The 144,179-nt window shown below is 37.5% G+C and overlaps 6 protein-coding genes, 3 long non-coding RNA genes and 1 pseudogene across 13 annotated transcripts; 9 read left to right on the top strand and 1 right to left on the bottom strand.

Moving 5' to 3' along the window:
* Positions 1-31,075: 31,075 nt before the first annotated feature.
* Positions 31,076-81,341, top strand: LOC311289127 (scavenger receptor cysteine-rich type 1 protein M130-like; the record flags this gene model as incomplete). The annotated part of the gene is made up of 16 exons (XM_084406883.1): positions 31,076-31,193; positions 31,315-31,629; positions 31,857-32,180; positions 32,257-32,574; positions 77,746-78,042; positions 78,209-78,286; positions 78,514-78,828; positions 78,928-79,137; positions 79,236-79,319; positions 79,820-79,879; positions 80,017-80,073; positions 80,442-80,519; positions 80,634-80,693; positions 80,824-80,886; positions 81,091-81,153; positions 81,274-81,341. 16 exons carry the CDS (start codon positions 31,076-31,078, stop codon positions 81,321-81,323), a joined length of 2,490 nt encoding a protein of 829 aa, XP_084263009.1. The 3' UTR covers positions 81,324-81,341.
* On the top strand, positions 35,665-36,431 carry LOC311288806. The gene is made up of 3 exons (XR_014627005.1): positions 35,665-35,726; positions 35,899-35,955; positions 36,373-36,431. It is a non-coding gene; the product is annotated as an uncharacterized lncRNA (long non-coding RNA).
* Positions 36,522-37,296, top strand: LOC311288804. The gene is made up of 3 exons (XR_014627003.1): positions 36,522-36,577; positions 36,926-36,983; positions 37,119-37,296. It is a non-coding gene; the product is annotated as an uncharacterized lncRNA (long non-coding RNA).
* On the top strand, positions 46,027-50,990 carry LOC311289041 (scavenger receptor cysteine-rich type 1 protein M130-like; the record flags this gene model as incomplete). The annotated part of the gene is made up of 13 exons (XM_084406793.1): positions 46,027-46,162; positions 46,389-46,703; positions 46,875-47,198; positions 47,275-47,592; positions 47,970-48,272; positions 48,500-48,577; positions 48,774-49,088; positions 49,184-49,360; positions 49,459-49,542; positions 50,010-50,069; positions 50,241-50,297; positions 50,422-50,487; positions 50,926-50,990. 13 exons carry the CDS (start codon positions 46,027-46,029, stop codon positions 50,988-50,990), a joined length of 2,298 nt encoding a protein of 765 aa, XP_084262919.1.
* Positions 51,053-51,886, top strand: LOC311288813. Its single transcript, XR_014627011.1, has 4 exons — positions 51,053-51,088; positions 51,449-51,526; positions 51,633-51,692; positions 51,823-51,886. It is a non-coding gene; the product is annotated as an uncharacterized lncRNA (long non-coding RNA).
* Positions 53,027-69,840, top strand: LOC311289040 (scavenger receptor cysteine-rich type 1 protein M130-like; annotated as a pseudogene). Its single transcript has 22 exons — positions 53,027-53,058; positions 54,942-55,183; positions 55,349-55,486; positions 55,634-55,750; positions 59,077-59,191; positions 59,578-59,895; positions 60,254-60,580; positions 60,707-61,021; positions 61,619-61,942; positions 62,019-62,336; positions 62,726-63,028; positions 63,256-63,333; positions 63,526-63,840; positions 63,948-64,148; positions 64,247-64,330; positions 64,878-64,937; positions 65,480-65,548; positions 65,862-65,924; positions 66,128-66,190; positions 69,010-69,155; positions 69,424-69,497; positions 69,741-69,840. The product of its transcript is annotated as a scavenger receptor cysteine-rich type 1 protein M130-like (transcript).
* On the top strand, positions 68,006-77,504 carry LOC311289039 (scavenger receptor cysteine-rich type 1 protein M130-like; the record flags this gene model as incomplete). Its single annotated transcript, XM_084406792.1, has 9 exons — positions 68,006-68,057; positions 69,010-69,155; positions 69,424-69,471; positions 73,472-73,586; positions 73,970-74,287; positions 76,194-76,505; positions 76,588-76,902; positions 77,001-77,084; positions 77,176-77,504. 9 exons carry the CDS (start codon positions 68,006-68,008, stop codon positions 77,502-77,504), a joined length of 1,719 nt encoding a protein of 572 aa, XP_084262918.1.
* Positions 81,342-81,594: 253 nt separating the features above from the next.
* On the bottom strand, positions 81,595-84,516 carry ccdc59 (coiled-coil domain containing 59). Of its 3 annotated transcripts, none has more exons than XM_084406400.1 (4): positions 84,302-84,516; positions 83,600-83,951; positions 83,367-83,502; positions 81,595-82,142 (listed from the first exon to the last, which is right to left on the bottom strand). In XM_084406400.1, exons 1-4 carry the CDS (start codon positions 84,453-84,455, stop codon positions 81,978-81,980), a joined length of 807 nt encoding a protein of 268 aa, XP_084262526.1. In that variant the 5' UTR covers positions 84,456-84,516; the 3' UTR covers positions 81,595-81,977. The 3 variants fall into 3 exon arrangements, with proteins under 3 accessions (XP_084262526.1, XP_084262527.1, XP_084262528.1); XM_084406401.1 differs by having other exon boundaries at positions 83,367-83,472; XM_084406402.1 differs by having other exon boundaries at positions 83,367-83,445.
* A 91-nt stretch (positions 84,517-84,607) lies between these two features.
* On the top strand, positions 84,608-99,904 carry mettl25 (methyltransferase like 25). 2 transcript variants are annotated; one of them, XM_084406389.1, is made up of 13 exons: positions 84,608-84,947; positions 85,342-85,509; positions 85,643-85,761; positions 85,842-86,441; positions 87,542-87,689; positions 90,923-91,017; positions 91,282-91,311; positions 91,836-91,909; positions 93,332-93,425; positions 94,390-94,464; positions 94,553-94,624; positions 96,052-96,159; positions 98,029-99,904. In XM_084406389.1, the coding sequence occupies exons 1-12, from the start codon at positions 84,743-84,745 to the stop codon at positions 96,145-96,147; spliced, it is 1,776 nt and encodes a 591-aa protein (XP_084262515.1). In that variant the 5' UTR covers positions 84,608-84,742; the 3' UTR covers positions 96,148-96,159; positions 98,029-99,904. The 2 variants fall into 2 exon arrangements, with proteins under 2 accessions (XP_084262515.1, XP_084262514.1); XM_084406388.1 differs by lacking the exon at positions 98,029-99,904 and having other exon boundaries at positions 96,052-96,311.
* A 1,648-nt stretch (positions 99,905-101,552) lies between these two features.
* Positions 101,553-132,919, top strand: tmtc2a (transmembrane O-mannosyltransferase targeting cadherins 2a). Its single transcript, XM_084406387.1, has 12 exons — positions 101,553-101,972; positions 118,713-119,304; positions 123,357-124,188; positions 124,274-124,388; positions 125,574-125,659; positions 125,736-125,920; positions 126,076-126,154; positions 128,430-128,551; positions 130,508-130,589; positions 131,327-131,441; positions 131,849-131,912; positions 132,150-132,919. Exons 1-12 carry the CDS (start codon positions 101,890-101,892, stop codon positions 132,327-132,329), a joined length of 2,535 nt encoding a protein of 844 aa, XP_084262513.1. The 5' UTR covers positions 101,553-101,889; the 3' UTR covers positions 132,330-132,919.
* Positions 132,920-144,179: the final 11,260 nt, after the last annotated feature.

The raw sequence follows: 144,179 nt of genomic DNA, 5'->3' as shown, positions 1-144,179 counted from the left end.
AAGCTCTATGTTAAATAATAAAAAGATTAGTAGCTGTAAAAACAGTACTGATCAATTTCTGTCCAAATGTCTGTCGATTTGTCCACCAGGTCAAGACTCCTGTCTGCTCCTCTTCACAATAACTAGTTCTGTGTCTCCATCTGGTGGATGAATCAAGCATTGCAGTATCAAACACACTAAACACACATTACAGCTACAAATGCATAATATGATGCCAAATGAATAACTTTGGCACAGAAACCAATGTTTATTTACAAATATTATCTGAATAGCCTCTGTTTGTTGTACACAAACCAGTCCAGTTCATGTTATATATTATTAACACAGTTTATTGTGCTCTTGGTTAGAACATAGTAAACTACACTTAATATAATGCACAAAAATAAACTTATTAAAAAATGTATTATATAGCAAAACTATTTCTGTGTGTGAAATGAAGCTTCAGTAAGTGAGTAGTCAGTCATCAGTCTTGTATGTTGTGTGTGCAGATACAGGCTTTGATGCTGAATATAACCTGCAGTGTTTCTCTATCAATCTCCTGTAAGTTTAGTGTGACTTTCTCTCCACGCTGACATATGACTGACACGAGTCTGTCCTCAGTGAAGTGTCTCTTCACACTGGAGGAGGAGTCCCGCTCATCAGCGCTCACACTTTATTGATATATATGGAGAAAATAAAAATGCTGCTGTGTGATTTGTCAGTGATTGTGTTTGATGATTTCCTCTGTTGTGTCTAATAAGGTAACAGTGAGTGTCATTGGCAGCTGTGAGAGTCTCTCTCTCTTTAGGGGACTGACAGGAGCCAGTTTCTTCAGTGTGTGTGAGGGAGCAGAGGAGAAACAGAGTCAAACAAACAGTGTGACGAGCAGAAGAAGATGGAGGGATTTCTGACACTCGTTTTACTCTCCTCTATAGTCACTATAACCACATCTGGTAAGTAAAAAAGACTGTAAATATGTGAAATTCTACATGTTTAAATAAGCAGTTTATCTATGATGGCATTAGACCATTAGAAACAAAATAGAGGCTAGAGGTAATATCTAGAAACTAAGATCACGAAGACACTAGATTATTAATTATAAAAATACTTTTTTTAAATGATTTGAGCTTTTACAAGCAACCAATTTAATGATGACAAGATTATTTGTAATATACTGTTGTCCAGTTCAAAATATTCATAAATATTTGTATTTACAACTTCTTTACATCTTATGTTTCTCAACTTTGCATGATTATACAGATGATTGTATGTACTACTGTGGTTAAATCTTTTTCTCTCTCTTTCATGTACAGATTTTGAGACTGTGAGGTTAGTTGGTGGTACCAGTCCCTGTGCTGGTAGAGTGGAGGTTCATATGATGGTCAGTGGGGAATAGTGTGTTATGGGAACTGGGATATGACTGATGCTGCAGTGGTGTGTAGAGAGATAGGATGTGGAGAGGCTCTAGAGGCTGTGCGTGATACTCGCTTTGGACAAGGATCAGGACCAATTTGGATGGGTGGTGTGAACTGTAGTGGATCAGAGTCAACACTGAAGAACTGTAGCTCATTAGGATGGGGTGTTCATCGTGGCTGTGGTCATCAACATAATGCTGGAGTCAGATGCTCAGGTGAGCGGCTCCATACATCACTCTGTTAATGCATCACTGATCATGGTTCAACATGCACCAATACTCAACTTATACCCTAATTATTTGTTAACAACATGTATTCATTACTTCAATGAGCTCACTGTTTCTGCCTTAAATTAATATATTGTTTAAATGAATACATTATTAGCTAACTCTGTGATTTGTATTTCTGAAACACATAACTTGGACACAGTCACTCATCTCTGATAACAGATCACTCTAAATTGTAATGTGGACTCATGCATTTTCTGTAAAGCTGCTCTGAAACGAAATGTTGTGAAAAGCGTTATACAAATTTTTTTTTGAATGTTCATCCACAAATATTAAAACCACTTGGTGTAATTTGTTTTCAGAGCTTTTCATAAGCAATTTGTTGAATAATTAACATGTGTTATTGTCTAAACAATTGAATAATTTTTTTTTCCATTCTAAAAATAATTAATTAAAGGACAGTGACTTGCTGTTGTTTTATGTCTGTATAAAAATGACAGTGCCAGATGTCTCTTCAGGACATAACACATCCAATTAAAGTGTTCTTCTGTGCTGTGCACTCTCTCAATATAATCAGAAACCACAAGACTTGATGATGGACCTCACCTGTGCTCTGGGAGACTAGAGGTCCTTCGTGGGAACACCTGGCACACAGTGTGTGACGCTGCCTTTGACCAGCAGGACGCAGAGGTTGTGTGTAGAGAGCTGGACTGTGGGGCTCCTGTACAGGTGCTGGGAGAAGATGCTTTTGGCAAAGGAGACGCTCAGATGTGGACACAAGAGATTCAGTGCAGAGGAGATGAGTCTCACATATATTTCTGTCCAACATCATCTTCTCTCGAATACAACTGTACCCATGAGAATGATATTGGACTATTATGTTCTGGTAATGAAGCAGAAAGATTTCAACTTATTGAGATAATCACAAAAAAGCTTTTTTAAACATTTATTTGAATATACTGTTTAAGTAAACTCTCTATTCTTTCCACAGGTTACTCTGACCTCAGACTGGTCAACGGTCCTGACGTCTGTTCTGGTCGAGTTGAACGTCAGTACTTCAGTAAATGGGGCACAGTGTGTGATGCATGCTGGGATATGAGAGCTGCCAGTGTCCTCTGTAGACAGCTGAATTGTGGGATTGCTGTGTCTGTTGTGGGATCAGACTGGTTTGGAGAGGGAAGTGGTGAAATCTGGGCTGATGTGTTTGATTGTGACGGGAATGAAACAAAACTCTCAGAATGTTCCGTCTCTTCATGGAGTCGAGCTGAATGTTCTCATGGACGAGATGTTGGAGTCGTCTGCGCTGGTGAGCAAATTCACACCGTGATAAAGTCATTGGTTTCAGATTAAAATGTAGTATACATTTTAGATAAATACTGAATGACTAATAAATACTCTCTCCAGAGAGTGAAGCTCATCTGAGGAACTGCAGCTCTCCACAAACTCTCAACTGCAGCTCCACACAACAGCTGTCAATCAAACACTTTGGTGAGAAAATCCTCATCTGGGCAGATTCTTCAGTTGTTAATGATGAATAATGTTCATGTACAAGCACTGTTTTTCTCTCTCTGAATATCAGGTCGCGGGTCCATCAGGCTGGTGGGTTCTGGGGGAGACTGTGCAGGGAGGCTGGAGGTTTTTCACAGCGGCTCATGGGGGACAGTGTGTGATGACTCCTGGGATATTAAAGATGCCCATGTGGTGTGCAGACAGCTGCAGTGTGGAGTGGCCCTCAGTAACCAGCAGGTACCAGCCTGGTTTGGTCCTGGTTCTGGACCCATATGGCTGGATGAGGTGGAGTGTGAGGGGAATGAGACGTCCCTGTGGAACTGCTCTTCTCCAGGCTGGGGGAAACATGACTGTCAACACAAGGAGGATGTAGGAGTCGTGTGCTCAGGTAAACAGCAAAGTAATATGATTGATTTTGGATGCCGCTACTTTTTAAATATTGTTTTATTGACCAAGCAGAATCAAGTAGTACATAAGTTTCATAATATATTATAAAAATATATATTTAAGTATATTTTTCAGATGCTATAGTGCTAGCAGCATGCATTATCCTTGTATTAACCAGTTATTTTGGTGATATTTTAGGTTTAGCACAACCTAAACTCCTATATTTTTAATGCACATCCTTTTCCATCTAGAGTTTAAAGAGATCAGGTTAACTGAGGGCTGTGAAGGGAATGTGGAGGTTTTCTACAATGGATCCTGGGGTAATGTGTGCTGGAACCAGATGGACAGAGAGACAGCGAGTCTGATCTGTCAAGAGCTGAACTGTGGAAAATCTGGTGTTTTGTCTGATTCTACATCAAGACTGGAATCAGCTCGTAACTGGCTGGATGAAGTGAAATGTCGACCACATGATTCAAATCTGTGGCAGTGTCCATCTTCACCCTGGGGACAGAACAACTGTAATAGAGATGAAGTGGCCAAAATCACCTGCTCAGGTGAGATTATGTTTAAATAATGTAAGATGGTCTCAATAGTTATGTTTCTTTAAACACAATGTTTGTATATAATGTGGTGAATAATCTGTTTCTGAAACACTAAACTAATTTGATGGACAGAGCCTAAAATTATTTATGAGGCTTAAATTATGTTTTCACATTGACATGTTTCACTGAGAGAAGTTATGAGTTTTGTGTCCTAATGTTCAGTTCTCTTAATATTTAATCTTAGAGGAGGAGAATCATGAGTCTCCTCGGAGTCGTCTGACATGTTCTACCTCTCCATCTCCTCACCAGAGACAGTGTTCAAGTAAGATTTTTAATTTAAGACTGTTTTCCATTAAAATGTGCATTTAAACAAGAATTTATTTGCATTTAAAAACCATAATCAAATTCATAAATGTAATCCACTAATCATACATTTAAAGCCGTCTTAGTTAAGTTTCTGTGTTTTGTTGTGAATGTTGTCCTGAAGCTGGTCAGTGATGTTGCTGTGTGTGATTTAGATCATGTTCCTCTCAGACTGAGTGGAGGTTTGGGCCGGTGCTCTGGGAGGCTGGAGGTGTATCATAACGCTGTGTGGGGTTCAGTCTGTGCTGATCTGTGGGACATCAGCGATGCTCAGGTGGTCTGCAGGCAGCTGGGTTGTGGAGCAGCACTGAGGGCTGATGGGAATTCAGTCTTTGGTGCTGGTGAAGGTGTTGTGTGGCTGAACAGAGTCGAGTGCAGAGGGAATGAGATTCACCTGTGGGACTGTCCTCTCTCCCTGAAGAACCACACTGACTGCTCCCACAAAGAGCACGCTGGACTCACCTGTGCAGGTCAGAGCAAAACACTGATCGATAATAGTGATTTTCACATCATTTTAGTGCTAATAACTGTGTATTTGCATGATTTTTAATCTGTCTGTGTCTGTTTTGACAGATTTGTCAGTGTCCACTATTCCTGCCACAACAACATCAGCTTCTCCTCCAGTTTCTCAGACAGTGCGCTCAACATCAGTCACTCCTCCACAAACTCCTCCAGTGTCTCTCTCTGTGCTTGTGGTTGTACTGGGAGTTTTGCTCTTACTGCTCTTAGTGCCATTGCTTATACTGATTCAGCAGAACAGAGTGATGAGGAGAGGTAGGAGAGATCCAGAGACTGTCATATTGTGTGTTATTCAGTGTGTGATCAGTCATGTGTTGTGAACTGACAGCAGGTTTGTCTGTCTACACTCACAGCTCTCTCTAAGAGGAGACACAGGACGACGACTGAGGCCGTTTATGAGGAGATTCATCACAGACACAATCACTTCACTCAGAGAGGTGAGACATGAGCCGTGAATCTTATTTAATATGATTAATAAGTGAGTCTGTCAGACACTTGATGTTCATCTATTATTAGTCCTGTTAAACCTCCGGCTCCTGTTAAACCTCCTCACAGAAAACCACAGAGCTGCAGGTGCATTTGTGTGTGTGTGTGTGTGTGTGTGTGTGTATTTGTCTCTTCCTGTGTGTATTTCTGCAAGGCAGTGAGGAATGGGTTCATGTGAGGATACATGTGTGTTTGCTAATAGGCCTAACAAAAAACAAACAGAAAAAAACATGGGATTTCTGCCTCTAATGTTTTTTGATCCAATGGAAATGAGGATTCAGTCTGTTTGTGATGATGAACATGTTCCTGACTGTTTTTCTCTCCTTTAACAGGAAGTCTCATCTCTGAAGAACTGCATTCTGGGTATGAAGATGCTGATGAGCTTCTCTCAGGTTAGACAGCAGAAGCGCATATTCATTCCACTCAAAATACTTTTTCATTGAATTCAACCTAAATAAATAAACGTAATTAACAAATTCTATTAAATATTTGACTAATGACACAATACATTTTAAACACTGCTGTTTATTAATATATAAAAATTCTGTTCTCCATTTTAGCAAAAGATTTCAAGACAGTATATTATGATGATGTCACCAACAACAGTGGCCTGAAAGGTCAGTGACCTTTTTAATTGATCACATGATTTATTACCAGATGATTAATAACTTAATAGTCTCATGACCTGCAAAAAGGACATATTTTGGCTTTTGTATCCAAACATATTCTGTGTTGATGCAGAAGAGATGAAGGAAATCACACCGGGATACTATGATGATGTCATCACTGATGGACTGAAACCAGATCGTGAGACAGGTGTCGTTCTGTTATTCTATAATAGAACATTGAAATACTTCAGTATATTAAAGTTATTTCTGTATATTAACGGATAAAAAAATAAAAATGAATGTCATTAATGTTTGTGATGAATGTGTGATTTTGTAGAAGACACTCCTGAGAGCAATGATGATGTCATCACCAGTGGACAGAACTCTTATATAAAAAAAGGTGTTTTTTAATTGATTTTTTTTTAAATATATTCCTTTAAAATAAACCTCATAACTGATAATATTTTTAAATGACTGTCTTAATGTTTTTTGGCTTCTATTTAACTTTTTGGGCTTATATTTGCACGTGTAGTAAACATGCTAGAGAATTATGATGATGTCATCATTAATGGACAGAGCTCGCAAATAGATGGGTTGAACAGAACTACATTTTATTATCACCCTTACATGTTTACATGAGTATTAGACATAAGTTTTGTGTAATCAATACACTTAAAGGGAAAAGTCCCAATTCAGAGGCTGCATCCTTTGAAGGCCCGAAGGTCAAAACGAGTGTTGTTAAATGGGACGGTCTACGGGGGATTGTTCTTGTCGCCTAGCAACTGTGACAGCGATGATGAGCGGCACGTTTGTACTGGACTTAGTTTTATTAAGTTATATTAAACTGTCCGAAACCAAAACAGGGTTCACAAACTGTCTAAATATGTTCACCAATCACCATGGTCCATTTCTATATATAATAAAGAGTATAAACTATATACACTGCTCAAAAAAATAAAGGGAACACTTTTTAATCAGAGAATAGCATCAAGTCAGTTAAACTCCTGGGATATTGATCTGGTCAGTTAAGTAACAGAGGGGGTTGGTAATCAGTTTCAGCTGCTTTAGTGTTAATGAAATTAACAGCAGGTGCACTAGATGGGCAACAGTGAGACAACCCCCAAAACAGGAATGGTTTTACAGGTGGAGGCCACTGACATTTTTTTCCCTACTCATCTTTTCGGACTGTTTTTCACCAGTTTTGCATTTGGCTAGGGTCAGTGTCACTACTGGTAGCATGAGGCGATACCTGGACCCTACAGAGGTTGCGCAGGCAGTCCAGCTCCTTCAGGATGGCTCATCAATACGTGCCATTGCCAGAAGGTTTGCTGTGTCTCCCAGCACAGTCTCAAGATCATGGAGGAGATTCCAGGATGACAGACAGCTACTCTAGGAGAACTGGAAAGGGCCGTAGAAGGTCCTTAACCCATCAGCAGGACCGGTATCTGCTCCTTTGTGCGAGGAGGAACATGATGAGCACTGCCAGAGCCCTACAAAATGACCTCCAGCAGGCCACTGGTGTGAATGTCTCTGACCAAACAATCAGAAACAGACTTCATGAGGGTGGTCTGAGGGCCCGACGTCCTCGAGTGGGCCCCGTGCTCACTGCCCAGCACCAGGGAGCTCGATTGGCATTTCCCATTGAACACCAGAATTGGCAGGTCCGCCACTGGTGCCCTGTGGTTTTCACAAATGAGAGCAGGTTCACCCTGAGCACGTGACAGACAGGAAAGGGTCTGGAGAAGCCGTGGAGAATGTTATGCTGCCTGTAACATCGTTCAGCATGACCGGTTTGGTGGTGGGTCAGTGATGGTCTGGGGAGGCATATCCATGGAGGGACGCACAGACCTCTGCAGGCTAGACAATGGCACCCTGACTGCCATTAGGTATCGGGATGAAATCCTTGGATCCATTGTCAGACCCTATGCTGGTGCAGTGGGTCCTGGGTTCCTCCTGGTGCACAACAATGCCCGGCCTCATGTGGCGAGAGCATGCAGGCAGTTCCTGGAGGATGAAGGAATGATACCATTGAAGGGCCACCACGCTCACCTGACCTACATCCAATAGAACACCTCTGGGACATTGTGTTTCGGTCCATCTGACATCACCTGGTTGCACCTCAGACTGTCCAGGAGCTCAGTGATGCGCTGGTCCAGATCTGGGAGGAAATACCCCAGGACACCATCCGTCGTCTCATTAGGAGCATGCCCCGACGTTGTCAGGCATACATACAAGCATGTGGGGGCCATACAAACTACTGAGAACCATTTTGAGTTGCTGCAATGAAATTTCAGCAAAATTGACAAGCCTGCTGCATCATTTTTTCACTTAGATTTCCGGGGTGTCTTTGAATTCAATCCTCTGTAGGTTGATCATTTTCATTTCCATCAAACGATGTGGCATCCTTTCGTTCATAACACATTACCCAGTCCATATTAGTATAGATATCCAGCATGATATTTTTCCCCATTGAGATCTGATGTGTTTTCAAAGTGTTCCTTTAATTTTTTTGAGCAGTGTATAATCACATCTTAGTAAGATATGTCAACATCTGAACCGCTTTAAAGTTTTTTATTTTTACATTTGTGTCATATGTTTGAGTAAGCTGAAACCCAATACTTGCATTTTTAAAGTGTAATTCGGCAAATTTCTAAAAAAAATCCTGTCGTCACCGGAGCACAATGAATTCTGGGTAGGCAAGGCCGCGGAGGATCCGTCTGTTGTATCCTTCATTTCACGGGAAACAAAGGCACATCTGGAGGCCACATTTGAAGGAGGCTTTGAATTGGGACAGTCTTCATCGCGCTACGGTGACGCAGTCGGCCTTCATATGATGCAGCCTCTGAATCGGGACGCAGTTTAAGTGTTTTATATTCTGATGTTTTTTATGTCATTCTTGATCAGAGGGAGTTCAGGAGGACTATGATGATGTGATGAGTGTGAGTGAAGATGTGAGAAACCTGTTAGGTAAGTTATTAAGTTATTGTTAGAATGTTTTCCAGATTCATAGACTCAATTTATCTGATTACAACATAAATTAAGGTTTTGTTTTAATAACAGATTATGATGATGTGGAGGAGGAGTCAAAAAAAGAAGGAGGGCCATTCGACTCAATGACCGTGCCGGTTCAAGAAATTTGAAAACGTAAAAGTTTGAGTGAAAATTGCTATTGATATATCAAATCTCAGGTTTTATGTTTTTTTTTTTTTTTTTTTTGCATTTAAATGTATATGCCTCTGTGAGATTTTGTATTGTTTATTATGGCCTTTTAATAGCAGTAAAACAAACAACAGTGCCTTTTCTGCTAAATTACCAAATAAACAAAAATGTGATGTAACAGCCTCACCATGGTGGCAGCATGTACTTACATTTTTATGAGTGGATAATGCTGACATTTTTACATTTATTTAGGATTAAGTAACTTTTACAATAACCCTGTTAAATAATTGATCTGTATCAAATATTATTCTTTTATGTGGTCAGTTGTGTTTTAACCAATAAATAAATATGTATATCGCTTGTCTGCTTGACATTTTACTTTTAAATCCATTCTCAGGCTGTAGATGAATGTGAAATGTGAAGGCCAAGTATGGTAACCCATATTCGGAAATTTCCCTCTCCAATTTAGTCCACACACATTAGCAGTAATGAACACACACACTGTAAACTGTGGACACACACACTCGGAGCGGTGGGCAGCCATTTTTCTGTTGGCCTGGGGAGTGATTGGTGTTTAGGTGTTTTGCTCAAGGGCACATCACTCGTCAAATCTCGGTATTGAGAATGAAACCCGCAACCTTTGGGTAACCAGTCTGACTCTCTAACCATTAGGCAACGACTGCCAAACAAAGTGAAAGTGACATGTGAAGGCAAAGTATGGGAACCCATATATTTGGAGTCGGAATTTGTCCATCTGCATTTAACCCATCCAAGTTAGTGCAAACAATCTGTAACACGTGAATAAACCATATGAATCACTTTGTAATAATTGTAACACTATATTAGGCTATGAGTTATTAATGCTCAACAACAGAACAGAACCCCATCAGCTCATATCCATCGTTAAAAACTACAGACCGGAAAAAGCCCAGTAACTTTTTCCAATTTCATCTAAAGTATACACAAGTGTTGCAGCCATAAATGAAACCATATGGTAATGTCATTCTACTTTTTGGTACTTTTAGTTTTCTTTTGGTTGCTGCTTAGTAAATGTTTATAATGTGTTAATCAAAACATAACGCATTAAACATACTGGAGACATGCATCGACTTTTTAGTTTTGTCGACTGTATAGCAAGGTTTCAGAAGTCTAAGCTCAGCACATACAGGCCTGCTACTGCAACAGTTTCTGGATTCAAGACAAGATTGACAGATGTCTCTTCCAATCAGCGGTCAGTATTCCATTCACCACATATACCTACCTTTTCCGTTTTGCCTGAATTGTCGTTGTGTTTTCTAATTTGTTATTTTGTTTTCGGAATTGTTATTGTGTTTTCTAACTTGTTAATTTGTTTTAGTCTTTCCATTGCGTTAATAATTTTGTTGTTTTCTTTTCAGAATTGTGGTCTGTTTTGCACTTCTTGGCCACCGTACTAATGCATTTGCTATTTAAACAATGTGGCGCAGGACGTGAAAATGATAACTGCGTTGGGCTGAAACTAGCAAAAAACATTTGCGTCGCGCTTGGCGCTGCATTGCGCCGGGTGTATGATAGGGCCCAAGGCCTTTTAAATCAAATTTTGAAGGTGGATTAGTTGAGAGAAAAATAAAATAGAACATGTAATTTCATGGTGTTACCACTAGATGTCTGTATTATAGCTCTCTAAGGAGAGGCTTGTGAATTCTCTACTTACTTTTAAAGCTATAGTAGGTAATCCTGTTCAGAAACACTTTTTTTTATACTGGGTGAAATGGTCCTTCCATCCTGAGAGTAGTCAATACATTATGTGTTCAGAAAAAGGAATGAAAACAATCAGACCTCTGTAGCAGCTGCAGGACAGTAAAAACTCTGACCAATCACTGCCATTCGGTGCGAATGTAAAGAACCATGCCTTCAGAGCCAGGAGGAGTGTCTTAGCAGTGTCAATCAAGTTCGCGTACGCGCTGATCGCCCCTCTCTTGCACAGCGCGTACCATCATTCAAAATCAAGATTGCCGGTGTGCCGAGCAGCTGTGCTAATGGCGGACAAACAACCAAAACTGCCAATTTCTCGAGTGGAACCTGCTCATACAACAAAGACAGGTAAACGGAAAAAGACCGATGACGATAAACAAGCCCGTCGGAGACCATTGACTCAGTGTTAAAACTCTAGCCGCATAACATAGATAAAATGTCACGCACTGTGCAAAGCAACAATTGAAACCTGCTAACCTTATATCTAGCGACCTTATCCGTCGTCATCGGTGACCCTGCATGTTTACTAGCCTGCGCGTTCACGGCAGGCTCCGCTGTGGGGGGAACTTTACATAACAAAATACATGTTTAACAGCTAGTAGGCCTAACGTTATATGTTATGAATCTTACACGAAATTCATCTTCATCACAGTGCAACTAATGAAAATGGAAAAACGTTTATCAATGCAACCTGTTTTTAGCTTTGCCTTATAGTTATAACTAGCTCGTTAGCGAATCAAAAATATATATATTTTAAACTTTACCAATATCGATATGATCGCTTGATAGTGAGTAGGCTACTAAAATACATCTTATTTGTTTATATTCATAATGATAAAGTTAGATTTTTTTATTACATGTGATTCTGACATGATGCTACATGCACTGCGCTCCTTCCTCTCCGCTCGTCTCAGGTAAATAATGCGTCTTCTAGCTCAGCTGTCGGAGTCGCGCGTTAATGTGTTTTGGGGGCGTGGCTTTGGAAGGACCCCAGAAGGGAGAGGGTGGACTGAATGGAAATAATGAGCTGTCTTTAAAACAGTCGTTAGAGGTCTACATACACTCGATTTTTATACTTTCTTTTTCAGAATACTTACATTTTAATTATGTATTGACATAAAGTTTAAACAAATTAGAAAAATTAGTTTTTTAGACCATTCTTACCTACCCCAGCTTTAAGATGTGGATTTGAATGTATTTTTTTGAATTTCTCAAATACTACTTTTTGTCAAGGTTTTATAAAAAAAAATTATTTTTGATTTGAAGTGTACACATTTTTGCATTATTATTATTACAGTCAAACATGAATACAGAGAAAGCATTTCGTTACAAATAACTTTAAAATTCAATAAAAATTTAACAAAAATAAACAGGAATGCTTCATCACTCATTTCAACCTCTTATTTCAGTCTTCGGACTCATTTTTGCTGTATGGTAATAGCCCTACGAGTTCATTTGTGTGCATAACTGTGTGTGTGTGTGTGGGTCTGTTTTGCACTATTGATGTTTGAGGGCGCTTTCACACTAGCACTTTTGGTGCGCACCCGGGTTCGAATGACGTCAGAGTTCGGTTCGTTTGGATGATGTGAACGCTGTCTTCCGAACTCGGCGCCTTTTCATTCGCGGTTACCTAGCAACACCATTACGCCAGCTGTAGCCTGATGACGCAAGTGTACCGCGGTTCGGATAGAAATAATATAATGTGAACACAGTCCATCGGGGGCAGGGGGAGGGGGGAGCAATCGAACTCGGGTTCGGAACAGGCAATCGAACCAAGTGTGAAAGCGCCCTTAGAGAGTAACCCCTTCCTTGCTGTCCACTTTTGTACTGCATTGTGGTTGAATTATTTATTTTATTTTACATATTTTTTTCTATTACAGTCACACCAATTCATTGGTGTGTGTGTGTATATAAGTGTGTCTGTGTGTGTGTGAGTGGGTGTGTCTGTTTTGCACTCTTGATGTTTTAGAGTTTCACATCTTCATTGCTGTGCACTATTTTCAACATTGTGGCTGATTTGTAGATTTTTCTATTTCTAATTTCCTATGGTCGGTCATTTTTGACCGAAGACCACAAGTGTTGTTGTTATTACGACCACTTAGCCAGCCCGAATCATGCCCTCAGTTTTTTTGTGTGTTCACATTCCAACTGCCATAAAAGTCACAAAGTTTCATACCATTCAGATGAAGCTGTGATTTTTAAACTTTAAAACAAAAGTGACCAAAGATCACCAGAGGGTTAAATGCTCAGATCAGAGCGTGCGAGAAGAGCTCACAGAGGAGGAATGAACGTTCAGTTTTGAAACAGTTGTCTGTTCACCGGTGAAACCTTTTTATGCAGAACATAGCCTACATGTTACTATTACGTGGAACAACATTATTGTTTCAAGGAACAGCTGGTAGTGTTGGTCATAAATCAATGGCACCAGAATGTGTTGTTTATCCCACATCTTGGTTCACACAAAACGTTCTCTGCCCTGCTTTCTTTATTGTTGCATGCTAGGCGATTACTACAGCAGATAAAGTGCACAGTCAAAAACATCAGCACAGGAATATTACAGAAAATGAAATGATTAATTAACGACAAAAAAGAAAGGGAGATAGAGAAAAAAGGTCAAAAAACTGTGAGGCTCCACTTGAAGTTCTGGTTGATCGCTCTTCGGCTGGATATCAACACACCCATAAACGTACTAAAGTTGAGGAGGGTCTGCAGCGATAATTTTTCCCCTGATGATTTTATAAACCAAGGAGAGGATCGCATAGTACTGACATCATCAGCTGTACCTATGGTGTTTTCTCATCCAACGGAGGTATGTGAACAACGTCTTTGTATTTGTAAAGCTGGCATTACATGAAATGAGCAATACAATGTATTTCTGCACCATATATTTGGTAAGAATGGTTTTACATGAGAGAGTTATACGATATGTTATAAGAAGAGAAGATATGTGTAGCCTATACTAAGCAGCTGCTAGTCAAACCAATGTGAAACTATGTGTACTACTCATAAGGGTGCAGTCAATGATACTACTACTACTACTAGCCTAATAATAATAATAATAGTAATAGACAGTGTGGATTCATGTTCGTGTAGCTCTACTTAGTGTTGACTTTGTAATGACAAGCAATATTTTTTTAGGAAAGCGTACAGGAACCATACCAGCCAACAGAACATGAGTCAGATGAAGAGCAAACAACAGAGTGCCTTGGTGCATACATCGGACTAAAAGATGTTTAAATCTCTGTGTAAACAATGAGTGACGTACACGCGCGAGAGATAATTTCCGGCGCTTGCGCAGATCGAAGCGCCCGCGCCCTCTGACCTTTTCCGTCGCTTTCCGGCGCTTGCGCAGACCGAAGCACCCGCGTCCTCTGATCATTTGGGTGTGTGTGTTTACAAGAGGACAAAAACTATATAAATACTGTTCGTTTTCTCACACAAACCGCTCGTTTCGTGTCTTAAGCCATCAATGTGTACTTACGATGGGGAATTGTTTAATTTGGACGATGGGGAATTGTTTAATTTGGACTTTGTGCATGCTGTTTTGAGACAGTGACCATAGACCTGCATTATATGACTGACAGACAAGAACGGTTTGACCTAAAAATATCAAAATTGAAACTACTCCGGAAAAAAAGACACCTACATCTTGGATGCCTTTGAGGTAAGCAAAAACATACCAAAAATTAATTTCAAAGTGAACTATCCCTTTAACAGTCAGGCAAGCAGAGAGTGGAGCCTCACAGTTTTTTGACCTTTTTTCTCTATCTCCCTTTCTTTTTTGTCGTTAATTAATCATTTCATTTTCTGTAATATTCCTGTGCTGATGTTTTTGTTGCTAACTGAGTAAACGGATACATTTTTTCACGAGTGGTTCTGTGGATTTATTGATGTGGATTCTGACGAAGGGAGTGGACAAAGTGTCAATCTAGGGCTTCATTAAGTGGAAACCTACATTTTAGTCAAAAAACTGGCTCTGCATGGATTATTGGACTATGGAACGGCCTGACTCGAGACAAAGGACGGAAGGAGGAAACTTTCACGGTGAATCCGTAAGTCGTAGCTTTCCTTGCTCTGCTGTGGATCGTTCATGAGGAGCGCGGTTGGTGTGCGCACCGCCGTAAGAGAGAAATAAATAAATAAAAGGACGCCGTTCGGCTGAACGACGAAGTGGAACGCATTGTGTGTGTGTTAAGTTTACCTACGGTTTTGACATTTGCATTAATTAAGTGTGGAAACGTTCGTTTGTTATGGATGAACAAGACAGTGAAAAGCGGACAGTAAAAATGACTGAGAAGGCTGTGGAAGAACACAAGTCTAGACAACTCCATGCACGCAGGTATAAGTTATCCCAGCTAACGAGCATGATAAAGCATATTGAACAATTAATGGAAGATGATGCAAACACCGACATTGTTAAAAATAAATTGCGTGTGGATTTCAGTGGTTTGCAGCAAGAATTTTCCGACTTAAATTCTGGTTTGAGAAGATTTATGTCTGAAGAAGAATTCCTGGATAATCAAAAGAATTGGTTTGATCTTAAAAATAAGTCAATAAATGATTTCTTCTGGAAATGTGAGGAATGGATGAAAGATGTCATGAAACGCTCTGAGCAGGCTGAAGAGTGTGATAAACATGTAATGCCCACAGATAGTAGGTCTACATCATCAAAAACCACAACGAAACGCTCAAGCAGACCTGGATCACGATGTGGAAGTGTTTCATCATCATCTTCAGTCAGAATAAAGGCAGAAATGGAGCGTGCTTCATTAAAGGCAAAGGCTGCAGCTTTAAGAGAGAAGCTAGCCATAGAAAAAGAAGAAGCAGATTGGCATGCAGAAAAAAGATGCAGGGAAGCTCAGCTGCAAGCAGAAGAAAAGCGGCGAGAGGCGGAGTTTGAGGCTGAGCAAAAAAGAATAGAGGCTGCGATAAAGGCTAGAAAGGAGATGCATGCGATGCAGACTGCTCTTGCAGAGTCAGATGCAAAAATGGAAGTTTTGCAAAAATATGAGTGCACACAAGCAGCCGAGAGCAGTATTGAAGCTAATGAACAGATCGCTGAAACAAAGGTGAACACCACCTACCAACCACCAACACAGCACACCCCGCCTACGTCCAATCTTGAAAACAAGGCTCAGCTAGCAAGGCCACAAAGAGCCCTGCCTGCATCGAACATGGACCTCAATGATGGACCAGTGCTTGATAGTTTATGCAAGGCTATCTCTCAGCAAGTTGACGTCACTGAGTACCTTGTGAAGAATCACAAAGCCACATTACTCCCTGAGCTCACCATTCCAACATTCAAGGGTGATCCGCTTGAGTATAAATCCTTTATCAGATCTATTGAACACGGAGTTGAAGATCGCACTGGTGACAGTCGTGATCGCTTACAGTTTTTGTTGCAGTACACAAGTGAACAACCACATGAGTTGGTAAAAAGCTGCATTCATATGGAACCCTCAGCAGGTTATGCTAAAGCGAAAGAAATGCTGAAGGAGTTTTACGGTGATGACTACAAGATTGCAGAAGCCTACATAAAGGAGGCTTTGGATTGGCAGACAATCAAATCAGAAGATGGCGCTGCACTGCAGTCTTTCGCATTGTTCCTCACAGGCTGCTACAACACAATGACTGATATAAGCTACATGGAAGACTTGGACAACACAGCTAACATAAAGGCACTAGCTAACAAGCTGCCGTACAAGCTCAAAGAAGCTTGGAGAAAGTCTGCGTGCGACCTACAAGAAAAAACAAAAAAAAGGGTGAAGTTCAAGGATTTTGTCGAATTTGTCAACAAGCAAGTTAGATATTTACTACACCCACTCTATGGGAACATACAAGAAACCACCACCAGACCAAAACAACCAGTACAACAGAAAACACACCTAAAATACGCAGAGACACTCAAACCAAAGAAAGTATTCACAGCAGCCATTGTCTCCTCCCAAACTGAAAATGACAAACAACCAACGCCAAAAACACAAAATGTCTTAGTGGATGCAAACAGCAAGCCTTGTGTTTATTGCAAGGGAGAGCAACACAGTCTCACAGTCTGCAGAAAACTCAAGAGCAAGCCGCACAAAGAAAAGATTGACTTCCTGCGAAGCAAGGGTCTGTGTTTTGCATGTTTGAAACATGGTCATATGAGTAGCAGCTGTAAAGAGAAAGCTCAATGTCAAGAATGTTCTCGACTGCATCCCACACTGCTGCACATGAACACTAAAGGCTTGCGAGAAGAAGCCACAAGCGAGCGTTGTGAGCAGCAATCTGTTTCAAGTGCCCTTGTACACATGAAAGAAACTTTTGCTGTCACCGGGGCCGGTAAGGAAAACTGTGCTCTTTCGATCATTCCAGTGTGTGTCAAAGCACAAAAGGGAACCAAGGCAGTGACAACATACGCATTTTTGGATCCAGGTAGCTCAGCTACTTTCGCTACGGAGTCTTTAATAAACCAGCTGAATATGAACGGACGCAATACAAGCATCTTGTTGCAAACAATGGGGAATGAATCTATTGTTAACACTTGCATTGTGAAAGGAATGGAAATCAGTAGCTTGGACGGCAATCACTTTATTGAACTTTCAGAGGTGTTTTCACAGAAAAACATCCCTGTAACCAAAGACAATATTCCCCGCCAAGAGGATGTTGACAGCTGGCCTCATCTAAAGGAGGTGAAACTCCCCACTATCCAAGCAGAGGTTGGATTACTCATAGGAGCAAATGTTCCCAAGGCATTGGAGCCACTGCAGGTGGTTAGCAGCATGGATGACGGCCCATACGCTGTAAGAACAATATTAGGCTGGACAGTAAATGGGCCACTCAGAGGTGGAAGTGGTATGAGGGAGACAAACACATTGACAGGAGTCACCACCAATCGTATCTCTGTAGCCAAGCTTGAAGAGCTCTGGCAACTGCAGTTCAAGCAGGACTTTCCTGATGCTGGACAAAACGAAGACATTGAAATGTCCAAAGATGATCACCAGTTTCTTGACATGGTGTCTCAGTCCTCAAAACTTGTGGATGGTCATTACAGTGTTTGCCTGCCGGTGAAGAACAAGTCATTAAGCATGCCAAACAACAGATCAGTCGCAGAGCAACGTGCTTTGAACCTACGGAAAAGATTCTCCAGAGATGTCAAGTTTCATGCAGAATATGTTGCATTTATGGATGACCTCCTCAAGAAAGGCTACGCAGTGAAGCTGGAAAGCGTTGAATGTCAGCCAACTGAGGGACGAACATGGTATCTGCCTCATCACGGAGTTAGACATCCAGTTAAGCAAAAACTGCGTGTTGTTTTTGATTGTGGAGCGAGCTTTCAAGGAACATCGCTGAACCAACAGCTCCTGCAGGGACTGGACCTAACAAGCTCGCTGGTGGGGGTCCTCTTAAGGTTCCGACAAGAGACCGTGGCGGTCATGGCTGACGTGGAGGCTATGTTCCACCAGGTCAGAGTCAGTGATGAAGACACGGATTTCTTCAGGTTTCTTTGGTGGCCTGAGGGGAACTGTGAGCAGGCACTTGTTGAACACAAGATGTTGGCCCACATCTTTGGTGCGACGTCTTCACCAAGTGTTGCAACTTTTGCACTTCAGAAATGTGCTACAGATTTTGAGGATGAATTTGGTCAAGAAGCTGCCAAAACAGTGAAGAAGAATTTTTATGTAGACGATTGTCTTAAGTCAGTTACAGATGAAGACACCGCAATTACCCTTTGCGCTGACTTGAGGAGCATGTTGGCAAAAGGTGGATTTCGACTAACGAAATGGTCGAGTAACAGTCGAAGGTTGCTCAACTCCATTCCTGAAGAGGAAAGGGCCAAGGGTTTTCAGGATTTGGACTTGGATGAAGATAACTTGCCAATGGAGAGAGCATTGGGAATCCAGTGGTGTGCCGAAACGGATCAGTTCAAGTTCAAAATCAACCTCAAGGTTCGACCACACACTAGGAGAGGTCTGCTTTCCCTCGTCTGTTCCATTTTTGATCCGATGGGTTTTCTTGCTCCAGTAGTACTGCCTGCCAAAAGAATCTTGCAAGACTTATGCCGGCAGAAGTATAGCTGGGATGAAGACCTGCCTGATAACGTCATTAAGAGTTGGAAAAGGTGGATGTCTGGATTGCAACAGCTTGAGACCTTTGGAGTTGACAGATGTGTTAAGTCAAAGCAGTTTGGTGCGCCAGTCTTTGCACAGTTACATCATTTTGCTGATGCTAGTCAAGACGCATACGGAACAACAAGTTACCTACTGCTACGCACTGCAAGCGGTGAAGCTCAATCCACCCTGATTATGGCAAAGGCAAGGGTTGCGCCCTTAAAGTCTCCAACCATACCAAGAATGGAATTGACTGCAGCCACAGTTGCCGTCAAGATGGACAAGCTTCTGAAGAAAGAGCTTGAACTGGAACTTAACGAATCAATATTTTGGACAGATAGCACGGCTGTGCTGAAGTATTTGAACAGTGAAGGCACAAGATTCAAGACTTTCGTTGCCAATAGGATCACAACAATCCTGGAGCACTCTCAGACTTCACAGTGGAGATACGTTAATACCAATCTGAATCCTGCTGATCATGTCTCGAGAGGACAGACTGTTGAAGCGTTCTTGAATAGCGAAAGCTGGCTTTCAGGACCAAGTTTCCTGCTCTGTGCACAAGACCAGTGGCCCAAAAATCCAGATCCTGGAATGCTGGACATTGACGACTCAGAGGTTAAAAAGGTAGTTCAAGCGCATGTTATTCAGACGCAAGAGCCCAAAGATGCTATGGAACAGTTGATGACCTATTACTCATCTTGGACAAAACTAAAACGCGCTGTGGCCTGGTTTCTGAAATTTAAAGATTTGCTTAAGGAACTGAAAGCAAAGAGAAAGGAACCAAATTCACACGGAGAAAACAGAATTAATCAGTTCAAGAAAACTTTCAAAGGAACACACCTAACCTGTGAAGGTTTGACTGAAGCAGAAAGAGAAATCGTGAAATACTTTCAAAAACAAAGCTTCAAAGAAGACTTGACTATGCTAAAGGAACATCAAAGGGTAAAGAAGAGTAGTTCACTCTACAAGCTGAACCCTGTACTTCAAAACGGAGTCATTAGAGTTGGTGGAAGGATGAGCCGCGCAGCAATGCCAGAGGATTCCAAGCAGCAAGCCATCTTGTCAAAAGATTTACACATCACGATGCTTGTGCTGAAGCACATTCACGATGCTACAGCTCATGCTGGGAGAAATCATATGTTGGCACAACTGCGTCAAAGATTCTGGGTTCCCGGCGCTAACGGCGCTATTAGAAAGTTCCTGTCCAGGTGCATCAGCTGTAAGAAACTACACGGAACTGCCGGTAAGCAACTCATGGCTGATCTACCAAGATGCAGGGTCCTGCCTGACAGTCCTCCATTCACAAGAGTCGGTGTTGACTACTTTGGTCCATTTCTGGTGAAAAGAGGAAGAGGGCAAATAAAGAGATACGGTGTCATCTTTACATGTCTTGCCATACGAGCCGTACATCTAGAAGTACTGTAGCATCTTCGCTTGACACTGATGCATGCCTCAATGCAATTAGAAGATTTATTGCAAGAAGAGGACAAGTCAAAGAGATGTACTCTGATAATGGAACCAACTTCAGGTCGGCTGACAGTGAGTTAAAAAAATCAATAAAAGAATGGAACACCAGCAAGATAGCAAAGAACTTGCAAGAGAAGGGAGTTCAGTGGCACTTTAATCCGCCAGCAGGTTCTCACCACGGAGGAAGCTGGGAGCGGCTGATCCGCTCGGTAAGAAAAATTCTGAACATCTCAGTGAAGGAACAACTTTTGGATGAAGAAGGTCTCCATACCTTACTGTGTGAAGCTGAGGCCATCATAAACAGCAGGCCAATCACCCAGGCATCTTCAGATCTCAACGATTTAGAGGCCTTAACGCCCAATCACCTTTTGTTACTCAAGGTCAAGCCTGAGTTACCCCCAGGAGTGTTCAGCAAGGATGACCAGTACTCTAACCGCAGATGGAGGCAAGTCCAGTACCTCGCGGATGTCTTCTGGAAACGCTGGTGTAAAGAATATCTTATGCAGCTCCAGGAACGTCAACGATGGTCCACTCCTGGAAGAAACTTCAGTGTTGGTGATGTAGTGCTGATTGTAGATGATACATCGCCCAGAAATTCATGGCCACTTGGAAAAATTGTGGAGATTTTTCCTGACAAGAAAGGCTTCGTTCGTCAAGTGAAAGTCAAGACTAAGAGCAGCGAGCTTTGTCGTCCGATAACAAAGCTATGTCTTCTTCAAGGATCTGAGGACAATTTATAGCCTAAACTGTTCCAAAGGAAAGACCCTATTTCGGACAGGGCGAAGACCAAGAATATTTCTTTAGAGAGTTTGTTAGTTAGCATGTAGGCTCCTTTAATTTATGTTTTGAGTAATTGTTTCAAGGACATTGATAACAATTAGGGGCCGGTAATGTAGGAGCCTAAATGCAGTTAACTGATAAATAATTTCATTTATGCGTTAAATAGTAATTTACATGATTCATTTATGTGGAGGAAATTGAAGGGAATATTTACAGTATTTACAGGTTGATGCAGTTAATATTTACGGTAATGCAATGAGTTAATTTTGTAATTATCTAAAACGTGTGTGGATAATTTAAAGTGCATTTATATTACATTAGTGATATTTTGGGAATAGAGGACTGTTATCGCATTTTTACCTTTAACTGCATGTACCTTTAATTGTTTGGAATACTCTCGCGAGAATTGAAAAGTTTGCTGAGTTAACAGTCAGGCAAGCAGAGAGTGGAGCCTCACAGTTTTTTGACCTTTTTTCTCTATCTCCCTTTCTTTTTTGTCGTTAATTAATCATTTCATTTTCTGTAATATTCCTGTGCTGATGTTTTTGTTGCTAACTGAGTAAACGGATACATTTTTTCACGAGTGGTTCTGTGGATTTATTGATGTGGATTCTGACGAAGGGAGTGGACAAAGTGTCAATCTAGGGCTTCATTAAGTGGAAACCTACAGTTAGATTATGATGACAGAATTTTCTGTGAAATGTTTTAGGTCTTTTTGTTGTGAATGGTGTCCTGAAGCTGGTCAGTGATGTTGCTGTGTGTGATTTACAGACTTGATACATTTTGTCTGTTTTGTGAACATGTTTCTGGTTCTGCCGTCCCTCCACAACAGGAAGTGTCCTTTCTGAAGAACAGCATTCTGGGTATGAAGATGCTGATAGGTTTCTGTCAGGTTAGAGGACTGAAATATAATGTATGTATCTGCATTTTATTTTTGCATACATGATTTTGCATATATTATTTATTAATTTAATGATCAGAATCTGCGGTAGGAATCACGCCTGATTATTATAATGACGCCACCACCATTAAAAAACTTTGTGCTATAGTTTTATTTCTGTAATTATTAATATTATTTGAAAATGCATGTGTATTTGATGTGATTTCATTAAATATGTTTAATTTTCAAAATCCAACATTTACATAAATAGATGCATTTTATTTTGTAATATTTTGTTGCAAATGACATATCAGAAACCTATGATGATGTCGTCATCATACGAATGTTATCCAATAATAAAGCAGGTGAGTGTTTAAATTTATTTTATTTTTTCGGATGTAGCCTGATAAAGTATTTTTCTTTCCAAATTAGTGTTATATAAAATAACTTAACAATTAATCATTATTACTAGCCTGGGTGCCAGCCCGAACCCCGCCCACAATATTTTTTGGTCGGGAAGTTCGGTCTGGACTCGCTCCGTTGAGGAGCTATTATGCCCGAACAAAAATTGTTCGGACCAATCAAATTGTCAGGGCGGGCTTTATACGATGATGGACAGATAAGCACCGGTAACGTCATCATCCACGTCATCAACGAGCGCTTTAGTCCATGGGCCCAGGCCACAATTTTCACTAATTGGTACCACCCAAGGTGGCAAATTCTAGTTTGATTTTTTTTTTTAGTCCATATCTCTAGATGATATTTCAACATGATAACCTTTTGTAAGTGGTAGCTTTGTCACAGAAATGAACCTTCAATGACACTCACCGTTGAGCCAAAGAATGAAAAAATCTTGTAACTTTATTTGAACAGAACATGTCATACAAAGAAAAACAAAATAATTATACCTATAATTATTCATGAACTTAATTGGTCATTGCAAAATGTTTCTGTTTATTCATCATCATCATCATCATCATCATATTCAACCAGTTTCATGACATCGGTATTCTCCTCCTCCTCCTCCCTCTGATTGCTGCAGGTCTGTAGCTTGCACATTTCTGTGCACTTTTAATTTATTGGCAAGACAGGAACAGTCGGGAAGCTTGCAGGTCTGTGAACACTTGCAGGCCATAAGCTCCAGAACAGCCATTGGTGCTGGGGGTCCCCGCATCCAGTCTAACATCAGCATACCTGTACAAATAAGTGGGAGATATTTCTCATCCATTTCGGTGAGGTGTCAAGTTTGAGAGCGGTAAGTTTTCCTCGTCCTGCAAAAGCACTTACGCTATCACAACCCGTAAAGGCATGTACCCCTATAAGAGCATCACACCCATAGGTCATCTCCAAGGAGCTGAGCAAGGTTGCTGATGTTGATGTACCTTGTTTGATTCTGAGTGCCAGATTTCTGATAAAGGGGGCAGTTTATCTTCTTACAGCATCCAAGACAAAGGATCATGACATCCGTATCCTCACTCACAATAACTGGTTTGATACCCATTCTGGCTAGCATGATTTGCATGTAGGAGCATACGGGTATCGGCCTCCTCATGGGAAGATTTCAGCTCTTCAACAACATTCCAGTCTTTTTTGGTCAGACAATAGCATCTCTCTCCACAGGTTGCAAATAGCTGCTTGTCCTGAAGCTTTACCCGGTTCTCTGCTAGCTTCCACTGGTCCACGATGAATGTTATCAAGGCTGTTTTACTGTCTGTATTACTTAACAGCTTTCTCCACTGCACTACATTGTGTCCCGGGGCAATGTTCTTCCATTTAGTGCTACTTGCTGAACCACGATTGTATCTTTCAGCATTCTTGATTGATGTTTTCCAGTACACATCAAACACCACATCTATGCGCTTACTGTTTCTTCCTTCTTGCAACATTAGGTTCAATACAGAACCAGCAATCTCTCCAAAAGTCTTGCCATCACCTTTTAGTTTCTGAACAAGGCTCATTCCATCAATGATGCATGCAGATTGTTCTCCAATATCTTCAACTGTCTCAATCAATCTCAAATGATGCTGATTTCTCTTACTCTCTTGCAAGAGCAGCCTTATTAGTGTTCGCAATGAGCCATCTGGATTTGAAAGTTGATTTAACGGGAGATTGACAGACGGATCGGTGCAGCTTCTGCAGTAATGCGGTCGATGTACCGGTCTGTCGTGGTGAAGAAAGAGCTGAGCCGTAAGGCGAAGCTCTCGATTTACCGGTCAATCTACGTTTCTACTCTCACCTATGGTCATGAGCTTTGGGTCATGACCGAAAGGACAAGATCCCGGATACAGGCGGCCGAAATGAGCTTTCTCCGCAGGGTGGCTGGGCGATCCCTTAGAGATAGGGTGAGAAGCTCGGTCGCTCGTGAGGAGCTCAGAGTAGAGCCGCTGCTCCTCCACATCGAGAGGGGTCAGCTGAGGTGGCTCGGGCATCTGTTTCGGATGCCTCCTGGACGCCTTCCCGGGAAGGTGTTCCGGGCGCGTCCCACTGGGAGGAGACCCCGGGGAAGACCTAGGACACGCTGGAGAGACTATGTCTCCTGGCTGGCCTGGGAACGCCTCGGTGTCTCCCCGGAAGAGCTGGAGGAAGTGTCTAGGGAGAGGGAAGTCTGGGGATCTCTGCTTAGACTGCTGCCCCCGCGACCTGGCCCCGGATGAGCGGAGGAAGATGGATGGATGGATGGATAGATTTGAAAGTGCCCAAGGCAATGGACCAAGTCAGTGATCTCAAACTCAATTCCTGGAGGGCTACAGCTCTGCACATTTTTGCTCCAACCCTAATCAAACACACCTGATCCAGCTAATCAAGGTATTCAGGATTACTAGAAACTTCCTTGCAGGTGTGAGTTGGAGCTGGTTGGAGCTAAACTGTGCAGAGCTGTGGCCCTCCAGGAATTGAGTTTGAGATCACTGGACCAAGTGGATGAGCCAGGACATCTTTTATGTGAAGTTCTCTACTTTGCGAAGCAATGATCATATGCCCAAAGAGATTTCTGTCAGCTTTCAAGACCACCTCTTTCTTCTGTGCTTGTTTTACTCTAGCACTTGTCTTGATGCTTGAGAATGTCTTTAGATTCTGTTTTCTCATTTTGTCATGGAACCTGGTTGCAGGTGACTCTTTCTCTAAACGTTCTCTTCTGAACGTCTGATATGCCTGCTCTCCAGTCTGGTGAGCTTGCAGCAGATCACTGGCTATGTCTGGTGACACAGCCATTTCTGTGGATAGACTAATGATATCAGACTGATCTGGACCTAGAGGGTTTACCCAGCTTCTCTCCATAAGTTCTACAAAGGCATTTACATCTGCCATATCCTTTCTCTATCCTGGGCTTCTGTAAATCTAGATGACTGAAACATTCTGTAGACTCATTCCCTGTCATGTTCCTGAGTTGCGTCAGATACTGACTTCTGTTTTCTGAAGTGAGATAGTATCTGGTGACTGCTCCAGTTTTTAGGATAAAACCCTTGGTTCCACCGGCAGTCTGGGTGTCCTTGTTTACAGTCTCCTCAATTGTCTGGTCTACCGGAATCTTTCCAAAGCGACTGTTCCTGCCCAGCTGGACAGAAAAACCACCCTCTATAAAGTGCGCATGAACACCAGGATGATCCCCCTCCAGGCGAGACATTTGAGCATAGTAGTATGTCAGATATCTGGCATAGTTTAGCTTATCATAAGCAAAACACCATGGAATGGTTTCTCTAATTGCTGCAAGATGCATCATCCACTTTCCCTCTCTTATTGCTCGAATAAGACTAAGCAAAATCTCAACCATGTCCACATAAGACATCCAGAAGGCAGACAGGGGACCATTGTTATCCCTAAGGTAGGCTGAGGAACTTATTGAATCGTGTCAGAATGCGTTGACATGAATCCTGCTCGAGGGTTCCCTCAAATCTTATCTGAGATATTTCTTGACACAGGTTATTGACTGCTTGCAGAGTTGCTTCCAAATGAATAAGATCTGCCTGATGATTCTGTTCTAACCATGGATGAAAACCTTTCCATGCATCTCAGGAAAGCCTCATAGAGCAGCTTGTGGAGCCTTACTCCTCGATTATACCTGTGACCATCAATAACCCCTGAGATTGAGCCATCAGCTATCACTACTGCCTCTACACAAAGGTCTCTTAGACTAGCATCTGCCAACCATTTTCCAATTGTTGCCATGAACGTACAGGTGGTTTGGAAGACCCCCATTCTAAGGATGATGTTCTTGAATACCTCCTGGTGTTTCCAGGTAATTTCTGCAGCTTTGGCATATAATGCCTGGTCAAAAACAACAACAATGTTGTTGAGCTGCAGAGACTTCATGATGCTTATCGACTGGTTAAGTACCTTTTCAGATGAACATAGTGGCTTATCTGTACAACGAGGTATTGAGGAGTAATCTGAAACTTTTGAAACTAGCACCAGTCGTTGTTGTTGCATAATATTATTTCATATACAGTACATACATATTTTTTTCAAATTGCTAGGTCATGGATTGTCCCACCAACATGATTCTGATATCACCAGATTACAGACAGTCTTGTCTATCCATATCTGAAAAGATCCCCCCTTAACATCAATATCTTTTGAGATAGATTTACAAATATAACAATTTAGTAGATGCAAAAAATTGTTTTCTTTAATATGAAGGCTAATATAAAACGTATACCACATATATTATGTCAAATTATGGTAGATCTGGATAGCCCTGACTGTCCTGAAAAAATAAACATATACCATGTATGGCTACCTCTTATAATAGACTTTATACAAACCTGCGGGGCAGATACTGTAGGACGATAATGGCAATAATAATGATTGTCCCAAAATATTAGTAAAGCTACTCATTTGAAAAGGTTATCATGTTTCAAAGTACTTATATGGACTCTACAAACAAACTGGTACCAAAGAGATTTTGCCACCTTAGGTGGTACCAAATTCTGGCTTGGCCCATGGACTACTTGGGTTGAATTCAAATGACTGCCGCTGAAGAATTGAGATTTCACGAGTTCACGCTTACAAATAAGTCAGATAGAATAAATGCATATTTGGCGTGCTGTCTGAGGAGAAGCTTCGGGCTCGGTATTCGGCCCGAACCCAAAGTACTCCCCCCGTATTCCTGGCTGTGGAAGAACAAGCCAAGAGTGAGTGCAGGGATGCTGAAAACTGTCATGTTAGGTGAGTTGACCGAGTGAATAAATATATGCTTTCCTCTCATGCTGATAGACGGTTGATTGGATTGATTATTTGAATGTGCTCCTCCTGAAATTTGTTTATAAAACATCATGTGTAGATTCCGCCATCGCGTCTGTTATAGAAGATATCGACAGCGCATTAATTTTAAAAGAGGAACAGAGAACCGCGATCGGAAACATGAATGAAAAACATACGTCACTTACTCCGTTGCTCTGATTGGTTGTAGGTCTATCCAATTGAGTGCAGAGGAATTTTTTTTCCTGGTTCGGTTGAAACACGCCCCATAATCAAAGCTCAATGGAGAAGTATCAGACTCACATTCTGACTAGAATTGAGTATGACGACGTCAGGCTACATTATTACATTATAATTGATATATATAATAGTGTACTTCAAAGCGCAGTGTGAGTTTTTGTTTTTGAAAATAATGATTGACACATTTGTATCAAAGGGAGTATAATAATGTGAGTGAAGATGTGACAGACCTGTTTGGTAAGTTATTGTGTCCTGCTTTATCTCTCACTGAATAGGTCCTGTTTAATCATCATAACTAAATATTCTAATACATTTAAAACATTATTGAGCTCAGTGTGTTATGTCAATGTGTTATAAACATAAATTGATTAATAAATTCATATTTATTATTATTATTTTTTTTAACAACAGAATATGATTATTTGGGTATATGTATATACATGATCATATATGAATATGATTTTAATTGCTGCATATTATTAAGTTTTAGTTGCAATACATCAATATTTTATGTTACACTTAGTTTTGAAATGTACCAGATCAGTTACATTTAGCAAATTTTCTACATTTAAACTGAAAGAGAATATGCTTTGCTTTCATGTTGTTTCTTATTAACTTCATCTGTGTGCTTTTTCTTTCCATTTGCCAAATTCATTTGCTATTTAATTTGTAATTCAAAGTGATATTATTGGACAATCTTTCAGAGGCTTGTGAGAAATGATGTACTTTGCTCAATTGGCAAAAAATTATGATTCAACAGGACTGTGACTGAACCTCTTACCAGTTCAGAACATCACTATTAAACAGAACAACCCAGTATTTAACAATTCACTGCAGCTTCAACTTATTTAAGATCATATATAGATGATCATGTGGAAAATGGATTATGATTCAGGCATGTGATCAGCTAAGGAAAAAAGGGACACCTCCCATTTTCTCCCTCATTCAATATGACTGCAATAACAACTACAACAAGAATAATAATGATTATTATTCACAATTTATTTTATTATTGTTTGAAAAAAATCAATAAATATATTACTATTGCAATAATAGCCTACTTATCTAATGTAAAATAAAAACAAGCATTTAATAAAAAATAATTCATGTTAATAATATTATTAATATCAAATATATTGTAAATAATAATAAAATGTCAATTGTAATATTGTAAGTCATCTTGCGGACCCACGGAATTATAATTATATATAGGGGGCTTCCTTAGAAGCTCCCTTCCTACCCCCTATAGTGGGCCCTGACCCCCTGGTTAAGAACCACTGATCTTGGGGAAAGTAAAACACTTCAAAAGGAAGTCCAATAAGGTTTATATATATATATATATATATATATATATATATATATATATATATATATATATATATATATATATAATTAGCTTTATAATGATTATTATATGTTAGCCTATATGTTAATGATTATTATAATAGTATAAAGAAAATACAAATATCACTCAAATACATGTGCACTAAAATAAGCTCTATGATTAATAATAAAAAGATTAGTAGCTGTAGAAAGAGTAATGATCAATTTCTGTCCAAATGTCTGTTGATTTGTCCACAAGATCAAGACTCCTGTCTGCTCCTCTTCACAATAACTAGTTCTGTGTCTCCATCTGGTGGACGAATCAAACATTACAGTATCAAACACACTAAACACACATAACAGCTACAAATGCATAATATGATGCCAAATGTATAACTTTGGAACAGAAACCAATGTTTATTTACAAATATTATTTGAATAGCCTCTGTTTGTTGTACACAAACCAGTCCAGTTCATTTGATATATTATTAACACACTGTTTATTGTGCTCTTGGTTAGAACATAGTAAACTACACTTAATATTATGCACAAAAATAAACTTAATAAAACATATATTTACAGCAAAACAATTTTTGTGTGTGAAATGAAGCTTCAGTAAGTGAGCAGTCAGTCATCAGTCAGTCTTGTATGTTGTGTGTGCAGAGACAGGCTTTGATGCTGAATATAACCTGCAGTGTTTCTCTATCAATCTCCTGTAAGTTTAGTGTGACTTTCTCTCCACGCTGACATATGACTGACACGAGTCTGTCCTCAGTGAAGTGTCTCTTCACACTGGAGGAGGAGTCCCGCTCATCAGCGCTCACACTTTATTGATATATATGGAGAAAATAAAAATGCTGCTGTGTGATTTGTCAGTGATTGTGTTTGATGATTTCCTCTGTTGTGTCTAATAAGGTAACAGTGAGTGTCATTGGCAGCTGTGAGAGTCTCTCTCTCTTTAGGGGACTGACAGGAGCCAGTTTCTTCAGTGTGTGTGAGGGAGCAGAGGAGAAACAGAGTCAAACAAACAGTGTGACGAGCAGAAGAAGATGGAGGGATTTCTGACACTCGTTTTACTCTCCTCTGTAGTCACTATAACAACATCTGGTAAGTGCAAAATAGATTTTAAAAATGTAAAATTTTACCTTTTTAAATAAGCGTTTTGTTTATGATGACAATAGAAAACTACAAACTGAATAGAAACCTTTGTAATATCTATAAACTAAGATCTTGACACTAGATCATTCATTATCAATTACATTTTAGAAATTATTTGAGCTTTTACAGGAATCCAATTTGTTATACACTCATGCCCAGCTTTAGTTGTCCAGTTCAAAATATTTATATATATTTCTATTTACCAACTATGTACATCTTATGTTTCTTGACTTTGCATGATTCGATCCCTTTCTCTCTTCCATGTACAGATTTTGAGACTGTGAGGTTAGTTGGTGGTAACAGTCCCTGTGCTGGTAGAGTGGAGGTTCATCATGATGGTCAGTGGGGAACAGTGTGTCATAGGTTCTGGGATATGACTGATGCTGCAGTGGTGTGTAGAGAGATAGGATGTGGAAAGGCTCTAGAGGCTGTGTATAATGCTCGCTTTGGACAAGGATCAGGTCAAATCTGGATGGATGCTGTGGACTGTAGTGGATCAGAGTCAACACTGAAGAACTGTAGATCATTAGGATGGGGTGTTGATTACTGTAGTCATAGTCATCAATATGATGCTGGAGTCAGATGCTCAGGTGAGCGGCTCCACATCACTCTGTTAATACATCACTGATCAGACTTTCATTGATATGTATTGATAAATCTTATTTGCAATTTAAAATAATTGTGTGTAATTTATTTTCAAAGCAAATCACTTATTATTAAGCATTTCATGGTCTGAACTTCTCATTGGTTTTAATCCATTACAAAAATCTGGTGTTGTCATAATCTCTGTTGTGTAAATGTAATCAGAAACCAAAAACTACGGAAGGCCTGGTCTTGTTGCTGGTTCTCACCTGTGTTCTGGAAGAGTGGAGATGTATATTGGAGGACGATGGAGCACAGTGTGTGACGCTGCCTTTGACCAGCAGGATGCAGAGGTTGTGTGTAGAGAGCTGGACTGTGGGGCTCCTGTACAGGTGCTGGGAGAAGATGCTTTTGGCAAAGGAGACGCTCAGATGTGGACACAAGAGATTCAGTGCAGAGGAGATGAAACACACATTCGACGCTGTCAATCATTAACCTCACATAATATAAACTGCACCCATGAACACAACGTGGGACTGATATGTTCTGGTAAAATATCAATGTTCAGCCTCTCTACTGTATAGAGGAATCTAATTATTAAATACTAAATCTAATTACTTGATTATTCTTGGTTTGATCAATTTCAGTAAAATCTCTGTTCTTTGTTCAGGTTACACTGACCTCAGACTGGTCAACGGTCCTGACGTCTGTTCTGGTCGAGTTGAGCGTCAGTACTTCAGTAAATGGGGCTCAGTGTGTGATGCATGCTGGGATATGAGAGCTGCCACTGTCCTCTGTAGACAGCTGAATTGTGGGATTGCTGTGTCTGTTGTGGGATCAGACTGGTTTGGAGAGGGAAGTGGTAAAATCTGGGCTGATGTGTTTGATTGTGACGGGAATGAAACAAAACTCTCAGAATGTTCCGTCTCTTCATGGAGTCGAGCTGAATGTTCTCATAGACGAGATGTTGGAGTCGTCTGCTCTAGTGAGTCCATATTACTGGAGGATTCACTGATAGTGTGCTATTTATAGTGATAGTGAAGTATTTCATCTCACCATTATGTGTAATTTCACAACATGTGTAGTGTCATTTCAAAATGAAAGAAACTATACTTGTCATTTATTTCAGATTTTTTTTATATATGTATTATTGATGTAAAGTATATTCACAAACTTGCACTATTTTAGTAAAACATGAGCTCTCCTCTCTAGATTCCTCTCTGGCTGTTCATGATGGTCTGGTGCGGTTGTCTGGAGAGAGACAGTGTGAGGGGGAGCTGGAAGTTTCCATCCATCAGGTCTGGAGGAGAGTTCTGCTGGACTCCTGGAGTCTCACTGAATCCTCTGTGGTCTGCAGACAGCTGGGCTGTGGCTCTGTGCTGAACTTCTCCGGCTCCTCTTCATCCAGTCCTGAACACAGTCATGAGTGTGTGACGGGCTTCCAGTGCTCTGGGAGTGAAGCTCATCTGGGGAACTGCAGCTCTCCACAAACTCTCAACTGCAGCTCCACACAACAGCTGTCAATCACCTGCCTTGGTGAGAACAACAACATCTGGGCAGATTCTTCAGTTGTTAGTGATCAATAATGTGTTTTTCTCTCTCTGAATATCAGGTCGCGGGTCCATCAGGCTGGTGGGTTCTGGGGGAGACTGTGCAGGGAGGCTGGAGGTTTTTCACAGCGGCTCATGGGGGACAGTGTGTGATGACTCCTGGGATATTAAAGATGCCCATGTGGTGTGCAGACAGCTGCAGTGTGGAGTGGCCCTCAGTAACCAGCAGGTACCAGCCTGGTTTGGTCCTGGTTCTGGACCCATATGGCTGGATGAGGTGGAGTGTGAGGGGAATGAGACGTCCCTGTGGAACTGCTCTTCTGCAGGCTGGGGGAAACATGACTGTCAACACAAGGAGGATGTAGGAGTTGTGTGCTCAGGTAAACAGTAAACAATAATTTATATTTCACTAGTTCACACTTACAAATAAGTCAGATAGAATAAATGCGTATTTGGCGTGCTGTCCGAGGAGAGGGCTCCGGGCTCGGTATTCGGCCCGAACCCAGAGTACTCCCCCCGTATTCCTGGCTGTAAAGATTGAGCCAAGAGTGAGGAGTCGGGGTGGTGGAGGGATGCTGGAAAACTGTCAAGGAATATTAGGTGAGTTGACAGAGTGGATATATATATACTTCTTGTCATGCTGATTAGGGTAGACATAATTGTTTGATGACGAGTAGATTGGATTGATTATTTGAACGTGCTCCTCCCGAACTTTGTTTATAAAACATCATAAAATTTCAATAACTATGTGACTGATAATATCCAGTCTTCTTGCATTATGCACATTAACAGCAGTGTTGGGAACTGAGAATAGTCTCTTATCAGATAATATTTAAAAAATATTAGAACCAATTCCATTAACAGTTCTTTCACTTTTGATGTGGATGGAAAACTGTTCTAAAATACTCAGACAGCGTTTTCTGAAGTTCTTAAACTTATCGGTAAACACAACACAGCATTACTGAATCTACAGCACAAAATGCATAGGGCGACTAGTCCAGTTGCTGAATGAATGACCTTAATGAATCGGTTCTGTTAGTGAATCAAAAGCACACAGCATAACTAGTAAGTGATTCCTGAACAAATTGGTCAGTTTTGTTCAGTGAATAAAAAACATAAAGTTTAGAGCAAACTTTGAGACTGAAATATAGTTACTGACTGGATGCTCTTACAACAAAATGTAGCTAAATTGTGCATTAGATCAGTATCATTTTATATTTTAATACTTTTTTTCACATTTTTGATTGTTTAAAATGGTTGAGTATTACATTTTATCGTCCCAAAAAGACTGAAAAGTTACTACAAAGTCTGTGTGAACACCGTTGCATGAATTGTTTTAAATGTTTTATATATATTTATTATTAAAATGATTTTTTCCTTTGTAAATGGATTTGCATTTCATTTTTCCAAATATTTATACCTTAAAACCACTAAAAGAACCGTCAATTGACTTCTTTGTCAAATTCTTTAATGGTTTGCATCCCAAATGAACAGACTCACATGAAAGTTGACATTGATTCTCTTCCTTGCCTTTCTAGAGTTTAAAGAGATCAGGTTAACTGAGGGCTGTGAAGGGAATGTGGAGGTTTTCTACAATGGATCCTGGGGTAATGTGTGTGTAAACCAGATGAACAGAGACACAGCAAGTCTGATCTGTCAAGAGCTGAACTGTGGAAGATCTGGCAGTGAACCCAGTTATTCAGAGGGACTGAAGTCTCATAATTGGCTTGATTATTTTAAATGTCGACGTCATGATTCCACTCTATGGCAGTGTCCATCTTCACCCTGGGGACAGAATGACTGTGATAATGAAGTGGCCAAGATCACCTGCTCAGGTAAGATGATAATGAACTGATTTAAGATAGTTTGACATGATCATATATGGTTAAATATTATTTATGATGTCTAATATTCTGTTCAGTGATGTTTTGAAACATTAAAATTTCAGTGGAGGAAAATCGTGAGTCTCCTCATAGTAGTCTGACATGTTCAAACTCTTCATCTCCTCACCAGAGACGGTGTTCAAGTAAGTTTATCATAAGCTTATATTTCTTTTTTTTCTTATGTATTTTTTTGTACAGTAAATTATTTTTTATTCCACATGCAAAATTAATAACAGTTTTAAAGTCCTCAAATTTCAGTGTGTGTTTGTTGTAAATGGCGTCCTGAAGCTGGTCAGTGATGTTGCTGTGTGTGATTTAGATCATGTTCCTCTCAGACTGAGGGGAGGTTTGGGCCGGTGCTCTGGGAGGCTGGAGGTGTATCATAACGCTGTGTGGGGTTCAGTCTGTGCTGATCTGTGGGACATCAGCGATGCTCAGGTGGTCTGCAGGCAGCTGGGTTGTGGATCAGCACTGAGGGCTGATGGGAATTCAGTCTTTGGTGCTGGTGAAGGTGTTGTGTGGCTGAACAGAGTCGAGTGCAGAGGGAATGAGATTCACCTGTGGGACTGTCCTCTCTCCCTGAAGAACCACACTGACTGCTCCCACAAAGAGCACGCTGGACTCACCTGTGCAAGTCAGAGAAAAACACTGACCGATAATAGTGATTTTCACATCATTTTAGTGCTAATAACTGTGTATTTGCATGAATTTTAATCTGTCTCTGTCTGTTTTGACAGATTTGCCAGATTTGTCAGTGTCCACTATTCCTGCCACAACAACATCAGCTTCTCCTCCAGTTTCTCAGACAGTGCGCTCAATATCAGTCACTCCTCCACAAACTCCTCCAGTGTCTCTCTCTGTGCTTGTGGTTGTACTGGGAGTTTTGCTCTTACTGCTCTTAGTGCCACTGCTTATACTGATTCAGCAGAACAGAGTGATGAGGAGAGGTAGGAGAGATCCAGAGACTGTCATATTGTGTGTTATTCATGTGTGTGATCAGTCATGTGTTGTGAACTGACAGCAGGTTTGTCTGTCTACACTCACAGCTCTCTCTAAGAGGAGACACAGGACGAAGACTGAGGCCGTTTATGAGGAGATTCATCACAGACACAATCACTTCACTCAGAGAGGTGAGAAATGAATCTTATTTATTAATATGATTAATAAGAGAGTCAGACACTTGATGTTCATCTATTATTAGTCCTGTTAAACCCCCGGCTGTGAGAATTCTGTGAGAATTCCTCACAGAAAACCACAGAGCTGCAGGTGCATGTGTGTGTGTGTGTGTGTGTGTGTTTCTTCCTGTATGTATTTTTAGAGGGTAATAAAAGGAGCGGTTCATATGTTTATACGTGTGTGTGTGTATTTCTCTTCCTGTGTGAATTTCTGGAAGGCAGTGAGGAATGGGTTCATGTGAGGATACATGTGTGTTTTCTAATAGGCCTAACTGAAAACAAACAGAAAAAAACAGGGGATTTCTGCCTCTAATGTTTAATTTATTTATTTATTTTTCTGATCCAATGGAAATGAGGATTCAGTCTGTTTGTGATGATGAACATGTTCCTGACTGTTTTTCTCTCCTTTAACAGGGAGTCTCGTCTCTGAAGAACTGCATTCTGGGTATGAAGATGCTGATGAGCTTCTCTCAGGTTAGAGAGCAGAAGAACATATTCATTCCACTCAAAATAATTTTTAATTGAATTAAACCTAAATAAATAAACGTAATTAACAAATTCTGTTAAATATTTGACCAAAAATTCTTGAATTACTATTTAAACACTGCTGTTTGTCTATATATGAACATTCTGTTCTCCTTTTTAGCAAAAGATTTCAAGACTGTATATTATGATGATGTCACCAACAACAGTGGCCTGAAAGGTCAGTGACCTTTTTAATTGATCACATGATTTATTACCAGATGATTAATAACTTAATGGTCTCATGACCTGCAACAAGAACATATTTTGGCTTTTGTATCCAAACATATTCTGTGTTGATGCAGAAGAGATGAAGGAAATCACACCGGGATGCTTTGATGTCATCACTGATGGACTGAAACCAGATCGTGAGTCAGGTGTCGTTCTGTTATTCGATATAGTTTTAAATAACAATATTAAAGTATTTTGAAGAAAAGTGTGTTATAGCCTCCTCAGACCCCGTGTCCACATACGTTGACATCACATTTTTAGTTGTGTGCAGCATAATACGTAATTCTGTGTAACTGGAAATCTAAAATGCACACCAAACCAAAGCTCGGGTCTGAGGAGGTTAAATGTAATATTGTTAACTTTGTAGAAGACACACCTGAGAGCTATGATGATGTCATCACCAATGGACAGAACTCTATTAAAAAATGTGTTTTTACTATTTTAACAATATTTTACATAATATTCATCTAATCAAGCTTATTACTGTTATATATTCTGGCTTCTATTTACATGTGTAGTGGATGCACCAGAGAATTATGATGATGTCATCATTATTAGACAGAGCGCTCAAGGTGAGTTGCACTACATATCACCCTTTACATACACTGTAAAAAATTTCTAACCTCCCTAACTCAAAATTTTCTAGTGACTGATAACATCTAAATTTTTCAATTGGCCCAAGTGAAATTCTGTACATTATAAAATTAAATTTACAGAATTTCACTTGGGCCAATTGAAAAATGTAGATGTTATCAGTCACTAGAAAATTGAGTTAGGGAGGTTAGAAATTTTTTACAGTGTATAGCCTGTGTTTGCATGAGTATTACACGATTTCTGTATAATCAAATTAAGGGGAAATTATCCATTAAATGAGAAAGTGTTTTATGAACTAGCATTTTTATGTCATTAATGTTGATCAGAGGGAGTTCAGGAGGAGTATGATGATGTGATGAGTGTCACTGAAGATAAACCTGTTAGGTAAGTTATTGTAACATTTCTGTTCTCAGTATATTCTAATATTGTTATTATATTTGTCCATGTATATAGACTGACATTTAACTCTTTCATTTAAGAATAATGTTAAATAATTTAAGATTTTGTTTTTAATAACAGATTATGATGATGTGGGGGAGGAGTCAATCAAAGGGGGAGGGGCTGTATGACTGAATGGCCACGCCCACTGCCTCAGTTCCAGACATCTGAACATTCTAGAGTCAAGAGTGATATTTCTGTGTGAAATCTCAGATTTGATGATATTTGAAAATGTTCTGTAATGAAACTTTGCTTTCTGCTTTTATGACATTTTAGTTTTAGTGGATTTTGGCCTATTGTTTTATATCAATAAAAAGAAAACATATATATATATATATATATATATATATATATATATATATATATATATATATATATATATATATATTTGTGGAGAATGTTGTCAAGGCTGGATCTGCTTTAGGGTTTTACGTAATTGCAAAATTTGTTTACTTTGTTACAATATACTTTTTTTTCTGTAACTGCATGCTTTGAATTCTGTGTTCTCTATTTTTTGAGGCAATAGTTTGATTTTGCCAGAAGAGTCAGAGGTTCTGTGAATGTGGTTTGAACATTTGGTTTTGTGTTTAAGGTTTTGAGAAAGTGAAGTGATGGTTTCAAGAAATGTGTTTTAGCAATTCAGAAAAACTGTACAAAATGCTTATGTATTACAGCCATCATGTGGATGAATTATGCAATACAGCAACTTAATGGTTCTGTCAAAATCTAAATAAACGATTAATCTAAATAATTACAGTATTTAAGTTTTCATTGTTTATTTTAAATCCAATATATATAAATCTGATTGTGTGTGTATATATATATATATAATCACTGATTCTAAACAATCCGATATATGGTTCCCTGGTGCCAAAGCCAATACATGGTAATCCTGTACAGGTAAAGATTTTTTTTGTTTGTTATTTTGTTCCAATAATGACAAAAGAGATGGTATTGCAGGTTGTGTATAATCTAATACAAATTATGGTGATTTAAAATCGGGTCATTAAAAAATGTTTAACAAAAATAAAGGCCCTCTGCAGAATATTTACTTACCTTGCCTACTGCATGCAAAATGGCTACAATGGTGTGACTATACATGTTAATTTAAACATTTAAATTGTATTGGTTTATTAATATTAAATATGATACACAAAGCAATTTGCAGGTGGAAGCAAATCAAAAATTTGAGAGGAACATAATGTGAAAGTTAGATGAGGTGCCAAAGACCGTTTCATCTTTTCTTTATTCCTGTCCCGCAATACTTTTGCCACATTAAATAAGTAGGCCTATGTACTAAAGTAGTAAATGCATCTTAAATAGCTAAACAGTTGACATTTTCACAAGTGTCCGACTCCTTCCACACCTCCATCCCCAGTTTGCAAGGAAGAAACAAGCCCTTGAGCCCACTGTATCCTTGTGCAAAACTCACACATACATAAGATTTGTGGAATTCTGTGTATAATAATCATGGATGTACTGTTTGAAGATTGACAGGGAGAGGACAAGCATACTATTAGGACTGTACTTACAGGTTACAAGCGCCTCACTGTTTTTTTTCCATTAAAAGGTTTGAGTACAATCGGTAAAAAATCAAAGTTAGGAACAACACAGCCAAAAGTGGGTATTGAGGATCAACTCCTGCAAGGACTGAAACAAACCAACGTAACCAGAAATATAATTTCGTCATTCAATATCATAAAACACATTCTCACTTGTGAAATGTAATCCCTTGCTTTGACGCATGCTTAGAACCCCAAGGCGACATCTAGTGTAGCCTATATTTCTATGGTTTTTACCGAGCTGCCTCTCACAATTTTGATTTGAAAGCTTCACAATTCTCTACACGTACCTAAAATACTGTATTATTTAGACCCTGCGTGTTTGTTTTCTGTCCTCGAAATGCGAAAATCTTCTCAGCAAATTACCCACCCGAAGATTATCATTCCTTCGGCTCAAGGCACGGACCCAGCTTCAGTGTCAGACGTCTCCGAGATGAAGGTACAGGCCGATCTAACAATGAAACGTCGTGATTCGTCTCAGTTCACACCTACTAAATTAAACACCTCAAAAAGAATTAAGATCTCACGATGATGACATCACCAATGCAATTTTGCTGCAAGCCATCACTTCTCTGACTGCTCGTTTTGATCCTCAAGACCAAAAATGAGAAGAAATGGCGAATCAGATCCGTATAGGAACCGTGTCATGTTGCAGAGATTTCCAAAACTGAGGGAACAAGGGAAACCAAGGCAGATGATCGTGCAGTTTACAATGTGGAAATACAGGGACGAAATTTGACTCAAAATAATCGTTTAGTTGAACTGATTATGGGTAAGACGGTGTGAGGTCCAGGTATGATGGTTTGGAGACACACTAGGTTGTGAGGTACTGTATGTTCCAGGTTTGTTGTTATACAAGCTTGTGAAACGTCCAGCGCTTGCTCTTTATTTACATTTTCCTTTATTTGATCTATTATTTTAGGTTTCCAGTTAAGTTACCGTTTTCGTTCATGTCATTAAATGTTCTGGGCATTCAAAACAAGGTCAAAAGATAGTGGCTCTCACTGTTTTTTTCTACAAGAAACACACTCTCTTGTAACTGATGGTGCTTTTGGTCCAGTCAATGGGGAGATAAAGTTTTATTTAGCCATGGATCCTCACACTCGGCGGGAACTGCAGTTTTATTCAATAACTGTCCAGGGAAAATAATTTCTTCTAGAACTGATCTCAGTGGTCATTGGATAGTGGTAGTTTTGGACAATGAAAATATATTTTTCATTTTGATCAATGTATACGGTCACAGTAATTCTAAACTGAACCAAGATCTACTTCATGACGTATCTTCTGTTATCTCTGACTTACAGAGGTTATACCAACAGATAATATTGTTGTAGGAGGGGACTTTAATGTTGCACCAGATGAGACAACATGACAGACAGCCACTCAAAAGCAAAACCTCTCGTCTAAACCCTTTCATTTCTCATTTGTGCACTAATCTTAAACTGATAGATGTGTGGAGATACAGTATCTTAATCCTAATCTCAGGCAGTTTTCCTAGTCAAGACCCAATGCTTCCAGCAAGTTGAGAATTGATTATTGGCTTATCTCAGATAATTTACTGTTATTTGTTAAAGACTGCTCTATTTCAGCAGCGCCTTTGACAGATCACTGCGCCATCTCTTTATTAGTTAAACCAGATCATAACACTTTAAGAAATAAGGGATATTGGAAATTCAGTTCTGATTTACTTAATAATGAGATATTTTGTGATAAAGTAAAAGATTTAGACAGATAATAGAAACTTTTAAATTTAAAGGGACTGTGTAGCTTTTTAGGTATTTTATTATCAATATTTTTATTAATAAATATGCCCTCAATGGTGTAAATACCTATGCCAATGATCAGACTAATCCTCGTAAACGAAGAATTTATTATCTTTATATACATGGGACGGGTAGGTCAAAGCCCGTCTACGGAGAGCCTGCCCACTCCCTATTAAGTCCTATTGTACCGAATTTTGGTTGTAGTTCCACCAGAGTTCCACTGGGGGCGATCGACCATGAGTGCAGATTGAATGGGAGTCTATGGGGCTAGACGGCTAAATTTGTCTCTTTCACCCGACTGCCGTTGAGAAATCTCAGATTCGATAGTAGGTTTTGCAAGTTCAACATGGGTTATAGGTGTTTACGTTTGTCAACGTTTCTTGTTAAGGACATATTATACAAGTCCAGCAGCTGTGCATTTACCTAAGGTTTATACACATATTAACTTTAAATAAACTATCACATAATATTACATCACATAATATTCAAAAAGTAACATTCAAAGTCTAATTCAGCGTGTTTTATGCTGAAATGAATGTGCGATCGAGCTATCTGTGCATTGACTACCTCAAAGGAATAAACAAACTTTTAGAATTGCAATATAGCGTAGCAGCAACTAAATCTACCAATATATACATGAAAGAGAATTTAACTACTTACTTTTAAGATGTACGCACACAGTATGAGCAAAAATCCGCTAGAAATCGGACCAGATCAGCACGGAGATTAGGCTACTACAAAACTGCCGCGACATTTAGCAACATTACATGTCTGGGCATGAACACATTTTGATTGACATTCAGTTCTCACGATCTAAACCAATGAAATTACAGGAATGATAGTCAGGTCGGTGATTCAGAAATAATATCCTAAAGTGCAACAAATTAAATATCCAGCAGCACCAGCTTCATTAAAGCTTAGCCTTTTGTACAGTAGGCTACCCCTATTTCTGACAGTGAACACACTTGAAAAAATTCTGTTTCTCAATAAAAATCTTTTGTAATCCTTCCTTCACCCACCCCAAACTGCAGTTTGCTCCTCTATATCCCCAGTCCCATAAGCACAACACTGCACTAAAACTAGTAACAGTTCACTGCAAAACCCCCCCAGAAACAATTCTTAACTTTTCCCACCCCAGACTCTTCTGTTGCAGTTTACTTTATTACACTCCCTCCACCATAAGCACTGCACTCAACACAGTGTCACTTTTGCTGTTCATACTGTCACTATCCAAACAATTTATGAATAATTAATTAATTGTGTGTGTGACAGTTGTCTCTGCACAAGTAAATTCAGACAGAGAAATATACATATTATACCCAGGCAATGGACAAATGTCTGCTGAGGTCATTGGTTCAAAATTAATTAATTTGTCCGCTATTTCTTTGCACAGTAGCTAGGTGTCACTACTCACTAGTGAGCAATGCTGAATGAAGCTTCGAGTAATGAACCTTTGGGTGAAGCAATGGGCTGCGAGGTCTCAGTGGTTCAGGAAGCCTCATTTTGCCATCACTAGCTATATGGGGTGAACTAAACAAGATAATGAAATACAGGTGAATGTGATAATGAGTGCTGATGAGTCCAGGCAGAGAATGATGGGAGATGTAGTTTGTGAGTGAACATGATAGTCTGGTGTGGAGTGCCCTCTGGTGGCTCTCAAGGGCACTCCAGCTGGTGACGTTACACTCAACATGCATATCAGACCGCTTTTAATCTCTGCTAATTTCCTTTGATTTCCTATTTAAAGGATGCTCTAAATTAATGACATTGTTTATCTGTGGTTGTTGTTGTTGTTGTTTTATTATTATTATTTTTAGGGTTTGTACACCCTGTAACATGAAGATAACTTTGTTATGAGACTGTTAATGTTAGTTTTCTACTGTGTGCAAACAATACAAATAAAATAAAACATCACATAGACACATAAACAACAATAAAAGCTTGATTTTCACAGGGGGACTTTAAAAACAGGATGAGTCAAAATTATTGTACGTATTTTATGAGATCAATGAATAATTCTACATATAAGATACTGATAAGTTTCTTTCAGGTTAGAGGACTGAAATATAATGTATATATCTGCTTTTTATTTTTTGCATACATGATGTTGCATATAATATATGCAACATCATAATGTATGATACAGTGAGGAAAATAAGTATTTGAACACCCTGCTATTTTGCAAGTTCTCCCACTTGGAAATCATGGAGGGGTCTGAAATTGTCATCGTAGGTGCATGTCCACTGTGAGAGACATCATCTAAAAAAAAAAAAAATCCAGAAATCACAATATATGATTTTTTAACTATATTTATTTGTATGATACAGCTGCAAATAAGTATTTGAACACCTGTCTATCAGCTAGAATTCTGACCCTCAAAGACCCGTTAGTCTGCCTTTAAAATGTCCACCTCCACTCCATTTATTATCCTAAATTAGATGCACCTGTTTGAGGTCGTTAGCTGCATAAAGACACCTGTCCACCCCATACAATCAGTAAGAATCCAACTACTAACACATGGGACAGGGCGACTGCACTGTATTAAGGAGAGGATGACCGGGGCCATGTATTGCGAGATTTTGGGGAACAACCTCCTTCCCTCAGTTAGAGCATTGAAGATGGGTCAAGGCTGGGTCTTCCAACATGACAATGACCCGAAGCACACAGCCAGGATAACCAAGGAGTGGTTCTGTAAGAAGCATATCAAGGTTCTGGCGTGGCCTAGCCAGTCTCCAGACCTAAACCCAATAGAGAATCTTTGGAGGGAGCTCAAACTCTGTGTTTCTCAGCGACAGCCCAGAAACCTGACTGATCTAGAGAAGATCTGTGTGGAGGAGTGGGCCAAAATCCCTCCTGCAGTGTGTGCAAACCTGGTGAAAAACTACAGGAAACGTTTGACCTCTGTAATTGCAAACAAAGGCTACTGTACCAAATATTAACATTGATTTTCTCAGGTGTTCAAATACTTCTTTGCAGCTGTATCATACAAATAAATACTGTATATGTAGCCTATGTAATGATGTACATACAATAATACATCATAATTGATGTATGTAATGTATGATAATGTATGTATCATTATTATAATAATCAGGCGTGATTTCGACCGCAGATTCTGATAAGTATAAAAATAAATATTATTATTATTTATTTATAGGCTACTTATCAGAATCTGCGGTCGAAATCACGCCTGATTATTATAATGACGCCACCACCATTAAAAGCCCAACACATCGTGCTATAGTTTTATTTCTATAATTATTAATATTATTTGAAAATGTATGTGTATTTTATGTGATTTCATTAAATATGTGTAAATTTTCAACATCCATCCAAAACATGCATGCATTTTATTTTGTAATATTTTGTTGCAGATGACATATCAGAAACCTATGATGTCGTCATCATACAACAGTTCTCCAATAATAAAGCAGGTGAGCGTTTAAAATAAAAATGAACAACCCAGTATTTAACAATTCACTGCACCTTCAACTTATTTAAGATCATATATAGATGATCATGTGGAAAATGGATTACGATTCAGGCATGTGATCAGCTAAGGAAAAAGGAAACCCCCCATTTTCTCACTCATTCAATATAACTGCAATAACAACAGCAATAATGATTATGTTTAACAATTTATTTTATTATTGCTTGAACTATAAATTCAATAAATAAATATATTACTATTGCAATAATACTTCTCTAATGTAAAATAAAAAGCAAGCATTTAATAATAATAATAATTCATGTTCATAATATTATTAATATAAATTAAATTGTAATATTTTAAGTCATCCTGTGGACCCCTAAGTTTGCTGATGCCCCCTATAGTGCCCCCTATAGTGGGCCCTGACCCCCTGGTTAAGAACCACTGTACCTGGGGAAGGTAAAACACTTCAAAACAAAATCAATAAGGTTATAGCATATATATATATATATATATATATATATATATATATATATATATATATATATATATATATATATACAGTATATATATATAGGCTATATATATGTCATGATTCCTGTCTTGTGTTCTCCTTGTCTTATGTGGACTTTTGTTATTTCCTGTTCTGTGCCATGTTTTGTAGTTCTTTGTAGTTTATCTTGTTTAGCTTGTTTGCCTGTGTATTTAAACCTCTGTGCTTCAGTGGTTTTTTTGTTGGTCGTTGTAGCTGTTCCATGTTCCGTTGTTTGCCCTAGATTACCTGTTTGTTTTATATATATATATATATATATATATACATATAAAACCTTATTGACTTTGTTTTGAAGTGTTATAAATAAACACACACACACACACACACACACACACACACATATATATATATGTAGCTTTATATGTTAATGATTATGATAAGAAAATACAAATACCACTAAAATTAATGTGCAGTAAAATATGCTTTACGTAAAAAAAAGAAAAAAAAAAAAAGAAAAAAAGATTTGTACAGTAGCTGTAAAAAAGAAAAAGAAAAATGGTCAATTTCTGTCCAAATGATTTATCCACAAGGTCAAGACTCCTGTCTGCTCCTCTTCACAATAACAATTTCTTTGTCTCCATCTGATGGATGAATCAAGCATTACAGCATTAAACACACATTACAGCTACAAATGCTTGATATGATGCCAAATGAATAACTTTGGAACAGAAACTAATGTTTATTTACAAATATTATCTGAATAGCCCTCTTGGTTGTTGTACACAAAACAGTCCATTTCATTTTATATATTATTAATTTACTGTTACTCTGGTTAGAACATGATACCAGTGTAATCAATTCCACTAAATATTATGCACATTTCCCCCCCAAAATTATAACTTCTATATTTATAGCAAACCCATTTTTGTGTGTGAAAAAAAAAAGCAGTCAGTCATCAGTCTTGTATGTTGTGTGTGCAGATACAGGCTTTGATGCTGAATATAACCTGCAGTGTTTCTCTATCAATCTCCTGTAAGTTTAGTGTGACTTTCTCTCCACGCTGACATATGACTGACACGAGTCTGTCCTCAGTGAAGTGTCTCTTCACACTGGAGGAGGAGTCCCGCTCATCAGCGCTCACACTTTATTGATATATATGGAGAAAATAAAAATGCTGCTGTGTGATTTGTCAGTGATTGTGTTTGATGATTTCCTCTGTTGTGTCTAATAAGGTAACAGTGAGTGTCATTGGCAGCTGTGAGAGTCTCTCTCTCTTTAGGGGACTGACAGGAGCCAGTTTCTTCAGTGTGTGTGAGGGAGCAGAGGAGAAACAGAGGCAAACAAACAGTGTGACGAGCAGAAGAAGATGGAGGGATTTCTGACACTCGTTTTACTCTCCTCTATAGTCACTATAACCACATCTGGTAAGTACAAAATACATTTTAAAGATGTAAAATTTAACATTTTTTAATAAGTAGTTTGTTTATAATGGCATTATACCACTACAAACTGAATAGAAGCCTTTGTAATATCTAGAAACTAAGATCTTGACACTAGATCATTAATTATCAATTACATTTTATAAATGATTTGAGCTTTTACCTGAAATCAATTTGTTATACACTCATGCCCAGCTTTATTTGTCCAGTTATATTTATATGTATAAATATATTTAGAAACAATAAACTACGGAAGGTCAAGACTTGTGGACGGGTCTCACCTGTTTTCTGGGAGAGTGGAGATGTATTTTGGGGGACGATGGTGCACAGTGTGTGACGCTGCCTTTGACCAGCAGGATGCAGAGGTTGTGTGTAGAGAGCTGGACTGTGGGGCTCCTGTACAGGTGCTGGGAGAAGATGCTTTTGGAAAAGGAAAGGGTCAGATTGGATCAAAAGAGATTCAGTGCAGAGGAGATTAATCGCACATTCGACGCTGTCAATCATCAACCTCACATAATATAAACTGCACCCATGACAACGACGTGGGACTGATATGTTCAGTCTTTCTATAGAGAAATCAAATTGTTAACTAAAATGTAATTATTGTTTGATTGGTTTCTTCTTGGTTTGATCAGTTTCAGTAAACTCTCTGTTCTTTGTCCAGGTTACTCTGAACTCAGACTGGTCAACGGTCCTGACATCTGTTCTGGTCGAGTTGAGCGTCAGTACTTCAGTATATGGGGCACAGTGTGTGATGCATGCTGGGATATGAGAGCTGCCAGTGTGCTCTGTAGACAGCTGAATTGTGGGATTGCTGTGTCTGTTGTGGGATCAGACTGGTTTGGAGAGGGAAGTGGTGAAATCTGGGCTGATGTGTTTGATTGTGACGGGAAAGAAACAAAACTCTCAGAATGTTCCGTCTCTTCATGGAGTCGAGCTGAATGTTCTCATAGACGAGATGTTGGAGTCGTCTGCTCTGGTGAGTCCAAATTACTGGAAGACTGATTTCATGCTGTTGAAAGACTTAATAGTAGGCATATAAATGCAATATTTCAGTTGTCTTTATGTTCATTTATAATTTTATAAAATCTATTATTAATGTAAAGCATATTACCAAACTTGCATATAAAACATAAGATGCGTTCTTCAGATTCCTCTCTGGCTGTTCATGACGGTCTGGTGAGGTTGTCTGGAGAGAGACAGTGTGAGGGGGAGCTGGAAGTTTCCATCCATCAGGTCTGGAGGAGAGTTCTGCTGGACTCCTGGAGTCTCACTGAATCCTCTGTGGTCTGCAGACAGCTGGGCTGTGGCTCTGTGCTGAACTTCTCCGGCTCCTCTTCATCCAGTCCTGAACACAGTCATGAGTGTGTGACGGGCTTCCAGTGCTCTGGGAGTGAAGCTCATCTGGGGAACTGCAGCTCTCCACAAACTCTCAACTGCAGCTCCACACAACAGCTGTCAATCACCTGCCTTGGTGAGAACAACAACATCTGGGCAGATTCTTCAGTTGTTAGTGATCAATAATGTGTTTTTCTCTCTCTGAATATCAGGTCGCGGGTCCATCAGGCTGGTGGGTTCTGGGGGAGACTGTGCAGGGAGGCTGGAGGTTTTTCACAGCGGCTCATGGGGGACAGTGTGTGATGACTCCTGGGATATTAAAGATGCCCATGTGGTGTGCAGACAGCTGCAGTGTGGAGTGGCCCTCAGTAACCAGCAGGTACCAGCCTGGTTTGGTCCTGGTTCTGGACCCATATGGCTGGATGAGGTGGAGTGTGAGGGGAATGAGACGTCCCTGTGGAACTGCTCTTCTCCAGGCTGGGGGAAACATGACTGTCAACACAAGGATGATGTAGGAGTCGTGTGCTCAGGTAAACAGTAAAGTAATGTGATTGATTTTTAAATATATTATTCAAATGTTTAAAGGAATAATGTACAGGTGATAATTTCTGCAAAATAAAAACCAGGATCATCAGGAGCGGATGAATCATATTTTACAACAAAGACCATCTTACTGTATGATGGTCTGATAGACAGCGCTGCCATGGATGCCGTTACTTTTTAAATATTTTTTTATTGACCAAACAGAATCAAGTAATACATAGGATTCATAATATATTATCTTTTTCATATGCTACCAGTGCTAGCAGCATGCATTAGCCTTGTATTAACCAGTTATTTTGGTGTTATATTAGGTTTAGCACAACTTAAATTCCAATTGTTTTAATACACATCCTTTTCCATCTAGAGTTTAAAGAGATCAGGTTAACTGAGGGCTGTGAAGGGAATGTGGAGGTTTTCTACAATGGATCCTGGGGAAATGTGTGCTGGAACCAGATGGAAGCAGACACAGTGAGTCTGATCTGTCAAGAGCTGAACTGTGGAAGATCTGGTGTTGTGTCTGATTCTACACCAAGACTGGAATCAGCTCGTAACTGGCTGGATAAAGTGAAATGTCGACCACATGATTCAAATCTGTGGCAGTGTCCATCTTCACCCTGGGGACAGAATGACTGTGATAATGATGAAGTGGCCAAAATCACCTGCTCAAGTGAGATTATGTTTAAATAATGTAAGATGGTCTCAGTAGTTTCTTTAAACACAGTGTTTGTATATAATGTGGTGAATAAACTGTTTCTGAAACATTAAAGTAATTTGATGGACAGAGCCTAAAATTATTTATGAAGCTTAAATTACGTTTTTACATTGATATGTTTCACTGAGAGAAGTTATGATTTTTGAGTCCTAATGTTCAGTTCTCTTAATATTTAATCTCAGAGGAGGAGAATCCTGAGTCTCCTCTCAGTCGTCTGAAATGTTCTACCTCTCCATCTCCTCACCAGAGACAGTGTTCAAGTAAGATTTTTAATTTAAGACTGTTTTCCATTAAAATGTGCATTTAAACAAGAACTTACTTGCGTTTAAAAATCATAATCAAATTCATAAATGTAATCCACTAATCATACATTTAAAGCCGTCTTAGTTAAGTTTCTGTGTTTTGTTGTGAATGGTGTCCTGAAGCTGGTCAGTGATGTTGCTGTGTGTGTTTTAGATCATGTTCCTCTCAGACTGATTGGAGGTTTGGGCCGGTGCTCTGGGAAGCTGGAGGTGTATCATAACTCTGTGTGGGGTTCAGTCTGTGCTGATCTGTGGGACATCAGCGATGCTCAGGTGGTCTGCAGGCAGCTGGGTTGTGGAGCAGCACTGAGGGCTGATGGGAATTTAGTCTTTTGTGCTGGTGAAGGTGTTGTGTGGCTGAACAGAGTCGAGTGCAGAGGGAATGAGATTCACCTGTGGGACTGTCCTCTCTCATTGAAGAAGCACACTGACTGCTCCCACAAAGAGTACGCTGTACTCACCTGTGCAGGTCAGAGCAAAACACTGAGAAATAGTAGTCATTTTGACATAATTTTAGTGCTAATAATCTTTGTGCATTTGCATGATTTGTATCTGTTTTTTCAGATTTTACAGATTTGTCAGTGTCCACTACTCCTGCCACAACAACATCAGCTTCTCCTCCAGTTTCACAAACTCCTCCAGTGTCTCTCTCTGTGCTTGTGGTTGTACTGGGAGTTTTGCTCTTACTGCTCTTAGTGCCACTGCTTATACTGATTCAGCAGAACAGAGTGATGAGGAGAGGTAGGAGAGATCCAGAGACTGTCATATTGTGTCTTATTCAGTGTGTGATCAGTCATGTGTTGTGAACTGACAGCAGGTTTGTCTGTCTACACTCACAGCTCTCTCTAAGAGGAGACACAGGACGACGACTGAGGCCGTTTATGAGGAGATTCATCACAGACACAATCACTTCACTCAGAGAGGTGAGACATGAGCTGTGAAACTTATTTAATATGATTAATAAGAGAGTCTGTCAGACACTTGATGTTCATCTATTATTAGTCCTGTTAAACCTCCTGATTCAAACCACAGAATTCCTCACAGAAAACCACAGAGCTGCAGGTGCATGTTTATGTGTGTGTGTGTGTGTGTGTGTGTGTTTCTTCCTGTATGTATTTTTAGAGGGTAATAAGGAGCGGTTCATATGTTTATACGTGTGTGTGTGTGTATTTGTCTCTTCCTGTGTGTATTTCTGGAAGGCAGTGAGGAATGGGTTCATGTGAGGATACATGTGTGTTTGCTAATAGGCCTAACAAAATACAAACAGAAAAAAACATGGGATTTCTGTCTCTTTTTTTTTTATATGATTTTTTATGATCCAATGGAAATGAGGATTCAGTCTGTTTGTGACGACGAACATGTTCCTGACTGTTTTTCTCTCCTTTAACAGGAAGTCTCGTCTCTGAAGAACTGCATTCTGGGTATGAAGATGCTGATGAGCTTCTCTCAGGTTAGACAGCAGAAGCGCATATTCATTCCACTCAAAATCATTTTTCATTGAATTCAACCTAAATAAATAAACGTAATTAACAAATTCTAAAAAATATTTGACCAAAAACTCTTTAAATACTATTTAAATTCTCCTGTTATTTATATATTAACATTCTGTTCTCCTTTTTAGCAAAAGATTTAAAGACTGTATATTATGATGATGTCACCAACAACAGTGGCCTGAAAGGTCAGTGACCTTTTTAACTGATCACATGATTTATTACCAGATGATTAATAACTTAATGGTCTCATGACCTGCAACAAGAACATATTTTGGCTTTTGTATCCAAACATATTCTGTGTTGATGCAGAAGAGATGAAGGAAATCACACCGGGATACTATGATGGTGTCATCACTGTTGGACTGAAACCAGAACGTGAGTCAGGTGTCGTTCTGTTATTCTATATAGTTTTAAATAACAATATTAAAGTATTTTGAAGAATGTTTATGTGTGTGTGTGTGTCAGTGAGTGTCTCTTCCTGTGTGTATTTTGAGGGTAATAAGGAGGGGTAATCAAGGTGCAGGTGTGTGTGTGTGTGTGTGTGTGTGTGTGTGTGTGTGTGTGTGTTTGTCTCTTCCTGTGTGTATTTCTGGAAGGCAGTGAGGATTCATGGGTTCATGTGAGGATACATGTGTGTTTGCTAATAGGCCTAAAACTTAGGATTTTCTGCCTCTAATGCTTTTAAAATGTATGTTATTAATATGTGTGTTGTGTTGTAAGTAACACAATGCTTCATGATCCAAAGGAGAAATGAGGATTCAGTCTGTATGGAATGATGAACATGTTTCTGACTTTTCTGCTGTCCTTTAACAGGAAGTCTCGTCTCTGAAGAACTGCATTCTGGGTATGAAGATGCTGATGAGTTTCTCTCAGGTTAGAGAGCAGAAGTAGATCCAAATCAATAATTTGATTTACAAATATAAAAAAAAAAAGACTGCATATTATGATGATGTCACCAATGGCAGTGTCCTGAAAGGTCAGTGATCCTGCTGTGTCCAATCAGAGGCTGTGTCCTCCGGAGGTCGCATCTGAAGACTGCATACGTCACTGAGGCGGTCTCATTTAAGAAAAATAACCGTTAGATTGCAAAGTAAGAAAGAAATTTCAGTATTTTACACCTCATGAGGAATAACAGTAATTTTTATTACGGTTACTTCTCTTAAATAAGACATCCTTGATGAGGTATACAGCCTTCAAATGTGACGACCGGAGGACACAGCCTCTGAATTGGGACACAGCTAACATTCATTACCCAAAACCTGCAACAGTATATTTTACATTTATTTTGTTTCCCAAAATATAAAAAAATGCCCAAATTATACATGTTTTGATGCAGAAGAGATGATGAAGGAAATCACACCGGGATACTATGATGATGTCATCACTGATGGACTGAAACCAGATCGTGAGACAGGTGTCGTTCGGTTATTCTATAATAGGAAGAAATATTTAAAACATTAAAATCTGTATATATACATAAATATAAATACATTATATATTGTCTTATATTAAATTGACAGAATACACACCTGAGAGCTATGATGATGTAATGACAAGTGGACAGAACTCTATCAAAAATGGTGTTTATTTTTTATTGTTATTGGTGTATTTTCCATAATCCTTTTATAGTGATTTATGATATTATGGGTTAATCCCATTACATTGTAAGATATGATGCAATGTTTGTTCTGTCTATATGTTCATGTGTAGTGGACACACCAGAGCATTATGATGATGTCATCATTAATGAACAGATCTTTCAAGAAGTAACAGGTGAGTCACACAGAACTGCATTTCATTATCACCTTCACCCACTAATATTGAACATTTCTACCATTAATGAATCATCACGACTTTATCAGGAGTAAATCTAATAATCTCAGACAGTCATGAGGTGAAAGAGATCAATAACATCATTAATGACACAAGCTGATTTACAAACTACAATGTGAGGTTTTATTTCACATGTGAATCAGAGGGAGATCAGGAGGAGTATGATGATGTGAAGAACAGCAGTGAAGATGAGAGGAACCTGTTGGGTAGATTATTGAACATTTCTATAACCTATATCTGCTTTTATTTGTTATGTTTTTCATTTAAACTAAATCTTGGTGCATTTATAACAATGAAAATATGAGTTTGCTTTTGTTTTTAAAAACAGACTATGATGATGTGGAGGAGGAGTCAAATAAAGAGGGAGGAGCCATATGACTCACTGACCACACCCACTGCCTCTTCATCAAATCATATTACAGTTCCTGGAGCAACTGGGAGATTCTCATGTTGTTTCTAATGCATCAGTGCCTTATGTTTTTATGCTATTTCAAATATTTTTGTATGAAATGCTACATGCGCCACAAAATTTGATTCAGTATTTGGCCTATTATTTTTCTATTGATATCAACGGACACTCAAAATATATGTTTTTTAATCAATTAATTAATTTGTATGAACTTAATGATTTTTTTTTTTTTAAAGAACATTTGCAGGATAGTGGACAAAAGAAAATGTAGGGAAACAATTTTTAGTTACAGTATAGGCAGTTGACAGCACTATCCAATGACAAAATTTCAAATCAATTTAGAGCATAACAATTCCCAATGCAATTTTATTTAATACATTTTAGTGATAACAACAAAAAGGTATGCAAAGATAATTGTACGAATAATTTTGGTCATCAATAAATAAATAACACATATTTAAACACCGATCTCAACTGCAGTTTATTGTGTGATGGTCCATTTTAAATTTAAAATGCGTTAAATCATTTAATTTTTTTTTTTTTTTTGATTGATACTGAATATTTTGCATGAGCTCATCTGCAGGTTGATGTTGTACTGTCCATTCTTGTTTTTTTTCTTTTCAACAGCTTTAAAAAATTTCTTAATTTCAAAAATTCATACAGACATAAGACATGCATCAGTCATTTGCCAAAGAATTGACAGGGTGCTGAATATTTTTACATTACATTAAATACAGTACATTCACTAAGACAAGGTAAACGTATAAATATATTCCATCTTTTCTTTTCTTCTTATCTAATCGTATTAAAAAGAGTAAACTAATCCAGTTACCTCAACATGAAAGTAACATGATAATACTGAATTATTTTATTTATTATAATTTGTATTATTATTTATTATACCTATATTATTTCAAGACATGCAAATAAAGAAACACGAACAGCATTTTTGTATTGATTCTCAAAACAAAGTAATAAATAACAACAGAATACAAAAAACAACTACTGGGGGATTACAAATAATGAGAATTACATTACACTGAAAAAAGGAAAATAATTGCAAACAGATAATGTTTTTAAGACTTTTTTGTTCTCAGACAATGTATAATTGAAAAGAGGTCTTTTTTAAAGTTCTTTCATAAAAACAAGAAAGAGAGGTTTAGCATTTAGATTTATGAATGTGGAATTTAGCGAGTAACAAGATCAGATTAATTACAATTGGCATTTTTTTTTAGATTGATCATAATCAACAAAGCCTATACCACACCCTTCCAATGCAACAGACATTCATTATAAATTTCATTCCAAATAAATCCTGAAACATCTTGCCAAAACATTTTCGTGATTGTTAAAAAGGAAAGAGATTTAAGCATCCACACTTTTATTTCAACAGATATAGGCCTTACTAACTTGTTCCAGTAAGCGGTCACTGGTGGTTATGTCCTGTAGGCCTATACGCTACGGACTGATCTATTATTATTTTTATTGGGTGAAGCAAAATACAATTTGCCAACAGGAGTATTGACCAAACTCAGAGAGACTGGAAGTAGAGATCGAGCACCTCTCAATAATAAAGCAAGAACACCTGAAGGGATTGAACCCTTCAAACATGAACAGCATCAAGATAGATGGATGTGACGCCAAGTTCGCTATAAAACACGGTGAGTTTCGGTGTAATGAATGGATACATTGTATTTCAGTCGTGGGCATGGATTGAGTTGGAATTGTTGATATGCTAAATCAACTCAGTAATGTAGCGGGAATCTCGAGAAGTTCAGACGGAATGGAGCAGGCGCGATAATGGAGTTCAATAATGGATGTTGCTGATCTAGAAATGTATTTACAATAAAATCACTGACCAGCACACGTATAATTTGATGTTCTGTTGGTCTAGGGGGAGATATTAACTTAAAAAGTATTATTTTATTTTTCCCATTTAAAAAAACAAACGTTTTATAATTTGTCCCTTTCTTTTATGGCTTCATTTGACAGTTTCATTAATAAACACTTACCTTTAGAAACAATTCTTCTTATTAGGTTATTATTATAATAAGAGAACCTGCTGAAAATAAAATAAGCTTATCACTCTCACTGCTACAGTAGCTTATATTTACATCATTGTTATTCTGTGTACTGTGTATTACAATAGCCTACATTATAAAGTCAGACAAAGAATAAAATGAATGTGCTATGAATTGAACTGACGGATCAGTTTAACCAATTAGAATTGGTGAAACTCAACATTCACTGAAAAGTAAAAAAAATAAATAATACAAATATTACAAACTGCTGTTATATTAGTTGCAATCCACCTCTAAAGTCTGTAACACTCTTTGTGCTTGACATAACTGTTAACATTAAACTGTTTTGGGATAAGTAGCAGATTTCAAAACAACTTTAACTGTAAATCTGTGGCAGACACATTTTGCATCAAATATTGGAAAAAAAAGAAAAAGGAAAGCTGACTTAAAAACATTAACATGCCATGCTCTCCTCTACCATATAATGAAATATACTCATGCTTTTTTATTTTGGGGAATATATGTTATGATATTTTAAATGGTTAATCAACACTCCTGTATTTTAGGAGTCAGGCTGGTTGGAGGTTCTCGCTGTTCTGGAAGACTAGAGTTGCCTCATGGAAACACCTGGCACACAGTGTGTGACGCTGCCTTTGACCAGCAGGATGCAGAGGTTGTGTGTAGAGAGCTGGACTGTGGGGCTCCTGTACAGGTGCTGGGAGAAGATGCTTTTGGAAAAGGAGACGCTCAGATGTGGACACAAGAGATTCAGTGCAGAGGAAATGAGTCTTATATATCTTTCTGTTCAACCTAATCTTCTCTCAAAAACAACTCTACCCATGAGAATGACATTGGACTGTTATGTTCTGGTAATGAAGCAAAAGATTTCAACTTATTGAGATAATCACAAAGAAGCTTTTTTAAACATTTATTTTAATTTACTGTTTAACTAAACTCTGTGTTCTTTGTCCAGGTTACTCTGACCTCAGACTGGTCAATGGTCTGTTCTGGTCGAGTTGAACGTCAGTACTTCAGTAAATGGGGCACAGTGTGTGATGCATGCTGGGATATGAGAGCTTCAGAGGATACTCTAAAGCCTTTCCAACAGATTGTGAAAACAAAATAAAGTTCCAAAAACAAAATTTTACAAATATCTTCAGTTGCGACTTTTAAAAACAAACTAAAGATAGACAAAGGAGAGTTAAGAATGGAAATAACAGAGATTGAATACCTTTTACTCAATTCAATCTGCTTAAAGGGATCAATATTAAGGACATATGACATCTTGTCTAGCATTGCCTCTGCCTTGCCGGGACTGAAGGGTGTCTGGGAGAAGGACATTGGTCAAACCATTGAAGAGAATGACTGGGATGTTGTACGTGATAACGTGTAACCCTAAATGTACCTCCCTTGGGATCCATGAGCTCAATTTCAGATTCTTTAATAGGATATATCTTACACAAATGTGTATTAAGAAGATGTGTATCATCGCTACAGGCCTGTGCTTCAAGTGCAATAAAGATAAAGGTACATTCATGCATTGTTTTTGGTCCTGTGACAAAATGTTGTCATACCGGAAGAAAGTACATAGTGTAATGGAAGATCTTCTTAGACTACACTTCGATATGACCCCAGCTTTGTATTTATTGAATCTTAATGTGAACACTCTGTTTAAAAAAGATGCAATACAGCTATTTGTTGTCCTGGTATACTCAGCTAAAAAATGCATTTAGTTACTTTGGTCTGCATCACAGCTCCATCCCTTAAAATGTGGACATCACAGATCGCTACACCACTTAAAAAGCTCACCTACAACAAACATCACAAATCTAAAATTCTGGATGATATGATCTCCCCTTTGGGAATATATAAAGGAACTCCCTCAACATGCATATCAGACGCTTTTAATCTCTGCTAATTTCCTTTGATTTCCTATTTAAAGGATGCTCTAAATTAATGAAATTGTTTATCTGTGGTTGTTGTTGTTTTATTATTATTATTTTTAGGTTTTGTACACCCTGAAACATGAAGAGAACTTATACTGTTAATATTAGTTTTCAACTGTGGGCAAACAATAAAAATAAAATAAAATAAAACACCACATAGACACGGGATGAGTCAAAATGATTGTAGGTATTTTATGAGATCAGTGAATAATTCTACATACCTTATTATCAGAGTTGTTTAGATTTTGAAAATGCACATTAGCTTTTTTTCTATGAATGGTTAAATTTACAACAGCATAAAAATGTGATCTGAGTTTCACAAACAATAAACGCAGACAGACTGAATGAAAATGTAAATCCACTCTCTGTCAGAAGGTGCTGCTTATGGAACAGAAGAAATATAATATTGGTTTTCCCGGTAACCAAAGCAGTGCTGAGCTTATGTGTGTCACATTCACCATCTGTCATTGTGCTGTCTGCACTACACTTCCCAGAGTCCTCAGTCATCATCACCTGCACCTGGTCCTCATCACCATCATCATCATCATCACTGTCACCTGTTGTTTCTGTCATTTCCCTGTGTATTTTAGTTCCTCTGTTTCAGTCTTCAGTGTCGGTTCTACTTTGTTCATATTGTGTGTTTGAGAGTGTGTCATCCTGCCTGTATGTACCTGTATGTACCTGTATGTACCTGTATGTACCTGTATGTACCTGTATGTACCTGTATGTACCTGTATGTACCTGTATGTACCTGTATGTACCTGTATGTACCTGTATGTACCTGTATGTACCTGTATGTACCTGTATGTACCTGTATGTACCTGTATGTACCTGTATGTACCTGTATGTACCTGTATGTACCTGTATGTACCTGTGAGTAAGATTTAAGTAAATCTTTTGTATTGAAGCCTTTGGACTTTGAGTCTCCTTCAACCTGCACCACACCCGTGACAATGTGTTACTTTATAAACATAAATTGATATATTCATATTTTCTTGTTTTTTAACAACAGACTATGATTTTTGGGGGAGGAGCCAAGAAAATAGGGAGGAGTTGTTCACATTGTTTTATATGCAGCTTTTATATGAGCAGAGTTTAATTGCTGCATATTATTAAGTTTTAGTTGCAATACATCAATATTTTATGTTACACTTAGTTTTGAAATGTACCAGATCAATTACATTTAGCTAATTTTCTACATTTAAACTGAAAGAGAATATGCTTTGCTTTCATGTTTCTTATTAACTTCATCTGTGTGCTTTTTCTTTGCATTTGCCAAATGCATTTGCTATATTATTTGTAATTCAAAGTGATTTTACTGGACAATCTTTCAGAGGCTTGTGAGAAATTATGTACTCAATTGGCAAAAAATGATGGTTCAACAGGACTGTGACTGAACCTCTTACCAGTTCAGAACATCACTATTAAACAGAACAACCCAGTATTTAACAATTCACTGCACCTTCAACTTATTAAGATCATATATAGATGAACATGTGGAAAATGGATTATGATTCAGGCATTTGATAAGGAAACCCCCCATTTTCTCACTCATTCAATATAACTGCAATAACAACAACAACAACAATAATAATAATGATTATTATTCACAATTAATTGTATTATTGTTTGAACTATAAATTCAAACAAATCAATAAATATATTACCATTGCAATCATACTTCTCTAATGTAAAATAAAAACAAGCATTTAATGAAAATAATTCACATTAATAATATTATTAATATCAATTATATTGTGAATAATAATAAAATGTTAATTGTAATATTTTAAGTCATCCCGCGGACCCCTATGGAAGTTTGCTGAGGCCCCCTATAGTGGGCCCTGACCCCCTGGTTAAGAACCACTGATCTTGGGGGTAAAACACTTCAAAAGGAAGTCAACTATATATATATATATATATATAATTAGCTTTATAATTATATGTTAATGATTATTATAATAGCCTAAAGAAAATATAAATATCACTCAAATACATGTGCACTAAAATAATCTCTATGTTTAATAATAAAAATAATAGTAGCTGTAAAAAGAGTAATGATCAATTTCTGTCCAAATGTCTGTCGATTTATCCACCAGGTCAAGACTCCTGTCTGCTCCTCTTCACAATAACTAGTTCTTTGTCTCCATCTGGTGGACAAATCAAGCATTACAGTATCAAACACACTAAACACACATAACAGCTACAAATGCATAATATGATGCCAAATGAATAACTTTGGAACAGAACCCAATGTTTATTTACAAATATGATCTGAATAGCCTCTGTTTGTTGTACACAAACCAGTCCAGTTCATTTGATATATTATTAACACACTGTTTATTGTGCTCTTGGTTAGAACATAGTAAAATACACTTAATATTATGCACAAAAAGAAACTTATTAAAACAAATATTTACAGCAAAACTATTTTTGTGTGTGAAATGAAGCTTCAGTAAGTGAGCAGTCAGTCAGTCATCAGTCTTGTATGTTGTGTGTGCAGATACAGGCTTTGATGCTGAATATAACCTGCAGTGTTTCTCTATCAATCTCCTGTAAGTTTAGTGTGACTTTCTCTCCACGCTGACATATGACTGACACGAGTCTGTCCTCAGTGAAGTGTCTCTTCACACTGGAGGAGGAGTCCCGCTCATCAGCGCTCACACTTTATTGATATATATGGAGAAAATAAAAATGCTGCTGTGTGATTTGTCAGTGATTGTGTTTGATGATTTCCTCTGTTGTGTCTAATAAGGTAACAGTGAGTGTCATTGGCAGCTGTGAGAGTCTCTCTCTCTTTAGGGGACTGACAGGAGCCAGTTTCTTCAGTGTGTTTGAGGGAGCAGAGGAGAAACAGAGGCAAACAAACAGTGTGACGAGCAGAAGAAGATGGAGGGATTTCTGACACTCGTTTTACTCTCCTCTATCACCATAACCACATCTGGTAAGTGCAAAATTGATTTTAAAGAAATTTAACATTTTTAAATAAGTAGTTTGTTTATGATGGCATTATACCACTAGAAACTGAATAGAAGCCTTTGTAATATCTAGAAACTAAGATCTTGACACTAGATCATTAATTATCAATTACATTTTATAAATTATTTGAGCTTTTACAGGAATCCAATTTGTTATACACTCATGTCCAGCTTTACTTTAGTTCAAAATATTTATATATATTTCCATTTACCAACTTTTTACATCTTATGCTTCTTGACTTTGCCTGATTCAGTCCCTTTCTCTCTTTCATGTACAGATTTTGAGACTGTGAGGTTAGTTGGTGGTAACAGTCGCTGTGCTGGTAGAGTGGAGGTTCATCATGATGGTCAGTGGGGAACAGTGTGTCATGTTAACTGGGGTATGCCTGATGCTGCAGTGGTGTGTAGAGAGATAGGATGTGGAGAGGCTGTACAGGCTGTGGGTAATGCTTACTTTGGAAAAGGATCAGGTAAAATCTGGATGGATGCTGTGGCCTGTAGTGGATCAGAGTCAACACTGAAGAACTGTAGATCAAGAGGATGGGGTGTTAATATTGGCTGTAGTCATCAACATGATGCTGGAGTCAGATGCTCAGGTGAGCGGCTCCATATTACTCTGTTAATGCATCACTGATCATGGTTCAACATGCACCAATACTCAACTTTTCTATATATCCTAATCATTTGTTAACAACATGTATACATTACGCTGTACAATTTTTTGTTTTAATTTGTTTTCAGAGCAATTCATAAACAATTTGTTGAATAATAAACATGTGTTATTCTCTAAAGAATTAATTAATTTTCATCCATTCTAAAAATATTTAATTAAAGGACAGTGACTTGCTGTTGCTTTATGTCTGTATAAAAATGACAGTGCCAGATGTCTCTTCAGGACATAACACATCCAATTAAAGTGTTCTTCTGTGCTGTGCACTCTCTCAATATAATCAGAAACCATAAACTATGGACGGTTTACAAGACTTGTTGATGGACCTCACCTGTGCTCTGGGAGACTAGAGGTCCTTCATGGGAACATCTGGTACACAGTGTGTGACGCTGCCTTTGACCAGCAGGATGCAGAGGTTGTGTGTAGAGAGCTGGACTGTGGGGCTCCTGTACAGGTGCTGGGAGAAGATGCTTTTGGCAAAGGAGACGCTCAGATGTGGACACAAGAGATTCAGTGCAGAGGAGATGAATCACACATTCGACGCTGTCAATCATCAACCTCACATAATATAAACTGCACCCATAAACACAACGTGGGATTGATATGTTCTGGTAAAATATCAATGTTCAGCCTCCCTACTGTATAGAAGAATCTAATTATTAAATACTAAATCTAATTATTTGATCAGTTTCTGCTTGGTTTGATCAATTTCAGTAAGATCTCTGTTTTTTGTCCAGGTTACACTGACCTCAGACTGGTCAACGGTCCTGACGTCTGTTCTGGTCGAGTTGAGCGTCAGTACTTCAGTAAATGGGGCACAGTGTGTGATGCATGCTGGGATATGAGAGCTGCCAGTGTCCTCTGTAGACAGCTGAATTGTGGGATTGCTGTGTCTGTTGTGGGATCAGACTGGTTTGGAGAGGGAAGTGGTGAAATCTGGGCTGATGTGTTTGATTGTGACGGGAATGAAACAAAACTCTCAGAATGTTCCGTCTCTTCATGGAGTCGAGCTGAATGTTCTCATAGACGAGATGTTGGAGTCGTCTGCTCTGGTGAGGGGGTTTACTAAAAAAAAAGATTACCTATATAAATTACCTTGCAATATTTTAAAGGGGTGGTATAAAGCCCTTTTCACAAGATGTATAATACGTCTTTGATTTCCCCAGAGTGTGTATGTGAAGTTTTAGCTCAAAATACCCCACAGATATTTTTATAGCATGTTAAAATTGTCACTTTTTGAGGGTGCGCAAAAACGAAGCCTTTTATGTTCAAACCGGAGTCAGACAATGATGGAGAGACTCAAGAAGAAGTGACAACATGTAGACAACATTTCTGAATGGTTATTTGATGAATTGATGTAGCTTATGTGTAGTTATCTTCTAGTCATTGACCAGCATATTCTGTCTTGATCATCTATAAAATGTGTTCCGGTGGGCGGGGTTTATGTAAATTTTAGGGTTAGTGATGTCACTAAGTTGGGAAGAAGCCATTTCTTTAAAAGAAAATATCTCCCTTTGTTTTGAACTTTGAATGTCATAACTTTGCAGATGTTGTTTATGATCAAACAGCACTTAGTTTCTAAACTAAAGTTAGAAAAGTGTAATCATAATCAACCACCCCTTTAATAAAATGCCACATCTTTCACTCAGATTCCTCTCTGGCTGTTCATGACGGTCTGGTGCGGTTGTCTGGAGAGAGACAGTGTGAGGGGGAGCTGGAAGTTTCCATCCATCAGGTCTGGAGGAGAGTTCTGCTGGACTCCTGGAGTCTCACTGAATCCTCTGTGGTCTGCAGACAGCTGGGCTGTGGCTCTGTGCTGAACTTCTCCGGCTCCTCTTCATCCAGTCCTGAACACAGTCATGAGTGTGTGACGGGCTTCCAGTGCTCTGGGAGTGAAGCTCATCTGGGGAACTGCAGCTCTCCACAAACTCTCAACTGCAGCTCCATACAACAGCTGTCAATCACCTGCCTTGGTGAGAACAACAACATCTGGGCAGATTCTTCTGTTGTTAATGATCAATAATGTGTTTTTCTCTCTCTGAATATCAGGTCGCGGGTCCATCAGGCTGGTGGGTTCTGGGGGAGACTGTGCAGGGAGGCTGGAGGTTTTTCACAGCGGCTCATGGGGGACAGTGTGTGATGACTCCTGGGATATTAAAGATGCCCATGTGGTGTGCAGACAGCTGCAGTGTGGAGTGGCCCTCAGTAACCAGCAGGTACCAGCCTGGTTTGGTCCTGGTTCTGGACCCATATGGCTGGATGAGGTGGAGTGTGAGGGGAATGAGAAGTCCCTGTGGAACTGCTCTTCTCCAGGCTGGGGGAAACATGACTGTCAACACAAGGATGATGTAGGAGTCGTGTGCTCAGGTGAACAGTAAAGTAATGTCATTGATTTTTAAATATAATTTCAAATGTTTAAAGGGACAATGTGCAGCTGGTAATTTCTGCAAAATAAAAACCAGGATCATCAGGAGTGGATGGATCATATTTTACAACAAAGACCATCTTACTGTGTGATGGTCTGATAGACAGCGCTACTTTTTAAATATTTTGTTATTGACCAAGCAGAATCAAGTAGTACATAAGATTCATAATATATTATAAATATATTATAAAAATATATTTAAGTATCTTTTTCAGATGCTACCAGTGCTAGCAGTGTGCATTAGCCTTGTATTAACCAGTTATTTTGGTGATATTTTAGGTTTAGCACAACCTAAATTCCAATTGTTTTAATGCACATCTTTTCCATTTAGAGTTTAAAGAGATCAGGTTAACTGAGGGCTGTGAAGGGAATGTGGAGGTTTTCTACAATGGATCCTGGGGAAATGTGTGTTACAACCAGATGAACACAGACACAGTGAGTCTGATCTGTCAAGAGCTGAACTGTGGAAGATCTGGTGTTGTGTCTGATTCTACATCAAGACTGGAATCAGCTCGTAACTGGCTGGATGAAGTGAAATGTCGACAACATGATACAAATCTGTGGCAGTGTCCATCTTCACCCTGGGAACAGAACGACTGCAATAGAGATGAAGTGGCCAAGATCACCTGCTCAAGTGAGATTATGTTTAAATAATGTAAAATGGTCTCAGTAGTTATGTTTCTTTAAACTCAATGTTTGTATATGGTGAATAAACTGTTTCTGAAACACTAAACTAATTTGATGGACAGAGCCTAAAATGATTTATGAGGCTTAAATTATGTTTTCACATTGATATGTTTCACTGAGAGAAGTTATGATTTTTGTGTCCTAATGTTCAGTTCTCTTAATATTTAATCTCAGAGGAGGAGAATCCTGAGTCTCCTCTGAGTCGTCTGACATGTTCTACCTCTCCATCTCCTCACCAGAGACGGTGTTCAAGTAAGACTTTTAATTTAAGACTGTTTTCCATTAAAATGTGCATTTAAACAAGAATTTTACTTGCATTTAAAAATCATAATCAAATTCATAAATGTAATAATCATACATTTAAAGCCGTCTTAGTTAAGTTTCTGTGTTTTGTTGTAAATGGTGTCCTGAAGCTGCTCAGTGATGTTTCTGTGTGTGATTTAGATCATGTTCCTCTCAGACTGATTGGAGGTTTGGGCCGGTGCTCTGGGAGGCTGGAGGTGTATCATAACGCTGTGTGGGGTTCAGTCTGTGCTGATCTGTGGGACATCAGCGATGCTCAGGTGGTCTGCAGGCAGCTGGGTTGTGGAGCAGCACTGAGGGCTGATGGGAATTCAGTCTTTGGTGCTGGTGAAGGTGTTGTGTGGCTGAACAGAGTCGAGTGCAGAGGGAATGAGATTCACCTGTGGGACTGTCCTCTCTCCCTGAAGAACCACACTGACTGCTACCACAAAGAGCACGCTGTACTCACCTGTGCAAGTCAGAGCAAAACACAGCAATATTAGTCATTTTTACATCATTTTAGTACTAACTGTGTATTTTCATGATTTTTAATCTTTCTTTGTCTGTTTTGACAGATTTGCCAGATTTGTCAGTGTCCACTACTCCTGCCACAACAACATCAGCTTCTCCTCCAGTTTCTCAGACAGTGCGCTCAACATCAGTCACTCCTCCACAAACTCCTCCAGTGTCTCTCTCTGTGCTTGTGGTTGTACTGGGAGTTTTGCTCTTACTGCTCTTAGTGCCACTGCTTATACTGATTCAGCAGAACAGAGTGATGAGGAGAGGTAGGAGAGATCCAGAGACTGTCATATTGTGTGTTATTCAGTGTGTGATCAGTCATGTGTTGTGAACTGACAGCAGGTTTGTCTGTCTACACTCACAGCTCTCTCTAAGAGGAGACACAGGACGACGACTGAGGCCGTTTATGAGGAGATTCATCACAGACACAATTACTTCACTCAGAGAGGTGAGACATGAGCCGTGAATCTTATTTAATATGATTAATAAGTGAGTCTGTCAGACACTTGATGTTCATCTATTATTAGTCCTGTTAAACCTCCGGCTTTTAACTAGAGAATTCCTCACAGAAAACCACAGAGCTGCAGGTGCATGTTTATGTGTGTGTGTGTGTGTGTGTGTGTGTGTGTGTGTGTGTGTGTGTGTGTGTCAGAGAGTGTCTCTTCCTGTCTGTAATTTGAGGTAATAAGGAGGGGTTAATAGATTTGTAAGTTTAGGTGCAGATGTGTTAGGTGTGTGTGTGTGTGTTTGTGTTTGTCTCTTCCTGTGTGTATTTCTGGAAGGCAGTGAGGAATGGGTTCATGTGAGGATACATGTGTGTTTGCTAATAGGCCTAAAACTTAGGATTTCTGCCTCTAATGCTTTTAAAATGTAAGTAATTAATATTTGTGTTGTGTTGTAAGTAACACAATGCTTTATGATCCAAAGGAGAAATGAGGATTCAGTCTGTATGGAATGATGAATATGTTTCTGACTATTCTGCTGTCCTTTAACAGGAAGTCTCGTCTCTGAAGAACTGCATTCTGGGTATGAAGATGCTGATGAGCTTCTCTCAGGTTAGAGAGCTGAAGTAGATTAAAATCAATAATTTGATTTACAAATATATATATAAATTTTTTTTTTACACATTTTAACACTAATTCGACTCTTCACAATACTAAAACTTTTATCTTATTAGAAAAAGAGTTCAAGACTGCATATTATGATGATGTCACCAATGGCAGTGTCCTGAAAGGTCAGTGATCCTGCTGTGTCCCAATCAGAGGCTGTGTCCTCCGGAGGTCGCATCTGAAGACTGCATACGTCACTGAGGCGGTCTCATTTAAGAAAAATAACCGTTAGATTGCAAAGTAAGAAATAAATTTCAGTATTTTACACCTCATGAGGAATAACAGTCAATTTTTATTACGGTTACTTCTCTTAAATAAGACATCCTTGATGAGGTATACAGCCTTCAAACGTGACGACCGGAGGACACAGCCTCTGAATTGGGACACAGCTAACATTCATTACCCAAAACCTGCAACAGTATATTTTACATTTATTTTGTTTCCCAAAATATTAAAAAAATGCCCAAATTATACATGTTTTGATGCAGAAGAGATGATGAAGGAAATCACACCGGGATACTATGATGATGTCATCACTGATGGACTGAAACCAGATCGTGAGACAGGTGTCGTTCAGTTATTCTATAATAGGAAGAAATATTTAAAATATATTAAAATCTGTATATATTTATATATAGAAATATATGTACATTATATATTGTCTCATGTTAAATTTACAGAATACACACCTGAGAGCTATGATGATGTAATGACCAGTGGACTGAACTCTATCAAAAATGGTGTTTACTTTTTATTGTTATTGGTGTATTTTCCATAATCCTTTTATAGTGATTTGTGATATTATGTATTAATCCCATTACATTGTAAGATATAATGCAATGTTTGTTCTGTCTATATGTTCATGTGTAGTGGACACACCAGAGCATTATGATGATGTCATCGTTAATGAACAGATCTTTCGAGATGTAACAGGTGAGTCACACAGAACTGCATTTCATGATCACCTTCACCCACTAATATTGAACATTTCTACCATTAATGAATCATCACGACTTTATCAGGAGTAAATCTAATAATCTCAGACAGTCATGAGGTGAAAGAGATCAATAACATCATTAATGACACAAGCTGATTTACAAACTACAATGTGAGGTTTTATTTCACATGTGAATCAGAGGGAGATCAGGAGGAGTATGATGATGTGAAGAACAGCAGTGAAGATGAGAGGAACCTGTTGGGTAGATTATTGAACATTTCTATAACCTATATCTGCTTTTATTTGTTATGTTTTTCATTTAAACTAAATCTTGGTGCATTTATAACAATGAAAATATGAGTTTGCTTTTGTTTTTAAAAACAGACTATGATGATGTGGAGGAGGAGTCAAATAAAGAGGGAGGAGCCATATGACTCACTGACCACACCCACTGCCTCTTCATCAAATCATATTACAGTTCCTGGAGCAACTGGGAGATTCTCATGTTGTTTCTAATGCATCAGTGCCTTATGTTTTTATGCTATTTCAAATATTTTTGTATGAAATGCTACATGCGCCACAAAATTTGATTCAGTATTTGGCCTATTATTTTTCTATTGATATCAACGGACACTCAAAATATATGTTTTTTAATCAATTAATTAATTTGTATGAACTTAATGATTTTTTTTTTTTTTAAAGAACATTTGCAGGATAGTGGACAAAAGAAAATGTAGGGAAATAATTTTTAGTTACAGTATAGGCAGTTGACAGCACTATCCAATGACAAAATTTCAAATCAATTTAGAGCATAACAATTCCCAATGCAATTTTATTTAATACATTTTAGTGATAACAACAAAAAGGTATGCAAAGATAATTGTACGAATAATTTTGGTCATCAATAAATAAATAACACATATTTAAACACCGATCTCAACTGCAGTTTATTGTGTGATGGTCCATTTTAAATTTAAAATGCGTTAAATCATTTAATTTTTTTTTTTTTTTTGATTGATACTGAATATTTTGCATGAGCTCATCTGCAGGTTGATGTTGTACTGTCCATTCTTGTTTTTTTTCTTTTCAACAGCTTTAAAAAATTTCTTAATTTCAAAAATTCATACAGACATAAGACATGCATCAGTCATTTGCCAAAGAATTGACAGGGTGCTGAATATTTTTACATTACATTAAATACAGTACATTCACTAAGACAAGGTAAACGTATAAATATATTCCATCTTTTCTTTTCTTCTTATCTAATCGTATTAAAAAGAGTAAACTAATCCAGTTACCTCAACATGAAAGTAACATGATAATACTGAATTATTTTATTTATTATAATTTGTATTATTATTTATTATACCTATATTATTTCAAGACATGCAAATAAAGAAACACGAACAGCATTTTTGTATTGATTCTCAAAACAAAGTAATAAATAACAACAGAATACAAAAAACAACAACTGGGGGATTTACAAATAATGAGAATTACATTACACTGAAAAAAGGAAAATAATTGCAAACAGATAATGTTTTTAAGACTTTTTTGTTCTCAGACAATTTATAATTGAAAAGAGGTATTTTTTAAAGTTCTTTCATAAAAACAAGAAAGAGAGGTTTAGCATTTAGATTTATGAATGTGGAATTTAGCACGTAACAAGATCAGATTAATTACAATTGGCATTTTTTTTTTAGATTGATCATAATCAACAAAGCCTATACCACATCCTTCCAATGCAACAGACATTCATTATAAATTTCATTCCAAATAAATCCTGAAACATCTTGCCAAAACATTTTCGTGATTGTTAAAAAGGAAAGAGATGTAAGCATCCACACTTTTATTTCAACAGATATAGACCTTACTAACTTGTTCCAGTAAGCGGTCACTGGTGGTTATGTCCTGTAGGCCTATACGCTACGGACTGATCTATTATTATTTTTATTGTGTGAAGCAAAATACAATTTGCCAACAGGAGTATTGACCAAACTCAGAGAGACTGGAAGTAGAGATCGAGCACCTCTCAATAATAAAGCAAGAACACCTGAAGGGATTGAACCCTTCAAACATGAACAGCATCAAGATAGATGGATGTGACGCCAAGTTCGCTATAAAACACGGTGAGTTTCGGTGTAATGAATGGATACATTGTATTTCAGTCGTGGACATGGATTGAGTTGGAATTGTTGATATGCTAAATCAACTCAGTAATGTAGCGGGAATCTCGAGAAGTTCAGACGGAATGGAGCAGGCGCGATAATGGAGTTCAATAATGGATGTTGCTGTTCTAGAAATGTATTTACAATAAATTCACTGACCAGCACACGTGTAATTTGATGTTCTGTTGGTCTAGGGGGAGATATTAACTTAAAAAGTATTATTTTATTTTTCCCATTTAAAAAAAACAAACGTTTTATAATTTGTCCCTTTCTTTTATGGCTTCATTTGACAGTTTCATTAATAAACACTTACCTTTAGAAACAATTCTTCTTATTAGGTTATTATTATAATAAGAGAACCTGCTGAAAATAAAATAAGCTTATCACTCTCACTGCTACAGTAGCTTATATTTACATCATTGTTATTCGGTGTACTGTGTATTACAATAGCCTACATTATAAAGTCAGACAAAGAATAAAATTAATGTGCTATGAATTGAACTGACAGATCAGTTTAACCAATTAGAATTGGTGAAACTCAACATTCACTGAAAAGTAAAAAAAAAAGAAAAAAAAAGTACATTTTAATACAAATATTACAAACTGCTGTTATATTAGTTGCAACACCTCTAAAGTCTGTAACACTCTTTGTACTTGACATTATTTTAAACTGTTCTGGGATAAGTAGCAGATTTCAAAACAACTTTAACTGTAAATCTGTGGCAGACACATTTTGCAGATATCAAATATTGAAAAAAAGAAAAAGAAAAACTGACTTAAAAACATTAAAGGAAATGTCTAAAATGCCATGCTCTCCTCTACCATAATGAAATATACAGTACTCATGATTTTTTATTTTGGGGAATATAAGTTATGATATTTTAAATGGTTAATCAACACTCCTGTATTTTAGGAGTCAGGCTGGTTGGAGGTTCTCGCTGTTCTGGAAGACTAGAGTTGCCTCATGGAAACACCTGGCACACAGTGTGTGATGCTGCCTTTGACCAGCAGGATGCAGAGGTTGTGTGTAGAGAGCTGGACTGTGGGGCTCCTGTACAGGTGCTGGGAGAAGATGCTTTTGGCAAAGGAGACGCTCAGATGTGGACACAAGAGATTCAGTGCAGAGGAAATGAGTCTTATATATCTTTCTGTCCAACCTAATCTTCTCTCAAAAACAACTGTACCCATGAGAATGACATTGGACTGTTATGTTCTGGTAATGAAGCAAAAGATTTCAGCTCATTGAGATAATCACAAAGAAGCTTTTTTAAACATTTATTTTAATTTACTGTTTAACTACTGTAACTCTGTGTTCTTTGTTACACAGATCTCAGACTGGTCAATGGTCCTGACGTCTGTTCTGGTCGAGTTGAACGTCAGTACTTCAGTAAATGGGGCTCAGTGTGTGATGCATGCTGGGATATGAGAGCTTCAGAGGATACTCTAAAGCCTTTCCAACAGATTGTGGAAGCAAAATAAAGTTCCAAAAACAAAATTTTACAAATATCTTCAGTTGCGACTTTTTAAAACAAACTAAAGATAGACAAAGGAGAGTTAAGAGGACATAACAAAAATTGAATACCTTTTACTGAATCCAATCTGCTTAAAGGGATCAATATTAAAGACATATGACATCTTGTCTAGCATTGCCTCTGCCTTGCTGGGACTGAAGGGTGTCTGGGAGAAGGACATTGGTCAAACCATTGAAGAGAATGACTGGGATGTTGTACGTGATGACGTGTAACCCTAAATGTACCTCCCTTGGGATCCATGAGCTCAGTTTCAAATTCTTGAATAGGATATATCTTACACCAATGCGTATTAAGAAGATGTTTATCATCGCTACAGGCCTGTGCTTCAAGTGCAATAAAGATAAAGGTACATTCATGCATTGTTTTTGGTCCTGTGACAAAATGTTGTCATACCGGAAGAAAGTACATAGTGTAATGGAAGATCTTAGACTACACTTCGATATGACCCCAGCTTTGTATTAATTGAATCTTAATGTGAACAGTCTGTTTAAAAAAGATGCAATACAGCTATTTGTTGTCCTGGTATACTCAGCTAAAAAATGCATTTAGTTACTTAAATATGGACATCACAATTACCTTATTATCAGAGTTGGTTAGATTTTGAGAATGCACATTAGCTTTTTTTCTATGAACTATTAGGCCTACATTTACAACAGCGCATAAAATGTGATCTGAGTTTCACAAATAAAAAACGCAGACAGACTGAATGAAAATGTAAATCCACTCTCTGTCAGAAGGTGCTGCTTATGGAACAGAAATATAATATTGGTTTTCCCGGTAACCAAAGTGTTGAGCTTATGAACAATACTCGTTACACGGAGCGAAAATGAAAAGAAAATTGCCTTTTCTCGAGGCAGTCAGTTTCCTTCAGAGATACATTCATAGAATTCATTCATAGAATTTCCCTCAGCACTCGGTTATAAATTGTAAAATGTCTCACTTCATTCTGCAATTTTTTATTTTTTTAAACAAAACGAAACCATACACTGCTGTGTCTGTGTGAGACTGTTGTTTAATACTGGACAGTATTTACTGTGAGTTTCTCAAATCCCGGCAATAAAACACGGTTTTAATGATGATTACAATATTAAAATGTAATTAACAATTAGGCCTTCCATAAAAATAAAATAAAAAAAACATCAAACGAAAGTGAGCTTGCGACCCCTTGTAAACCTTTAACTGTAGCCTATGTGTTGTAGATTATGATGACAGAAGTCTTTTTGTTGTGAATGGTGTCCTGAAGCTGGTCAGTGATGTTGCTGTGTGTGATTTAGATCATGTTCCTCTCAGACTTGATACATTTTGTCTAAAATTTGTGAACATGTTTTTGATTCTGCCGTCCCTCCACAACAGGAAGTGTCCTTCCTGAAGAACAGCATTCTGGGTATGAAGATGCTGATAAGTTTCTTTCAGGCTAAAGGACTGAAATATAATGTATGTATCTGCATTTTATTTTTGCATACATGATGTTGCATATATTATTTATTAATTTATACTTATCAAAATCTGTGGTAGGAATCACGCCTGATTATTATAATGACGCCACCACCATTAAAAGCCCAACACATCGTGCTATAGTTTTATTTCTATAATTATTAATATTATTTGAAAATGCATGTGTATTTTATGTGCTTTCATTAAATATGTTTAATTTTCTAAATCCAACATTTACACACATGGACGCATTTTATTTTGTAATATTTTGTTGCAGATGACATATCAGAAACCTATGATGATGTCATCATACGACAGTTGTCCAATAATAAAGCAGGTGAGCGTTTAAAATAAAAATGTTTTGAATGTAGCCTGAGAAAGTATTTTTCTTTTCAAATTAGTGTTATATAAAATAACTTTAGCAATTAATCATTATTACATTATAATTGATATATTATATATAATAATGTACTTTAAAGCGCAGTGTGAGTTTTGTTTATGAAAATAATGATTGACACATTTGTATCAGAGGGAGTATAATAATGTGAGTGAAGATGTGACAGACCTGTTTGATAAGTTATTGTGTCCTGCTTTATCTCTCACTGAATAGGTCCTGTTTAATCTTCATAACTAAATATTCTAATACATTTAAAACATTAATGAGCTTAATGTGTTACTTTATAATCATAAATTGATACATTAATATTTTCTTGTTTTTTAACAGCAGACTATGATTATTTGGGGGAGGAGCCAAGAAAACAGGGAGGAGTTGTTCACGTTGTTTTATATGCAGCTTTTATATGAGTTTAATTGCTGCATATTATTAAGTTTTAGTTGCAATCCATCAATATTTTATGTTACACTTAGTTTTGAAATGTACCAGATCAATTACATTTAGCAAATGTTCTACATTTAAACTGAAAGAGAATATGCTTTGCTTTCATATTGTTTCTTATTAACTTCATCTGTGTGCTTTTTCTTTCCATTTGCCAAATTCTTTATAATTCATTTGCTGTATTATTTGTAATTCAAAGTGATATTAATGGACAATCTTTCAGAGGCTCTTGAGAAATTATGTAATTTGCTCAATTGGCAAAAAATGATGATTCAACAGGACTGTGACTGAACCTCTTACCAGTTCAGAACATCACTATTAAACAGAACAACCCAGTATTTAACAATTCACTGCACCTTCAACTTATTTAAGATCATATATAGATGAACATGAGGAAAATGGATTATGATTCAGGCATGTGATCAGCTAACGAAAGAAAGGAAACCCCCCATTTTCTCCCGCATTCAATATAACTGCAATAACAACTACAACAACAACAACAATAATAATGATTATTATTCACAATTTATTTTATTATAGTTTTTGAACTATAAATAAAAAAAAATCAATAAATATATTACTATTGCAATAATACTTCTCTAATGTAAAATAAAAACAAGCATTTAATTAAAATAATTCACGTTAATAATATTAGTAATATCAATTATATTGTAAATAATAATAAAATGTTAATTGTAATATTTAAAGTTATATATATGTATATATATAATTAGCTTTATATTATAATGATTATTATATGTTATATGTTAATGATTATTATGAGAACCTAAAGAAAATACAAATATCACTCAAATACATGTGCAGTAAAATAAGCTCTATGATTAATAATAAAAAGATTAGTAGCTGTAAAAAGAGTAATGATCAATTTCTGTCCAAATGTCTGTCGATTTGTCCACAAGGTCAAGACTCCTGTCTGCTCCTCTTCACAATAACTAGTTCTGTGTCTCCATCTGGTGGATGAATCAAGTATTACAGTATCAAACACACTAAACACACATTACAGCTACAAATGCATAATATGATGCCAAATGAATAACTTTGGAACAGAAACCAATGTTTATTTGCAAATATAATCTGAATAGCCTCTGTTTGTTGTACACAAACCAGTCCAGTTCATTTTATATATTATTAACACAGTTTATTGTGCTCTTGGTTAGAACATAGTAAACAACACTTAATATTATGGACAAAAATAAACGTATTAAAACGTATATTTACAGCAAAACTATTTTTGTGTGTGAAATGAAGCTTCAGTAAGTGAGCAGTCAGTCATCAGTCAATCTTGTATGTTGTGTGTGCAGAGACAGGCTTTGATGCTGAATATAACCTGCAGTGTTTCTCTATCAATCTCCTGTAAGTTTAGTGTGACTTTCTCTCCACACTGACATATGACTGACACGAGTCTGTCCTCAGTGAAGTGTCTCTTCACACTGGAGGAGGAGTCCCGCTCATCAGCGCTCACACTTTATTGATATATATGGAGAAAATAAAAATGCTGCTGTGTGATTTGTCAGTGATTGTGTTTGATGATTTCCTCTGTTGTGTCTAATAAGGTAACAGTGAGTGTCATTGGCAGCTGTGAGAGTCTCTCTCTCTTTAGGGGACTGACAGGAGCCAGTTTCTTCAGTGTGTTTGAGGGAGCAGAGGAGAAACAGAGGCAAACAAACAGTGTGACGAGCAGAAGAAGATGGAGGGATTTCTGACACTCGTTTTACTCTCCTCTATAGTCACTATAACCACATCTGGTAAGTACAAAATAGACTGAAAAGATGTAAAATGTAACATTTTTAAATAAGTAGTTTGTTTATGATGGCATTAGACCACTACAAACTGAATAGAAGCCTTTGTAATATCTAGAAACTAAGATCTTGACACTAGATCATTAATAATCAATTACATTTTATAAATTATTTGATCATTTACAGGAATCCAATTTGTTATACACTCATGCCCAGCTTTAGTTGTCTAGTTCAAAATATTTATATTTCTACATTACATCTTATGTTTCTTGACTTTGCATGATTCGATCCCTTTCTCTCTTTCATGTACAGATTTTGAGACTGTGAGGTTAGTTGGTGGTAACAGTCCCTGTGCTGGTAGAGTGGAGGTTCATCATGATGGTCAGTGGGGAACAGTGTGTCGTGTTGGCTGGGATATGACTGATGCTGCAGTGGTGTGTAGAGAGATAGGATGTGGAGAGGCTCTAGAGGCTGTGTATAGTGCTCGCTTTGGAGAAGGATCAGGACCAATCTGGATGTTTAATGTGGGCTGTAGTGGATCAGAGTCAACACTGAAGAACTGTAGATCATTAGGATGGGGTGTTCATATTGGCTGTGGTCATCAACATGATGCTGGAGTCAGATGCTCAGGTGAGTGGCTCCATACATCACTCTGTTAATACATCACTGATCAGATTTTCATTAATAAACATCTTATAAGCAATATAATGTAATTTAATGTAATTTGTTGTCAGAGCCAATCATAAGCAACTAATTGATGAACAGTATATTTTATTGTCTTAACAACTACATTTTATATATTTATAAAATCTATTATTAATGAAAGGACTATTGTTTTATGTCCATATCATAATCATAGTGACATACCCTTACGAAAAAGAAGTTTATTCAAGTGTTCTATTAATATACTTCTTTTAAACTAAAAATAAGAAAGTATACTTTCAGTCTACATTTTATATACTTCTCAAAAATTTACTTTATACTTCTCAGAAATATACTTAAAACTTAGTAGTTGACTTATACTGAGAGAAAAGTCCAAATATATTTGGCCTGTACTTGTACTCAATCTTTTGATCGAGATATACTTAAATGTATAATTAAGTATTCAAAGTATACTTGACTTGTGTTAACTCTTTTGATCGAGTAGCCTATTAAATATACTTTTTTTACTTAGTTTTTCATAATGTCTTATGAAACTTACATTGTTTGAAAATATTGATATAAAACAGATATATTTCTAATTCTGCGTATCTGAATTTTTGTGTAGGCTAGTCCACTGGTAGTGTATAGGAATTTACTCTAATTCTACTTTTCCCCACATTGACTGAATTTTCCAGCTGTCCATGTTTTCACTGGTATACGATAGGGGGCGCTATGACACATCTTCTAGTACAGAATCTCCGGATCAAAACACAGGAGAAGAAGAAGCTGAAACAAGTGATAGAAGATTGCTCACTCAAATGTAAAATAATGTGATCATCAAACATTAAACAGCTTGTAAATCAAAACTGCTTAATGTTTCCAAATGAAATGAAGCGCAACACATGAAGATAAAACGACTGTGAAGCTTTGGGGGTGTTGGACTCGATCTACACCATCTGTGTTTTGATCATCGTTTTGAATCTGATCAAGACATCTGGACAAAAAAAAATATTTTCTCAACTTTTTTGTTTAAAATGTTGCCTTTCTTTATCAAACTTACCGACATTCAAGTGTTGATAAAAAAGGATGCATGAAGCTAATAAAATGTTTTTAAAATTAAAGTCCAGTTAAAGGTATTTTTCAAGTATAAAAAAATAATATCTACATTTGAACATTGTGGTATACTGCAAGTGCAAAATAATATATAAATAGTAAACTATAAGTATAATGTTATGTTCACTTAAAGAAAACTAAACTAAAACTTAAACTAAACTAGTCATTTACTGAGAGAACACTTCAGTGTGTACTTTCATAAACTAAAAAAAATACTTCTTGTATTAAATTAGTAAACTACTAGTATACTTATAAGTTCACTTGTAGAGCATTACAAATGAGCAACCTAGTTGTGTACTTAAAGTTTACTACTCTTACACTTATAGTAGACTTAAACGTATACTTTTATATAGTAAAAGTGGGCCAATTTAGTCCCAAGCAGTATTGAAATAGTACTCTTACAAATTTACTACAAGTACACATTGATATTAGTATACTTACTACATCAAGTATACTTGAACATTACTTAAGTATACTTCATAAAATAAACTTGAAGTATACTTCTTTTTCATAAGGGTACTCTGTTGTGTAAATATAATCAGAAACCAAAACCTACGGAAGGTCAAGACTTGTGGACGGGTCTCACCTGTGTTCTGGGAGAGTGGAGATGTTCTTGTAGGCGGCTGGGGTTCAGTGTCTAACCTGCGATATTTATTTTGCTACTAATTGGCATTATATACATGTTATTTATTTAAAACTGAATGTTGTTATTATTAAACAAACTCTTAAACCTACCACTCTAAATAAATCTATTTTGTATGATTTAATTTAATATAAACAGATCATAAACATCCCAGACTTTCCGAGGGGCTTCACCTGTGTTCTGGGAGATTAGAGGTGATGCATGGGGACACCTGGTACACAGTGTGTGACGCTGCCTTTGACCAGCAGGATGCAGAGGTTGTGTGTAGAGAGCTGGACTGTGGGGCTCCTGTACAGGTGCTGGGAGAAGATGCTTTTGGCAAAGGAGACGATCAGATGTGGACACAAGAGATTCAGTGCAGAGGAAATGAGTCTCAGATTTACTTCTGTCCAACATCACCATCACACCAACACTGCACCAGTGACAATAATGTGGGCCTGATCTGTTCTGGTAAATTATCAATATTCTGTCTCTCTTCATTCTCCTCTGTCAGCTGCATTATACACTATTTTAACTTCTGTTCTGTATTCAGGTTACACAGAGGCCAAACTGATGAATGGTTCAGACTCCTGTTCTGGAAGAGTGGAGCTTCGGTTTCTCAGTAAATGGGGCTCAGTGTGTGATGCATGCTGGGATATGAGAGCTGCCAGTGTCCTCTGTAGACAGCTGAATTGTGGGATTGCTGTGTCTGTTGTGGGATCAGACTGGTTTGGAGAGGGAAGTGGTGAAATCTGGGCTGATGTGTTTGATTGTGACGGGAATGAAACAAAACTCTCAGAATGTTCCGTCTCTTCATGGAGTCGAGCTGAATGTTCTCATAGACGAGATGTTGGAGTCGTCTGCTCTGGTGAGCAAATTCACACCGTGATAAAGTCATTGGTTTCAGATTACAATGTAGTATACATTTTATATAAATACTGAAATACAAATAAATACTCTCTCCAGAGAGTGAAGCTCATCTGAGGAACTGCAGCTCTCCACAAACTCTCAACTGCAGCTCCACACAACAGCTGTCAATCAAACACTTTGGTGAGAAAATCCTCATCTGGGCAGATTCTTCAGTTGTTAATGATAAATAATGTTCATGTACAAGCACTGTTTTTCTCTCTCTGAATATCAGGTCGCGGGTCCATCAGGCTTTTAGGTTCTGGGGGAGACTGTGCAGGGAGGCTGGAGGTTTTTCACAGCGGCTCATGGGGGACAGTGTGTGATGACTCCTGGGATATTAAAGATGCCCATGTGGTGTGCAGACAGCTGCAGTGTGGAGTGGCCCTCAGTAACCAGCAGGTACCAGCCTGGTTTGGTCCTGGTTCTGGACCCATATGGCTGGATGAGGTGGAGTGTGAGGGGAATGAGACGTCCCTGTGGAACTGCTCTTCTCCAGGCTGGGGGAAACATGACTGTCAACACAAGGAGGATGTAGGAGTCGTGTGCTCAGGTAAACAGTAAACAATAATTTAGATAACAACTTGACAATATTTTAAACATTTTTAATAATCTAACACTAATAATCTGACACTCTGATGCTTCAAAAAGTTCATAAAAGAGATTGTAAAACTAATCCATTATGAATTGAGCAGTTTAGTTCAAATTTTATGAAGAGACATGGTCACTTTATTTGATGAACGGATTTAATTAAGGCATTTATTATATATAGTTGAAGTTGATTCTCATTCTTTTGCATGTATAGAGTTTAAAGAGATCAGGTTAACTGAGGGCTGTGAAGGGAATGTGGAGGTTTTCTACAATGGATCCTGGGGTAATGTGTGCTGGAACCAGATGGACAGAGACACAGCGAGTCTGATCTGTCAAGAGCTGAACTGTGGAAGATCTGGCAGTGAACCCAATTATTCAGAGGGACTGAAGTCTCATAATTGGCTGGATTATTTAAAATGTCGACGTCATGATTCCACTCTATGGCAGTGTCCATCTTCACCCTGGGGACAGAATGACTGTGATAATGAAGTGGCCAATATCACCTGCTCAGGTATGTGTTATTTAACTGATTTAATATGGTCTGAAGTGGTCATGTTTATTTAATGATTATTTTATTTTGTCTCAGAGATTAATCCCCCCCCCCCCCCCAAAAAAGTATAAAATCTTTTGATGTTGTCATTTTATATTATTATCATCATTTAATGTTTTTATCTCAGAGGATGAGAATTCTGAATCTCCTCGGAGTCATCTGACATGTTCTACCTCAGAATTTCCTCACCAGAGAAAGTGTTCAAGTAAGATAATCATAAGGATGTATTTTCTGTATATTTATCTTATTAAAATCTGTGCACTTTAACAATTAATCCACATGGCACATTCTTCATTTATCACAACTTTATAGTTATAAAATGTGTTGTAAATGTATTATTGTAAATGTATGAAGCCGTCTTAGTTAAGTTTCTGTGTTTTGTTGTAAATGTTGTGTTGAAGCTGCTCAGTGATGTTTCTGTGTGTGATTTAGATCATGTTCCTCTCAGACTGAGTGGAGGTTTGGGCCGGTGCTCTGGGAGGCTGGAGGTGTATCATAACGCTGTGTGGGGTTCAGTCTGTGCTGATCTGTGGGACATCAGCGATGCTCAGGTGGTCTGCAGGCAGCTGGGTTGTGGAGCAGCACTGAGGGCTGATGGGAATTCAACCTTTGGTGCTGGTGAAGGTGTTGTGTGGCTGAACAGAGTCGAGTGCAGAGGGAATGAGATTCACCTGTGGGACTGTCCTCTCTCCCTGAAGAACCACACTGACTGCTCCCACAAAGAGCACGCTGGACTCACCTGTGCAAGTCAGAGCAAAACACTGAGCAATAGTAGTCATTTTCACATTATTTTAGTGCTACTGTGTATTTGCATGATTTTTAATCTGTCTGTGTCTGTTTTGACAGATTTTACAGATCTGTCAGTGTCCACTACTCCTGCCACAACAACATCAGCTTCTCCTCCAGTTTCTCAGACAGTGCGCTCAACATCAGTCACTCCTCCACAAACTCCTCCAGTGTCTCTCTCTGTGCTTGTGGTTGTACTGGGAGTTTTGCTCTTACTGCTCTTAGTGCCACTGCTTATACTGATTCAGCAGAACAGAGTGATGAGGAGAGGTAGGAGAGATCCAGAGACTGTCATATTGTGTGTTATTCAGTGTGTGATCAGTCATGTGTTGTGAACTGACAGCAGGTTTGTCTGTCTACACTCACAGCTCTCTCTAAGAGGAGACACAGGACGACGACTGAGGCCGTTTATGAGGAGATTCATCACAGACACAATCACTTCACTCAGAGAGGTGAGACATGAATCTTATTTATTAATTTGATTAATAAGAGAGTCTGTCAGACACTTGATGTTCATCTATTATTAGTCCTGTTAAATCTCCGGCTTTAAACCAGAGAATTCCTCACAGAAAACCACAGAGCTACAGGTGCATGTTTATGTGTGTGTGTGTGTGTGTGTGTGTGTGTGAGTGTCTTCCTGCATGTATTTTGAGGGTAATAAGGAGGGGTTATTTTTTCTAAGTGTAGGTGCAGGTGTGTGTGTGTGTGTGTTTGTCTCTTCCTGTGTGTATTTCTGGAAGGCAGTGAGGAATGGGTTCATGTGAGGATACATGTGTGTTTGCTAATAGGCCTAACAAAAAACATGGTATTTCTGCCTCTAATGCTTTTAAAATGTAATAATTAATATTTGTGTTGTAAGTAACACAATGTTTCATGATCTAAAGGAGAAATGAGGATTCAGTCTGTATGGAATTATGAATATGTTTCTGAATGTTCTGCTGTCCTTTAACAGGAAGTCTCGTCTCTGAAGAACTGCATTCTGGGTATGAAGATGCTGATGAGCTTCTCTCAGGTTAGAGAGCTAAAGTAGATCCAAATCAATCATTTGTTTTACAAATGTAAAAAAATATATATATATATATATATTTACACATTTTAACACTAATTCAACTGTTCACAATCACAATACTAAAACTTTTATCTTATTAGAAAAAGAGTTCAAGACTGCATATTATGATGATGTCACCAATGGCAGTGTCCTGAAAGGTCAGTGATCCCGCTGTGTCCCAATCAGAGGCTGTGTCCTCCGGAGGTCGCATCTGAAGACTGCATACGTCACTGAGCTGGTCTCATTTAAGAAAAATACCCGTTAGATTGCAAAGTAAGACAGACATTTCAGTATTTTACACCTCATGAGGAATAACAGTCAGTTTTTATTACGGTTACTTCTCTTAAATAAGACATCCTTGATGAGGTATAACGTTACAGCCTTCAAACTTGACGACCGGAGGACACAGCCTCTGAATTGGGACACAGCAAACATTCATTACCCAAAACCTGTAACAGTATATTTTACATTTATTTTGTTTCCCAAAATATAAAAAAATGCCCAAATTATACACATTTTGATGCAGAAGAGATGATGAAGGAAATCACACCGGGATACTATGATGATGTCATCACTGATGGACTGAAACCAGATCGTGAGACAGGTGTCGTTCGGTTATTCTATAATAGGAAGAAATATTTAAAGTATATTAAAATCTGTATTTATGTATATATAGAAATATATATATATAATATATTGTCTCATATTAAATTTACAGAATACACACCTGAGAGCTATGATGATGTAATGACAAGTGGACTGAACTCTATCAAAAATGGTGTTTACTTTTTATTGTTATTGGTGTATTTACCATAATCCTTTTATAGTGATTTATGATATTATGTATTAATCCCATTACATTGTAAGATATAATGCAATGTTTGTTCTGTCTATATGTTCATGTGTAGTGGACACACCAGAGCATTATGATGATGTCATCATTAATGAACAGATCTTTCGAGAAGTAACAGGTGAGTCACACAGAACTGCATTTCATGATCACCTTCACCCACTAATATTGAACATTTCTACCATTAATGAATCATCACGACTTTATCAGGAGTAAATCTAATAATCTCAGACAGTCATGAGGTGAAAGAGATCAATAACATCATTAATGACACAAGCTGATTTACAAACTACAATGTGAGGTTTTTATTTCACATGTGAATCAGAGGGAGATCAGGAGGAGTATGATGATGTGAAGAACAGCAATGAAGATGAGAGGAACCTGTTGGGTAGATTATTGAACATTTCTATAACCTATATCTGCTTTTATTTATGTTTCTCATTTAAACTACATCTTAATGTAAACATTACAATGAAAATGATCAGTTTGCTTTTGATTTTAAAAACAGACTACGATGATGTGGGGGAGGAGTCAAATAAAGAGGGAGGAGCCATATGACTCACTGACCACACCCACTGCCTCTTCATCAAATCATATTACAGTTCCTGGAGATATGGGGGTTTCTGAAACTGCTGTTAAAGATTCATGTTTTTATTATCTGAAATATTTTTCTATAACAGGTTACATGCATTGAAACAAATTTTGTAGTATTTGTATTTTAATATTTGGCCTATTATTTTTTTATTTTAATATCAATATTTTTCACCTAATAAACAAAAGACACCATTTATTCATTACATTTGTCACAATATATTTTAAACAGCAGTTAGAGGAAATGAGAAAATTATGCAAAACACTATAAACATTTAAAGTTGTTGAAAAAACGGTTGAGCAGTTCAGCGGCTGACAGCATTATCAACATAAATATAATGAGAAAATGGATTTACCACTCAATAAAGTATTATTAGGCATCACATTTTTCCATAAATTTACTGCCATAGTAATAGTATTTCTTGTTTGCTGTCAGTTTGAATTAACTTTATGTAACCTTTTATTTAAAAAAATATATATATACTGTAAAGACAGTTATACACATTATGTAAAAAAAAAAAAAAAAAAACTCACCCAAACTGCACATTTTATTGTGTGATGGTGCATTTTTACTTTAAAATGCTTTAAACAACTTGAAACAGTTTTTAAGTCTGATGTGAGTTATTTGCGCTGCGCTTGAATCTTTTGCAGCAATAGCTCCATCTGCAGGTTGAGGTTGGGCTGACCCTTCTTGGTTTTTCTCTTCAACAGCTGATATGTTGCCATTTTCTTCTCCTTGTATTTCTTCAGAGCCTCCTCACGCTGAGATTTATCTTTCAAGAATTCCTACAGAGACACACATAATAAAACATGTGTCAATCATTTAGGCAAAGAATGTAAGGGTGGTGAAAATGTGTATATGAACATGACATAATGGATCTTCCTTGAAGGCTTAGTTCACCCAATGTAAAAAAATGACATCAGTTACTCACCCTCATGTACCTCAACTACCAAGAGACACGATCATTTTATATTATTTATATGATTCACATATGTGACCCTGGATCACAAAACCAGTCACAAGTGCACGGGTATATTTGTGGCAAAAGAAAAACATTGAATTGACAAAACATTGTATGGGTCAAAATTATCGACTTTTCTTTTATGCCAAAAATTATTAGAATATTAAGTAAAGATAATGTTCCATGAAGATATTTTGTAAATTTCCTACTGTAAATATATAAAACATTTGAGTGAGTGAATGCAGCAAAATCACGAAAATAAATGGACAATTTTAAAGACGATTTTCTCAACGTTTAGATTTTTTTGCTCCCTCAGATTTTCAAATAGTTGTATCTCGGCCAAATATTGTCATATCATAACAAACCATACATCAATGGAGAGCTTATTTATTCAGCTTTCATATGATGTATAAATTAAAAAAAACAAACCCATGTGACTGGGTCACATATAAACATTGATCAGGGAACATAAACAGAAGCTCAACAGATCCTGCTTGACGCGCGAGAACAAACCTCATTGGTTCTTCCTGAAGCTCAAACGTGCTGCGTAACACGAGAATGAACCTCATTATTTATTTCTCGCATGCTTGAGCTTCTGTTTACCACAACTGATGTGTGAGTTGCTGAATGTTTATATGTGAATAAAATCCTAAATTAAATCCATTCATCATATAATTTTCTCTTCAGAAAATTCTAACTATAGTTTTACAATCTCTTTATGACCTTTGTGAAGCTCAAAGTGGTAATTGCGTGTCAATGGAGGGACAGAAACCTCTCAGATTTCATTAAAATATCTCCATTTGTGTTACGAAGATGAACGAAGTCTTGCAGGTTTGGAACAACATGAGGATGAGTAAATGATGACAGAATTTTCATTATTGGGTGAACTATCCCTTTAATGACATCACATAGGAGATTCATTAGGAAATGGAAAACTGTACAATAATTCCATCAAACTGAGTAAAAGAACTGCATTTGTAGACTCTAGCACTGAGTATACATTTGTTAGATGTAATCTTTTTATATTGGCCAGTTTCTATTGCCTCACCTCTCTTTTTCGTGCACGTTCCTCCTTCATCCTCTCATATTCTTGCTTTGTCTTTTGATACGAAGACATTTTATGCTTCCTTTGGATGAACGGGGCCTTGTGGGAGCTGATGACACAAATCAGGAATGTGGCTTTGCTGATGCAAATGGACTATTATTTGAATATAATACACACACACAGCACACGCACATATATGTGTATGTATACTGACACACACTTATCTGTTACTGTACCTGTCAGACTGTGCTGGTTTATTAGATGAATCAGGATCAGGGTCGGTAGTTTGGTCAGTCGTTGTGTTTAAGACGTGTTTCTCAGGAGAATCTGAAGAATCCGACCCCATGTTTAGTTCATCATCTGACTCTGTCTCTCTATCCAGTGCTCTTCCTTCACATCTTTTCTTCTTTTTCTCCTGTTCTTCTTCATCTAGTCGTTCTTTTTCAGCCAGGTACAGATGTCTCAGATGCTCGGGATATTTCTCCTCTAACTGAACTTTTGATGCTTGTTTTTTCTTCCTCTCCTTTCGAAGAAGTTTGTTGTATTCATGCCTTACTTTCTCCTTCCTTTTGAAGGCAAACCCCTGACCTGATGAAGCATGAGACAGAGATGAGATTCAAACAGAAAACATTCAAAGTTGAGTCCTTTATTATGGATTACGGATCTATTACGCAATTCAAATATACAATATTGCAATTTATTCAAAATTAAATATATTTTCTTTAGAAAATGGTATAAAAAATTACATATTTAATGCAAAGATTACATGTCAAAGAACTAGGCACGTGAATAGTACACTAGATTTTTAAAAAATGTAACATAATATCATATTTTTATTGAAAATGTGTTTAATTAATGAGTGTTTTCTACATCGAAATACATTTACTTAAATGTTAAGTACGTACGTTACGTTGATGGATTTAAAGTCAACTACTCACCCTCTTTTAAACTACCATCAAAAACTTTGTTCTCCGGAACCCATTTTCTTTTTCTTTTGGCGTTGTGTGATAAACCACTATGTGAAAATTTGTTATTGAAGTGTTTTCCTCGAAACGGACCTTGACTTCTTGAGTTTTGTTTTAACGGTGCCATGTTTGACGCTAGTATGTGGACAACACGGATGTTTCTCGTGCAGAGACGCACAATAATGACGTGCGTATGGTCGCAAGGCATTACTAATCAAATAAGCGCCATTTGTGTGAGGGCAATATGTTCTATTCGCTCATAGAACAAAACGCTGACTTGTACACCCAACATGGCCGCACATTTGGTCGCTCAGAGGAATCATCTCCTTATTTGACTACTTATGTCTTAAATACAGAAAATGTGTCAACAGCTGCAGCTCTCATGAAATTCTCACTGTTCTCGGTCCGTGAATAATGGCATTTAATGACCTGCCAATTAAAACTTTAAAAAGGAAAATAGATGAAGTAAAGCGCTTTCTCTCCATATCGGTAAGCATCTCGAATGCGCACACAGTGGACTTCTACACGCGTGATGTTTGGAGCGCGTTCATGTGTGTGAGTCCAGAAGAAGTGTTGCAGTCTATCAGTTCCACTGATGACCGCACGGGGGCGGTAGAAGGTAAGATGGACTCAATCTGGAAAAAGAAAAAATCGTTTTATTGTTATGCAAAACGTTAAAACATTTTTTATATAATTCATAAGTTGTGGTTTAATTATGACACTACGCAGCATAAGAAACTGCTCAGAATTATAATAACTAATATATGTTTTAATATAATTTTCTTTAACATTTACTCAGAACACTGCATGTATACATTATTTTGTGGAGTAAAAAGACAAAATGGTCTGCGGCAGTATCATTTAATTTGATTAATATTTAAAATGATTAATTTGATACCAGTACGTAGTGTTTGTATGATACAATATATATTTATATGTATTGAACTGAAGTGCATTGGACTCTACTCTATTTAATCAGCTGTATTTCATAGTAATAGTGTTTTTGCTTTTAGAAAAGGAAAACACCACCTTTGGTTTCTGTAATGCCTCAAAGAAGCTGGTGGACATATCAGCCCTGCTGAGGGCAGCGAAAGCCCACAGTTTCCCGGGTCTGGGGGTCTGTATGCAGCTGGAAGAGCTGATGGAGAATCTGACACTGATATATGGAGACACTATAGCGGGTAACTGCAGTCAGATCAGAAGCTCTGAAAAGCACATTTACATTCAACTCTTGATCTTTATTGTGATCATTATGCACGTCACATTCAGGTTATTACAAGGTTATATCTCATGCATTGTCTGTAATTTCCATAGGAGAGTCATCAGGCAAAGTTCCTGTTCCAGATGAGTTTATGAACTGTAAGAAAGCCCATGAGGTGCAGGCAATGTCTGAGGTTGTGGCTAGTTTGGCTGAATGCTGCCGGGTCAAACAGGTAAGAACATTTAAAATGTAGTTTTGTTAAATTTTTTGTTCTGAATTGCATCTTTTTCATCGTCAGTTTCTTCATCTCAGGTGATAGACGTGGGTTCTGGGAAAGGCTACCTGTGCTCCTATCTATCCATGCGGTTTAACCTACAAGTTTTCGGTATCGACTCTTCCAGCACCAACACACATGGAGCTCAGGAGAGGAACAGGAAACTGAAGAAGTTCTCCAAAGCCTATCAGAAACAGAACAGAGCCAGTGGGAATCAAGCTGTGGACAGTGAGGATGGGAGTAAACAACACAGCAGAAACTGTGAGAACAGTGATGGCAACACAAACTTTATTACAAAGGAAAAAGGAAGGTTTGTGGCTCAAGAGGAAACCAGTGATTTATCAAAGCAAGTCTCCAGTGATTTATCCGCTTCAGATAATGCCACATTAGAGCCCAGTGATTGGGATGCAGGAAGCAGCTTCCTCGGCACGCTGTCTCTAGACGTCATAGAGGACGCTTCTCCTCGTGTCCACCCCAGCCAGATGAGCCTGGAGGAACGAGAGAGGAGGAAGAGGGACAATCTGGAGAGGAAAGCTCGAGAAGGGAGGAGGAACGACAGCGACAGCAGCCTGTTTTCCCCTCTGACCTCATACGTCACTGCAGAAACTGAACTCAAGACGCTGATCTCAGAGCTGGAGGTGAGTGGATGTCAGAACACACACGGTTTCGACGAACCAGGGGAGAAAACTAGTGTAATAATAATCATTCACTGTAAAATAATGAATTATACATTTTAGAATTATTAAGGGTTATTAGGTTTTTTATTAGGTTCATTATTAGGTTTCCACCAAGGGAGAAAAATAGTGTAATAATAATAATTTAGAATTCACTATACTATAATAATAATAATAATAGATTTTAGAATTAATAAAGGGGTTTCAACCAAGGGAGAATAAAAAAAAAAAAATATATATATATATATATATATAAAATAACAACATCAACAACAATAATAATGATAATAATAACAATGTATTATTCATTTTAAAATAAAACAAAATGTAAAATAATTTATTTAATTCATTATTTAATAATAATAGTTATTATTATTTATGAAATGTATTATTTTATAATGAATGATAAATTATTGTTGTTAATTTATTAAATGAATTATTTCCCTCATTATTTAATAAGTTTTGTTATTATTATAAATTTTCCAATTTAAATTCAATTTAACTATATTATAATTGTAATTATTACTACTCCTACTACCACTACAACTACTTATAAACAAATAAACTATTATTAGTAGTATTATTAGATGCATTTATTTAATAACCTAAAAAACTAGCTGAAGCTGTATTTTTGCATACTTTTTGAAGCATTTGATAAAACTTTTTGTGAATTAATTTCATATGATATTCTCTAAGGATCAAATAATATATGTGTACTAAACTCATATAATAGCACAAGAGACACGCTATGCTGCAATAGTTGTCCAGCTGTGGGCTTTGATTATAGAGCAGAAGTTGTATCATTGCTGTTACAGCTCAGCGAGACGCCTGCGATTATCCTAATCATGTTAATTAGGTGAAATTGAGCTCAAGAATGGAGAGGGACTTGGATGTGTCCATAGCAAATTATTTATGATCAATGAGAGATGGCAAACGGTCTGTGTTGATTTCACCAAATTACCCTTTTCTCTCTCTCTCTCTCTCTCTCTCTCTCTCTCTCTCTCTCTCTCTCTCTCTCTCTCTCTCTCTCTCTCTCTCTCTCTCTTTCTCTGGCCGGTACCCAGGATGCAGTTCTGGTTGGCCTGCATACGTGTGGAGATTTGGCTCCCAGCACTCTGCGGATGTTCGGGGCCAAACAGGAGCTGCGGGCCGTTTGCAGTGTGGGCTGCTGCTACCACCTGCTTTCTGAAGAGTTTGATGAGGACAGACAGGGTAAGAACACTTCCTGTCCCACACACACACGTGAACAGATCAGTCTCTGTCAAACCGGGTGCCCAAAATCTTCAAACAAGATAAGATGTGTGGAATTTTAGTTCTTTGCATAATGTTCTTTCCAGCAATGTGCAGCCCTGTGCCAATCCTGGGTCAAAAAATGAAAACAATAATAATGAAAAATTAAAACAATAATAATAATAAAAAATACTACTAATAATTTATAAAATAATTATTGTTATTATTATAACATGTATCAATTATTTTAAAAGAGTTATTGTTGTTGTTGCTTGTTTATTAAATCAATAATTTAATATTATTAATAATAATAATATAATAATTATAATGTACTAAATATAATGTACTAAATAATGTAACATCCTAATAATTAATATATATATATAATAATAACATAATACTCTGCAATTATATACCATCCTAATAATAATAATAATAATTATTAAATAATTAATTAAATAAAGAATTTGACATTCTTTTGCAGCCATGGGCCAATCCTGAGTCAAATAATAAATAGTTGTTTTGTTTATTTATTAAGTAAATTCAATATTTAATGAATAAGTTCATTAATTTCATTGTTTATTTGATTAATTATGTAATAACAACGTTTGTTAGTATTATTAATATATTTTTGTTCTTTTTAATTATAAATATAATTATTATGTAATATAAAAATATGAATACTTAATAATAATAATAATAATAATACATATTATTATTAAGTATTAATATTTTTAAATAATTAATTAAATTTGAATAATTAAATAATTAATTTAATTATTTTGCATCCCTGGGTCAATTCTGGGTTAAATAATGTAAAACAACAGCAATGTATTATTCAATATAAAACAGTGATTAATACATTTATAACAAAATAATAATAATAATAATTATTATTATTTTCATTATTGCTTATAAAATGTTTTATTTTTCAATGAATAATTAATTGTTGTTGTTTATTAAATAAATGCAATTTTTCATTAATAATTGTATTATTTAATAATAATGCTTGTTAGGATTATTGATATAATGGTGACTTTCGTTGTATGGACAAAAAACACTGATGATTTCAAAATATCTTCTTTTATTTTATTTATTTATTTATTTGATAGGGACAATGCACATTAATGAACATTGATTACTGCATTGAAACAACAAAAACAGACGTAAACATGCCGGATTATAGCCACAGGGCTAATTTACATCCGTAGTCCCTAGGCAAATTACAGAAATACAAAATTTATAACATACAAAATGACAAAAATGAATAAGTACAAGCAAAGTAAAATGTTTTGTGTTCTGCAGATGAAATTAAGAATTGACATTTTTAGGTGAACTATCCCTTTAAGAAAATGGTGCTAGTCCCAAGAGACCATGTGATTTCTGGCGGTCGCTCTCTGTCTTTCCCCTTCTCTAAGATACTTCTTCTTAGAGGAGACACTGCAGTAATGATTGAGTGCCTGCAAAATATGATATTTTGATCACATAATTACTGTCGATTGAGTCAGTGTCCAATGCTATGAATTACAGCAGGACTACAATAATGTCTCATTGTCTTTTAAAGCCTGGTGATCACATCACAGACTCTCGATTGCTACAGGGACAGAGCTAAAACACATGAAGTGTGTTCAGATGTTGGACTGACATCACAAACACTCTCCCTCTCCACACACAGTCTGTTTGATCTCACTAAATCAAGAAGAGTCCGTACAACATGTGGCGTTTTCAGCATGATGATGTCAGAGTTTTCAGCGCTTTACAAGCGCGTTTGTTCTGAAGAAGAAACAATACGGAGTGAAACAAATGCAGTTCCAATGGAAAAACACAATGTGCCTTTTAGTCTAAAATACCTGGCATGATTACAGCATCATGCTGTGCGTTTAAAGGCGAAGTGTGTAATTGTTGTGCCACTAGCGGCACCCCACAGAGTTACAAAGATTTTGCACTGAGTTTTGCTTGCCTGATCACAATTAACAGCCTAATACTTTTTCTGTGGTATCTCTGCAAAGGCCCTGCATTTGCTTACTCAATTCAAAAGAGCCCATGCAATGTCTCCTACTGAAACAGGAAACAGGAAGTCCCGTCCACAAAACGTCATTAGTTAAGCAGTCAACCTGTGAATGGCTTACTTACAGTTGTATCTGCACCTAAAATTGCTATTTTCAGCTTTAAACCCTGTTTTATTGGGGAACCCACAAACGCAAACTGAAGATCCTTCATTTTAAAGCCTCACAGTGATTGGTCGAATTAAGACAGTGTTAAAGTTATGAAATCACTAATGTCAGTGTTGCACACAGTTCTTCTCTCTGTCCATTTTTTTTATACACAGCTCATTCTGTTTCACTCACACACACGTTTGTTTCACTATATTAGTGAGGACATTGCATAGACTTCCATTGATTTTTATATCCGGTTAATGGTATTTATATGTTTCGGCTGATTTGTATGCTTCTCTTATCTAGTAAGGACCAGTGAAATATCCTCACTAGTCTGCTGTCATAATATTTCAGGACATTTGGCCCTCAAGTATAGCCAAACCTGTACACACACACATATTTCAGGCCTGTACTGGACTCTGGATCCTGTTCAGTTTGGCATGGTTTAGATTAGCATGATATCTGGAATAAACAGTGTTTATCTGCACCACGAATAGGCCTCGTACCACAGTATGGGTCTCGTTTGAATGGCATGTGCTCAACAGGTTCTTATCCACAAAATGTTCAGTGTTTAGAAATCTGCTTTAGTTTTAACATACCCTAAAAAGTTTGGGGTTGGTATGATTTTTAATTGTTTTAAAAGAAGTCTCTTTTGCTCCCTAAGTCTGTTTATATTTGATTATAAAAATACCGTAAAAACAGCAATATTTTTAAATATTATTACAATAACTTCTTTATTTTAATATATTTTCAATGGTAATTTATTCATATGATCAAAGCTGAATTTTCAGCATCATTACTCCTGTCTTCAGTGTCACATGATCCTTCAGAATAGTGGGAAAAGAGGGAAAAGATCAGTGGGAAAAGATTTGTTGATAAAATAGAAAGTTCAATACAACAGCTTTTATTTGAAATACACATCTTTTTTGATCAATTTTAATGTATCCTTGCTGAATAAAAGGCTAATTAAAATCTTACAGACCCCAAACTTTTGAACGGTAGTTAACATAAAAAAGATGTTTGATTCTTCATCTCTGTTCTTTTGTTGGTGTGGGCCAGGGTGTGTCAATGGTGTGTGTGGTTTCCCCATGAGTCAGTATCTGAAGGATCAGGCCTGTTTCTGTGGTCGAAACGCCAGGATGTCAGCATGTCTCGTAAGTCTGCCTCACACGTCACGAACACATCTCACGTTGCCCACGCATCATAAACCACATCCTTTGCTTATTAGATAAATGTTATAAAAAATGTATTTATGATAATCAGGTGATTTTTCTTGTAAGATGAACACAGTGTATGTGCTATTAAACTAAAAGTGACTATCAAATCAGTCACAATGTGTTTAGTTATCACATTCAAGCTTGTTTCCAGCAGGCTTGACTAATATTGAGCTCTTCACAAACTAATTTCCCCCCTCTCAGGCTCTGGAGAGGGTGTCTGCCGGAGGAGGGGTGAGTACTTGATTGTGTCATATCATATTAATATTAATATTTCAATTAAAATCCCAATTCCCCTGTAAGATTTGCATATAAGAAGGACAGTCTCTTGCAACCAGAGCTGTTTGCACAGCTGATCATAATGTCTTGGTCAGGCTTGAATGCCAGAACGTACAGCATATGCGGCTTTGCATATTTATGTGATTTAATTAGACGCACTGTGTATTTTAATTAGAAGTTTTTCTCGATTAAAAATGAATGAAAGTTCAGAGGTGAAGCGGCCAGCACGTACGATCTCTTTGTGCTGTCTTCCGCACGGCAGATTGTTTGTATGACATAATTGCAATGGAAAATATGACACAGTCTGTTTTTAAAGTTGCCACAAATGGGACAAACACTTCAAATGATGTGATTAAAAACACAAATAGTAAGCAAACATAAGTATGCATTGCATAAATAAGTAAAAACAGGCAAAATCAGTTTTGAAATGAAACAAAATTGTTTGGACTGATGTTAACAGGGTTTCTTGACTGTTACAGCTGCCTATGGAGTCGCTTTTTTATCGGGCGGTTCTTCATGTTATTTTACAGGATCACTACGATTGCTTTAAAAGGTATCCATCATATGTACCACCATTGATTTTATGTCATATTTATAGCATGCTAGATTTGTTTTGTTACTGTGGTATGCATGAGATTGACAATAATAGCTCTGTTTGTTTGAAGGCTTTTAGATGCGTGTAAACATCTGGAAAAACCAACTGTTGCCACAGTCAATTTTCATCATTTAAAGAGCCCCTATTATGCTGTTTCGGATAGTATCGCTCATGTAGTGTTATATACAGTCGCTGTTTGTGAATGTAAAAAGTCTGCATATTTTTTTAAAGATGAAAGTGCAGGCCTGAAATGAGTCTACAGAGGTTTGTAACAAATTTGCATAATGCCAGCCTATGATCTTCATTGGCTGCCGGCGAACAACGTCTACTTCGACCCGCCCTCAAACACTGTAGTTGAAGATGATGACTGGAAGAGTTTAGTTTGTGTTGTCGACATGTTGAGAAGATGCTGTTTTCTGTGCTGCGAAAGCAAATCCACTTTGCGTGCACTTCCGACTTCCGTTTCCAATAGACCAATCACAACAGACTAGGCCGTCTGACCAATCAGAGCAGAGTAGGTTCTCGAAAAGCAAGGTTGAGAAAGACTGAATCTTTTATCAAATGTTTCAGACATTTGTTTCAGAAAAGAGGTGATGCTGCAGTGTGTATTATGAGAAAGTTAAAATGTTTTTTGACCTTGGATGCATGTAAACAAACTGTAGGACACCTCCAAAACTAAATTAGGAACCTTTGAAATAGCATAACATGGGCACTTCAACCAAGTATTAGAGGTTTGGCGGTTAATTATAGTACAATGCCGAACCCTACAAATTTGTTTGCTGTCCTAGATTTGAAAACACTCCATAAAAAACTAAACACACCCCCCGGACCCCCTGATGAGCCACTCTCAGTGTGAAACGCACACGATGACAAATATTAAGCTCCCTCACTGACGCCGTTCCCCTCACACACACCAGGATCAGATATCTCATCGACAGCACTCTCACCACATCATCTGCTCATTAGACAGAAAACAACCGCCTGTCTTTGTTTAAGTCGCCGGAGAGCTTTAGTAAACTAGAGGAGAGAATAAAGAGGCTCCAGATTCCCTCCAGTCCTTCCTTCCTTTTGCGGAGGCTGATAAATGTTTATCGAGATATTTGATCATGACTGTACTGAGCAGATCTGATTCAGTGATGACTGATGCTCATGAGTCAAACCCTAAAGCCCTGTTTTCAATTTTTTATTAAACTCCTGTGAGTCAAAGCCAAACCATCAGGTTACGGTAATGTGCAAGTCAACAAGGAGTGCAAAGTTCACCCTCTGCATGTGACTTACTGTATGTACGTTAATATCAGTCTCTAAACGACTTCAGAAATCAGTTCAACTTTATGTTAGTTTATTTTTGATGTGATGCAGTGTTTTATTTCCCATTGGCAGTGAGAAACGTGTTGGGAACGTGTACTCCAAAGCCTCTTCGTTTGTGGACTATGTCAGGCGGGCACTTAGGAAGCTGGATCTGGATGAGACTAAAGTAATAACCGATTGTTCTCATATTACGTTTAATGTTTTGTTAGTCTGCCCACATGCGTCTGAATTACACACCACAATGAAACTAATGAGATAAACAGACTAAAGTATGTTTGACAAGTAGGGAAATATGGGTACAGAGAGCAAGAGACTATTAAAAAGGCATTAGCAGGCCCAGACGATATCAGCGTAACCTGGTTTTGGGGAGAAATATATATATATTTATATTATATATATTAAGTTATTTAAATATTGGATAAAAAATGTGTAAAAAAAAATCATATGTACAATTAATATAAATGCATTAAATATAATATATTCATGTATGTTTTTATATAAATTAAGTATTACATATGTTTTTAAATTTGTTTAGAAAAAATATTTTATTTAAATTATTAAATTTGTGTTTATTGTAATATATACATATATAAACTTTTATTAGTCTTTAGTTTATATGAATACATTAAATATAATATATATTGGATATTTGTATATAAATTAAATATAACATATTTAAAATAGAAAATTGTTTAAATTTTATTTGACAAAACGATGTTTGTCTATATTTGAACTATATTTGTAATATTTAAATTTGTATTTTTATAATTTTATATTTATAACTTAATCTTTTCAATTCATGTATATTTTATTTTATATAAACAAAATAGCACATATGTATTTAAAATAGAAAATTATTTTAATTACATTTAATTTGACAAAATTGTGTGTATATATAGTTAAAAAACTTTAATTGAGCGATTATATATAGATATTATACTGTACTTGTATTTATGTATATATTTTTATTTAAATTAAAAATATACATTTAATGTTTATTTTATATTATTTAATTATTGTTTATTTTGTAATATTTTTTAATTTTTTTAGGTCCTGGTTGGTGAGTAGGACATGGTCTCGTTCCTTTATTGATATAAAACCAGTAAATCCATATGTCTTGTTCTCTTCAGCTATCTGACGGCGATATTCAGAGCTATCATGATCGCTACACACCCAGGATGAATGAGATGATTGCTTTTAACATGGTGAGCGTCATTGAAAGTTGTATGTCTATTCTTTTTTTCATTGCTAACCCTATATCAGTCTGTCTCATGCTGTTTTCATCTTCCTCAGATGAAAGTAACCTTGGCTCCATGCATAGAGGGTCTCATCCTCCTGGACCGACTTTGCTACTTGAAAGAGCAGGTAAAAAAACAATTGTCAGGGCAGATAACATAGGAGTTGTCCAGTTTACCCACAGAGGCATATTTACCCCCTATTTGTCCATGTTAAGATGGTAATCCTCATATAATTGGAGAGCTGTGTGGGGCTTTTGTTTCAGGCTTTACTTCAGAGCCACAGCACACATTTCCCTAATCAAAAACTTTTACAAACAGACGTTAGCCACATTTAGCAGCTCCAAAACAGTCAAAAAATGGTTTTAAAGGATTTTAGCATACAGGAGTTCAGAGGTTTTAAGTTACACCTTCATTTCCCTCTTGCCCACCAGGCTTTGAACATAAAACCTCAAACATCCTCGCAACGACAGTCAGGAGTATCAGACTCAGCCGTCTGTGAAGATTGTTAGACTGAAAATTCAGAGCATGACAAAATCATTTTGTTTATCGTCACAAAACAGTGACAGCAAGTTTCTGTGGGAGTAATTTCCACATAATCTCACAGGGTTCACTTATCAGTCATGTAAAGCAAGTAAAACCTCTCCTGTGTTAGATATGTGCGTTCTTCTACAGAGGTCTATGATTTGTGTATGTCAGACATTAAAGGGCTTGGTAACATGATAAGGATTCACACCGACGACATTGAAATCAGGGTACGCTTTAGAATTTGGGCTATGGATGGTTTTATCTTGTATAAACCATTTCACAACATGGTACTCGGGGTGTTCTGCCAAGAATATTAATGTGCTTTGGTCAGTGATTATAGAAATCTGTAATATGGATTAATTTGGATTAAAACAATCTTCAGTTAAGATGATTATTGGAACTGAAAAAAATACTCTTTTTACTTACGGATATTCTTAGAACTGAACATAAATGATGGTTCATCTAAAATAATATACTCTGACTGGATATATACAAGCACAGACAGGGTTGAAAACCAGTATAATTTGATTCATGAAAGATCTGATCTTATGATCTAATTGTTTTTAGTGAATCAAAAACACGCAACATGACCAGCTATTAGTCCGATTCCCAGATTAATGAGTCTTTTTAGGGAATCAGATATATACAGCATGACCAGTGTATTTTGTTTCCTGAACAAATGATTCTTTTGAACTGATTCTTGTTGGTAAATCAAAAATATACAACACAACCAGTGTATTCTCACTGCCGAACAATTAATACATATAAGTTGGTTATTTTTAGTGAATCAAAACCATACAGCGAGACCAGTATAGCCTGACCTTACATTGAGAAAAACCTAATGCATGCAGATTTATACCTTAAGTATTGAATAAATAAATAGCGAAATCTACGAATGATTTTCTACGAACCCCCTAAAGGGACATGGTTTCCTCCCATCTAAAAAAAATTCCATCACCATGTCCCTTTAGGGGCTCCGTAGATTTTTAGAGTGTCATAATTCATTCTTAACTGTCTCTTTCCTTACAGGAGAATGTTTCTCATTCTGCGCTGGTTCAGCTCTTTGACCCCCTCCAGTCCCCGAGATGTTATGCAGTTATTGGGATAAAGGAATCTACAGTTTGAACACCAAAGCTGGTAGTCCTGCAGTTTAGTGTAATATATTGATTTAATTTTAATGTATTATTTTGATACAAGTTTTGATTTTCCATTATTAAATATTTTGTTTTTAAAGTCCAGATTCTAAATTAATTGTTGTTGATTTTTCAAACCAACAATAAAAATGCTCTTTTACAAATTTTTTCTCGATCGCTAACACAATTCACCATTTTCTCACAACTATAAACATAATCTCTAAACTACATACTAACATGTACAAATACACAGACTCATGCACTGCCTGTTGAACACTAATAAGATCAGTTCAGAACACTATTACAAAAACATCCTTTTGGCAATCACAAATCATTTTGCAAGTCAATGTCTAGGAATTACAGGAAGGAATTGCAGTGTACAACATTAATAGAGGGGTGCAGATACAGTGAAATTCAAAGCACAAGCTTTAAGGAAAGTTTATGTTCATTACAGTCAAGAGTTCTTACAGTAGATGGAAAGCATTAGAAATAAAAGTTAAAATACAAAATAATTGAATATGAACTCAGTATGCAACACAAAACAGTATACTGATGACCCTGTAGGCCGATGGACTTTCTTTGTATTTCATCAGGAACAATTTTTTTCTTTTCTTTCTCTTCCTTTGTGTCCCACCACTAGGATTAATTTTCCAAAACGCATAATCACCCGTGGCCCTATTTATATTATCCTGAGATTCTGATTGGTGTGTATTCAGTTTTGCTTACACATGGATAAATGTATGCTATTTTAGTTCGCATTGTGATAACTTGAGTTAATTATATTGTGTACTTGTGTTTTCTGAATGAGAGCATGGTTAAATCTGTGTAAAATGAGGGTGTTTTTTTGTAGAGTTTTGCAGAAATTGGAACGTCTGTGAAAACAGATAGTTTTGAGAAATGTGTCTTAGTTTCGAGAACTGATCTGTATGAATAGTTTGGGAAATTGGGCCAACTGAATCAGTTATAGTGATTTAGCAATCGAGAAAACCTATGTAATAATATTTTACAAAAATGATCTAAAATATAAATGATGTTAAAATAGGGTTGGTTCACAGTAAATTAAAAGCAGTTTTGAACTCATTCCAGTCTCCGGATCGGTTCAGTTATGATGCATAACGGATCGGTCTGCAGCTTAAAGCAGAAAGATATAGTGATCAATGGGATGCAGAACGTTGCTTTTAGTGTTCATTAGTCTGACTGGTTTATAAATCAGCCTTTAGCCGGCCATACGAGGACATCAGTCACACTCGGGACGTCTTGTGCTTCCACTTATTTAACACACCATTAATATTAATCAGACATAGAGCTCTTCATTATTTTTAGCCGTTTCTCCTGTCTTGCATGTTTTAGTTAATATTCATAAATGAAACACCTCGAGGTTGCTGTTGTCTTAACTTGATTGATTAACTTGATAAGACCATTTTAGAACTAGCAGCACTTAAGGCACAAAGTGCATTTGTTTTACTTGCTCAAACTACTATATTTTGTGTTACTATTTATGTGTTTGCTCCTATCTTAAGAGAATAGAGAACTCAAAACCTGCAAGGAGACCTCTTGGGTTTGTTGATAATTATGGTTTGTCTGTCATACTTTTTGAGCAATATGGTTTCATACTGTATGCACTAACAAGTGGCAAAAGTGGTTACTGAAAACCTGTTGAACTCCTTCTGAAACATTAACAAATCAATGTGACTTACTGAATGTGTAAATGAGCTTTTACAGAGTCCGTTGAAACAATATTTTTTTTAATTATAAGTCATTGTTTATTGAATTCAAACAGTAGGGTAAATATTTGAGGAAAGTTTCTGTCAGAGAAAGTAGGCCACGTTGCTAAGCCTAAGCATGCTTCTAATGACTTTTCCTTCTCTAACAGCTCCACATCCATTCATCATGGTACCACTTGACCAGAACAATGCAACTTCTCTGCCATTATTTCTGGAAAAATAGACGCCATTAGTGTGTCTGTGTGGAGATAAGCATGGCTACACACTTGACACTACAGCACTTGAGCCTGAACTTCATGAAGTGTGTTGGGGCCGGTCTAACACTTTGCCAAAATGAGTCTGTTGACCAGTCGCATATGTTTCTATCATGATTTCATCTTTTTAGCGGATGCATTGTGCCATATCCTGCTCTGCGTCTAAATTAGAGAAAGGAAAAGCTTCAGGATAATGACATGATGCACTCCAAAACATCTCTTTGAGACAGAAATAGCAAAGCGATGGGAAACCAGTTTACTCACTCCCTTATTTCCTGAAATTTTGCTTCTTTTTTTTCCCTTGCATGCAAGGGAGGTTGAGGAAATGCTTCTCTATCGTCACCAGGAATGTCCCGCTCCACTCTGAACAAAACAAGTTTTTAGTAGATCATCAAAAACACAATTTGCTTTCCTTCACTTAAAGCAGAAACAATCAACTGGTTTGTTTGCTTATGTGGCGAATCATTTTTCACTTCACAAAACAGCTGCTGTCCCCCGAAGTCTTGTGGTCAACAACCATGGTGTGTTTCACTGACTTTGTGACTTCAGGATATAAATAACACATTTACCAAAGCCGGATGGGCTTCAAGAAAAAGTGAACATTTGTTAACCTTTAGGGCTGGTTCTGAAAGAATGTGTTTTTGTGTTCATCTGTGCTGTAAACATGTTAGATGGAGCGGTTTGGGGGTACAAAACCATATGTGTGAACGGCCTCTTATGCTGTTCCAAATGTGAATTGAATTGAATTCTGGTGCTCTGCATCTTGTGTTTTTGAAGTCGGCATGAAACAGATTTGCATGAAACATCATATGAGGTGAAGAGATGGGAGGGGAAGTTATTTTGAATAAAGTTATTAAATTGAAGGCACATTCATTAAAAAAAAAAATATGTGCATGGATAAATAATTTATAATAGATACTGCAATATTCCATAAACAAAACAAGAATTGTCCATTTTCATTTCATGGGGACTTTAAACACAAGAATGTGTGCGAACACCCCTTGAATTCAATTTTAGTGTGAAAGATGATACATTAATGGAATTCTTTACTCCCAGGATGCAACTGTTCTCTGCAATGTTTTAGCTGTGTGGACATCCAAGCCCTGGCGGGTCTGTGTGAGAAGAACGGGATGAGGGGGGGAAATGATGGGAAAAGTCAATGGGGAACCAGTGAAGCTTCCGGTAAACGGAGGAAGCAGGAACCACACAATACTCCTTATCAGGCATCGGTGCTTTAATATGGGAACTGTATGGGAAAAGAAGGAGAAGAAGGAGAGGGGAGAGTAAGAGTGAGGAGAATTGGAAGGAAAGAGAGGTGCGATTTATCTTTTCATCAGTGATTCAAAGGGACTAAACAGGATGCACAGATGGAAAATATTCTGTTATTATTTCTCTCTTTCAATCGCGTCTCTATTTCTCCCTCACACGCAAACATACGCCAATCTCATCTACAATGACGCATGATGAGCTCCATCTGAAAATAATCAGCTTCTTTTTTTGCCTCACTGTCTGAAGTGTTAACAGGATTTTACGGAACAAATTCACGTCTGGCCGAAGGTCGTACATGAATAGAAATGCATTCAAGTTTTCTCATTGTATCCTCTATGCATCATGGGCCTCAGTCCAAAAATGATGATTGTAGAAATCAATGATATACTGTATATTTTTTTTTCAGTTGTGGATGAAAATGTAAACAGGTTCTTGTAATGTGTTTCCTATCACAAATTGGACGGCGATGTGAAAGGTTTCAGATTAAAATGTTTTGCCCTGGAAACATGTTCCTATAATATCCTCACTGCCTTTATAGAGTTGTGCTGAATGGAAACTATAACAAAATCTCTCATTAGGCAAGCTGCCTTTTACAAATAGGCCAACGTGACTAATTTTAAATATATAAACATATGCATGGGCAATGTTGGGGAAAGTAACTTTTAAAAGTAAAGTGTTACTTTTCATGGAAAGTAATCTTATGTAACTTTTGAGGATGAAGAACAAAATATAAACATAGGAGAATCATTGCCAAGTCAAGTTTAGTTCTATTTATTATTTTAATGCAATTGATCTCTGTGTGTTTTTGTGCTGGTCTAAATCAGAGCAGGAGTGGTTCAGACTGTGGCACGGCCCATCATGACTGTTTCCTGTTTGATATTTATCAGCTGTGATGGAAAAGTCATAAATTGAATTTCAAAAACATATCTTATTTCTTGGCCTTTGGCCTTGTTATGAACATCTTTGCGTGCCAGCTGTTTCCTGCATTTTAATTGTATGCTTTATTCTTTATTTAATTGTATTATTTGCATTTAAACACACCTGCAACCGAGTTTTGGGTTATAAGAGTTATATATTGCTTTTTTAATCGTGCACTTTTGAGTTTAACATCTATTCCATCTGACGGTTTGTATCCGCAGCAGAATGCAGAACTGAGGTCAGTTGATCCCTGAAAGGAGCAGTTGTCCTCCCAGTGGGGTTGATGGTCAAGGGTCAACAGCTTGGGGTCAGCGGGGTGGATAAGGAGTGGAGTGACTACACTGGGGTACAAATGCTCTCCTCTCGCTCTTGTTCCTGTGTTTGACTCCTGCAGATTCACACATGCTCTGAGCAGCTTTTGACCCAGCTGCTCCTCAGTGGGGATTTCAGAAAGATTCACATGCTAAAAGCTCAACTCACCACAGGGCGCCTGCAATTCCTGCAAAGAAGATTATTATTAGATATTATATATTAATATTTTTATGGTTTATTACAGGGGTTTTCAAACTGTTTTCAAAACCAGGGGACAGCAAGAGAGCGACATTGGGATCCGTGTAAATGTCTAGATTAAAAAAAACAAGTTATTAATCGATAAGAAATTAATTAATATTAAAATATATTTTAAATTAAATAAATAAAGGCCTATGTTACATGAGTAGGAAAATATATAATGATGTAACAGTAACTTAATAGAAACTAATTTCAGATTTTAAGGCTAACATTAAAAATGTTAGTGTATAATTTTGGTGTTTATAAAAGATATCACACGAGTATGATAATATTTAGGGGTCCATGGCATCTAAAAGATTGGAAACTTACAGTTTATTAACATTTCTGGCTCTAAAGTGTGATTGACAGAACGGCGCTCAAAATGTGATATGAATTTGGTGTAATATATATATATACATTTTTTATACATTGACATTTTTGTTATGAACAACTTAAAAAAATATATATATATATATATATATTTTTTTTTATATATATATATATATATATATATATATACATTGACATTTTTGTTATGAACAACTTTAAAAAAATTATATATATATATATATTTTAAGTTGTTCATAACAAAAAATGTCAATGCTGCAAACCAAAGGCAGTTGCAGTTTATTATGTTCAGGGTCTAAATCAGTTTAATAGGACAAGGCTCTCAGTGCACTGATGCTGATGCTTGATTTCTGCGCATGCGCGGCGTTTCCAAATATCACACGCGTGCTGTGTTTGATAGGAGGGTGTAACTGCAACGGGATGTTTCACTACGGCTTGGATGAAGAGCAACCGATTCCTCTCCGTTTATTAGCGAAATCACACAGCACGAACACAATTTGAGGGCTGAATCCAAAGCCTTGATCTGAAAATGGGTTAGACGAGCGATGGTTGTTTTTGAAACTCTTCCCATCTCGCAGCAGGAGCAAAACAATGAGGACAACAGCAAACAGAGACAGGGACTGATCAGTGTCATTCATTCCTGGACTTTCTTTTCTCCTGTGTGTCGTTGAGATGATAGTGGAGCTGGTGTGCAGTGCTGTGGCTCTGCTCCTTTATATGAACACACTGAGCGCTGATTTCTGCTATGATGACAGGTACAGTCCTTCTCCATCACTTCATCCTAACAGTAACAGTTAGTCACTCACAGTAATGACAACAATGAGACATGTGTGGTTAGTTAAACGTGCTTTTACTCATACGTTTCACCGCACAGATAAAGTCACCTAAGTTATGTTTAGGTTGCGCTGTTTGGATTGTGTAGCTTGTCAAAACAGCACATTAACTTCTACTAAATGTATCTCTTACTAAATTTATTTACAAAATAGTTCCACTCAAACTAGATGTAGGCTACTTAACATATATTTAGGAAATATTTCATATTGTGAAATATCAGCTATTATTGTTTGTCGTTTGAAATGTGCTTATTGTTTATCGTTAGAAGTATAGCCTACTTGGCGCGCGCCTCTGTAATAGTGGAAACCGGGGCTAGTTGTCACTTTTTACGCCAGTAAATATTTTTCAGGTTTCAGGTTTGTTTATTAATTTTAATCAACATGAAACAAAAATGTTAAAGGTAGCCTGCTGTACAAACATGTAGGTACAGTTAAAATGTGACAACTTGCCCCAGAGTGCTGCAAACACTGCAGATGTTGTGTCTTAATCAAACAGACCTATCAGTTCGTTTAGTTGAAGACCTGAAACAGATGTGGAGACATCCCAAATGTGTACTGTTAGGACTGTGTAGTGATCTAAAACCTTGAGATATAGCTCTTTTGACAACTAGTCAGTCTCTTCTATATTTGACTGTGTGGGCTTGCTGTCATTGTCTTTTTTCACCAATACATTTATGCTTATATTTGGGAAATGCTTTGCCAATATGTTTTGCCAGAATATGCTTTGCCAGACAAAACCCTGAGCGTCTTTCTGTGGGTTTACTGTAGTGAAATGACCCATTTAGTATGCTAGCCAAAGCAGGGATACTATCACAGGGAAGTGATAATTTGTGTAAACATGTCCAGCTGTTTCTGATTCCGTTAAGATTAATTGATAAACTCCCAGGTGGAACTTAATTTGGCTTACAGATCATTTCAAGAACCTACATGGGGACTACATCAATGTTCATGCTATACTTTCTTTTGTTTGTTTCAATATCTCATTAGCTGTTTCCATCCACCTATTTTTATGTGAATCTTAGCACAGAAAAAAGCTGGATGAAAACGCATAAATTCTAAAAATGTGCACAAAAACATATGCGCTCATTTGAGGCCATATACTGTTTTTATCTGATAAGAAGACATGCGCATGAACTACAATGGAAACACATTTACGTAAATAGTGAATGAATCCCTCAATACGCAAGAAGAAACTCTGACTTTGCCTCATCAGAGGATGTGATTGGATAACTGGACTAATCAGCAGACCAATTTCATTTCACAGCATCTCAAATGTTCATCTGGTCATTCTGAAATGCCTGAGCCAAAGTCCTCATCAAAATGAAAGATAACAAGATAACATGACGGCTTTTATTGCGTTTCATCTGCGCACTCTGGGGCGCAAGTGATTTATGCTTCCCCAATTGCAGCAACTGACCACACGGGATGGGAATGATGCTGCATTCGCAAATGTTTTATGCGACATTTCAATTTTGTGCATAAATAAATTCCCAAATATGGCTATTGTCAACATATTGACCTCCAAATCCCAAAACCCCAAATTGATGCATTGATTCTCAACTGGGCAGATATTCATCTACATATTCAGCACGTGCTGATCTGCTCAGTGACTTAAGCTCGAATGCAAGTAGTGTGTTTGTAAATGTTAAATCCTGGCCTGTGACCTTTAATTTTCAGATGAGACCCAGTGTTAATTTAAACCCAAGAGAGGCACACTTGCCTGCATCCTTCTCTGTCCCTCTTGAGAGACCACAGATACCCAATCAGTACTCTGACCCTGCGGAGTCATTCATCAAATCGACCTTCTCGCATAAAGGTCAACAGTCCTGCGTCCTTCACCCGGTCCCCGGGGTTTAAGTTGCTTTGATTTATGTGTTTGTGTGCTCAAGGCATAATCAAAGAATCTGGTGATTGGTTTTCTGTGATTCCAGACTCGACTCCTGGGACTGTTTTCTGTCTCTGACTGTGGTCATACACCAGCTGTTGAAGTGCGGTTGAAGTCTTGGGCTTCCAGAGCTCTTGGGTACCGCGCTCCGTCTCTGTTTTCTTAATCACGTCAAGTGTTTTTCCTTGGAATGGTACGGAGGCTTGTCCGCACTCCGTGCGCCAACGGTAATAGCAATAAAAAAAACCGAGTCAAGCATTCTTGGTATGAAATGTGCAACTTGACTGAAGGCAGAGGACGTCAGCCAGTGTTATCCTACTGGGGGAAATTTATTTTTACATGTCTTGAGAGCGATGTTTGAGAGTCGCTATGTGATCTTGTGCCAACTGTTCTTTTCTAAAGCATTTTCCATGACTCTGACTGTGAGTAATAAGACCTCGCTTACATGGTTTTTGCCCTCTGGATGAGTTTCACGTGGCTTGCCTTGCAGAGATAACATCTTGCTGTTTGTTTTGAATGCTAGTTATATCACTGAAGAGATTTCCAGAGGATGTCGTTCACTGATTAGCTCAGGTTCAGCCGTGTCCATATCCATGGCTGACGACATGCTTCCCTCAATATTTAAGTTATAGTTTTTGATCAGTATGGGATTTTAGAGGCATATTCCACTTGTAGGGCAGCTGCTGCTTTGATTAATACAGTAACTGTGGTTGTAATTGACTCTTTGTATTGCATGACACCAGCAGTTTAGCATTGTAAAAATTTAAACGGACATTTAGTCGAGCGACAGACGTGCATTAGAAATAAGGTTTTTAATTCAACCCAGTCACATAGTGCTGGCCACTTCATTCTTCATTGTTTGGGCATATGTAACAGTCCTTAAATATGTGACCCTAGAAATGCATAATAGGCCTCAAGGGGAATTTAAAAAGAAAACATCCCTCTCTCTTCCAGCTGTGTGACGAACGCATGCTTAACCAGTTCAATGTTGTGTATTTCTGAGAAACTGAGAAGGAGATCAGTGTGCAAGTATTGTGATTGATAGATAGTGTCAAGAGAGCTCACACTCTCTCTGAGTTTTGACACATGGCCGTCTGTGTGGTCTTGACAGATGTACAGATTATTAATTATTAAATAACCATTAATTTATGGCTGCATTTTGATCGCGTGAATGAGGTTTTTGTGCACGTTCGCATGTCTCGCGATGATTGATAGCTGTTTTTTTTACCCGTATAGATTTGACATAAATCATGAAGTAAAAATCACACAATTGCCATCCACAAAAATATAACAAAATATGTAAGTGATCTAGCTACTCTAGTCTTTATTTAAGATGTCAGTCCTTGCTATTACAGGCCTTGATATTAGTTGGCAACAGACCATTTATTTTATCAAATCATCTGTTCTAGACATGCTCTCATGCCTTTTGAAATGTCAGACTGTTATTTTTATTAAAGCTCTTGGGGTTTCAGGACAAAGTGTTTCCTGAAATTGTCTTTTTTTTTTTTTTTTTTTTTTTTTAAGTAGGTATGTGCCCATTGGTGGCCTGGGAAAGAATTCAAGACAAAATAATGAATTTACAGCATGTATTTCTCCAATCCATGTCTCAGTCATCAAAAAACATGCTCATGGAATTATTATAATCTTGTGCTATGCACTTTTGAAGTTTGCACTACTACAAACTAGTAATTTTACTAATTAGAACATTGAAGAAATTATAGTTTTTATATTTTATAAATATATAATAGACTGCTTCTGGACTTGATAACAGATCAATGCTTTAAATTTGCTTTGTGACTTTTGTCACAGACTGTTAGTGTCTTCATTCTTTTTCTTTTCTTTTTTTGGTCCATTACAATCCTAAATACCCACATTGCCACCTGAACAATTAGCACTTTTTTGACTCGTTTTAACCGAACTGCTGCCATTCAGCTCTGTCTGCAGTGGGACACAACATAAGAGAGGAAGTGAAGAGTGGCTGATTTAAAGAGGGTAATTTGAGATGTTTGGAGGCTGAAGAGAGCGGTTTAACCGCACAACCCAGACAAGTACATCACAGAGATGATATATTTTATGAAGGAGAGGCAGATGCATGGGCTTCATCAAAAGTACCAAAATCAATTGTAAAATAATTTTGAGTAGTTATAGAGCCAGAGGCAGAGTGAATGAGATTCAGAGCGAGTGACTGAAAGATTTGATTTGTTGCCAGTGGAGATGGTTGCATTGTAAAGCACTCCACATTCTCCCCTCAAGCCCTAATATGCCACATTATTTCCACCAGTGTTGAACACATGTAAGTTTTACGTTCAGATCCACAATATTGATTTATGCAAACTCTAAGGGAGTTTGTGTAATGTTATGCTGTGTGTTGGGGGTTGGTGCTTTGATTACTTGCAGATTTGCACTGGTTATCCTTCTGTGGCCAACTCTGAGGAGCTGTCAGCAAACTCGGCTCATTTGAACACTGTCTGAATCGACAATCAGGGTGAAACTCCTCATGTACCGGCCATGACACCGGCCTCCCTGAGGGGAATCATACAGGCAGAGTTAAGGGTCGAGTTTCTTGAATGAAGGTAGCCAGTGTAACGAAGAGGATGTCGCCTTTATTGAGCATGAGCGTCGGTGTCGATATACTGCCATGGGATGTGGCCTTTTGTACCCAGAAACATCAAAGAAATGAGTCTTTTAGCGGAAAAGGACATTTGTTTTGTTTAGACATGAACAAACATTTTGCTTCTTTAGATTCTCTCTTAGTTTGCTACTGTGAGTCATTTAGCAGAATGGACTACAGACTCTGACAGCTCCCATCACTGCCACTATGAGGTAACTTTTGGAAAGGAGAACCCCCTTACGTTCCCTCATAGAAGTCGTACCAGCATAAGTGTGGATCAAAGGATTCTGCAGAGCGGTTGTTGAGTTATGGAGTGTTCACACATGATGAAAACCTCAATCCTGAGGTCTTCTAGAGTTGAGGCATAACTTCCCACCCAGGTTAATGTTCAACAGACATCAGAATATGGTTGCTGATGGTTAAAATCCAGAAAATGTTTTGAATGTGTAATCAGTCTTCCTATAAGTTCCCACAATTCACAGCCTTTATATGTGGGTCTTAGAAAGTCTATCGGCTCTGGTCCCCAAATCAGACTGATATACTCACTCACTCACTCACTCACTCACTCATTTTTTTTAATTTAGTTTCAGGCTATTGGTTTTATTCTTCATCCCTTACATTACTAATATAGCATAATTTATTTACTTGCTTTATTTGCTTTAGTTATTTATTTATTTGCATACTTTTTACCTATTTATTGACTAATTTATTTATATATTTGAAAATTACTTGCATTTTAGTAAGCTATTGGTCTTAGTTTCATTTTTTCATTATAATATAGCATCACATTGCATAGTTTTTTTTTTTTTATCTTATGTACTTTGTTTGAAAATGACTTATTTTCAGTAGGCTACTTATTTAGTTTTCAATCCTTATGTTTGTAATTGCGTCACATTGCACCATTTGCCTAATTTAAACACTCCACAGTTTATCAGAAACGGCATTGTTCTTAAAATAATGCCAAATCAGCTTTTGGTTTAAAGTTTTATTCATTAAATTCACAACAACAATAAAGTCACCTTATCTGTAAAGTTTAACTATACCATCACTATAGTTCAGTAACTTTCACTGGATCAGAGTCAGACAATCCCTTCCTGGGTGGTTCATTGGTCAGGCTCGAGTGATTGTTTAAATCAGATCGTCCAGCACTGATTAAAAAGTTGTATTCTGTTCAATTTATTTATATTGTAGTGCATATTTATAGGTTTTTTTTTTTTTGCAAACTCCCATTTCTGCATGTTTTTGTCTTCATAATAGTTTTTAATAAACCCCGGACTGAGCGACCACACACATTTTAGCTCAGTGATTATGAGCTGTCTGTACTGGTGTCACATTGCACTGGCATCTGCCTTCTCCCACAAACACATAGGTGGGCATAAAAACTCACCACAGTAGGGGGAAATTCAAACCCTCCCAGTTCCCCACAGATTACACACATTCGTAGCTGTTTGCTGTCTGTGTGATCGATGACGATTGTGTATCATCTTTCGGCAGCTCCCGCTCTCAGCACTCTCTGCCTCCTGTCTTTGTCTTCCTCTTTCTTTTGTTCTCTCTTTCGAACACTTCCTCACTAGCCTTGTGCCAATTTGGAATCAGGGGAGCACACAAAAATAAATCCTCCATTCTCAATGTCAGTGCATCTGACTGACAAATCCTCTAATAAATTGATGCCTTCTGCTCAAGGCAGAGATTAATGGCAGTCATAATCGGTTAAGCTCTCTTTCTGTGTGTGTGTGGATATAAAGGGGATCCATCAACACAGTGTCCTGCAGTGATAATTGGGCAGCCTGGTTGACAGGTTAATCATGGGGTTATCATGGTTCCTGTGGATTGTGTGCTACCTGTCATCTGTTGGGAGGGAGAAAGCCGACTGAATCAAATCCCAAGCCCTGTTAAACAGCGCTGATTGTTTCTCGTATTGATCCTCCTTAATCTTTGTGCTGTTTTACTGGCAGGACCAAAGATAAACAGTCCAAGACCACCAAGGAAAATGCTTCATTTGTTTAGTACATTTTATTCATTATGAATTAGGGTCAGTGTCACGGTCCATGTGACAAATGTGATTAGTTGCCTACAAATAATGTAGAATCTTATGTATTTCTCATTAAATTTACGCCACAATGTTTGACATTCATCAAAATCCTAAAATTGTATTATATGATTCCCAGATTTTCAAAGAGGTCCCAGACTTTTGGATCCCGCTGTAAATAATGGCTTGCATTTTAAAGATGCAAATAGTAAACAATGTTTTTTAATGGTTATTTTTAATAGTTTGAAATTGTTTTGAATTTGCTCAGTAAAGTACTTCTAATTATCATGTGCAAAAAAAAAAAAAAGAGCATAATCTGCATGTATGCTATTCAAAAATAGTTCTTGTCAATATTCCAGCAACATATGATTTTTCATAAAGAGGTCTGTGCAACAGTTTTTAGCTTTTGTCAGCTTCTATAATATATAGAATCAAAAATGGTTCAGATTGTTCTTTATTTCTTCAGTAAAGTAGTTTTGGTTTTTATGTGCAAGAAAATCATGCACAATCTGCATGTATTACCATTTATTAATATTTTAGAGATTTTCTTTCTGTTTTTCATGAAGTCTGTGCTAGAGTTTTTCTTTTTTATGTCAGCTTTACGTGTGCTAATACTTCACTGTGCTTGATATTATTCATGCATATAATGTCAGTGCTACCTGCGTCGTATTGAAAGCCCCTAATTTTGCCTTCCTGGATGGATTTTTTAAATGACTTAAAATGTCACATCTACAGGCCCAGCTGCTTTATGAGTGCAATAGAGATTCATTAGGACGTGTCACAGAGCGTGGCGGCTAAGTCCTTCATCGCCTTTGGTCTATTCAGCCAAATATTCCACGCTCTTAAGCTCAATTGTATTTCTAGGTAATTACCGCTGCTTCAAAAGTCACGTCATTTTTAAGTCCCTAATTCGAGGAGATGTTTTTATATCCTCTCACATCGTGAAAAGAAAAGCAAATGAGTCGGGACGGAAATGTTATGGTTTTAAAGGGGCCTCTGCTGTATTTCTCACACCTGCACCCCTCCAGCGCTGAGCTACATTAATGCGTTTCCCATTAGAGACCCTCAGTATTTTCTTTAGGACGTAACTGTGGAGAGAATGTTGCATGCATTCAGAGAGATATTGATTTTGTTGCTGATATGGATGTCTTTGTTGTGTAAAAAGACACCGAGTGTTTAAATTCAAAAGAACAAAGAAAGCATCTAAATTCTCATATACAAGTAACGTCCTGAGGGAGAGCTGACACTTTATCATTTTATACAAATCACTTGTAGTACATCACTCAACCTACATTATCTTAATGATACGCTGCGTATGTAGGGAGGGGGTGATGTCGTTTGCTTTGTGTTTCAGTTTTTTTTCTGCTCAGAGCAATTGGGCAACATTAGTAACCACATTCGGGTCATATTTCATTCCTATTCAAATCTTTTTGGGGGTCTGTAATTCATCACCAGTCCGGAAGCAATCTGTTTGCTTTTCCTGTGTTTCCCCTAGATAAGAGGCGCATAGAGCGTTTCGCCTGCCGTGTAAAGAAAGATCGCAGTGATACGAGGACTTGTTTAGGTTCACTGTCTGCAGTGCTCTCATTGCTATGCAATGCCATTACCGGTCAGATGATACAGTTAATTTATTGTACAGGGATGGAGGGTTTGCATGCATAATTTTGAGAAGGAGAAATGTCAGGCCGTGAGGAGCTTTTGTCCGCATATAATTGTTTTGGTGTTTTCTACCTTCTCATATAATGTTTTTTAGGATTAAGACCATTTTCTACCTTCCCCTCCCTATTGCAGCGACATCTCTTCTCTAAAGACTTTTTTTTTGCCGCGAGGACGACCTGTCACTCACGTGAGAATCACAGCAATTGCAAACCACAGCGATTTAATCAATTCCTGATGGACAAAATCAAATCTCACCCTACATTTCTTCTTGTTTAAGAAGCCGTTTCCTTTGGCTATACAGTACATGACAATAGGGAAGAAAACACAACTTCCTTAAGACTTGTTATGACCACCCAGTCGATCAAAACAGAGGTCATTTGCATATGTTAATGTGCTCAGGGTTGTGATGTCATAATCAGAGATTTATTTTGATTGACTTAGTTTGAAATGTAGTTTTTATAAATAATGAGGCAAGGGAAAAGGTTTCTATGATCTGTCCCTTCAATGTTTACATTCCATCTGATTTTAATAGGATTTGAGACATATTTTTCAAATCATAGGCTGAAAAAGGAGCCCCTGCTCATTTCTCAGTGCTGTTTTTCTCTTATCTGGCTCACAGATAGTATTATTACTCATGCGGTGTCTGGCTCTAGTAACATCACACCATCAGGTCCTGGAGTTTGTGTTTTATCTGGCCTCGCTTGATTTCAATAAACGGAAAGAAACCATATTTCAGAGTGGGATTTAGATAAACTGCTGCCTGCTGTGTTTATCTGTTTTGGAGTGTGTGAATATCTCTCCGGTATGACTTTCGTGGAAGTTCTTCATCTGTCAGTATTTGATGAAATGGACATTTCTGCCACTCAATATGTAGCAAAGATTCCCCATGCACGAGTTAATAGATTACTGTGATCCAGCAGTACGTCTCGCCAGCAGGTAATATCTCTCTTTCTCCATCTTTCTCTGCTCTGTCTGTCTCGTTTCCTCCCCATTTTAGTCATTATCTTCAATCACTCTCTTGTCAACTCTAAGTGAATGTCGGTTGCAGTTTTCAACCCATTTTACATCCATAATGTCACACATTTCCAAGTAAAACCAGGTGTTTAATGTGATGATAAATGTAGAGCAGGTTTTATCCATCAGGCATTGATTGGATCATGAAAAGTGGGGATCTCTAAAGCTGAAAAGTAAATAATTTCTAAATTTGAAAAATCATTTTAAGTGATAATTAAAAACTTGCAGTTTCAAACTACCATTGGTCAAATGCAAGGAATTATGGGAAGTCAACAATGACACATACTGTACACATACAATGGCTGCCTTTCATTCTCCTTACATAATAAAGTGATTAAGTCCAAGTGTTTATCTGTTCTTAAAGGGATAGTTCACCCAAAAATGAAACTTCTATCATTATTTGCTCACCCACAAGTTGAACACAAAAGAAGCTATTTTGAAGAATGTTGGTAATCAAAGAGAGGCTGGTCCCCATTGTAAAAAAATACTATGGAAGTCAGTGGAGACCAGAAACTATTTGGTTACCGACATTCTTCGAAATATCTTCTTTTGTGTCCAGTAGAAGAAAGAAATTCAGAAAAGGTTTTGAACAACTTCAAGATGAGTAAATGATGACAGAATTTAGATTTTTGGGTGAACCATCCCTTTAATACTCAGAACCTAAACATATTGGCTGATAAACTGCATTAAATGCTCTGAATTAACACAAACGTAATGACAACGGACATAATGTTTGTACTGGACTTTAAAAAAAAAGTTATATTCACCTGTCTGAAAACAAAACCGTGTTCACTACTTGTCTAAATATGTTCACCTTGGTCCATAAATGTACATAATCAAGAGTATGAAGTATATAAAATTGCATTTAGATATGTCAACATTTGAACCTTTAATTTAAAGCTTTAAAGGTGTTTTATTTATTTTATTTGTAGCGTTAGATATTTGAGTAAGTTGAATTCCAACACTTGCATCTAAAAGTGGAATTTGTTATTTTCTCTTTAAAAAATCCTGTCTTCACCGACGTGCAATGAATTTTGGGATAGCCTAGGCTGCGAAGCATCCACTCATTCTATCCTTTCGAAGACTGGGAAAATTGAATTTGCATTTGCCGTTCAACCGCAGCCTCTGAATTGGGAGTTTGGGACGCAGCTAATGTCCATTCTTTCTTGCCTTGCTCCTGAATATTTTATAGTGGAACAAATAGATTACAAAACAGATTACATGAACTAATTCAAACCATGGCAGATTTGGAATATGTACATGCCTTGTGAGCTTTCGCTGTTCAGTTAGCTTATGTGGCGTTGTATAGGAAGAGGTAGTTGTGGGACACAGCTGGTCGATTTGCCAATTAGTGAACATCCTGAAAACTGTTACAAAGAGAGGCCAGGGAGGAATGGATGAAGAACACAGATGAAGAATAGAATGTGATCAATAGGTCTAGGCTTTTCTCTTTTTGCCTTCATTGTCTGTTTTGTTCTGTTTCTTCTGAGTTTTGTGTCTTTTAATGGCTAGTCTGGGTCGGTCAAACAGTGAAAGAGCACCAAAAGATCCTGCTGTTCTTCATTTGTGGAATTGTACATTTCACTTTCACTCTCGTCCCCCACTGTAGTCTGAATACGTTCAGCTTTCTTCTCCTCTAGCAGATGGGAGCTTTTTAGGTCACTGTGACATCCAGCTTACCAGCTTACCTTACTCGTGCTGATAACACAAGACATGTATCATACAGATGCAAAACCAGAGCAAGATTGGGAAAGACAGAGTGAGAATTTGTTTACTAGAGTAAAAATGACTATAGCATGGATACTTTTTGTATGAATGGCATTGCATTAGATTTAAACATAAAACCAAATGGCATTTATTTTAAGGTACTTTTTAAAATGTGTGTTAGGTTAGGCCTACATCTGTATTTAATCTTGATGGAACTGAAAACTTGGGACAAGTTAGTTAAAGTAATGGTAAAAAAAAGCTAGTTTATTTACCTACAGAATGCATTAAATGTTTAATTCCTTAATATAATATTATATTATATATGGGGAATGGAGTCGTATCATCTATGATCATTAGAGGCACCAGACCGCAAAAGTACCATCAAATTAGCATCAGTCCCTGGGGTGGTTCTTCTGCCTACATTTTGATTTGTGCGATAAGGGAATGAGTAGACAGACATGGTTTGTTGCTGGGAGAAACGGGCACTGTCAGGATTTAATCAAGGCCAACATTTATCACCGCTGAGCAGACACTGTAGACATTAGCTTTTAATTAACTCCTCATACTCAATTATTGTCTATTCAGACAACAGAAGATGTGGATCAGGATATGCAGCTGATAATATGTCACTAGTTATGTTTCTGTAATGTAGGTTTTGAACATGCATTTGTGTTGAAATGCAATGCAGTCCGGATCAAGGCACTGGTGCCCTGTTGGGTGGCCCTATAAATCTAGTTTTAACTGGATTTTATGGCAGCCATTTATGTTATGAAAACTATCACTGTTAAAGGCTCCAGTCATTGCCTGGTAAGAGCATTTGCGCTCCATTCACATTTTATATGTAGAGAAGGCTTGCATATATATTTTCATTAAAAGGATCTCAATGGAGGGCCAAGAAACACTTCAAGCTCACACTTTTCCAGATGTGCAGCTCCACATCCATCACAGCATTCAGACGGTGAGACTCTACAGGGTCTGGACTATGAGAAGTGAGGAAATCAGGGCTTTCTCAGGCTTTTACAGTAGCAGGTTTGCAGACGCTGGAAAGTATTTTTGTTGTCCTTCAATTTATTAAAATTCAGATATTAAAAAGATAATATAATATACAGTAAAATAACATAATATAATGCAATTCATGTTTATGGTAGTGGTTTCTAGAAGAGCATAAAATACCTGCTCACAGCTACTTTAATTACTTGATTAGGCTTGATTATTTAAAACTTTAAAGTTGTGAAATACTCCAGTTTAAATCCTCAGTAGAGCCAGGCGATGTGCTTGATTGACTGGACTGCAGTGTTTTTATAAGACATTGATTTCCTTTAACTGTAGTTTTCTCTGTGGCTTCCTCTACCACTGGAGCTCTTATGGACTTCATCCATCATTTAGCTAACAAGGCTTCTTTGTGCTGAGTGAAATGGCTATTCCATTAGCATGACATCGCTCTGGGATTAGCCCAGATGGCTCCTACTGGAGATCAATGTCAGTTCTGGTGTAGTGAGGAAGCTCTCAGATCAATTGTCAAAGTGAGAAGTATCACAGATACTCATTGGATCTGCTCAGATCATTAAAATGGTTTTAAATCAGTGCCGTTTGTGTGAGGGCCGTCAGTGCACGACAGGTTTTTGAGGTGGGGTCTGTTTGAAAGCAGTCAAAAGCAGAATGCAGTATATGTCTATATTTATTTGTTGTTATAAAAATACTATTTTGGGTTCTAAATCTGGGAAATTCTACTTTGCACTTTTTTTTTTTAAAGAAAACAAATCATATGTCCGATTAGTTTGGTTAATTTTTTTTAACTTTTAGGCGCGTGTGTGTGTGTGTGTTCTGCAATGTGTTGTGTAGAACTTCTTTTATTGCTGTAGCTGTTGTTGAGCTAATCAGGAAGTATTCTCTGAGCAGATGAAAGTGTCTAGCACTGAAGGACACTGCTGTTTCCCTGCTCCACCCCACTCGGCCAGCGTCTTTGATGGGTGGAAAAAAAGTATGTGTTCTCTGATTGGCTGTTATACGTTTTTGCGCTCATGAATGGGTTCCAGTAGACAAGAGGGAAAAATCTTAATCAAGATCTTGTTAAAAGCTCATGCCAGAGTTGGCTTTAACATCTGGCCGGCTGTGGAGTGCCTGGTGGCTTTGATCACTGCCTCTTTACTTCAGTTTGGCATTTGTTAACTGCTTGACCCTATAGTAGATGCCTTTAACATGAATGTATATGATGGATGGTGGTATTGAATTTATTATTGCTGGATAAAAGATTCCCTTTAACTGTGTAGTGCTGCACTGTCTGTCAAAACAATGCAGTTATTAATTTTGAAATAATTCTGTTGTGACCAGTCAGAAGCTTTATTCTTCTTGTAATTAAATTCTTACAAAGACATATATTGCTTGCAAATCTAATTTCAAGCATTTAAGCATAAGCTTTCAGATCACAAGACACATAAATTTGGTCTTTTTTTCTTTTAAACATTTTACTGGTAATGTATATGTTGCGTTTCAGACGGATGACAGGTGATATTGAGGCTGATTAAAAGTGGAGCGCACAGTGATTTGTTGTGGTGATGTTATAGCAGAAGCCAAATGGGAGAAAGGATCAGTTGGATCAGGCATTTCTGCTATAATGAGTTTATGATTTATATCATATGTTGTGTACCCTTAACACAACACTGATGCCTTGTCTCCTCACTGAAATATGGGTTGGATGTGTGGATGCAAGTTCAAACCCTTATAAAAATCTGAAATATCAAGAACACCTTAAGAAATCATAGTTTTTAGTGAATGCAACAAATGAAAATTTTATGTTGTGGAGATGCTTATCGCATATTAAAACCATCTTATGCTTTGCTTTATGGCCTAATGGGTGTTATACACTTGGTCTCTGCAAAAACAAATGGGGGAACTCTTGCCAGTATGAATTAAATGAACCAAATCCACCATTTGTGAATGCAGTGACATTTATGAGTGTGTTGTTTAAAGCTGATGCCAATTTCCCCCCAAATTGTTTTCTATAGAAAGTTTATGATGACTTGCCAACATGTGATTCTGTTGGGAAAAACATCAGTATTTACAGTTAACGCTTTATGTTTAGTTCAATAGCAGTTGTTTTGTTGTTCATTTATGTTCTAATACAAGTTAACCACCTAACTGCTTTTCATTAGTGAGTTTGTTAAAACCACAAACACAAGGATTGCACACATCTCTGTTGGGACAGGTTTAAAGTGATTAAGACCTTGTCCCACAGCTGTGCCCCTAAAATAATCTGGCTCTATGATTTGCCTGTAATCCTGTTAGCGTCAGATTAACACCACAGCCATGTTTCCCTGTGCAGGGATTCAAAGCCACTCCATCCCTCTTCAGTACTTTGTGCTAATCTGTAGCTGGTGGAATACCCTCTTTGATTTAATTATATAAATTAACTTTTGCTGCTGTTGTTGTTATTATATATATTTTTTATGTACTCAATTATTTTTATTTTCTTTTTTATTTATTTATTATTATTATTATTTTAGCATTCCACCATGAATGGTGCATTTTAAAGCAGTGTCAAGTTTGACTGGAATTGATCTAATTACATAGGACTGATTAGTTGTTTTTGCGACCCACCGACTAGTTGATATAGAAAATAGGTACAATATGTTGTGCATCTTTAATAGGCAGTCAGTATATACAGTAACTTCACCTTATACCCTAAACTACACGCTTAATCTGATTACTTTCATAGCACGGGCTGCGTTGGAAATGAAAAATGACTGCACATCCAGCCGCCCTCACATTTAACTGCATTAACCTTCTGAACTCCCAGTGACTGAGTGGCTTTGTAGGGCGGCTCACAAGTGATTTATAGAGATTATAAACACTGGAAGCCGAAAACATTAAATGTATGAGATGTAAAGTGTATTGCCACTGAGCTAGGATAGATACTCCAAGATACAACTGCATTTTTCCAGTCCCTCGAGGTGATAAATGACACATTTCGGGTTTTAGGAAAACGTAAATTTACAGGCCGTCATGTCTTGAGTGTTTTTCCTTCTCAAGGTCCACAGATAAACCTCATACAAAACAACCAGTTTTCTCAGGCACTGCTTATATTTGGACTAAATAAGGGATGGCAAGTGGAGGCGTAGACCTCGCTTTAAAACTTAAATATTTTGGAGACGCTCGAGTGGTCTGTGTCACAGCCGTCTACCCATGAGCATCTTCGGTTATATAAATTTGATTGGACCACACAAAATCTAAACACACAGGGTACGTTTGTTTGTCTCTCTGTCAATTGCATCTTTGCTTCTGAGTGTGTTTGTAATAGTTTTAATACAGCAGTACATAGTATTTGCTAATACCTTCAGGCATGACCTCAGAGTAAAGCTGCTCTTAATGGACCACACTATATTCACAGTAATCTGATTTGCTGTGGCCCAGTTAGAACAAGATTACCTTATAAACAGATGTACACAACATTAAGCAACTTCATAAATCCAGATAAGTGTTAATAAGTGTACAATTGTTTGCAAACACTGTGGTCCATTTACAAAAATTTCAGGATCTACTCTGTGGAAATGCACAAAGGGCAAAGCAGATGCTTGTAATGTGGGGCGAATAATGACCCATTGGCACTCATTTAAAATGGGTAAGGAAGAGTGATGGTTATTTTATGTTAGGTGTTATTTGTAGTAACAGTAACGTTTGTGGTATGCATCATCTGATATGTGATGATCGAGGTACTAAGCTGAGACCTCACTGCAGGGGTCATAGCGTGATGACGGCCGCCGATCTCTTCACTTTCCCAGCATTGTGTTTCCTGAGTCGAAAACAAGTGCAGGCTTTCTCATGGAGTCACAGAGAGCTCTATAGACAGAGATATGGGTCACAGGAAACTGCTCCACTTGTACTGAGGGCCTGATGTATTAACTGCCACTACAACACAGACTGAAAATGTATTATTCTTAGTTTTTTTTAATGTATTTTTTTATGTATTTTTGTTAGATGTGTATTGCACTCCACATTACTTCCTTCTAGCTATTGTAATATTTCCCCTCTGACTTTCTTTTGTTTTATTTAATTAATTAATTTTATTTGTCTAAGGATAAAACTATTTTTGCCTTACAAAACTGCATGTGTTCAATTACGTATGGCCTTGCATCTCGATCTTGCCCTTTGGAAATCATTGTAATTGAAATATTTAAATCAGCTGCCCTCCCACATCATTGCCAATCATGAATGAAAAGAATACATTAAACTGGCGAACACATTAAGAAAGCGCATATATATTGTGCTACTGTCACTGTCTGGGATAGCAGGATAGTGATGGCTTTATTTAATGCATGGTGAAACAGGCACTGTTACCAATTTCCGTTCTTATAACAGGGAAAGAAAGCATTGTATGTATGTATAAATAAAAACAAAAATTATAACTGTATAAATTGATTATTATTAATATATTATTTTATTCTGACTGATTGTTTTGTAACAAAAATAGTATTGGGATCCAAGTGATGACTGAAATCTTTCATGTTACTGTTTGTGAAGTATATGTTTTAAATAGACAGATTAATGGAGTCAGATAATGTCTTTAAAACTGTAAAGATGTTTGATGCTGGGTCTGGTCTGGTGACATCCTCCATTAATTGTTATAAATAAACATTAAAAATGTGCATGAAGCAGAGAAGTTTCATGCCACTTTTATTGTTAATGCTATTCTAAATGTCTTTTTCATGCAATGTGGTTCCTATTTTTCATGTTACCTCTTTATTTTTTCTCCATCTTTAGCCGAGCAATCAAAACCAACCAAGACCTCCTACCGGACACTCCATGGACGAACATCCTGTACGATGACTTCTGGGGCACTCTGCTCACCCACAGCGGCAGCCACAAGTCCTTCCGCCCCCTCTGCACCCTCTCCTTCCGCCTCAACTACGTCCTTGGTGGTCTGGACCCCCGGGGCTACCACCTGTTCAACGTGGGCCTGCACTGCTGTGTCACTGCACTCTTCACTGCACTTTGTGGCCTTCTACTGGGTGGAGGACCGTGGAGCCTGCTGGCAGGACTGCTCTTCGCCTCTCATCCCATACACACCGAAGCGGTAGCTGGGGTGGTGGGGCGAGCAGATGTGGGAGCAGCGTTTTGTTTCTTACTGTCCCTGCTCTGTTACACCCAATATTGCCGTCTCAGGCCCAACGCAACGCACTCGAGCGGGGTTGTGTGGCAGGCAACGCTGTGGCTGGCCGGGAGTCTGGGTGCTGCTGCGGCGGCCTTGCTGTGGAAGGAGCAGGGAGTGACTGTTCTGGCCGTGTCAGCCGTTTATGACCTCTGTGTTGTGCATCGTCTACGACTCCGGCAAGCAGTGATGATGGTGCTGAAGGTGAGATCTGATTCTCATTGTGTGGATCTGCTCCGAGTCCAAATGAAAATGCAATAGCGGCACCAATGTGATAGAAACAAGGTCCTGAATCTTAACGGGCTGAATTTCTTATACTAACATAAATCCAGAGTCTCAAGAGTTCCTATCCATCCTGGAAAACCTGTATTTTTGTAATGCTAGAAAATCCCTTTCACACCAAGGATGATAACTGTAGTGAAAGATATTGCTCTAAAAATCTTTCTAAATATAAAAAGAATAGCAGAGTCCACACCACAACTATAATGATAATGGCACAGAGAAACAATAACATTTAAATCACTTTCTGAAAGATTTTTTAGCTGATAAAGGATAAAAACAATGACAGCCAATCAGAATCCATACTGCTTTAAAGAGCTCAAACATTTAAAGTGACAGACGACAAAACTGTAGCCTGCTAATATATCTGTGGACACTAATATAGCTATCGTTATAGTTATCATTCTTGGTGTGAACGGGCCTTTACCCTAGAAAATTAGTTATTCTTTAATGTTTTAGTGTAATGTTTTAAGTAAAGACCTGTAGACCAATCAGGTAAGTCTCTATGGCAAAAAACAGTCAAAACAAATATATATATATATTTTTTTTAAATCATCTGAGGTGCAGTACATTTCTAAAATGGTTATATCTGTGTGATTTTTCATGAACGTGTGGGCACTTAAAATATTTATTGCATCACTGATTTAATCATTTTTGCAAAAAAATAAATAGTGACCAGTGTCTATGCAAACCTTGAAAATAATAGACAAAAGTTTTCATATAAAAGGGGTATTTTACTGTGTCCTAACCTGTTAAGATGAATTACCCTATTAAACCGACAAATGGCAAGTATTACATGATGGAAAATTCCATTTACTGTAGTAATACTACACATTTAATTCCATTTAGCTGTACATTGATTTTGTGGGAATTATCACACTTACGCTCATGATCTGTTCAGTATAATATGCAGAACTAATCTTTAAATGTCACTTTTTATCAATATGATGATAAATGAGAATTTTTGCAGCTCTCCTCCACCCTGTTTCAGACAATAATGTAAGAGTAATCTTACCAGTCCAGACTGTACACCGATGCCAACCCCGCAGCACATCTGGGCTCTTTATCATGGCCTCTCTGCCCGTGTCTCCGGCTTTTCTTGCTGGTAATCATGAGGTGCGCGAGAGGGGCGACAGCGAGAGATTACAAACTCTCCAGACGGCCACGAGCGCATGGGAACGCAAACAGAGGGAGAAAAAGGAGGATGAGGAGGAAGAGAGGAAACCATGCCCTCACTTCCTCTCTTTCTCTTTATCAAAGCACTTTCTCGTTCACTCTTATTCCCGTGGTGGAAAACCGGCTCATTGGCTTTCAGTGTTTCACAGGGGCCTCATTAAATGCAGAAGGAATGGTCAACAATAAAAGATCCCAAAGGATCTTCCGAAATGGTTTTTGAACAACGAGGAGGCACTGACTTTGCATATTTAATGCCACGCGTCTCAGACTTTACATTCATGCGGTAATGAATGCGTATCAGGGTAATGAAAAGAGATAGGGTGCCCTCATTGATATTCTAGAGGCTACAAACACCCCTGATATATGATATTGCTTTGATTTGAGCTGAATGCAGTGTGAGTCTAAAACAATACGCTGTAGATTAGTTTTGAGGTTGGGCATACGAGCGCACAATGCAGATAGAGGGCAATTTTTCATCTCATTTGCTCTCTAATCGGGCTGAGATGAGATAAAGCTCGTGTGATTGTCTGGAATGCGTTCTGCCCTTTTTCTGCATAGCAATGGTGCACGTGGCTGCCGGTTTAGCGCAGGATCTCCACACCCTCAGTCAACCTGTCTTAAGGCCAATTCACACTGCACTGACAGATGGCAACAGACACTTTGTCGGGTTCTGGTTGGCGCTTATTTTTGCTGATTGAACATATTTGCTGTTTGCCTTATTGACCGCATCGGTCAGCGTCTGTCGGTGCAGTGTGAATTGGTCTTTATTCTGAAAAAAAAGAGAGAGTTCTAGTTTGATTGGAGGGAATAAATTCACTTAAAAATGAAAATTCTGTCATCATTTACTCACCATCAAGTTGTTTCAAACCTGTATGAATTTCTATCTTCTGCTGAACACTAAGGAAGATATTTACATACATTGGCTTCCATAGTAGGAAAAAGAAATACTATGGAAGTCTATGGGGTCCATCAACTGTTTGGTTACCGACATTCTTCAAAATATCTTCCTTTTTGTTCAGCAGAAGAAAGAAATTCATACAGGTTTGAAACAACTTGAGGGTGAGTAAATGATGACAAACTATATTCCTTTAAGGGGGGAAATACAAAAAGATGGATGACTGATTAGAGTTAAATGAATCTTTCCAGCTTCACAAGAAATGCTTCATAGTCTATTTAAGGTAATTCAATGATGACACACACAATATTTTGGCTCATTTGTCTTAATGCTGTGCAGGGAAATTTTCTCATAAACAGTCAACAAATTGATTAATGTGGCGGCATTTATGCTGTGACAGGAAAATTCAGCTGTGAAATGATGCTGTGGATCTCACATTTCCTTAACACCGATCATGCATCTTAAAGGTATTTATGTTTAGACTACAGTAGGTTTACTGGTTGAGATATTATATGATGCTCCTACATTTTCCTTGATGTTAAAAACTGAAAGATTCTGATTAGATTTGGATGGTTTCCCAATGGAGAAGTCTGTAAACCTACAATCTTCCTAATTGTGAGTGCAGTGATGAGCAGCAGCTAAAACAAGCTCCTCCTCTGTCCTCTTAAAGAACTGCAGCGTAATGAGTTCAGTTCATCAACATCCTCCAACGCCCTGACTATTTCTGTCTGGATTCTGTCTGAGGTCATTTGTTGTGTTTTATGCATGAGTTTTATTTGTTGAGTTACTAAGTTGAAACATGACCTTATGCACAAACTTTATAAGCAGAGAAGAAAACTGCCATGACATTGAGGATAACTGCTTTTTGTCTGATGATTGTTCTTTACATCTTCGCTGTAAGGTCTTTATGGTATCTCCAATCTAAGATTGATTTTACAGTTTGGTACAAAAGAGCATGAACACAAACAGGTGATGAAATAGAGCTCATTCAGTTCAACCATATCTGAACTGTAGATTAAAGTGTCACACTCAGTGGAAGCAGAGGATCTATCGTGGCTTTAGCCCATAAGTTTCTGACCCATTGTGTGTGAAATAAAGAATCGATATTCGTGGCATCTAATTTCCCCAGTCTTTGAGCTTGACTTCCCCAGAATGCACTTTGTCAATAGTCATGCTGTGCCCAAGAGGCAATTATACAAGAAAAGATTTTTCTTTTCGCTCAAAAGACTGTTATATGCAGTATAAATCCAAAGGGGTATTTATTCTGGTACTTTTATGCACCAGGGGATGTCTTTTTATATATTTTATTATTTCATTTTTAAAATGTTACATGGTCTCATTAAGCAGTCTTGGGAACATTTATTTAACATTAATATTTTTTTCTACTTTTCAGACTTTTTATGTATACATTTGTCCCAGACTTTTAATCGTAAACTATTCAATCCTTAAAATATGAATTTACATATGTAAAACTATGGTAAACAAACAAATAGTGACATAAACGTAAAACATTTTAATATTTATAAAGAGACAACAGACAACAGTGTCAGTGAAGAGCATGCTTGGAAAAAAATCTGGTAAATAGTTGTGAGCAGGTTATTTTTATTTTTTGTCACTTTAAATCAAGTTGAAATTTTGTCATTGTCAAAAATCTGTGATCATGTTATTTTGGTCTATTTATGATACATAAAATGCTAGCTTAAGCTACAAAATTGTTGGCCATTTTTTCTTGAAATGTTAATGTAATTTCCATCATCATCATTTCCATTTCAAAATGCAATAATACATAACTTTAGATGTGGTGGAAATTACATTGTGGTGGACATTTTCATTTCTAAAAACAACAACAAAGGAATAGAAACAGTCAAAATGTAAAATGATCCATTTTGTTCTCTTCATTTTCTAGAGGAGGAACATGACCTTGTTGGTCAGTTTAGCCTGGCTGGTTGGTTGGGGAATGATTCTGCTCACCGCTCGATTTTACTGGATGGGCAACAAGCCGCCAAACTTCTCCAACTCAGACAACCCAGCAGCCGACTCGCCTCACTTTCTGACCAGAGCGCTTACGTTCCTGTACCTGCCAGCTGTCAATGCCTGGCTCCTCCTCTGTCCTGACAAGCTCAGCTTTGATTGGTCAATGGATGCCGTTCCTCTGCTCAGATCCATCGCTGATTGGAGGAACCTTCAGTCGGTTATGTTTTACTCAGGATTTGCTCTCCTGGCATGGTTTGGCCTGAGAAGCCCACTGCTACAGTCCACAAAAATCAGTGAAACCAATGGAAAATCCTACATGAGCAATGGAAAGTCTGCAACTAACGGATACAATCATAATCACAATGACAATCACTACAGGGACTCGAATTCTCCTAAAAGAAATGGTTATCACAAACCTCTCAAAACCCCTCAAAAATCCCTCCCACGCACAGAGAACGTGGTGGTCTTTTCCCTCGGGCTGCTGGTTTTGCCCTTCGTCCCAGCCACTAACATGTTCTTCTATGTGGGCTTCGTAGTGGCCGAGCGAGTGCTGTACATCCCCAGTATGGGCTTCTGTCTGCTCGTGACCGTGGGGTTTAGGAGCATGTTCATGCGCTGTAGGTTGAGATGCTCCAGAGCGCTCCTGCTGACCTGTGCCGCAGGCCTGGTGCTTCTCTACAGCCTGAAGACTGTGAGGAGGAACCAGGACTGGCAGAGTGAAGAGATGCTGTACAGGTCTGGCATTGCTGTCAACCCTGCAAAAGGTGGGTTTAAAGAGCTTGTATTCCGCAATATCAGATATGTTATCTTCAGAATAAATATTCTAGTGAGATTTCATGTTTCCCTTAGCTTGGGGCAACCTGGGTAATGTCCTGAAGAACCAGGGAAAGATGGCTGAGGCAGAGAGGGCGTATAGAAATGCTCTTTATTACCGGGGCAATATGGCTGATATGCTCTACAACCTGTGAGTACAATATCTTGGTAACACTATACAATAAGGTTGATTAGTTAACATTGCTTAACTACCTTAGTTAACATTAACTAAGAATGTACAATACTTCTACAGGATTTATTAATCTTAGTTAATATTAATTTCAACATTTACTAATACATTATTAAAATCAAAAGTTGTATTTATTTACATTAGTTAATGCACTGTGAATTAACATGAACAAACAATGAACAGCTCTATTTTTATTAACTAACATTAACAAAAATTCATAAATTCTGTAACAAATGTATTTCTCATTGTTAGTTCATGTTAGTTAATACGTTAACTAATGAACCTTATTGTAAAGTGTTACCAATAACTTTGACCTATTTTTTTTATATCTACACCACACTGTCTGAATGTTGTTGCATCAAATACATAAAAAAAAAAAAAAAAAATTCTAACCAAGTTGTTCAGAAAACAAATGATGCTAGATGGGGTTTTTTTGTTGTTGTTTTTTCAGAACTAACTACACCTTTCTGAGGCTTTTTTTTTTTAAACAATGGCATAACCCTCCCATTTAATTTAATTTCTGTCTTTGTCTATGACCAGAAATAAGCAAACAAAGGGATGACTTAGCTCTCTCTCTCTCTCTCTCTCTCTCTTTGTGCACAGTGTTTTCAAAATTTGGGGAGTTGGTTTTGTCAAGGTCATACAGCACTTTATCTGAGCCAGTTTTCCATGGAAACTGACATAATCCACTGAAACATGACTTTTGCAGGGCAGCAGACATGAACAGATGTACAAAAAAAGGAATATGTGCCATAATATTAATTAGTTGATTTTTAACTATTTTATAGTACGTTTAGTTCTTATAAAGGTGGCCCCAAAATAAAAAAGTTAAAACATTCTTTGTGAGGGGAAAGTCATAATTAGCATTCAGAAAACTAAAGTGGGAGGTTGAGGAGCAGTGCAAGTATTTGCCGTATCTCTCTCTCAGGGCTTGTGTGTGTGACGGGGATTTCATTAGTCATTAGTCCTGATTTGCAGGCATGAAGGGAAGTGTGAAACACCTCTAACATTCATTAACCCTGGAGAGGAGAAGAACCCTCCATGTTTCATTGTCACGTTCTGGTCCTTGCACAAACTTATATGTTCATATTGCTTCACACATCATTTCTCAAGCTTAAAACCTGTGTGTGCTTTTATTTCATCCAGTGGTTTGCTGCTACAGGAGAGTGAGCGATTCTCTGAGGCTCTGCATTACTATAAACTGGCCATCGGGAGCAGACCGACTCTGGCCTGTGAGTTTAGCTCTTTTTGAGTCCACCATTTTGACCATCAGAGTCAGTCTCTTTACTTGTGTCCTGATTTTCACAGCTGCATACTTGAATGTGGGCATCATCCTGGTCTCCCAGGGGAATATCGAAGAGGCCAAGCGCACATTCCACACTTGCGCGGACATCCCTGATGAGAATCTGAAGGACCCTCATGCCCACAAGAGCTCCGTCACCAGCTGCTTGTACAACTTGGGCAAGATGCTTCATGAGCTGGGCCAGCATGAGGTACAGCTCAGCTCATTCATTGAGGATTGATTGAAATCTACATGCATAACCCAGTTTAGATGGATCCAATAATGTTCTTGTATGAATTGTTGGTTGTTCATACTTTACAGTTCTTTTTGTCACATTATTACAGGCTGTTTTTGTTTGTCGTCTAGGAGGCGCTTTCAATTTATAAAGAGGCTGTGCAAAAGATGCCACGACAGTTCGCACCGCAGAGTTTGTACAACATGATGGGTCAGTGATTATTTCTCAGTTGAACTGCATTCAGATGTACACTCACCTAAAGGATTATTAGGAACACCATACTAATACTGTGTTTGACCCCCTTTCGCCTTCAGAACTGCCTTAATTCTACGTGGCATTGATTCAGCAAGGTGCTGAAAGCATTCTTTAGACATGTTGGCCCATATTGATAGGATAGCATCTTGCAGTTGATGGAGATTTGTGGGATGCACATCCAGGGCACGAAGCTCCCGTTCCACCACATCCCAAAGATGCTCTATTGGGTTGAGATCTGGTGACTGTGGGGGCCATTTTAGTACAGTGAACTCATTGTCATGTTCAAGAAACCAATTTGAAATGATTCGAGCTTTGTGACATGGTGCATTATCCTGCTGGAAGTAGCCATCAGAGGATGGGTACATGGTGGTCATAAAGGGATGGACATGGTCAGAAACAATTCTCAGGTAGGCCGTGGCATTTAAACGATGCCCAATTGGCACTAAGGGGCCTAAAGTGTGCCAAGAAAACATCCCCCACACCATTACACCACCACCACCAGCCTGCACAGTGGTAACAAGGCATGATGGATCCATGTTCTCATTCTGTTTATGCCAAATTCTGACTCTACCATCTGAATGTCTCAACAGAAATTGAGACTCATCAGACCAGGCAACATTTTTCCAGTCTTCAACTGTCCAATTTTGGTGAGCTCGTGCAAATTGTAGCCTCTTTTTCCTATTTGTAGTGGAGATGAGTGGTACCCGGTGGGGTCTTCTGCTGTTGTAGCCCATCCGCTTCAAGGTTGTGCGTGTTGTGGCTTCACAAATGCTTTGCTGCATACCTCGGTTGTAACGAGTGGTTATTTCAGTCAAAGTTGCTCTTCTATCAGCTTGAATCAGTCGGCCCATTCTCCTCTGACCTCTAGCATCAACAAGGCATTTTCGCCCACAGGACTGCCGCATACTGGATGTTTTTCCCTTTTCACACCATTCTTTGTAAACCCTAGAAATGGTTGTGCGTGAAAATCCCAGTAACTGAGCAGATTGTGAAATACTCAGACCGGCCCGTCTGGCACCAACAACCATGCCACGCTCAAAATTGCTTAAATCACCTTTCTTTCCCATTCTGACATTCAGTTTGGAGTTCAGGAGATTGTCTTGACCAGGACCACACCCCCAAATGCATTGAAGCAACTGCCATGTGATTGGTTGATTAGATAATTGCATTCATGAGAAACTGAACAGGTGTTCCTAATAATCCTTTAGGTGAGTGTATTTTATGTATGTACCTGTACATATCTATAGACCAATGTAAAATTGAGGTTGTGTTTTTTCACAATATATTAAATGTAAATTTATAAATTCTCATTCTATCTATCCCAATTCATCCCATCCCATCCATCAATCTATCCATACAAATATTATACCTAAAAAGACCAGCCCTATGACTTATTATCCCCTTTTGATATTTTTCCCCTGCAATTTTAGATTTTCCCCTCTTATAGACAACCTCATCAACATGCTCCGTTTAAGATTTCTAATATGACCTCAAATATATTTTTAATGTTCTACAACCCCTTCAGTTTAATCACACCATTATCTTGCTACAGCTGCTTTACAACAGAATTTGAATTTGTCTCATATTTCATATTTGCATTATTAATTATGTTACCCGTTTATTACCGTGAAGCTGTTTTGAAATAATTTATATTGTATAAAACGCTAGTTATTTGTAAAACCATCCCAAATAATTTTTTTGTCACGCCTGGAGATGTGACTGGAATCTGATACATAGATAATGTGTCCTTGCATTACTGAATCAGTATCCGGAGATGTGATGAGTTTACATTTATGCCTTTGGCAGATGCTTCCAAAGTGACTTTAGAATCCATTCAAGGTGTGCTTTTTTTTCTTTTTCTTTTAGTATATGCATTTCCTTGGAATCAAACCCATGACCTTAATATAGCAACCTTTTGAAAAAGCTCAGTTGCTTACAGTTACAGTTACGGTTATGGTTTCTGTCCCTTGTATGATACTTTCATTATCAGTCTCATACCATGATGGACTGTTGTTTTTGGGACATCAGGCAGTTTAGAACATTTTTCTCTATACATTTCAAACATAGTACTCCAGAGGTTTAATGTCAACTCTAAGCATATTTGAAAAGTTCTTTCATAACTCCTCAATTTAATCAAACGACATATGCTTTTCTTTGCATTTGATTTGTCGGCATGAAGTCCAGGGAATTTTAGGTTAATTTTGGATGTCCTTCTGACTTTGGCCCACAGGTGAGGCGTATATGAGGCTGAATAATCTAGAGGAAGCGGGACATTGGTACAGAGAGTCACTGAAGGCCAAACCCGACCATGTTCCTGCCCACCTGACCTATGGAAAACTGCTGTCTATCATGGTGAGTCAACCTGACAAGTACACTATTACCCTTTTTGTGTTTGTGAGCTTTTCTTCTGTCACAAACACAAAAGTGAGACCTGAAAGTCTGAGCCCACATTGAAAACAAATATAAAGATTTTGAAAATCAGTTGACATGGTGTTTATTTATTTGTTTGTTTATCCATGAATCCATTATTCCATCCATCCCATCCATCCCATCCCTTCCATCCACTTCTTTCCATCCATGATCCATCCCATTCTATCGCTCTACTACTACTACTACTACTAATAATAATAATAATAATAATAATAATAATAATAATAATAATAATAATAATAATAATAATAATAATAATAATAATATTGTACCACTAGTGACAATGCTTCTATTTTACCTAAATAATAAAATATTATTAAATAAAATAGGCTAAATATAAGCTTTTTCACCAGTGGTCTCAGACTTTTGCTGCTATATTTTATACACACTGTGGTTGCTATTAAATTTTCAGTATGAATGTAAAAACCTGAAGCTAAATGGATTTGTGAAAGCGTAATTAAATATTAAATCCATTTAGTTTGATTTCAATCTGCAAATGGGGAGATGAAGTGGAAAGAAGTATCCAAAGATGGATCTGGTTATCAAAATCATTTGCCACAGATGACCCATCATGAGACTCTTAGTGCTGAGGAAAGAAATAATTGCTTCGTCCTTGAGAGGAACATTGACACAAAAACATCTCTCAGACATCAACGGCAACATCATTTTGTTAATAATGAAGCCTGTCTTTTCAGATTTTCACATTTTTATTCCACCCCTTTCACTATCCCATATCTCCCTGCATACGAAATAACCCTTGCTCCCCGTGATATTTTCCTCTCTGACCACCATGATGTAAATGGAGAAGGGGTGATGAAGAAAGGTTGAGCAGCTGCATCCCCCCCAGGACGTGATATCTCATATCCTCCTCCTAATCTGATTTGGGTTTGTGTCTTGGCACGGCTGGTCAAGAGTGCAGACTGTTGCCTCAAACCTGTTTGCTCACTTTAAACCCCCCCTCCCCAAACACCACCAACCCCCACTTGGCCTGTCCACTTAATACACACAGATTAAAACCGGTTATTACCCCTCAAGCACCGTGCTTAATTTAATTAGTCTTTCCTTCTTGAAAACAGGTTATTGGTGAACTTTTGACCACCTGTTGAAGAACTGCGGCGTATTAGCTGGCTTACTCTGTCAGGCGGTCAGAACAGCATCAGACAAAATGACTGAAGTTATGTCATGATGTACCTCACAAGACCATTTTTGTCAGATGGCCAAAACGTGAAAGATTCAGGACATTTACTTCTGTTTCCTTTTCCGTTTAGCCTTGTATAGAGTTTAGCAGTCTGTTTTTGAACTTGAACTTGTTTTACATTGAAAATATGTCCTCGAAAAGCTAATTTAACGCTTTAGTCAACAGATTAAATCGAGGTCTGGGGCTAAAACAATAGCTTATTTTGTATTTACCCTTTTTGGATTCAAATCTGCAGGTATTTAGTGGTTTTTGAAACCCTGACTTCAAGTATTATAGGCCTATACATTTGATAAACGCTCTTGGACATAGTTGAATGCTTTTCAGGAACCGCGTCCAATGAGAGCATGAAATGCTACGGCTTTCCAAGCTATTTCTTTATCCTCTTATCTGAAGTGTTTGCCACAAAACTGTTCAGTGAAGCAAGCCTAATATAACCTTGCTGCTTATGACAAGAACGTTTGCAAAGGTAACACCAACATGGAAGCAATCAGCACTGAACTGTAAAGAAAGTGAGACAATTGAACATCAAACATGGAGAAACAGTCACACAAGTGTACTTTCCCACACTTTGATAACATCTAACATCATGTATAGCGTAAATTTAAAGGATCCGGTTACGACTATGTCCCTTTAATAGTAACGGTGGGTGTAGTTGTAATTATTTCTTAATTTCTCCACAGGGACAAAAGTCTGAAGCAGAGCGTTACTTCCTGAAGGCAATAGAGCTGGATCCTACTAGAGGAAACTGCTATATGCATTACGGTAGGATCTGATTTTATTCCATTCTAATGTTACTGATCAATGCTCAATTCTTTAAATATTATTGCCATTATTATTATTATTATTATTATTATTAATAAATATATGTATAATATATAATATCATATGTATATATATATATATATATATATATATATATATGTATATGTATGTGTGTGTATATATATATGTATATGTATATATATATATATATATATATATATATATATATATATATATATATATATATATGTGTGTGTGTGTGTATATATGTATATATGTATGTGTGTAGATAGATAGATAGATAGATAGATAGATAGATAGATAGATAGATAGATAGATAGATAGATAGATAGATAGATAGATAGATAGATAGATAGATAGATAGATAGATAGATAGATAGATAGAAAATTTAATGAAAAAAAATATAATTTAATTCTCACAATGAATCCAAATGTGCTTCATGTTTGACTAAGGAAACAGCCCCTTCTCAACTCTTGCAAAACCATGTCCTTTCTTATCACTTAAATGAATCTGTAAACTTATGTCCTGAAGTAGGAGAGGTTCATTGTGCTTCATGTCCTGCCTCCTGCATATCTGATCTTCGACTGCTGTGTTTGAGTTGATTTCCATCCTGTGATCTCCTCTCTCTCTCTCTATCTCTCTCTCTCTATCTCTCTCTCTATCTCTCTCTCTATCTCTCTCTCTATCTCTATCTCTCTATCTCTCTCTCTCTCAGGTCAATTTCTGTGTGAAGAGTCTCGTCTGGGAGAGGCAGCAGTAATGGCTCAGAAAGCTGCAGAGCTGGATAGTTCAGAATTTGACGTGGTGTTCAGCGCTGCTCATATGCTCAGGTGTGTGTGTGTCAAACATTCGTATGGCTACATCTGCACACTTGTTTCAGATGGATTGCAGGTGGACTCCACGTGTTTCATCATCTACGATGAAACAAGGGAATATTTTGCGATAATGACTAGCTGACTTTACATTATTCTGCTTATTCCACAGCTGCTTGCCAAATAAATACATGGACATATTGGTTTTACTTACAGCGTAGCTAATTAATTATTCTAACTTGTGTTGATGTGAGAAGAGGCAGCAGAGTATTATTAGAGAAATTAAAGTCGCACTAGTATGTACATTAGAGAGCTAGTTGCCTGGGCCAACACTCATTATGCAGAAATATTAATAATTTATTATGTATGCATAATAATTTCCATAATAACTTACAGGTTCTAGTAATGTGTGTGTTTGTCCACAGACAGGCCAGTCTGAATGAGGCAGCTGAAAGGTATTATGGGAAGGCAGCTGATTTAAGACCTGATGTAAGTACCTTCTTCAGCCAGATGTTAAAGATATTTTTGTCGTAGTAACCTTGCACAATTATTGAATCTTCTATATGCATTAATTACAAACTTCAAATTTTCTGAAGTCTTCCTTTATATTTGTTGCATCTGCTCTTTTTAGAATGTTCAGTTTTTTTTCTTACCTAATTCTAGACCCACATTCTATAATCCATCCATGATTCTCTCTTTTTGTGTCTGCTTTTCTCGTTCTCCCAGCATCCAGCAGCTCTGATGAATCTCGGGGCCATCCTCCATCTTAATGGGAAGCTGAAGGAAGCTGAGAGCAACTACCTCCGTGCGCTGCAGCTCAAACCAGACGACCTCATCACTCAGTCCAACCTCCACAAACTCTGGAATGTCATGCAGAAACAGGGTCTACGAGCCGCTGGAACTTGATCTGCTGCTGTAACCTCTGCAGAGATTGCATCTGTGGACGTCTGATCTTATTTGAGATGGATTTCTCTGAATATTCAGCCCTTACTGTGGACAGATGTTGGTTAAAACTTGAACTGGTCTAGAGGTTGGGAATAAAGATGGACCCCCTGTGAAGTTCTGTATTGAACCGTAAATAGTGTAAGAGAACAGTAAAGTGCACTTGAAAGAGTGTAATAGCCTCTGAATTCTTCTTCTCACACACGCAGGAGAGGTGGTGTTTGCAACAAACTGGATTGTATTCTTCTGAGAGCAGTGACCAGGATGAACTGTCTTGCGTACACAGAAGGCTAAACATGTCACCGGTAACTCAACTGAAGTGTCATATATTGTCATTACGCAGATATTTAAAATGTCTCTTGTTAATTTATTGTTGATAAATCAGCGATTTTGTCACTTGTAATGGTTGTTAATAGAACTTAAAATCTCTCAACACCCAGCGCTGAATCTATTATGAAGCACTATGTTGTTGCTGACTGCCATAGAGCTTAATTTGTTTAATCAGACTTTTTACCAAAACATTTTACCACAATAAAATGTCAGTTTGCCCAAATAATCATTCAGATTTTTTATTATAAGAAAGAACAGAACATTTTCTGTCCCAGTAAGCGTTCAACATTGAGACCCTCTCCTGACAAGACGTTTATCAGCTCATTTCATGAATGTTTTGCTGCTCTCTATCTGAAGAGTAACACATTACAGCAAGGATGCCAAATCTGTTCCTGGAGAACACAACTGTACCAGCTAATTAGGATCTTCAGGAACACATGATAATTACAGACAGGTGTGTTGAATCAGGATTGGATAGGTACAGTACAGGTCAAAAGTTTGGAAACATAACGATTTTTTTATATTTTTAAAAGAAGTCTCTAATGCTTATCAAGGCTGCGTTTATATGATCAAAAATAGAGAAAAAAACAGTAATATTGTGAAATATTATTACAACTTAAAATAATAGTTTTCTATTTGAATATACTTGAAAAAATAATTTATTCCTGTGATGCAAAGCTGAATTTTCAGCATCATTACTCCAGTCTTCAGTGTCACATGTGACATCCAGTCTATCACATGATCCTTTAGAAATCATTCTAATATTCTGATTTATTATGAGTGTTGGAAACAGTTCTGCTGCCTAATATATTTGATGAATAAAAGGTTAAAAAGAACTGCATTTATTCAAAATAAAAAAAATATTTTCTAATAATATAAATCTTCTTTACTATCACTTTTTATCAATTTAACACATCCTTGCTGAATAAAAGTATTGATTTATTTTAAAAAAAAATATATATATATATACTGACCCCAAATTACTGACCAGTAGTGTATATTGTTACAAAAGATTTCTATTTAAAAAAAATTTGCTTTTCTTTTTTTTTTACTTTTTATTCATCAAAGTATCCTAAAAAAGTATCACAGGTTATGAAAAAATATTAAGCAGCAGAACTGTTTCCAACTTTGATAATGAATCAGAATATTAGAATGATTTCTAAAGGATCATGTGATAGACTGGAGTAATGATCCTGAAAATTCAGCTTTGCATCACAGAAATAAATGATAATTTAAAGTATAATAAATTGAAAACCAATTATTTTAAATTGTAATAATATATCACAATATTATTTTTTTTTCTGTATTTCTGATCAAATAAATGCAGGCTTGATGAACAGAAGAAACTTCTTTCAAAAACATTAAAAATAGTAATGTTTCTGTAATAGCAATTTTTTATCTCACTGGGAAAAACAGCATCACAGGGTTAAGGAACACTCAAAAGGCAAAATTGTAATAAAGAAGAAAAGGCTTTTTATTCTTTGAGGAATCTTTTCGCAACCGCAGCCACCCAGATGTGAAACAGAAAGCCTACTGACATAATAAAACTGAGACATTTTATACAGGTTTCTGACATTCTTGACTCCTCCTTTCCCTAGTCTCTGTAAATTTCCTTAAAGACATCTAGTATGGACTGGTTCTACCCCCCCCCCCCCTGGGCAGGTTATGCTGTTCTTTGTCCCTGAGAAGCCAAAAGGCCTTCATTTACAATCTAGATGACCTCCTGCTGTTCTTTATCCCCTAAGGGGATGGCATGGGACCCCTTGTTTATTGTTAAACGACCCCTGTATTCTCCTGGCTGGATCCTTTCTCGTGCTCAGGTGTAAGTTTTTATCACCCTGTCTTCCTGTCCCTTCTTCAGCTGTTAGAAAACCCTCACAGAAATATATATGGTCAGATGCTTTTACACACACTCAATTGAAATCAACAAGTTTAAATGAATGGACACAAGAACAATGAATTTTTCATTAACATCTCCCCCCTGTTTATCATTCTCTGATAACCAATAAAATAATAAAAATTCATTTCTATTTTCTAAAATCAATCAAACCCATTTTACTATTGAATCCTTAAGAATAGAATTAATTCAAGTCTTAATTCAAGAACAGTTATACCCTTCATGTATATCAATACTAAGCCCTAATTTGATTCAATCAAATAAAATCGCAAAACTTTTCTTCAACCATTAATTGGTCAACATTTTCTCCAGATATGTTGATCATCTCGTTGCCTCATGGACGTTCCATCTTCACCAATATGACACTTTGTGTGCTGTTGAAATGGTCTTTTTCCAACGTTGGCAGGAGAGGTATGTTCTAGCGCATATCCTTGAGTCATTTACTGTCTACTGTCACCTGCGAATGGAGGCCTTAAGTGATTTTGTTAGTGACCGCTTGTCTTGTCGTCCCTTTGGTGTGACCTGTGGATTCAACAGCCTGAAACACTATTGTCACCAGATAATTTTTGCTCATTGAATAGCACTCAGGGTCCTTGTTCCCCTGAAAAAAACATTCAACCCATGTTGTTCATGTTAACAAACAATACAGAATCAGTTCTGTTTGGTTCAATCCATCCTGACATCCTGCAAAATGAAAATTTTAAGTTAGGCATTACACAGGGTGAGGCACTGTTTCTTCACTTTGCTCATGCCATGCGCAAAAGTCTGCATCTTCTGTAAAGAAAAACAAATGTTGAGGTTATTGTCACATAGTTTTCTTTTGTCTGCTGTGCTGCCACTTCTGCTCCGGCGTTTCCTGTCAAAACAATTCTTGTTATTAGCACACTTAAAATACAAACAATACACACAATTAAACCCAATGTCCTCCCAACATTTATCTTCCCACCTGTGCGATGGCTTTCAGCAAATGTGAACCCCTTAGTAAACCAGATCTAGCTGGTTAATACAAATAAAGTTCTTCAAATAAACCCCTCCTGGACTTTTACTGTCCTCATATACCGATGAGGTCAAAGCTAGATAACCTCTCAGCCTGCTGTGAAGACAATGGGTTTAGCCCTTCCCCCCTGGATTTACTGTTTTTCCCACCTGTGAGGCCGAAATGTCTTTGTTTGTGGCCTGAATACAAATTATCCATACTAAAAAGTTCAAAGACTCATCTGACCACTTGTTTTACTGTGCGTTCTCTTGTTCCCGCCATGAGCATATTCATCCTCCTCTTGATGCCCAACACCCATCTCGTGCATAAATCTAACATAATAAAATTCTCTTACTTTTATCAGACGCTTTTATCCAAAGCGACTTACATTTCAAGGTACACATTTACATTCTTATCAATTCTTGCTTTCCCTCGGAAATTGAACCCATGACTTTGGCGTTACAAGCGCTAACGCTCTACTGTTTGAGCTATAGAAAACTGCAATATTTGTTCATATTTATTTGGTAACATTTGTTTGGATAAAGTTTGCTAACCCAAACGTTGTCCTTAAGCCAAATTTCTTTTAGACATCTTTCTCTGCCTCTGAAATAAAAATATTACTTAAAACCACAATTTCATCTTCTTATCAAATTGTTTTAAGGCAATGGCCCCTAAACCCTATTGTTTGGTCTCTTAATCAGCTGTCATCTACGAACATTCTCCAGGTCATCAATTGGTCAGGTCAGGTCGTGTACACTTTGTCAACGTCACTACACTTCGTCAACGTCAGTCGAATAACAATCTTCCCCTTTTTACAATACATAACTGTTAAGGGCTCTCTGGATAATCTGATATTTACTTAGCCTACTGTACGTGTTTGTTGCTGTCAAATTTATAACTTTTTCTCAACACATGACTGACGGCTATCTACGACTTCACAATTCTAATTTATCAATACTTAAACCTGTCCAGAAAGTAATTCAAATCTACTGCACATCATGAATGACCAAAATAATAATTAATAGACAGAGCTCGATGATCAATCAACTTAAAGCTCATCCTGTTCTGTGTTGCCTTCTCATCAGATTGACTCACAATCCTCAGCTTTGTGAAATTTCAATTTCAAAATTTCAAATTTGTCATTCGCCTTAACCCATCTATAATGCTAAAACACTCTTTCCAGAGGTTAATGACAAATTTATACACACTATTCAGACAGAATAGTTGTCCTAAACTAACACATACTGTACAAAACATGAATTCACACTCACACTCTTCCCTGACTATGAACCGCTCATATTTCTTATTAATATCTTTTATCTAAAAAGATTTAAATTTTAAATGACATTTTAACCTTACATTTTCCTGTATCTTTTATCTAATGTTTTTATGGCCTCTTAACCAGTTTCAAAGCATGTCTGTTCATTATCCATCTGATTTTAGAAAAGTCAGCTGGATTGTTTTGGTTCATTATCTTATTTTGCTCCAGCTTTCTTTGGCTGACTGATAACAGAAGAACAGACAGAGTACCATCCTCTTCCTCCACTCAAGCAGTCTCTTTCTCTCTCATTATAAGCAAATAATCTTTTCAACAGCCTCCTAGGACTGTAACTAAAATAATCATAGTCATATTCAATCGTTCTATGATCTTTTCTAAGGTTATCTTTAGTTTAAATACTCAATTTACCTAACCTTTGTTTTCCAGAAAATTCTCTTGAGTCATCTTTAGCCACCACCATGTCTTATAGTGGTCCTTTGTCATGTCTAAATGATCTACAGGAGTCAGAACTGACACATTAGTTCAGCATCGACACAAATCTCTGTGTTTTCCTTGCCCATCAGGCAACTAACATTACAACTTTTTTTTTTTTTTTTTTTTTTTAAACTGTCTCCACAACAGATAACCATTAGTTCAATGGTCTCTGCTGGCTCCTGAATGCCCATTCAGATCAGCTCTTAACCTATAATTGTCTTTTCTTCAGGGTGTTGTCCCCTGGCATAGTTGCAGACACTTGTCAGAAAAACAAGCCATTCAATCAACGCGGTTTCTGGTGAGTGGTATATAGAGGAACTCACATTTTCTGGGTCAGACGGCCGTAACTTCTTACAGCTCATCTCGCCTCTCAATGGTTTGCTGATGCTGCTGGCCTCACAGTCACCGCTCAACTCTAATACCTTTCTCACATAAAAACACCTCCATCAGGAAATGCCCAGTGTTTTTGCGTGACCCTTCTGTCTTAGGTTGTCCTTTTGGCCTAAAAGATCGTACCCGTCGTTGAAGTAATCACTCGTACACACTGGTAACCGCTTTTTCCCATCACAGAATCTGTGACCGTTTTCTTCAACATAATCTGTTGTTTTCTGGAGCTTAGGAAAAGGCGCATTCAAGAGTCATCAGAGCCATTCGGACCTAATAGTGTTCACAGGGAGACAGGTTAATAACAACAGTATTTAATCACTTAAATTCATTAATCATCTTAAAGGTAGCAACCTGCTTAGATTATAGTCAGTGAATTTAGATCACAATCGTACATTCAGTGTACTGTTACTTCTGTGGCCGGAGCCATCGGCCCTGTTTTATGGTGGAGGCTAAAATCAGACAAAGAAGCGGTCCTAAAATAAACTAGTCAAAAATGTCACTTCTATCATTTAAGGTCTGCATTATTATTTTAAAGACTTCTTTAAAATCATTCAGTTTTACTTTTAAAACATTTACAAATTGTCCTCTAAATTGGATTTGGATTTAGCATGATTTGTTTTAGCTCTTCCGCATCTATGAATCTGTTCAACTGAAACACTGTGCTTTACACAGGCTCAGACAACAGCTTTCCGCTGATATTGAATGAGAGAGAGACTCTTGAGGCATCAGGACTGGTACACTGCATTCTCATAAACCTTTAACTTCAGACTTTATCTGCCATCTTTTCTTTAACTGTAGCCCATCTTAAGGCATCTTTTCCATAAATTACATGTATTGTAATTTAGACATTACAAATATCCACTCCGAATGAGTCTCTGTTGCACTGAAACTGTGGCAGTTTCAGTTACAGCACATGCCAGATTTAGATAAGCAAACCTGTTTTGGCCAAATCACATTCTTATCTTTTAAAATCAACATTAACAAGCCTTTGTTTAATCAAATGCCTTTTACACATTTTACATTTAGCAACTGTTAATCCTGTAACACTGCTTCTGTTTATTTTATCTTAAAGAAATAATAATTATTCTAGTTCTTAATAACGTTTCAAATTTCATTTCAATTTTATTTTCAATTGCCATAATTTAATACCCGACTTCAATGTTTTCTCTAGGAGTTTATCAATCTGCTTCTATGGTTCATACTAACTTTTGAGGCTGCGCTCTCTGCTTGTCATACATTTTATGATTATCACTATAAATCATTCGTTAGATTTGTCTCTCTATATCATCTAAAACCTTATCAAAGCGTTTCATTCAAAACACAATCATCCTTTTAGTGATCGGTACTTTTAAAATATTTTGCAACTCATTTAGCTCATCTGTAATTTTACGTCAACCGGTACTTTTTATAGTTCTTTTCCTTTCAAAAGGAATTCCTTACACTTAATATCTTTCTTAACAACTTTCAAAAGTTCCATCTATCAACTTTCTTTTCTCCTTCATTTACTTTTACAGTCATACAGTGGGCATTTACAGTCACTGAATGACCCAGCTGACTGCAATAAAACACTCTCTGTTATTCTGCCTTTTATCTTTCTAACATCTCCACTAGTGCTGCACGATTAATCGTATCGCAATCGCAATCGCGATGTCAAGCCTACGCGATTATATGACGCAAAATGCTGCGATTTTATATTAAATAAACAAATAAGCCTATAAATGCAGCATCTGTTAATTTTTGGCATCCTTTGGTCCCGCTCTTATTCATGCAAATGCTTTTAAACCATTCATGCGCGATAAGACAAAAAAGAACGCGCTGTCAGTCAGTGAATGTCCTCCTGACACACACACACACACACACACACACACGACCCACTGATAGACGCGCGCCAGTATCAAGTTCTCTTTCGCGGTAGAACGAACAACACACATGTAGCCTATGCCAAAATGAACGCGCTGACTGAGACACACAGAAAGACTCGCAATAATATCGTGCGTGCGCACAAAACAGCATGCCAGAATACAGTTCTCTTTCGAGCTTGAACGAACAATAACACACACAATTATGCCAAAATGTCTTTTTGTCGAGTATCTTCATAACATAAGATTAGTCTTATGATGAACGTTAAGAGTTCTGACTCGCGAGAGAATGAGGTGCGTATGAGATCCGCGTCTCTGACAGCAGCTGGTCTTAAAGGGACAGTACACAGTAGCTACTAATTATATCTGTCGCTAAAGTTAATCAAGGAAAAACAAGGAACAGAGAAAAACACTCACTGCTCTTGTCACAAACATCAGCGTACACTCTGAAACCAGTCACTTCTCTATATAAACAGGCAATTAAGATATTTGACAAGAAACCGAGATGGCATCATTGTGATATCATACAAAAGCACAAGCTTTTTACTTTTGAAAATTTTAGTATTTTGAAATTGACTTTTAAAAGCCCCCTATGGACAGGTGTTGAAAATTAGCACATGTGCTATAACACTTTAAACAATGCACCTGGTTCGTCCAATGTTATTGCTTTTTCCATATTTAATCAATATTAAATAAATAATAAAAAATAAAGACTAAAGAACTTTTTTCTTTAGGCAGATTATCACTAATCTGTGTGTGCATTTATTTTCCTTGAGAACCAAGCAAGTTGACTCATGAAACCATTTGTTTATTATATCGCATATCGCAATCGCAATATTGACCTCTATTATCGCAATATGACATTTTCCCCAAATCGTGCAGCCCTAATCTCCACCCTACTTTACGCCCCTGAAGCAGAGCGTTCCTATTCAGGAAATGCAAACAGAGCCACTGATAAGTTCTCTGCATTTTCCCCCACTGTCCCAGCTGCAAATTCAATTACAACAGCCGAATCACAATCTTCATCATATTAACACTGATCTACTTTCTAACTCATATTAACACAGACTTTTCTTTAAATTTGTGTTATTTTGGCACTTTCTTTGTTTGGAGCCAATTAAGTTATTGTTTATCTTTCCAATCACAATCAAACTTTTACAAAACATCATCTGCAAATCTCTTCAGAGCATGAGCAGAACTGCTTATAGCATTTGCTCTCTATTATCTCACTATTTATCAGGACTGTTCAGTTACTCTTCATACAGTATTAAAACTTTAACGTGTCATTAATTTCATCAACACTGGTTTTAAAAGCTTATTCTTCTATCAAATGGTTAGTTTGCAGATTCAACATAAATCACAAGATTGTATTATAATTATTCAGTCCTACTTATCTCTACTGTTTCACAGAAAACCACAAGATTCCCTAAATCTTGTTCTCGGTCTCTAAATTACACACAGCTATCCTAGATGCTTGCACCTTCAACTCTTGTTACAAAAATATGGCAATCTATTCTTAAATACCCTTGTTTTCATAACATTAATACAATAAAGCACATTCACATCATTATTATTGGCAGAGCATTAATTTTCATAAGCGACACGGAAAATCTAAATATTCTAAACGGGTTTCACAAAGTTTCTGATTAACTTTAGTCACACGTTTCTGGGGAAATTATCTCCAACCCATAATTTCCTTTATAAAACAATATATTTCCTTAAATGGCTTAATATCAACAAAATATCCAATCTCTGGACATTTTCTAATTTGATATTATCATCAACAACACATACAAAACAAGTATACATTTAACATTCAGAAGCTGGTTTGAACAAGCAAGCGCTGTTGCTGTACTCCCAGCATAGCTGGACCCTTTAGGTTCAAAAGACAATCGTTTTACTTAATGAAACATTCCTTATCCTTATATCATGCCAATCCCTGTTAATCATACTCAACGCCCCATTTCCATCTAAAACTCACCTTTCGTACCATTTCAACTTAATTTGACTTAATCAGGCGTTCATAAATAGTTCCATGAACTCTATCGTTCCCTACATGTCAGTTCCTTCTGCATGTGCTCAATCCAACAATTCACTGTTTCCATCAGGAAAAAAAACATCCTATCTTCCCCTACATGTCAGTTCCTTCTGCATCGACTCTGTTCTCTTTTATCTGCTTCTTTCCCATCCAACAATTCACTGTCCGTTCACAGTTTTACACTCATGAACAAACTTCAACAACCCTTTCTGACTAGTAACGGATAAGTTAGCATTTCAGAAAACCCTGTAGACTACTTTGTACAATCTCATATGCTCATCATTCACAACACTGCTCAAATTATCAGTCATTGCTTTGCTCAAAGTTTCATCAGCCACACATAAAGATCCTTTACACACGTTTAACACACACACAACAACCATTCTGTTTTCCCTCGTTCTTTTCTATTGATTCTTTTACAACATTGAGTCTTATCTTACTCAAGGTTCCCGCCTCGGGGAAATACATTTACATTTACCACCATCATTATTTCTCTTTTAACAGAAAATTGGTGTATAAAAATGATCTACTTTACTGTTAGATGACCCCATTTTGGCTGAATCTCCCTTCTGGATTTCACAATTTCGACACGTGTCTTACAGTATCTGTCAAACGTCTTCAACAGACCCGATCTTTCCCTTACCCCAAGATCGGTCGGGTGGTTTGTAATTACGTTTCACTCAAAAACTTCCTATAAGCACTTTCCAGCGCTCGATTAATTCTGATTTGACGTGGCTCTTCCGTCCACCTAAATCGGTTACTAGCACTTTTGAGTAAAACTAATTAATCAATAACTGTGATTCCCCTGAATCTGTGATTCCCCTGAATCTGTGATTCCCCTGAATCACCTGTGGGCTTTCCGTCCACCAACGAGCTAAGTGAGGTAGAAACTGATCCGAATTCCTCAGATCAATTCTTTCCCTTACCCCAAAAAATTTGTGATTCCCCTGAATCACCTTTCGCTCGTACCAAAAGCAAAACTCAGCCAATATGGTTCACGTTCACTCACAATTATCAAATTACACTCAACTTCAATAAAACAATTTTGCCGTTTCTTACCCAGAGATGCTTTTCTGTTTTTCCCGCAATCGTCGCGGATTTTTTTTAATCCTGGTGGGAGTTTTTCTTTCACTGGTCCTGAGTGTGGGGTATTTGCCTCTCTCTCTCGTAATCTGTTGAGTTTCTATCTCAAACCGTCGAGGTATAAGACGGCTGCCTAGTGCTGCCGAGGTTGTGCACTTTCCCGTCAAATCCGTTCTCAGGACCAGGAGAAGAAGCGTCCGCACAGGATCCCTCTTCTTGACACCAGCTGTAATAGCAATTTTTTATCTCACTGGGAAAAACAGCATCACAGGGTTAAGGAACACTCAAAAGGCAAAATTGTAATAAAGAAGAAAAGGCTTTTTATTCTTTGAGGAATCTTTTCGCAACCGCAGCCACCCAGATGTGAAACAGAAAGCCTACTGACATAATAAAACTGAGACATTTTATACAGGTTTCTGACATTCTTGACTCCTCCTTTCCCTAGTCTCTGTAAATTTCCTTAAAGACATCTAGTATGGACTGGTTCTACCCCCCCCCCCTGGGCAGGTTATGCTGTTCTTTGTCCCTGAGAAGCCAAAAGGCCTTCATTTACAATCTAGATGACCTCCTGCTGTTCTTTATCCCCTAAGGGGATGGCATGGGACCCCTTGTTTATTGTTAAACGACCCCTGTATTCTCCTGGCTGGATCCTTTCTCGTGCTCAGGTGTAAGTTTTTATCACCCTGTCTTCCTGTCCCTTCTTCAGCTGTTAGAAAACCCTCACAGAAATATATATGGTCAGATGCTTTTACACACACTCAATTGAAATCAACAAGTTTAAATGAATGGACACAAGAACAATGAATTTTTCATTAACATTTCCAAACTTTTGACCTGTACTGTAGATTGATCTTCAGGAACAGGATTGGACTCTCCTGAATCACGTCTGCCTGTATTTAGAATAACAAGTGTTTTTCTGCCATCTTGTGGTTGAGTAACGCTTTGCCACAATCAATGCACATGCCTGTTGCCCAAAGGCTGCTAAATTCTCTGTAGTTTCTAAAGTCAATGAAACCTTTTTATTTACAACCAATTTCTGGGTTTTTGAACATTAAATGAACATTAATGAACAATGAACATTAAAATTGATAAAACTAAATAATAATTTGTTAGAATGGGTAACAGGGTTGCAAATATAGCTTTAATGTGGGACAAATATGTTGTTTTGTTGTTATTAATATATAATTTATATCCTGTCAATTTAAAATATGCATTTATAAAATACGTTCAACATAAATATATTTTTTGCATATTATGATGTTTGAATTGAGCAGTTATCAGTGTCTGAATCAGCAGGTGTTTGGTTCTGATGCTGTATGTATAACATGGGCTGCTTCCTCTCTCTGAAATCTTCAAAGTCTCCCAAATGATGTGTTACTATTTTTTGCCTCTGGCAGGTGGTGTGTGTGTGTGTGTGTGTGTGTGCATCCTCACTGATGTGTCTCGATATGGAGGAGGAGTTCTTTTCAGCGCTGACGAGCTTTTGATGTA

The sequence above is a fragment of the Rutilus rutilus genome (assembly GCF_951802725.1).
Source record: "Rutilus rutilus genome assembly, chromosome: 4".
In the NCBI taxonomy this organism is placed as follows: domain Eukaryota; kingdom Metazoa; phylum Chordata; class Actinopteri; order Cypriniformes; family Leuciscidae; genus Rutilus; species Rutilus rutilus.
Note: the sequence above shows the minus strand (reverse complement) of the source record. Positions and strands in the feature narration are given on the sequence as shown.

Coding starts and splice junctions, on each gene's coding strand:
- mettl25 (XM_084406389.1), top strand. CDS start 84,743: ATGGCATTTAATGACCTGCCAATTAAAACTTTAAAAAGGAAAATAGAT. Junction 84,948..85,341: donor CCGCACGGGGGCGGTAGAAG/GTAAGATGGACT, acceptor TTTTGCTTTTAG/AAAAGGAAAACACCACCTTT. Junction 91,910..93,331: donor CACTACGATTGCTTTAAAAG/GTATCCATCATA, acceptor TCCCATTGGCAG/TGAGAAACGTGTTGGGAACG.
- tmtc2a (XM_084406387.1), top strand. CDS start 101,890: ATGATAGTGGAGCTGGTGTGCAGTGCTGTGGCTCTGCTCCTTTATATG. Junction 101,973..118,712: donor GATTTCTGCTATGATGACAG/GTACAGTCCTTC, acceptor CTCCATCTTTAG/CCGAGCAATCAAAACCAACC. Junction 124,189..124,273: donor TGCTGTCAACCCTGCAAAAG/GTGGGTTTAAAG, acceptor TGTTTCCCTTAG/CTTGGGGCAACCTGGGTAAT.
- ccdc59 (XM_084406400.1), bottom strand. CDS start 84,455: ATGGCACCGTTAAAACAAAACTCAAGAAGTCAAGGTCCGTTTCGAGGA. Junction 83,952..84,301: donor TGATGGTAGTTTAAAAGAGG/GTGAGTAGTTGA, acceptor ATGCTTCATCAG/GTCAGGGGTTTGCCTTCAAA. Junction 82,143..83,366: donor AACGTGCACGAAAAAGAGAG/GTGAGGCAATAG, acceptor GTGTCTCTGTAG/GAATTCTTGAAAGATAAATC.